The sequence below is a fragment of the Aedes albopictus genome, chromosome 1, assembly GCF_035046485.1.
Source record: "Aedes albopictus strain Foshan chromosome 1, AalbF5, whole genome shotgun sequence".
Classification (NCBI taxonomy): domain Eukaryota; kingdom Metazoa; phylum Arthropoda; class Insecta; order Diptera; family Culicidae; genus Aedes; species Aedes albopictus.
The window spans coordinates 156738942-156883120 of record NC_085136.1 but is presented as its reverse complement, the minus strand read 5'-3'; the positions used below and the strand labels follow the sequence as shown (position 1 = coordinate 156883120).

General features: G+C 42.8%; 5 protein-coding genes across 7 annotated transcripts; 3 read left to right on the top strand and 2 right to left on the bottom strand.

Annotated features, from left to right (window-relative positions):
• The first annotated feature begins 7901 nt into the window (after positions 1 to 7901).
• LOC115260715 (neutral alpha-glucosidase AB) lies at positions 7902 to 10776 on the top strand. Its single transcript, XM_029861939.2, has 3 exons — positions 7902 to 8053; positions 8119 to 10446; positions 10511 to 10776. Exons 1-3 carry the CDS (start codon positions 7938 to 7940, stop codon positions 10716 to 10718), a joined length of 2652 nt encoding a protein of 883 aa, XP_029717799.2. The 5' UTR covers positions 7902 to 7937; the 3' UTR covers positions 10719 to 10776.
• An 8672-nt stretch (positions 10777 to 19448) lies between these two features.
• Positions 19449 to 41086, top strand: LOC115267137 (neutral alpha-glucosidase AB). The gene is made up of 5 exons (XM_029873978.2): positions 19449 to 19711; positions 19772 to 20246; positions 37201 to 38326; positions 39305 to 40160; positions 40295 to 41086. The coding sequence occupies exons 1-5, from the start codon at positions 19593 to 19595 to the stop codon at positions 40503 to 40505; spliced, it is 2787 nt and encodes a 928-aa protein (XP_029729838.2). The 5' UTR covers positions 19449 to 19592; the 3' UTR covers positions 40506 to 41086.
• A 5643-nt stretch (positions 41087 to 46729) lies between these two features.
• Positions 46730 to 61810, top strand: LOC109406901 (regulator of nonsense transcripts 2). Its single transcript, XM_029861937.2, has 4 exons — positions 46730 to 48667; positions 59860 to 60649; positions 60728 to 61243; positions 61425 to 61810. The coding sequence occupies exons 1-4, from the start codon at positions 46872 to 46874 to the stop codon at positions 61746 to 61748; spliced, it is 3426 nt and encodes a 1141-aa protein (XP_029717797.2). The 5' UTR covers positions 46730 to 46871; the 3' UTR covers positions 61749 to 61810.
• A 157-nt stretch (positions 61811 to 61967) lies between these two features.
• Positions 61968 to 121112, bottom strand: LOC109427791 (tektin-3). Of its 3 annotated transcripts, none has more exons than XM_029873973.2 (6): positions 120724 to 121112; positions 97867 to 98694; positions 86260 to 86369; positions 85756 to 85927; positions 62266 to 62402; positions 61968 to 62200 (listed from the first exon to the last, which is right to left on the bottom strand). In XM_029873973.2, exons 1-6 carry the CDS (start codon positions 120826 to 120828, stop codon positions 61972 to 61974), a joined length of 1581 nt encoding a protein of 526 aa, XP_029729833.1. In that variant the 5' UTR covers positions 120829 to 121112; the 3' UTR covers positions 61968 to 61971. The 3 variants fall into 3 exon arrangements, with proteins under 3 accessions (XP_029729833.1, XP_029729834.1, XP_029729835.1); XM_029873974.2 differs by lacking the exon at positions 120724 to 121112 and adding an exon at positions 109859 to 110109; XM_029873975.2 differs by lacking the exon at positions 120724 to 121112 and adding an exon at positions 109390 to 109529.
• On the bottom strand, positions 81716 to 85670 carry LOC134285222 (uncharacterized). The gene is made up of 2 exons (XM_062845621.1): positions 84309 to 85670; positions 81716 to 84250 (listed from the first exon to the last, which is right to left on the bottom strand). Exon 2 carries the CDS (start codon positions 84175 to 84177, stop codon positions 81730 to 81732), a length of 2448 nt encoding a protein of 815 aa, XP_062701605.1. The 5' UTR covers positions 84178 to 84250; positions 84309 to 85670; the 3' UTR covers positions 81716 to 81729.
• Positions 121113 to 144179: the final 23067 nt, after the last annotated feature.

Here is a 144179-nt window from a genome sequence, read left to right as displayed (position 1 = left end):
TACCGCCCTCGCTGCGTTCTTCTCCTCCAAAACCGTTCTGCACTCTTCGTCGAATCATTCGTTCCGTCGATTCCGTTCCATGTACCCAATGGTGCTCTCGGCTGCGTCGTTGATGGCTGCTTTCACTGTACTCCAGCAGTCCTCTAGAGGGGCCTCATTGAGCTCGCCCTCGTCTGGCAACGCGGCCTCGAGACTCTGCGCGTATGCTGAGGCGACATCCGGTTGTTTCAGTCGCTCTAGGTTGTACCGTGGCGGTCGCCGGTACCGTACATTGTTGATGACGGAGAGTTTTGGGCGCAGTTTGACCATCACCAGATAGTGGTTGGAGTCGATGTTGGCGCCACGATAGGTCCTAACGTCGATAATTTCGGAGAAGTGCCGTCCATCAATCAGAACGTGGTCAATTTGAGATTCCGTCTGCTGTGACGATCTCCAGGTGTAACGATAAGGGAGACTGTGTTGGAAAAAGGTGCTAAGTATAGCCATATTTTTGGAAGCGGCGAAATCAATGAGTCGTAGGCCGTTTTCGTTCGTTTGCTGGTGGGCGCTGAACTTACCAATCGTCGGTCTGAACTCCTCCTCCTGGCCTACCTGAGCGTTTAAATCTCCTATGATGATCAGAAATCCTTCATTGGGTTATTTTTAACGATCAATCGATTACGTTTCTTGATTTTTCTTTGGAAATGTAATTTTCCCCATAGAAAATCGCATGAAAACTTAGAAAGGGTGCTAAAATATAGTTTGTCCGATCGAGCTGCAATTTCGCATAGTTAATGTTGGATTAAAATACAACCCGAAAAGCATCAGAGCTGTGTATTTTTTTATATATAACCGAGTTCCAGTCTAACATGCAAGCATCATATATGTATAACCAAGTTCCAGTCTAACATGCAAGCATCATATATGTTAAATTCCAAAATGTCGAATAGACAAAACGTCGTAAAGGGAAAAAATGGGTTTCATTTAAAAGAATAAATAATTAATTATTTTCTTGGATAATTCGTTTCGACGATTTGCCCATGGGAATCTGTCACATAGTTGTAGTCGACAACATTCTATTTCTTCCATACTGCGTATTTTATATCAGAAGAAACGTGTGTCTGATGCTTACACACTTCTATTGGCACCGTTCCACATTCGGCCAGGATTTGTGTTGCAACACGACCAAATACGCTACGATAGAAATGACTTAGGTATTAACGACCCCGAATTGAATTATTACCCCATAGGGTACAAGAATCCTTAAACTCCCATGCTCTTGAAATTCTATCGCTCCGATTGTGTATGCAGCGGTATCGAAGTAGCGTATCTTAAGAGTTTTGCACCATGAAAGAGTTTAGCTCGACAGAAGCTACCAGTTTATCGACAATTGATAGTTAATGTCATCATGAGAATCGTTCGTTATGCGGTTTTATTATGGCAATAACAGTAAAATGTGTTTGACGAACAGTTCTCTTTTATGGGGGCTATATTTCAATAGTGAGTCTATCACGTAATATATTCAACCGTAATATGCCGCGCGAGAGAGGAGACGATGTCAAAGTTGACTCGAGTTCATCCTTTTCGCTGGCCTGATGACTGAAATCACTACATACTGCTAGGGATAGACCACAACACTCATACGAAAGCCGTTGCACGTGGTCTCGTTACCATAAAAATATATCCTTTAAACGTACACATTTTTTTTCGCAAAAGATCATCACCTCCTAAGCCGGATGCGAATTGAATTTCGTTTCATGCTCCATCACCGTCATCAGTATCGCTGCCGATGATTTTCTTTTTGCTGCGGTGGAATCAATTTCTTGAATGACTTTGATTAAATTTGTGGATAAATTTTGTGTCTCCGACAGGCGACAAACGGCGACGACGACGACGACTCCAAGGCATTCAATGGCGATGGAGTCTCATCTCAGTAGGTTATTGATTTGTATAAGTCAACGCCGCCGTGAAGAGCTACTGTTTGATAAATGAAGGAGCAGATACAAAATAAGGGCAAACTTAAACAGCAACCATGATCAGACCGACATGCAGTCAACACATTTGGGGATAAAACGAAAATCGTCTGATTATAATTCAGAGCGTGTTCCGTTGGATTTTCTCATCCTCAAGTGTGTTCGTTTGTGGTATTAACAGAGTAGCTCTTCATGTTACGGAGCTCATACTGCTGCCAGCAGTTTTGTGGGTAGCGTGGTGATGTTTGTTCTAGGAAAAAAGAGATGAGCATTATTTATATGTTGAGTCCTTCCTTACTCATTAACAGTTTTGCGATACATTAAGGAATCAAATGGATGAAATTATACTATATCAAGGTCAAGCTGTTGTGGATAAATATCACAGGTAGTAGCAGTGTGCGGGGACCGTCGGGCACCACGCAGTTGTCCAAGAATGCTGTAGATGGCTCGTCCCGGGTTGAAGAGCGTATAAGTACATATCAGACGTACTTGTACTGGTGAAATGATCCTTGAGCTAAGAAGGACACCACGTGCAAGAGCTCCGTCTTCAAACGTGTGGTGGAGGAAGTTGACGGGATAGGTCTTGCCGTTGAAGTAATTATACAGTGAAAATATTCGTCGAGACATTGCGGCAACAGTGCGAAATGCAGCTGGCAACCACGACCGTTCTTCTTCTTCCTTCTAAACCATAGGGGGAAAATCTGCTCAACAGACACCCTAACAGGAAGGTTAGGGTAGTGTGAGGTTAAGGCCAAATTGTTCGGAGTTGTGTCGTCCCCGCATGTGGCAAGCATGTGGTCACGCATTGTGCGAAAGCGCGGGCACACGAACAAAACGTGTTCCGCCGTTTCCTCTAAACCATTGCACACTGGGCATTCGGGAGAATCCTAATGACCGAAACGCTGTAGATACTGTCGGAAGCAACCATGACCTGAAAGGACCTGTGTTAGGTGAAATGTAACATCGACTATCACAGTAGTTACTCATAGGCTTCAACTAACCGATACACCCCCCCCCCCTCCCCACTTCCCACTCCTTTCAAGCATACACCTTTATTAAATAGAAAATATTGCACCACTGACTGGGTCAGAGTAATGGGTAGAAGGAGAGAAAGAGAGTAGGAAGATTGAGAGTTGGCGAAGCCACGAGAAACGCAAATGGGGAGCACCGAGTTATGACCCGAGCAGAGGAAAATATCAAAATAATAACAACGGAATCACAAAACCTGTTTTTATATCTCGGTTTGTTATTATTAACTTATTAAGTCATCACCGTTCCATAACATGTTCTGTTGGGCAATCTTATTTTATTATGATCGTGCTCTTGGTATATTTTCTTGAAATTACATTTCAATAACATGTTTTGTTGTAGCACAAGTTCAGTTATTATTGTGTCATTTAGACTAGTACAAATATTTGATCATTAATATTACAACATAACTTGCTTTGCAATCAAAACTACACAATTCGAGATTTTCGTTGTTCAAAGTCGTGAACTTCAGTCAACGACCAAAATTTTTGAAGCACAATTTAGTGCTGATTTCGAAACCGACCTTCAAAAAATTTTAAGTAGAACAGTTTTTGAGTTTTAGCTCAATATCGAGCTTAACAACTTTTCAAAATATGTAATTTACAAAAATTCAAATATATTGCGTTTTGTTCAACCAATTTTAAATCTTTTTCCATAAATTTAAAGCAGAATACAATACCAATCGATCATCTGAATACAGGTTGTGCGTCAGATTGATGAATTTTAAGATATTGGTGAGTTTAAGGGGCAATCACCTTAAATTTTAGCAAAATTTCCAAAAATTTTTGAAGAAATGTATTTTTTTCAATAAGAAAAAAACAATATAAATTTTTTTTCTCGACGTTTATTCGACACATCATATGTAGGCGAGTTACAGTAAAAATTTCAGCACAATCGGAGCATTGATTACGGAGAATGAGATGTTTGAAGTGAGCGACTTTGCTTAAATATAGAACAAAAATCGATTTCAAATCATCAACCTTGTATGGAAAGTCGAAAAAATTTCCACTCTACTGTAATTTTTTTCTTTCGCGTTTTCGAACTCAGGGCATGATTCTACACCAAAAATGATCATCAGCTTACCGAGTTCAAAAATGCTGTAAACTAGTGTTATTTTTAGACATTTTTTTTATTGATTTCACTGCATCGAGCCCACTTAGATTAACTAGGATAAATGTGTCAATCAATGAGGTAATAATGTAAATTAATCTTATAAACAATGAACCACCTAATAAAGAGTTTCAAAACGACGGTAGTTTTTCATCGTAAGTTGTTTGGAAAATAAACGAGAACTATTGTTTCTCTCTGTTTTCGATAAGAAATCGCTTGCGACAACAATAGCGTCCCAATTATGAATGAAACATTTAACAATAGATCCTATTGTTGCGTATCCCATTGAATGCATATGGGACTATGGAGGAGTTCCTATCCGCAACAGAAAAAAAAAGCAAATTTTGTTTTCAGATTGTTATCAATAACGTATTCATATCAAAATTTGTTATTGAAATATTTTCAGAATTCGCTGTTATTAAGTTGTTATTGAAACTAACAAAACATGTTATTAAACAGGTCTTCCAGGAACATTTTTTTGTTATAATATTTGTTATTTTGCCGCTTATGACAGACAACTTTATAACAGGATATGTTATGTAAATAACATGAAAATAACTCTTTCCGCTACTCAGTTATTTTTCCAAAATAACACATTTTATTATGCGGTTGCTATTCCCTTCTGCTCGGGGAGCAGAAAATCAGGGAGAAGGTATTGAACTGTGCAAACAAGAAGTTGTACTGGAACCGTTAAAGTTCAAGTTTTGATTCCACGTTTTGTTAGAAGAAACTCGGTGTTCCCGAGGAAGCTCTGTGGAGACCGCACCATCGTGCGCCAGCAAAGCGGGTCAGCAGCGAGGCCAAGCAACAAGGATTCCCGTATTTGTCGCAAGGTTCGGCGAGCCACGTGCTGGTGGCCGACAAGCCCCATTCGATATTGTCGGGCCACACGTGACGGGCGAGTAGTAACGGACGCTATGGAGGTGAGGGTACCAGTGAGGACCGTGGGCTTGTCCCGCTTGCTGGTACCCAATATCCAATGCGTTATTACCTCGATCACGAGCGCGTTGGACGTCGAAATGCCCGTTTTGGAGCGACACTACAGAATCGCCGCACAGTAAACCCCAGCCTGTACTATGAACGATGCCCCAGAATCCGGACACCCAAGCCACCGAAGACCTACATCACGATCTCAAGGAAGTGTGGTAAGTAAACCAAGATCGTCATCATATTCTCTGTCTTCGCATGTATACATTTTGCCAGCACCCAAACGGCCGCAACGAAACCCTCTGTATACCAAACCCCCCCTGTTCCTATACTTAACCTTTGTTTGAACTAGAATAAATAGCTTATAAGTAAATGTAACTGTTATTGTATTTTGTTACCACCACGTGAGAAATGTCTTTGTCCTCCTATGTGTGTCTGCCATTGTTCCGTACCGTATATGGGTTGTGAGTCTTCCTGAGCAGATATCCGCCGACCCTTAGAGGGCATACCTCTGAGCTAGCCGCTTATTACACTCTTGTGCCGCGCATTTCAAAGCACTCCATGTCCTCACTGATAAGGATGCCGATAGGTACCATACCAGTAATGACGCAGAGAGCGTCGTGTGACACGGTACGGTACGCGCTCGCAACCCTCAGGCACATAAGCCTGTAAGTACTTTCCAGCTTCCGTCGGTAGCATTTAGTACTTAGCGCAGTGCCCCACGCCGGGCCGCCATACCTAAGTATGGACGTAGCAACACTAGCCAGAAGCATGCGCTTACTGGCGTATACCGCAGAGCTATTGGACATCATCCGGGACAGTGCCGCAATAGCTGTGGAGGCTCTTTTACAGGCATAGTTGACGTGGCTACCGATGGTAAGCTTATCGTCGATCATCACGCCCAAGTGTTTGACGGAGCGCTTTGACAGGATAGTGCACTCACCTACACTGATCTCCGTCTGCTGCTCCGACTTCCGGTTATTAACAACCGTCACCTCAGTCTTGTGGTGAGCCAGCTCCAGTTTCCTGGACCGCATCCATGCCTCCACAACCTTGATCGAGTGCTCGGTAATCATCTTCACTTCCGGTTATTAACAACCGTCACCTCAGTCTTGTGGTGAGCCAGCTCCAGTTTCCTGGACCGCATCCATGCCTCCACAACCTTGATCGAGTGCTCGGTAATCATCTTCACCTCCTCGATCGTTTCACCGTAGACTTCGAGCATAATGTCGTCGACAAATCCGACAATCTCCACTTCCACTGGGTACTCTAACCTCAACATCTCGTCGTACATGACATTCCATAACACCGGACCAAGGATGGAACCTTGCGGGACTCCTGAGGTTATGTGGAAGTACTTCCGACCCACCTCCGTGTCGTAAACTAGTACTCGATTCTGAAAGTAACTTTCGAGAATCTTGTACGGGTACCCCGGTATCCTCAGACGACTGCAGTCCAGCTGGCGCTATTGAACGCATTCCTTACATCCAGAGCCACTACCGCACAGAAACGAATTCCCCTCCTCTTAGGCTCGGGTGCTTTCTGGGTGGTTTTTGTTACCGACAAGATAGCGTCTATGGTGCACCTCCTCTTCCGGAAGCCGTACTGGTTACTCGAAAGACCATTTTCGCCCTCGGTGAACCTCAACATTCTATTGAGAATGATCTTTTCGAGCACCTTCTCCGCCGTGTCTATCAAGCATATTGGTCTATATGCTTACGGGTCTCCGGGTGGTTTCCCCGCCTTTGGCAATAGTACCAGGCTCTGCCTGTTCCAAGCTTCTGGGAAAACTCCCTCGTCCAGGCATTTCTGCATAGCAGACCTGAACATCTCGGGAGCCACTGCAATAGCTACTTTTAAGGCCAGGTTCGGAACTCCGTCCGGACCTGGGGCCTTACCTACGCTAAGGGACTTTGCTATCCCCGCAAGTTCCTCATCGGTGATCCTCTCCTCATCGCCAGCCCCAGTCCCCGGCTGTCCTACGAAAGGAGGCCAAGGACTAGGATCATGACGCGGAAATAGCCCCTCGATGAACATACACAGTTTGTTTCAGACATTTTCAACAAATCTCCGGGTGGCTCGTGCAAGGTCAGTTGGCAACTGACCAGCCCACCTTGAACTTTCTTAATCTAATGGGCTTTTGAGCGTCCGTCACAGTTAAGTAGCTGTACCAAGGTCACCTGAGTCCCTGCCGGGCCCTTCCGTAGCCTAACGGCTGCGTTGGCCACCTGCACTTCGCCGCAGTGCCGTGACGAGCTCTTCCGCGTTAATGATCTCGTCCAAGGTTTTAACTTTCAGAGTTGCCTCCGCTCTAAGAGCCTTCACCTCAAGGACCTCTTCCGTCAGACATTTGTAGATCGCGCCCTTGCGTTCTTTATCGCGCTTGAGCTTGAGGATCATTTCACCCGTTCGAGTACGTCTAATACTGCGCACGTTGGCTCCCAGATCCCGATAAAGTTGTGAAGTCAGCTGTTCGTATATATCTACATAGTTTTGAATCGCAAATGATTAAATTTATCGATCGTTACTGAGGTTGATTCCACACAGGGATAGAAGTAGCTGCGATGGAATCTAGGGATCTCAATGTATTCCTTCAGGTATTCCTTTAAAACCCAGACTTCCATTAACATCTACCATTCCGAAACCGAGTAGGATATTGAGTATTAGACAATCCCTAATTTGATTGTCTGATGCTAATATTATTCATGCCATCCCACTTTCCAATGATTGCATATCGTGTGTTTATTTATTCAAATACTGAATGAGATAATATTTATCAAGTTACCTCAGCTGATAACGGCAGATGAACCTATCAAAATTAGTCTAAAAGTATCTGTTATCTCAATGATTGCACTCCGTTTCCAAAATATAAATATCTGAACGATCAACATAAGTTTGAGTATTTTATTCTCAGCCATCATGGCTACAAGACGCCACAAGTTATCGAATATCTTAGCAGTTTTATTACTGTTGAGCGGGGTAGTCGCTGTTGATCATAGTGTATTTAAAACATGCAGTCAAAGTGGATTTTGTCGGTTTGTGTATTTGTGAATGTGATCTAGCATAAGTTATTTGAACAAAGTAATTTCTACCATTTTAGGCGAAACCGTCAGTTCGAGTCTCAGGAGAGCGCTTTCGTATTGGACAACAACTCTATCAAAATTCGGAACAATGTAGTAATCATGAATCTGCAAGATACCGCAAACAATCACTGGTATACGCTGGGCTTGAGTTCGGTTCATGAGAATATTTTTCGTTTTGAAATCGACGAGAAGTACCCACTTAGAGAGCGTTATCGCGTGACTGATGCTATGGTAAATGATTTAAAGGCCCGTAATGTTTTGATTGAAAGTTCAAAATCCGACATTACAATTCGAGATGGCAGTAAAAGGGCAGCGATTCAAGTAGATCCATTCAGGATTGATTTCTACGACCAGGATAAACTGGTGGTTTCCGCCAATGCCAAAGGTATGCTGAAGTTTGAACATTCTAGGCCTAAACCTTCGAATCCTGTGGAAGGTGAATGGGAGGAGGAATTCAACGGTTTCGTTGATAGTAAACCCAGAGGTCCAGAATCTGTGGGAATAGATTTCACGTTTCACAATGCTGAAGTAATGTTCGGAATTCCAGAGCATGCAGATGATTTTGTGCTTAAAGAAACAATCCGTGAGGAAAGCGATCCCTATCGTTTATATAATTTGGATGTGTTTGAATACGAAGTAGATAGTAAGATGGCACTATATGGGGCGATTCCTGTGGTGTATGGTCATGGACCTGCTGGAACGTCCGGAGTATACTGGCAAAACTCTGCCGAAACGTGGATTGACGTTTCCTACGTGGACGACTCATTTGTCAATATTTTCTCAGAAAGTGGCATTCTCGACGCTTTCGTGATGTTGGGTCCTTCGCCGATTGAAACATTCAAACAATATTCCTTCCTCACAGGAACAGCACCGCTGCCACAGATGTATGCTCTTGGTTACCATCAAAGCCGTTGGAACTATGACAATGAATCAGATGTTGCCTTAATTGATCAGAAGTTTGAAGAGTACAACATTCCACTGGATTGTGTTTGGCTGGACATTGAGTACACCGATGGAAAACGTTACTTCACGTGGGACTTGATAAACTTCCCTTACCCTTTGGAGATGATAAGCAATCTGACATTGAACGGACGCCATCTGACTTTGATAATTGATCCACATGTTAAGGTAGATGAAGATTACTTTTTCCACCAAGATTGCACTTCAGAAGACTATTACGTAAAGAGCAAAAATGGTGAAGATTACAAAGGTGATTGCTGGCCAGGGCTGTCAAGTTACACGGATTTCTTGAACCCTGAAGCCCGCAAATACTACGGTGATCAGTATCTTCTGAATAATTTCAAGTTATCAACGCGCGAAGTAGGTATATGGAACGATATGAATGAGCCATCGGTGTTCAACAGTGTAGAAGTCACTATGCCAAAAGATAACTTACATTACGGTGGGTGGGAACACAGAGATTTGCATAACATATTTGGATTCTATTATACTATGGCAACTTATGATGGACTCACGCAAAGAAACGAAGGGCTCTACAGGCCATTTGTTTTAACGAGATCGTTTTTTGCTGGATCCCAGAGATATGCCGCAGTTTGGACTGGAGATAACACAGCTTCGTGGGACCACCTGCGTGCATCGATTAAGATGTGCTTATCGTTATCAGTGTCCGGAATAAGTTTCGTTGGAGCAGACGTTGGAGGATTTTTTGAACATCCCAGCGGTGAACTGATATCTCGTTGGTATCAGTTGGCTGCATTCCAGCCATTCTATCGTGGTCATGCTCATATGGATACACCTCGTCGAGAACCATGGATGTGGCCTGAAGACGTACAGGAGGCAACAAGAGATGCCATTCAAACACGCTACCGATTGTTACCATTCTGGTATACCTCATTTTATGAACACGAGCGCGATGGAGCTCCGATAATGCGTCCGATGCTTGCTCAGTATCCAAATGATCCTCTCACTTTCAGAATTGAAAGTCAATATCTGCTTGGAGATCAACTACTAGTAGCACCCGTACTCTACCCCAACCAGGAAACTGTAACTGTCTATTTTCCAAGAAAACAAGACGGAACGTCTGACGTTTGGTATGACATTGATAACAATCAGATGTTCGACCATGCCGGGTTCGTGGCAGTTCCTGTTGATGAACTCAAGATTCCAGTATTTCAACCAGGGGGAACAGTTGTCCCAACCAGAAGAATCGTCCGAAAATCAAGCATGCTGATGAGAGATGATCCTTATACGTTGCAAGTTGCCCTAGAACGCAATGGTAGTGCACGAGGTACATTGTATGTCGACGATGAGGAGAGTATGGCGTATCGTCATGGCAGTTATAAGTACACCGAATACATTTTCAGAAACAACAAACTTATGTCTAGGTTTGTATATAGTGCATCAATATTTTTCTTCGACATGAAATGTTTGCATAATTATATATTTCAGAAACATTGATGCAACAGCGGTTTATAAAACCGACGTTACGATTGAAGCTGTTATCATAGTTGGGCTTACAGATGGAATATCATCTGCGAAGGTACACTCTCAGCATCGGAATGTTCGTATGTTCGATGTTGAGCCCACTGGAAACGTTCTGGCCTTGGATAATCTGCATCTTGAAATTGATGGTGATTGGTGGATCGAGTTTTCTTAGACTGTCAGATAGGCAAATGTTTATAATAATCTAGACCTAAAATATATCATAATCTATTCGTGTTTATTTTTTGTATCATGTGCTCTTTGAAGTCAGTTCGTAATCTTTCAACAGTAGGTTGTTGGCCTAAGGCCCTATCCACCAATTCAAAGAATCTCTCTACCTGGTGCGTATTGATTACGATATTGTCGTCGCGGTTGAAACCCAAAGTTTCCCGTGACGTGAAACCTAACGTTGGACGTAGTGCACTGGGCAGCGGATCTGGACCTCTATCCAGCGCACTTTGCCCGACGTACGTCCGACACACGGTTTTGAAGAAAAAAATATTTTCGCGTGTCAAAATTTCGATTTTCAACTGCACGAACAATAAAGCCACAGACAAACAGACGTAACACTTGCGCTATTCTCATCGCCCATGCTTGTAACGACCATTTTAAATCTTCATTGTTGTGACTTTCACAACCAGAGGCGCTCGCATTGTTTTTCTTTGTGTTTGACGTCTCACACAGGTGCCTTCTGTTGACGATATTGCACAACGCAGTATTTCGTGAACCATTTCCATGGGTGTGAAATGGGTGATGGATTTTCACGAAAATTATTGTAGGTGTTACGTCTGTGTCTTGATCATGTCAAGAATGCGCACTGGGCTGAATGCGCACTAAAAACCAAGGCTTACTTTTATTGGCGTTTTGGACATTTTTGTGTCTGACAATTTGTTTGAAGCTTGAAAATAACTTACCCATTAACGCCCAGTGATCTATTTATAGATGAGATGCCTCGAACGCCCAGTGATTTATTTATAGATCAGTAACTTTTGCGATAACTGCGGAGAAATGAAGCATTTTGGAAGACTGGTGTCTTCAGCAAAGTTGTTGAGGAGATCAAGGACTCTCCGATAGTACGTAATTTAGTACGTGCTCCAGTAGGTGGCACTAGTGATAATGAAACATTGTGCTTTGATAGGTGCTGCATCAACAGCCATTGCCAATACCGTCGCCCTCGTATCTTGAGAATCCAACAACATATAAAGTTTTTGTCTTCAGCAAAGTTGATCAGGACTCGCGCAGACGCCAAATATTTGACCACTTTTGACAGATAAAGTTTGGCAGGTTGTTTGGCTCTGTTTGTCCCTATTCGTTTTTCGAAAGTGACAAATATTTTTGTTTGCCAGGTACACCTTGGTCAAAATTTAACTGTCAAAAGTGGTCAAATATTAGGCATTGGTCAAAGAGTGTCATACTAGCTGAACGCTGATGGAAGAGTGAACGGTCGTCGGTCGTCAGTGACAAGCAGGGCGCGGAGGCTGAAACATGCCGCATTTCGTCGTTCCCGCGTTTTCGTATTTTTCTTTGTGTTTTCGTTCGTACTTGAGTGGAACGCTGATGGAAGAGCGTCGTCGGTCGTCAGTGACAAGCAGGGCGCGGAGGCTGAAACATGCCGCATTTCGTCGTATTTATCCTGCGTTTTCGTATTTTTCTTTGTGTTTTCGTTCGTACTTGAGTGGAACGCTGATGGAAGAGTGAACGGTCGACGGTCGTCAGTCACAAGCAGGGCGCGGAGGCTGAAACATGCCGCATTTCGTCGTTCCCGCGTTTTCGTATTTTTCTTTGTATTTTTAGTTCGTACTTTGTGTAAACGATCGACGGTGGCTCGGTGGCAAGAGACCTCATTGCCCGCGTCGTGGTGCTCGTGTCGTTATTCCGAGTACGGAAATGCTAGTATCCAAGAGATTGTTTTTCAGTGCGTCGGGTATTCTCGCTTATGTATTTTTTTTTCGGATTCTTCGATGGACGACGTGCACATTTAATATGGTTTGGACCGTTTGCATGCTGAGACCAAAGCCAAACATAGAAAACCAGCTGGTCAGGATTACCCGGTGAGTTCGTTCCTTATTATTACTTTTTATATTTGAACATAACATATATGGGGATTTCGGAGGGGTAGCCTAAGGAAGTTAAATGAACTGGTTTCCGGGCAAATGTTCGTGGGGTGGCCAGACTTTGTCACGAGATAATATCATGTTGTTTTCCAAAGGTCTCCAGTGAATTTAGCTTACCCTGCTACAACAAACCATCAGGTAAATCATTCCGTTCCGGTATGACACTGCAGCCATAGGTAATCCTTGCGCTGATGGTGGGTGCACAATCATCATCATCATCATCATCATCATCATCAGCAAAGTTGACCAGGACATCAAAAGCTATCCGATAGTGAACTAGTTGGTTCTAGGTTTATTCGTTAGGTGGCGCTAGTGAGACCTAAAAAATTTAAACCTCTGTATCTCAAGAATCCGACTACATAGAAGAATTTCGTCTTCGGCAAGGTTGATCAGGACATCAATAGCTATCCGATAGTGAACTAGTTGGTTCTGGATTTATCTGTTAAGTGGCGCTAGTGAGTCCCAAAAAATTAAACATCTGTATCTCAAGAGTTAGGGAACGTTACAAACAGAAGCGGAAACAGCAGACCCGCCTCTTTCGGGAGAAAAAGCGCCGCCTGGAAGAAGCGGAGTGTGAAGAAATGGAACTGCTGTGCCGTTCCCAAGAAACACGGAAGTTCTATCAGAAGCTCAACGCATCCCGCAACGGCTTCGTGCCGCGAGCCGAAATATGCAGGGATAAAGACGGAGGCCTCTTGACGGACGGACGTGAGGTGATCGAAAGGTGGAAGCAGCACTTCGATCAGCACCTGAACGGCGTGGAGAACGTAGGCACGGGAGCCCACGGCAACGGAAGGAACAACGACGCCAGTGCAGCGGAGGACGGAAATGAATCAACTCCCACGCTGAGGGAAGTTAAGGATGCCATTCACCAGCTCAAAACCAACAAAGCAGCTGGTAAGGATGGTATCGCAGCTGAACTCATCAAGATGGGCCCAGAAAAGTTGGCCACCTGTCTGCATCGGCTGATAGTCAGGATCTGGGAAACCGAACAGCTACCGGAGGAGTGGAAGGAAAGGGTAATCTGCCCCATTCACAAGAAAGGCGACCATTTGGAATGTGAGAACTTCAGGGCGATCACTATTTTGAATGCTGCCTACAAAGTGCTATCCCAGATCATCTTCCGTCGTCTGTCACCTAAAACAAATGAGTTCGTGGGAAGTTATCAAGCCGGCTTCATCGACGGCCGGTCGACAACGGACCAGATCTTTACCGTACGGCAAATCCTCCAGAAATGCCGTGAATACCAGGTCCCAACGCACCACCTGTTCATCGACTTCAAAGCGGCATACGATAGTATCGACCGCGCAGAGCTATGGAGAATCATGGACGAAAACGGCTTTCCTGGGAAGCTGACTAGACTGATTAAAGCAACGATGGACGGTGTGCAAAACTGCGTAAGGGTTTCGGGTGAACTATCCAGTTCATTCGTTTCTCGCCGGGGACTGCGACAAGGTGACGGACTCTCATGTCTACTCTTCAACATCGCGCTGGAAGGTGTGATGCGACGAGCCGGGCTCAACAGCCGGGGAACGATTTTCACAAAATCCGGTCAATTTGTGTGCTTCGCGGACGACATGGACATTATCGCTAGAACATTTAGAACGGTGGCAGAACTGTACACCCGCCTGAAACGCGAAGCAGCAAAGGTCGGACTGGTGGTGAATGCCTCAAAAACAAAGTACATGCTAGTAGGCGGAACCGAAAACGACCGGATCCGTCTGGGTAGTAATGTTACGATAGTCGGGGATACTTTCGAGGTGGTGGAGGAATTCGTCTACCTCGGATCCTTACTGACGGCTGACAACAACGTGAGCCGTGAAATTCGGAGGCGCATCATCAGCGGAAGTCGGGCCTACTACGGGCTCCAGAAGAAACTGCGGTCGAAAAAGATTCACCCACGCACCAAATGCACCATGTACAAAACGCTAATAAGACCGGTGATCCTCTACGGGCACGAGACATGGACCATGCTCGAGGAGGACCTACAAGCACTCGGAGTTTTCGAGCGACGCGTGCTAAGGACGATCTTCGGCGGTGTGCAGGAGAACGGTGTGTGGCGGAGAAGGATGAACCACGAGCTCGCTGCACTTTACGGTGAACCCAGCATCCAGAAGGTGGCCAAAGCCGGAAGGATACGTTGGGCAGGGCATGTTGCAAGAATGCCGGACAACAACCCTGCAAAGCTGGTGTTTGCAACGGATCCGGTTGGCACAAGAAGGCGTGGAGCGCAGAGAGCACGATGGGCGGACCAGGTGGAGCGTGACTTGGCGAGCATTGGGCGCGACCGAGGATGGAGAGCGGCAGCCACAAACCGAGTATTGTGGCGTACTATTGTTGATTCCCAAGTAACCACGAAGCCGTATATAAGTGCATCAATTTTGCTTTATATTGATAATTAAAATTATGTATATAATGCTGCATTACTTTATACACCTCATTGAAGCAATAATAAAGTCGAAAAGGGCCCCACTAAAATCAAATTAGTGCCACATATTGCAGCATGCTGACAGCCATTGCTAAAGTAATATAAATGCATGTGCTGTACATTAGCATTCCGCATGCTTGATACGTGCAACACGAAAAACCAAAACAAAAATCTATTTTTAGCACCGTTTCGTTATCGACGGTACTGATGCCCCCACACATGAATGTTTTAACCATTATTTTTTTGTCGTCGGGTCGGGAGTCGAACCAGAAGTGTTGAAGACCGCTAGATGAGTTCCATACGCGCTGGCGCCTTGGACCGTTTCTGCTGCAATGATAACAACAGATATTTGATTCACTAAAAGGAACCTGTTCTTCTGTCCAAATCATTGTAGTAGAGGGTAAAACGACTATGTCATATGTAATAGAATACAGTAAATTATCTCATTCCGATAAATTACTGATAAATACATAATACATTTTAGAAGATATTTAGTCAACATAAGAAAATTAAAACCTCGATTAAAACACCCTTCGCACACTGCTCATATGCTTATTGTGATTTCCATCGTTATTGGCATGTGATAGCAGGTTTTGCTGTCGTCGATCGGTGGCTCAAACGGGGAATCAGTTGGTCGGTAGTCGAACCAGAAATGTTGAAGACCGCTAGAGTTGACCGTAAAGTTGTTCAATCTTCTTGATTTCATTTGTTTACCATTAGAGTCAAGCTTTTATAATTGTATTGTTAGAGCAAACTTTGCTAGTTTGTATATTGCATTTATTCAGTTTTTGCAGTGTTGAATTATTGAATTATCTTATATCACCTTTTAATAAACCCGAATGTAAAGAAAAATGCAATGCATCGTCACACTGATAATGCCAATCTAAAGGATTATTGCATGACAAGTGTGGAATTACTGCATTTCGCATTGCAAAGGTTGATATTCAGTCTAATTCGTGCAATGTTATAATGCTTGTGGTTACTTGGGTTATGTCTTATCTTAATGATGTTGAACAAATAAATGTATGTATGTATGTATGTATGTATCTCAAGAGTCCGACTATATAGAAGAATTTCGTCTTCGGCAAGGTTGATCAGGACATCAATAGCTATCCGACAGTGAATTATTGTTGTAGGTTTGTCCGCTCGGTGGCGCAAGTGGGCTCTAAAAATTCTGAATTTCTATATCTTGAGAATCAGACTGCATAGAAGAATTTCAGGATTTCGTCTTCGACAAGGTCGATCAGGACATCAAGAGCTAACCGATACTGAACTAGTTGGTTGTAGGATTATCCACTAGGTGGCGCTAGCGAGTCATAGACATTCTTAACTTCTGTTTCTCAACAACCAGACTGCATAGAATTTTTGTCTTCGGCAAAGTTGATCAGGACATCAAGAGCTATCCGATACTGAACTAGTTAGTTGTAGGTTTATCCGCTAGGTGACGTTAGTGAGTCCTAGAAAAATTAAACCTCTGTATCTCGCGAATCCAGACTTCAAAGCGGCATACGACAGTATCGACCGCGCAGAGCTATGGAGAATCATGGACGAAAACGGCTTTCCTGGGAAGCTGACTAGACTGATTAAAGCAACGATGGACGGTGTGTAAAACTGCGTAAGGGTTTCGGGTGAACTATCCAGTTCATTCGAATCTCGCCGGGGACTGCGACAAGTTGACGGACTCTCATGCCTACTCTTCAACATCGCTCTGGAAGGTGAGATGCGACGAGCCGGGCTCAACAGCCGGGGCACGATTTTCAGAAAATCCGGTCAATTTGTGTGCTTTGCGGACGACATGGACATTATCGCTAGAACATTTGAACCGGTGGCAGAGCTGTACACCCGCCTGAAACGCGAAGCAGCAAAGGTCGGGCTGGTGGTGAATGCCTCAAAAACAAAGTACATTCTGGTAGGCGGAGCCGAACACGACCGGATCCGTCTGGGTAGTAATGTTACGATAGACGGGGATACTTTCAGGTGGTGGAGGAATTCGTCTACCTCGGATCCTTACTGACGGATGACAACAACGTGAGCCGTGAAATTCGGAGGCGCATCATCAGCGGAAGTCGGGCCTACTACGGGCTCCAGAAGAAACTGCGGTCGAAAAAGATTCACCCACGCACCAAATGCACCATGTACAAAACGCTAATAAGACCGGTGATCCTCTACGGGCACGAGACATGGACCATGCTCGAGGAGGACCTACAAGCACTCGGAGTTTTCGAGCGACGCGTGCTAAGAACGATCTTTGGCGGTGTGCAGGAGAACGGTGTGTGGCGGAGAAGGATGAACCACGAGCTCGCTGCACTTTACGGTGAACCCGCCGGAAGGATACGGTGGGCAGGGCATGTTCCAAGAATGCCGGACAACAACCCTGCAAAGCTGGTGTTTGCAACTGATCCGGTTGGCACAAGAAGGCGTGGAGCGCAGAGAGCACAATGGGCGGACCAGGTGGAGCGTGACTTGGCGAGCATTGGGCGTGACCGAGGATAGAGAGCAGCAGCCACAAACCGAGTATTGTGGCGTACTATTGTTGATTATGTCTTATCTTAATGATGTTGAACAAATAAATGTATGTATGTATGAATGTATGTATCTCGAGAATCCGACCACATAGAAAAATTTCGTCTTTGGCAAGGATGATCAGGACATCAACAGCTATCCAACAGAGAACTAGTGGATTGTAGATTTGTCCGCTAGGTGGCGCAAGTGGGCTCTAAAAATTCTGAACTTTTGTATCTCGAGAATCAGACTACATAGAAGAATTTCGTCTTCGTCAAGGTTGATCAGGACATCAATAGCTATCCGATAGTGAACTAGTTGGTTCTGGGTTTATCTGTTAGGGGGCGCTAGTGAGTCCTAAAAAAATTAAACCTCTGTATCTCGAGAATCCGACTACATAGAAAAATTCTGTCATCGACAAGGTTGATCAGCACATCAAGAGATGTCCGATAGCAGGGTCGTGCAATTTCGAAAGGAAAACATGACGTACGACGACTGTAGCAAATCGTTTCCCATGCGAACGGACTGCTGTGATGCTTCATCTCTCACCCAGCAACAAACTCGTTCGTTGCTGCTACAGAAACAAGTGTGTATGAAACATGGGATGATACACTTGGATTTTCGTTTCATTTATGAGTCATTGAAATACTTCAACATGCTAAAAACACAGAGAACAGACATCCCAGGCTAGAACAAATTGCATTCGGAAATTTGTGTAAGGATTTGAATCTTTACTTGAGTAAGGTTGCAAACCAATACACGATGACAACACTAACGCCACCAAACACCAGATTGCCACAGTCAGTGGTGAATTGAAACATTTCAAGTGGTGAATTAAATTAGTATGGGAAATTAACCGATTGCAGCGCCACGCTATTGCCACTTGTGTTGCCGATTTCAAATGGCCGTTAAATTCCTTACACAGATTTGAAACTGGACTTGGATGTCTGTTCTCTGTGCTAAAAACACTATTTAAACCACATTTTTAAATAGTGGTGCACGCCAATAGAATGATAATTATGTTTTATGAAAGAGGATAACAAATTCGACCACTTAAATCCAATTAACCGGCGCCCGTAACCATTGAGAGACTAGCGCCACAGACAAACAGACGTAACACCTTGAACGATTTTCTTAGAAATCCATCGCCCAGTTCACACTACCATCACCTGGTGGAAAAGTTGCACGAATCACTGTGTTGTGCAATATCGTCAACAGAAGGCGCTAGTGTGAAACGTCAAACGCGTAGAAGAACGATGCGCGCGCCTCTGGTTGTGAAAGCCACAACTATGAACATTTAAAATGTTCGTTAAAAGCGTGGTCGATGGAAATTTCGCAAGTGTTACGTCTGTTTGTCTGTGGTTTTTCTATACGTTTCACGTTTCACACTAGCGCCTTCTGTTGACAATATTGCACAACACAGTGATTCGTGCAACTTTTCCACCAGGTGATGGTAGTGTGAACTGGGCGATGGATTTCTTTGAAAATCGTTCAAGGTGTTACGTCTGTTTGTCTGTGCTTTTATTGTTAAGCCAAGTGTTAAGCGTATTTTCAACGTAAGTCATCAGAATAGGGTCTATTTGATCCAATAATCAATATTGAGAAGTATCTCCTTTTATTAGCTCTCCGGAACAAGGCATTCATCGCCGTGCATGTCCTAACCAAATTATATGCATGTCCAAATTATATTTTTTTACCCTACCAGGCTAGTGTGCGTCTCCTGCCCCTATGCACCCTAAATTTTAAATTCACCACCTGGATGCGAGTGCGACATCTATCTGTCACTTTCGGAAAAGCCTCAAAATGAAAACAAACTGTCACGCTGTCAGCAAAGTTGACGTGTCGCGAAAAAGGTTTTCATTCTTTGGTTTTCGTTCCGTCCGGCAAGCACCATTGGAAAAGAACCGGTAGTTTTCATAGTAGAAACGAAATTATTGTGACCAAAAGTGCATAGTAATCCGAGTGATCTTCTCGTGCGGTTCCCTCACATCGTCCGCCGGGAAAAATGGTGACCCGAAAGCTGTGGTTGGTAGCTTTTGCCGTGACTGCATTGTGTTTGCTGCACGAAACGAATGGAGTCGACCGGAACAACTTCAAAACCTGCGAACAAAGCAGTTTCTGTCGGTGAGTAGCTTGGCTTGTTCCGAGAGGTGGAAGTGATATAATTGTTAATGTTTTTCGCAGTCGGCTGCGTTTGTCCGAACCAGAAACGAGCAAATTTGCGGTTCTCCCGGAGACACTGCAAACCTACAAGCAATACATTCTGGTGGACCTCCAACACTCAGAGACCAAACACCTGTATGTACTGAAACTGGGTGCGGTGAAGGGTGGAATATTCCACTTCCAAATAGACGAGAAGAGTCCGCTTAGCGAGCGGTACCGCGTTGTGGACGCACTGGCCAAAGAGCCGGAATATGTCGGAGTGAAAGTGGAAAGCGGCTCCGGCGCTTCCATTGTCGTCGCCGCAGATGGTGGAACCAACAAGGCAGTGGTGCAGCTGGCACCATTTAAAATCGATTTCCATCATGGCGAGAAGGTTGTCGTTTCGGCCAACTCGATGGGAATGATGAGATTCGAGCATCTGCGACGGAAGGAAGTGGCTCAGGCAGCACCAGTTGAGAACGAACAGGAAGCGCCAGAAAACGAAATTCAAGAAGTGGTAAGTGATGAGTTTTATTTTGTGGGTTTTATACGAGGCGCAATACATATTGCTGTACCATTAGAACCACTTTTTATTTGTATTTGCTTTATCGGGTAATTTTCCAGTTAGATGCTGGTTTATCATACCGTAAGGTCGCCATTCAGCGCTCGTTTTGAGCTTTCATGATTCTATGATTAAAACTATTAGGGTGAATCGACAATTGTTGCACAGCTAAAAGCATGGAGTGTGCAACAATAGGCGAGTTTTTAGCCGTGCAACAATTAACGATTTATTCTAATTTTCGTTGCCAAATAATTTTTGTTCTTTCGTTTTGTTTTATGTGACTTTTTTAAGGTTGAAGGATTCGTCATTGACATAATCGTCATCATTGTAATTTCATCTTCAACAGTTTCGAGTGTTCGGGTCATGTTGCATATCAACACGTGCTACCTACTCGGATTATAATTCGCTGACTTACCTTGAATAGTGCCTAATTAATTCCAAAAAAGTTGATCGAGTGTCAAGTTCTGTCAGTGTCCACACAGGCAGAGTGGAATTTTAGTGAAATTTCAAGGAACTAATAGTGAATTCGGACCGCCGCCAGCTCGCGGCGGTGCTGTTGTTAGGCGAGTTACCAACACAGACGCGGTTTCGATAGACTCTGTCAAACAGAGAGACCCGAGTGCAAGTTGGTGTCAAAAATAGTCCAAAGTCAGTTACACAATATCTCGTCGCGATTAAACGAAACAGTGAAGTGAATCCGAAAAAGTTCTAGCGATACCCGGTCAAATGACCGGTAAACCCCCCGCCTCGCTGGCGGGGGTCCCAGACAACCCTATCGAACATCAACGTTGCGTCAGAGCCCCGGAATGGATGTTAAGCAAGGACGAGATGGGTCAGGCCATGGTTCTTATCCTACGCTGCAAAGTCCCCGAAAACGTAACGGACGACCCTCAGCTGCCGGATCCGTTCATCATTGGCACATCAGTCCAGTTAGCGGTTGGTGAAAAGGAAGCTCGAAATGTGAAAGCGTCTCGCGAAGGTCGCGGCTCACGTTACCTCCTCCGTACAAGTTCTCGAAGCATAGTTCAAAAGCTGACAAATATGACTGAGCTAACCGACGGCACACTCATTGAGATCTTTCCACATCCAACATTGAACACGGTACAGGGCATAGTTTATGAGCCGGATTCCATCAATGTTGATGAGGAAACCATCAAGAAGCATCTGACTTCTCAAAACGTACACTCTGTTCGCCGCATCAAAAAACGAATGAATGGTAAGCTCAGGAACACACCACTGTTAGTTCTATCGTTCCATGGTACAGAACTTCCAGACCACGTGTACTTTGGACTGTTGCGGATCGAAGTTCGAGTCTACTACCCGTCTCCGCTAATGTGCTTCAACTGCGGAACTTACGGTCACCCACGGAAGTCATGCCAACAGCCTGGTATCTGCCTGCAATGTTCTCAACCGCTGCACGTGGCAGAAGGAGAGCAATGCGAAAATACACCCCACTGCCTCCATTGCAAAAAAGAACATTCTGTCAGGTCTCGGGTTTGTCCGAAGTACAAAGAAGAAGACACGATTATCCACATGAAAATCGATCGTGGCATCTCGTTTGGTGAGGCCAGGCGCCTATACAACGAAGAACATCGTAGAGAAACTATTGCGCAAATGATTCAGAACCAGCTTAAGCAAGAACTTGTTGCAAAAGACCAACTGATCGCAGCTCTCCAAAAACAAGTTGCTGACCTGGCCAAAGAACTTGCTTCCCTTAAATCAACACTTCGCGAACCACAGCTACCGCTCGCTCAACGCACTTCGATTGGAAACCAGGCTTCTACATCTGGAACAGCACCCAAGACGCAGCACCAATCCAGGAAAGACAAAGGTTTTGTCATGCCGCCTGCCAAATCAAACGATAATCTTGAAAACGGAATCGACAATAGCATTCGCACCAGGAGCCGCAGCAACAAGCGAGTGCTGGAGAGCTCTCCGACAGACCGCAACGAAAATCACGGTAAGCGTGTGTCGCATCATCCAAGAACGACGAGTAGTGCGACCAATTCGGAAACAAGATAGATCAAGAATCTACTGAAAAAGACACCCCAATCTTTGATATCGACCCGGCTTTCAACATGGACACGATCTCGGAAGAACGACAGTCACCAAACAACGGAAGAACGAACCCCTGCAACAATCTCACGGAACCTGATTATGGACAACGACCAAATACCACGCTAGACTACACCACTCATCGCCGAGCTTCCATCTCGGCTGCTTACAAGTGGACATTCTCGGCCTTGCCGGCCGCTGTTGCTTATAACTCTGCTAACTACGACCACTACATGAATTTGAACTGTGAACCATCGTCTAGTTCTACCCATTTTGATTCGCCAAGCGCGAGGCTTACCACGTCGACCCTGACCAGAGATGTCCCGGATCCGTCCGATGAGCCTCTGGCGGCAGTCGACGTGGGTAAGTCGTTTTGTACGGCAAGTATCCTCCCTTCAATTTATTCACCTGTAAATCAGTCAATCTGCCCAAACTTTTCTGCTGACATAGGTCCGACTGAAACAAACGCTATCAAGAACATCCATAGTGGATCAATCCTTCTTAGCCCATCGAGCGGGCGTCCTCGACGAGGGGAGGGAGAGCATGCAGTAACCTCCCCCCCTCCCAGAACCGGGAGTGGATGTCTGGGGGGATTGGAATGGGGCCTGTCACGAGTGCCTTGCATTCCCTCAATCCTCCTGGAATCCAGTTGAGTCAAGCAACAACTGCACCAATACTGCAATGAACACATCCCATCGTTGGTCAACGCACACACGAACTAATGCCAAAGCTCCTGACGATCGATATCGGCTACACTACACCACCCTCAGCAAGCGTCTTGATGAGGAAAATACAGTACCCCCTTCACCCTCAGAAAAGGATGCTGGTCTGGCAGGAGAGACGATCTGGGACGCCCATCCCAAATCCGTCGACCACCAAACTTTCAGCTCGACTGTTACTAAGCGGACACCCTTGGCCTTACCGGCCGCTGTTGTTTCCAACTCTGCTGCTTACGACCATTACATGAACCTCAACTGCAAACCATCTAGTTCTACCCATTTTGATTCGCCAAGCGCGAGGCTTACCACGTCGACCCTGACCAGAGATGTCCCGGATTCGTCCGATGAGCCTCTGGCGGCAGTCGACGTGGGTAAGTCGTTTTTAACGGCAAGTACCTCCCATTCATTCTTCTCGCCAGTAAATCAGTCAATCTGCCCAAACTCTTCTACTGATCTAGGTTCCACTACAACCAGTTTATCACGGAAAAGAACCGCCGTCCCTCAATTCTCCCGGAGTCTAGTCGAGTCAAACATCAACCGCACCAACGCTCCTAGGAACACATCCCATCGTTGGTCAAGACAATCACGGGCCAAGTCCAAATCTTCTGACGACACGTCACAGTCGGACGACGACGAACGAATCATCGCAGCATCCTTTGCATTGCAGTGGAACATATGTGGTCTCCGATCACATCAAAGCGAACTCCAGATGCTGGTCGCGAAACATCAACCCACAGTTATCGCCCTCCAAGAAACAAATGTAAACCCCCAAAAACTAACAGGAAAATTTCTTGGAAACAAGTACGACTTCTTGTTTAGTCATGGCTCAACTCATGGAAGACAAGGTGCTGGTATGGCCATCAAGAGCGGAACTCCCTTCCAACGGATCCCTCTGCAAACCAACATTCAAGCAGTCGCCGTTCAACTCTTCGTTCCGGTAAAAATCACAGTAGCTTCGATATACTTGCCGCCAAAGGACAAAGACGCTGCCAGTCTAATGCAAGAACTACTAGATGAGCTTCCAAAACCAATACTACTATTAGGAGACCTGAATGCACACCATACCGCTTGGGGAAGTCGGTGTAGCGGTGCTACTGAAGCAAGAAAAAGAGGCGAACAAATCTTCGAACTTGTAGTGCAAAACGATATGATAGTCCTAAACAACGGCTCGCACACCCGAATAGACCCAGTCACTGGAAACACCCAAGCTTTAGACGTCTCCTTGTGCTCTACATCCGTTGCAACAAAATTCAACTGGAAAACTCTGACAGACTCCTCAGACAGCGATCATCTACCGATAGTAATCGATACGATGGACGCCGTAAACGCTTTGCACTCCCGTGCAAAGTGGCTTTACGCAAAAGCCAACTGGGAACGTTTTGAAGACCTCACGAGCAAAACTCTACGAGCAGGAAACTCTCTGACAGTTGAAGAATTTTCGAATAAACTTATCCTAGCTGCGGAATCTTCAATCCCAAAATCTGCTGCAAAACGCGGACCAAAGTCGGTTCCATGGTGGAGCGAAGACGTCGAAGTAGCAGTAAAGCTGAGACGTAAACGGCTACGGGCTCTACGAAGGATGAGTAACGACGATCCTCGAAAACCTCAAGCACTACAAAACTTCCAGGAAGCTCGCTCAATAGCTCGCAAAACTATTGAGAATGCGAAGCAAACATGTTGGGAGGATTTCGTCACAAGCATCAACCCGAACACCCCGGCAAGTGAAGTCTGGAACAAGATAAACAGGCTTCAAGGCAAAAGGACTACCAGTACAATCACACTCAACCTTCCCAACGGCTTTACCAACAACGGAAAAGCTGTATCGGAAGCTTTAGCAGACGAATATGAGAGCAAATCATCTAACTCGCACTACTCAGAGAAATTTCGACGGCAACACAAATTTGAGAGTACCGTGAGGTGCCCATATTTCGTGCACTTAAGAATTCTCAAAGTTTGATGAAAGACTGGAATTTTACCATAAAGTATATCAGATTAATTTCTTCCATAATATTTAGTGCTGGCACTGTAGCTCCCAAGAAAAATATAAATAAGGCAACTTCACATTATACAAGATAGTTACAGCATTAGTTTTGATTTGTTTCAAAGTGCCAAATTTCGCGCACAGGTTCCAAATTTCGTTCAAAATGGGTCCAAATTTCGCTCACTCTAAAAGACGTAGAATTCACTTAAATGTGTTAATTTCAATACTTAGCATACTCGTACAATACCAATGAAACCATAGATAGATAAAATCGATGTCCATGTTCGCCCCGAATGTTTGCATTAAGATTTCAAAAAATCCTTCTGTAGTTTTAAGGGTTATTATTTATGACGTTTGTTTTGCTCTTTAATTGACATCTTAATTAAACAATGTACAATAGTGTTTGCTATTTAAATCAAGACTTGACACTTAGTGTTCACTAACTTGACTGATGGTCAGTAATGTGAATCAATTCATTTTTGTAATTATAGCTTTTTACCTTTCTATTATGTGCCATTAATAGGCACATTCCTCGGGAGGTTAGTTCTAGTAAAGTGTCGTCTTCCAAATTTGTGTTCTGGCAATAAGGCTCACGGTAATAATTTGCTTGAATGAGACTAGCTGATGTAAGCTACTACACTGCTCGGAAATCATTCCGAGCTTACTTAGTATTCCCACATTTTTTAGTTTATTTTTTTTCACTTTCTACGTAGTTTATGAGCAGTCCCAAACTAATTTTAAACCAAACTACTACCTAAAATAATTATTAGAACTATTAACAATAACCGAATCATGCGATGGCTACAAGTACACATGAACCTCTAAAACAGAGTTATAAAAAGAGTGCACGAAATTAGGGACCCATACAAATTGTGGGTTCCTAATTTCGCCAACAACATAAATGTTGAAACAAAATAAGAAAATAACATTTTCAAGTAATTTTATTACGTATTATAATAAAACATATTGAATTGAAATAACCAAACATAAATTGGAATATTTACTTTTGTTAGAGATCGAAATACTTGTTGACTTCCGTGAGTGTTGATTTTCCCGTATCTCTGAATATGGCATCTGCTATTTGCATACATTTGCAATTTATTTTTCAATCTTTGACATAAATCATTTTTTTCATTTCTTTTTGTGTGAATTGTATTGAGATCAAATGCAGTTTCGAGGTTATAGCAAATCTTTGATGATTCCGCTGTTAATTAGATAATAATGCTCTCAGATGTTAGAAGTTAACGAAATTTGGGCGCGCACGAAATTAGGGCACCCCACGGTACCATATCCCAACACTCTCAACGACCAAACCTCTACAAGCGATACAACACTGACTTCAGTATAGAAGAACTGATGTGGGCCCTTGATCGCAAAGGTGGTCCTTCAATAGGCGCAGACAATATAGGCTACCCAATGTTGCAACGACTCCCTATGACTTCCAAGGTTGCTTTGTTAGAGCTATTCAATCGCGTCTGGGACAGCGGGAAGTTTCCAGAGCAGTGGAAACTAGGTACCGTTATACCAATCCCCAAACCGGATGCGGATCGAAGCCTAGCAGATGGATACAGACCGATAGCTCTCTTAAGCTGTTTAGGTAAAGTTTTCGAGAGAATGGTAAACCGCCGCCTCATTACCGAACTCGAAACAAACAAAAAGCTAGATTCACGTCAACACGCATTTCGTTCAGGTAAGGGTGTCGAATCCCACCTAGCACATTTAGAGTCTCTCCTCTACTTCGATATGAATGAGCATGTCGAAATTGTGTCCCTCGACATATCGAAGGCCTACGACACAACATGGAAACCTGGAATCCTCCGTACCCTGAAAGAATGGAAGATCTGCGGCCGTATGTTAAACATGCTCTCTAGCTTCCTTGCTAACAGACGCTTCCAAGTCTGTGCGAACGGAACACTCTCAAGCCCCAGGAAAGCCGAAAACGGAGTTCCTCAAGGATCTATTCTATCAGTCACGCTCTTTTTGGTGGCCATGCAACCTATATTCGACAAAATACCTGCAGACGCTGAAATCCTGCTTTACGCCGATGATGTCATTCTGGTCGTGAAGGGAAGCAATCGTTCATCAGTCCGCCAGAATATGAGAAAAGCCGTAAAAGCTGCCACGGAATGGGCTGCTAGCGTCGGATTCTCTATCGCTCCTTCTAAATCTAAGCTTCTTCATTGCTGCCGTCAACGCCACCGAAAACGAGGTCGACCCATTAGAATAAACAATTCTCCTATCCCACAAGTACGTAAAATGAAAATATTAGGAATTTGGGTAGACTCGAACATCAATTTTAAACAACACCTAGCTTCAGTCAAGAGTAGTTGCCGCGCAAGGATCAACATTCTTCGAATCCTAGGATGTCGGCTAAAGAGAAGCACTAGAGCCACCCTATTAAAAGCGGGATCAGCGCTAGTAGTATCAAAATTATTTTTCGGGTTGGGACTGATCAGCACCAACATCGAAGACATGGAACGGATATTAGGGCCAATATACAATGCAGTAGTACGCTTGTCTTCCGGGGTTTTTGTTACCAGCCCTATCCCCTCTGTCATGGCTGAAGCTGGATGCCTACCTTTCCGCCTGGCACTAATACAACGACTGGCGCAACTCGCAGTACGGCTACTGGAGAAAACTTCGACTGCGTCCAACTACCCTCTGGTGTCAAGAGCAAAAACCCTGCTTCAGCAATCTACAGGTTATACTTTGCCTAATGTATGCCCCACCCTCCGAAACACCGATCGAGAATGGAACACACACGCTCCACGCATAGATAACCATATTAGAAACAGCATCAAAGCAGGCGCAAACAAGAGTATCGTAATCCCAGTGTTCCAGTCCTTCATCACAAATCGGTACCAACATCACACCAAGTGCTTCACGGACGGCTCAAAAGACGGCCCTTTCACTGGCGTTGGGGTAGTGATAGGGAACGAGGAGGATAGCCACTCTTTACCAGATGTTTGTAGCATATTTTCAGCAGAAGCGTACGGCCTCCTGACTGCCGCGTCTAACTGCAACGATAATCAAGACACAATCATACTTACTGATTCCGCTAGTTGTTTAGACGCCATCCAAGGAGGTCGATCTAAACATCCATGGATTCAAGCAGTAGAGAACATCTCAACAGAACAGAACATCACCTTTTGCTGGATCCCAGGTCACTGTGGTATCAACGGAAATGAACGAGCAGACGCACTGGCCAAACAAGCGCGCAACCAGCCAAAGCTTGACATCCCTATACCTGCCCAGGACGTCATAAAGGCCATAAAGCGGAATATCTGGTCAACATGGGAGAACGAATGGCGTCAGCACCAATTGCAGTTACGGCAAATCAAATCTTTGCCCATTAAATATCCGGATCGTAAATGTGCATCCGAACAACGAGTTCTGACGAGGCTACGAATAGGACACACTCGTCTAACCCACTCGTTTATAATCAACAAGAAGCCCCCACCTGTGTGCAACTATTGTGGGACTCAGCTTACGGTCCAACACATCTTCATAGACTGTAGAGGCTACACCGGACAACGAACAAGCTGTGGTATCAACGGATCACTCGGTGAAATCTTAGCATTCGATGCACAAAGAGAAGCTAAAGCTTTGAAATTCATTAAAGACTGTGACATTTATAATGAAATTTAATCCCTTACAATTCAATGTAAATCAATAGGTGTAAGTTAGGAGTTATTACGTTTGCCAGACACGAATGCCACATAAGTGGTAAAGTGTCTTTAATAAATATTAATAATAATAATAATTGTAATTTCGAAAGCAGTTTCTCGTTCAAAACTTGAATGTTTGCATTGAAAATGTATTCACTGCACTCCATTCTCCATCCGCAATCCAGTGAATACATTTTTTTTTAATTTATTTTTTTATCAATTTCTCCAAAGGTTTTTCGAAAAATCTACTGATTTGTCTAACAATTATATTCGACGAAGTGTCTAGGGTATTTTAGCCAATAGTGGACCCCTTACCTATAGTGGACCCCCTTATATTTTTCCTAATTTTCCTGCTTAAATCTGTTTTTACCGGTGAACTTCCACCGGGAGACGATGGATCATGTTCCTAGCCAGTAGTTACAAGTGGTGGAGCTACGCTGGAAAGCAATAATTTGATTTTTTGAACAAATTTGTAAATGTAAACAAATCTGGGGGACCACTATTGGTTAAATCCAAGGGGGTCCACTATTGTCTCCGTTTTAACATGGTAAGAGAATACGATTTATCCTATAGTGGACCCCAACAATCCTATAGTGGACCCCGGGGGGACCACTATAGGATAATTTGAGCCAGATTTGAAATGATTATTTTATGGGAAATATAGGGTGGTTTGGTAAGGTTTTTGTGTGCAATGTGCAGGAAAGACATAGAACTTGCTGTGCAAACGTTGACAGGGGCAATTTAATTGGAATTTCATACTGTTTTAACGATCAGAATAATTTTCAGCTACTAAGGGGTCCACTATTGGTTAAAATACCCTAGATTGCACAAACATCTGCATCATAATATTTTATCCAAAGATACCTACTAACAATTTCTTCGTTGCAATTATTCTGCAAATATGCCACCTGGTACTAGAATTTTCTGTATTCTTATAGGGTTCGTTTTACAAGGATTGCACCAAAATTCTAGCAGTGAATACTTCCTTAAATTTTGCCACAGTGTAATCATAAATAGTATTACATATTCAACAAATTGACATAAAAATGCCTCAGGAAGGAATATTTAAGGTGTGCTTAAGGTGCAGCATCGAAAAATCCCATTGCAATTTTGCTTACAAATCTGACGAACGAAGGATCGAACCAAGTCGCTCTTGTTCAACCTGGCTTTGCTTACTTGCAAAAAGAGGTAGTTTTTCCAAATCGAGAGCGATTTTTTAAGATGCTGTTGAAAACGTGAGTGGTCATATCGGCTATTGTGGAAGCCATATTTGTATTTTCTGATGTTTCTTCTTAATAAATCTGTGATTTTTTTGTACCGTGAAGTGCCCTAATTTCGTGCGGGCCCAAACTTCGTTAACTTCTGACATCTAAGGGAGCATCCATTAAGTACGTCACGCTAAAATTGGGAATTTTCAACCCCCCCCCTCCCCCCTTCGTACGGGTTTTTCCTATACCTAATACATTGCTTGTCACACTTTCATAAACCCCCCTCCCCCTCTAAGCGTGACGTACTTAATGGATGCCCCCTAAGAGCATTATTATCTAATTAAATTAACAGCGGAATCATCCAAAATTAGCTATAATCTCAAAACTGCATTTGATCTCAATTCAATTCACAAAAAAAGAAATGAAAAATTTGATTTATGTCAAAGATTGAAAAATAAATTGCAAATGTATGCAAATAGCAGATGTCATATTCAGAGATACGAGAAAATCAACACTCACGGAAGTGAACAAATATTTTGATCTCTATCAAAGGTAAATATTCCAATTTATGTTTGATTATTTCAATTCAATATGTTTTATTATAATACGGAATAAAATTACTTAGAAATGTTATTTTCTTATTTTGTTTCAACATTTATGTTGTTGGCGAAATTAGGAACCCACAATTTGCATGGGTCCCTAATTTCGTGCACTCTTTTTTAAAATTTTGTTTTAGAGGTTCATGTGTACACAAATGGCTATAAAGTCAGCGCATGATTCGGTTATTAATAATAGTTCTAATAACTATTTTGATTGGTTTAAAATTAGCTCGGGACTGCTCATAAACTACGTACAAAGTGAAAAAAATAAACAATTTTTTAAATGTGGGAATAATAAGTAAGCTCGGGATGATTTTATTTACCCAAACATTGGGAGTAGTAGCTTACAGCCGCTAGTTTCATTCAAGTAAATTATTGCCGTAAGCCTTATTGCCAGAACACAAATTTGGAGGACGACACTTTACTAGAATTAACCTCCCGAGGAATGTGCCTATTAATGGCACATAATCTATCTATCTATATATATAAAAATGAGTTTGAGTTCCCTTTGAGGCAACAAAACTCAAGAATGGGTGGACCAATCAGCATAACTCTTGCATGGTTCGATTCGTATTCGTGGTGGCTGTTAACAAATGTTAAAGTACGGATTTTTCATGAGCCGGGAACAAATTCAGTGTGATCAAAATTAAATCAATCTAGAGTGCGTTGCTGCGATGACCTCAATAGTTGTCAAACTACCGCAGGTTGGCAAGACAGAGTTTGCCGGGCCAGCTAGTAGAAAGATAAAAAAGATACAATTAAAAAAATGAATTGATTCGCATTACTGACCATCAGTAAAGTTAGTGAACATTTGATTCAAAAAGCAAACAATATATTGTTTATTTAAGATTTCAATAAAAGAGCAAAACAAACGTCAAAAATAATAACCCTTAAATCTACAGAAGCATTTTTGGAAAACGTAATGTAAACATCCGGGACGAACACGGGAAACAACAAATATTCACTCATATTTCGTCACTGACATCGATTTTATCTACACGTTATGGTTTCTTGGGTATTATACGAGTATGCTATGTTTTGAAAATTAATACATTGTGGCGAATTCTACGTCTTTTAGAGTGAGCGAAATTTGGACCTTTTTTGAACGAAATTTGGAACCCGTGCACGAAATTTGGCACTTTCAAACAAATTAAAATTAATGCTGTAACTATCTTGTATAATGTGAAGTTGCCTAATTTATATTTTTCTTGAGAGCTACAGTGCCAGCACTAAATAGGTATTATTGAAGAAAATAATCTGATATACTTTATGGTAAATTTTCAGTCGTTTATCAAACTTCGAGAATTCTTAAGTGCACGAAATATGGGCACCTCACGGTAACTATTTTTATGAACATTCACAACTGTTGACATTTTTTAGCTATTTTTAAAATAACTTGTAGCGTTTTGTTTGTCTTACAACTTTGTGGGTTTCGTGCCGCGAATAAAAAGGAAACGATAGTTTTCACTTAACAAATAACGAGTTGATTTTTATTTCGTTCTAACTGAACCACGAGCTAACAATGACTGACGTCTTCTCTTGATGCGAGTGTTTGTGTGTGTACAGGAAAATAGAACACAGGCGTAGTCAGCGCAGGGGTGTCTCCACAGTACCCCCTCCAGTTACACCAGAAATCTTATACAATGACCAGATGGTGTCACTTTAGTTTTCGTGTCTTCCGCTTTGTCAATATCTTCTTCCAAGACGAATGCAGCTTTGATCCTATAAATAGAAATTCGTTGGCGTTTTCCTGCAACCAGCAAATCGAAGAACTTTTCGTTTCGTTCCAAGACCTTGAACGGCCCTTCGTAAGGTTGCTGCAACGATTTTTTCACCAAGTTGAGCCGTACAAAAGCGTACTTGCAATCTTGAAGCGCCAGTTGTTTGAAGACCTTCGGCGTTGCATGATGAGTAACCTGCTTCGGTTTCAGATTATCGAAAATACGATGAAGCTCATGTGCGAAATCACTGCGATTTGGTTCCTCATTAGGTCCATCGAAGAATTCTCCAGGAATCCGTAGTTGCTGACCGTAAACTAACTCCGCAACCGAACAGTTGAAATCTTCTTTAACCGATGTCCGAATACCCAGAAGAACCAGCGGAAGTCGATCTGACCAATGCTTGGCGTCTACGCACATAAGAGCAGCCTTGAGAGTTCGGTGAAATCGTTCCACCAATCCGTTGGACTGCGGGTGATAAGCAGTAGTTCTTAGATGCTCCGTACCCATAATTCTGTTGAGTTCGTCGAACAAAACTGATTCAAATTGTCGGCCTTGATCAGTGGTTATTCGCTGCGGTACTCCGAAACGAGCTATCCAAGTTGAATTGAATGCTCGAGCCACTTTCTCAGCGGTTATGTCCGCAATCGGTACTGCCTCTGGCCAACGAGTAAATCTGTCAACCATAGTGAGCATATAACGAAAACCATTTGAAGGCGGAAGCGGGCCAACTATATCAACGTGAACATGGCTGAACCGCGATTTTGGAAAACCAAATTCTCCAATGGAGGAAATTGTGTGTCGCAAAACCTTTGAACGCTGGCAGCTTATGCAATGTTTAACGAAATGATTGATGTCCTTGTTCATTCCATCCCAAACAAACCGGTCGGAAACCAGTTTGCGAGTGGCTCGAATACCAGGGTGCGCCAACCCATGAACGACGCTTAACACAGTCTGGCGATGCTGAGATGGAATATAAGGTCGAATTTTACCCTCAATCGAAACATCACAATACAGTTGAACGTTAGAAGCTGGAAGGGTTCGTTTTTCCAACTTGAGCGATGAAGATCGTAGTAATCCTTGCAATTCGACGTCATTTGTTTGATCGGCAGCAATCGCCCCGAAATTGATCGAAGATGATACCACATCCACCGATGGCTCCACACGTGATAAAACATCAGCGGTCACATTATCCTTACCGCTTATGTGGCGAATATCACTAGTGAATTGCGAAATGAATTGCAAGTAACGATCTTCATGTGGCAGCCGAGCGGTGGAGTTGGATGCCAGACCATGAGTCAACGGATGATGATCGGTGTAGATGGTAAATGTACGCCCTTCCAAAAGATGCTGGAAGTATTTCACCGCCAACTTCATAGCGGTCAGTTCTCTTCCGAACGTAGAGTATTTCTGTTGTGCAGGCGAAAACTTTGCAGAAAAAAATCCTAAAGGCTTCCATCCTCCCTGCGAGAACTGCTGCAATACAGCACCAGCGGCAGTATTAGAAGCGTCGACCATCAGCGCCATAGGTTTGTTCGAATCGGGATACTGCAGCAAAGCGGCGTCCGATAGTGCTTTTTTGCAAAGGTCGAAGGATTCCTTACCGGCTTCAGTCCAAACAAGTTGTCTGCTATCGTTCTTCTTGTTTCCTGGTATCATTGCTAGAAGAGCTGCTTGCTGATCGCTGGCCTGGGGAATAAACCGCTTATAACCGTTCACCAACGCTAGGAAACGACGAAGCTGCTTAACAGTCGAGGGCTGCTCAAATTGACGGATCGTTTCCACTCGGTCAGGAAGGGGTGAAATTCCATCGCTGCTGATCATGTAACCAAGGAACTCCACCTGAGACTGTGCGAATCTGCATTTCGAGAGATTTATAACGAGGCCGTTCTCTTGCAAACGTTCGAACACAACGCGTACGTGGTTTCGATGTTCTTCCTCCGACGACGAAGCAATACAGATATCGTCAATAAAAACGATGACGAATTCTAGATCGCCGAATATTCGATGCATGTACCGCTGGAATGTCTGTGAAGCATTGCACAGGCCATTTTGCATTGTCAAAAACTCGAATAGGCCAAACGGTGTGATAACTGCAGTTTTTGCAATATCGTCTTCGTGTACCGGTACTTGATGGTAGGCGCGTTCTAGATCGATCGTGGTGAAAATGCGTTTACCCTGAAATGAATTCAATAAATCATGAATGTGTGGCACAGGGTAACGATCTGGAATAGTTACTTTATTCAACGCACGATAATCGCCTACGAAACGCCACTGGCCATTTTTCTTTGGCACGCAATGCAACGGGCTTGCCCAAGGGCTACTAGACGGTCGGCACAATCCTAGTTCTGACATAACCTTGAATTCCTTCTTTGCAGCCTCCAACTTATCCGGAGCCAACCTTCGTGCTTTTGAAGCGACAGGAGGACCTTTTGTGACAATGTAGTGCTTGACTTCACGTTCTTTCACTGCTGCTCGCATCGTTGACGGCAGCGTTATGTCGCGGTACTCATGCAAAAGATCTCGAAATGGATGTGTCGTAACCAATGTAGTGGTTAGGATTGGATCGATTACAATCCTAACCACTACAGGATGGTCACTATTGATTGTTGTTATTCCGTACAGACAAGTAGATACTAATCCACCGATAGAGTGGAGTTTTGTTGTCGATGAGGCAGCGGTTTTTGAGGTCAACGAGAATACCAAAGAATGCGAGAAAGTCTGCGCCGATGATCGCAGTCCCTACATCAGCTACGAGGAAGTTCCAACAAAAACGGCGTCGCAAGCCCAAGTCTGTAGTCAGGAATCTGGATTCGTACGTCTTTATAGTTGTTCCGTTGGCAGCATGTAGCCGGAATGATGTTGGGCCTCTCAAGCGCTCCTTTCTTGTGGCGGGGATTATGGAGACGTCCGATCCGGTATCAATCAAAAAACGGCAGTTACTGGTGCGATCGTAGATATGAAGGCGGCGGCTTTCGGAAATAGCGTCCACTTCAGCAGCTCCGGGTGGACACTGATTTAGTTTTTTGAACCGGCGAAAGAACAAGGCTCCCGGCACTGGTGAGCATTTCGCCCATATTTCCGGTGATACCAGCAAACGTTTTCATTCGATCCTCGGCGAGTCCGTGATGATGAACGGCTTCTTGGTCCACTAGTTTTCAAGCGACGAACTTCGGCAGTCAGAGTGGCAATCTGTTCCTGAATAGCACTCAGCTCGAATCCGCGAATCACTGAAGAAGCGGGCGACGTTGCCGCCACTGTGGCAGAACTCGACGACTCCAACATTTTGTCTGCCATTTCCGCAATTTTCGTGAGAGCGTCCTCGCTAATTGTCAACACGGGTTTGATTCTCTCGGGCATACGCTGAAGGAACAAGACTTTCATGACATCGTCGCTGATGTTCAAACCGGCCGCCAACTCCTGCATGCGGGCCAACAAGTGTGTCGGGCGCATATCTCCCAGGTCACACGCGTTAAGCAAACGTTCTAGTTTTCCTTGGGCAGATATTTCGAAACGGGAGATGAGGCGGTCCTTCACTTTTTTATATTTGTCCGCTGCCGGTGGGTTCTGAACCAAATCCGCAATATGACATATTACGGATTGGTCGATTTTGCTTATGATGTGGTAGTATTTTGTTTCATCTGCAACTACTCCGGCTAACACAAACTGCGCCTCAGCTTGCGCAAACCACATTGCCGGATCATTTCTCCAAAAATCCGGGAGTTTGACAGAGACTGCGGCTGCCGTCAGGTTGTGTGGTTGCGCTTGCGTCATTGCAGCTGCTGCTGCTGCCGCTGCTGTGGCGTCCACCATTTTGAATCGGCGAATGCAAATGTTGTCGATTTTCAATTCCGACCGATTTCCTTCGGATAAGGCGACTAACGAACCGACTTCCGGACGCGAAAAACGTTTAACGAACCGGCGGGGTCACCAATGTGGGTTTCGTGCCGCGAATAAAAAGGAAACGATAGTTTTCACTTAACAAATAACGAGTTGATTTTTATTTCGTTCTAACTGAACCACGAGCTAACAATGACTGACGTCTTCTTCTCTTGATGCGAGTGTTTGTGTGTGTACAGGAAAATAGAACACAGGCGTAGTCAGCGCAGGGGTGTCTCCACAACTTTATCAAAGTACATAATATTTCAACCTGTGACTTTCGCTTGGCCAGTCTTAAAAATACTTCATATCACTCTACATTGACATTCTGAAGAAGTTGTATGACAGACCAACTCTACAGGTTCTTCCAATGGTTCTTCATCGGCTTCTGAACTGAGTTGGGGGCGAAAGCGTCAGACTCTTATAAGGTGGTATGAAACATTCTTGGAGGGAAGCAGAGGTTTATTGTTAAATTTCGAAACTAACGCACGACCAATAAATAGACACATTGGGTTCATTCACAAATGTCATAACGGCAAAATTGGCCTTTTTTGACACCCACCCACCCCTGCGTAACATTGTTTATATGGGAAGAATTTTTTTTTGTTCGAGCTGTAACATCATGAAGTAAACCCACCTACCCCCTCCAGCGTTATGACATTTGTGAACAAGCCCATTGTTGACGCCAATGAGTCTTGACTTTATGGACGAAAATGACTCAGTACTGTTAGCCAGGGTTCCTGATTTCCACTTTGCACATTCTTCCACGTTCGAAGCCAGTCAGCAGCGAATGGTTATCGCTTTAGTTTGTGTGTTCGCTTGTCAGCGACGAAAGCAAACTCCGACGAACTGTTGGAAGCTACACTTGAAAATCATCCATTCCTCCACATTCGCATCGCAAGCGATCGAGCGGTGATGCGATTCGTGATTGATACGAGTTATATTCGTTATATTACACGTGCGATATGTTGATGTTTTCAAAAAAATATTTATTATTTTCTGTGCTACCAAGCCTAATCTAGCATTTCAACAACAATATAGGTAATTCAAAAACTCATTTGCATTTTTCTTTTTTCTTGCAGAAAGAAGACCCCGGAGCATGGGAGGAAAATTTCAAAAGCCACCATGACTCCAAACCAAACGGACCGGAAGGACTGGCCATGGATTTCACATTCCCTCAAGGAAAGGTGCTGTATGGCATCCCGGAGCATGCGGATTCTTTCATTCTGAAGCACACCGCCGGCGGTAAGAGCGATCCTTACCGTCTGTATAACTTGGACGTGTTCGAATACGAGCTGGACAATGGCATGGCGCTGTACGGAGCTGTCCCTGTTATCTACGGCACTGGACCCAGCACTACAGCTGGCGTGTACTGGCAGAATGCCGCCGAGACTTGGGTTGACATATTCTCACCGGATCAGGAGAAGAACGTAATGTCGTCTATTGTGAATTTCGTATCTCGCTCCAATTCAGAAGAATCGGTGGCAGCCAATTTTATTTCGGAAAGCGGCATAGCTGATGTCTTTGTCCTTGTGGGCCCAACTCCGCTGGATGCTTTCCGACAGTATACGGATCTAACCGGAAAGGCTCCCCTTCCACAAATGTACGCCATTGCCTACCATCAGTGCCGCTGGAACTACAACGACGAGCAGGACGTCACCACCGTTTCCGCGAAGTTCGACGAGCATGACATCCCAATGGACACCATGTGGCTGGACATTGAGTACACGGACGGCAAGAAGTACTTCACCTGGGACCATCACAAATTCCCACATCCGCTGGAAATGATTCGCAATCTGACCGAACGCGGCCGGCATTTGACGATCATCATCGATCCCCACATCAAGCGGGATGGAGGATACTTCTTCCACAACGACTGCACCGACCGCGGTTACTACGTGAAAAATAAGGACGGAAACGACTACGAAGGCTGGTGCTGGCCAGGGTCGGCCAGTTATGCCGATTTCTTCAACCCGGAGGTACGCAAGTACTACGCCGATCAGTATCTGCTGGAGAATTTCAAGGAATCGACGGCCGAGGTCGGCATTTGGAACGACATGAATGAGCCTTCGGTGTTCAACGGGCCTGAGGTGACCATGCTGAAGGATAATCTGCACCACGGAGGGTGGGAGCATCGCGACGTGCACAACCTGTACGGTCACATGCACATCATGGCTACCTACGAGGGACTGATTCGGCGCGGTGAAGGTGAGTTTTAATTTACTATTTTTTAATAATAGTTTTTTTACAGATCTTTTTTTTTTCTGAGTAAATAAAAACGCGAAAAATTATTTTAAATTTCGAGAAACGGAATACCTATATTCTAGCCACAATAAATGTCCTGCGAAGGATTTGACGCGACATATTTAAGTCAAACAGAGTACATACCTACAAAGTACTATTGAAGGTATAATATACTGCCAAAACTGTCCCATATGAATAGAAAACCCAGCAAATATCAGACTGATATGCGATCATGGGCAGTATAAGCCATTAACATTCTTAGACATGGCATGATACATAACTTGAACCCATGGTACCCAACGGAGCAACTTCACCATGTCACGAAAGTGGAAACTGTTGAGGAGTGCATCAGAAGAAGCACTAGTATGAATCATCTAATTGAAGACCTTCTAACATAGCCGCTGTGATATTAGATTAAGACTTTCAGATCTAGGGTTTTTGTTAGTTAGTTTTCCCTACATTGCCCAAATACTATTCACAAACATTGCATTCCTATTAAATTAGAACTGATAATTCGCAGATTGAAAGGTGAACCAAATCTCTGCAAATGTAATTGTATAATTGTACACTATTGTTTAAGTTGAAATCGAATAAATAAATTGAATTAATTAATAACATGGCGTAGTTCGCTTGGTATGAAGGATGCACAAAGTTATTTCGAAGAGCTCGGTATTGAACATTGATGGTTTTCAATTGAAATTAATCTGCAGACCTGGAATTGCCGTTAGAGGAGATGGATATTCTTCACCAATCCAATCAAGGAAGTGGATTTCCAGATGGTATGAGTTCACTCAGGACTTTAGAATTTAAAGCTTTCCGTGAACTTTCTGTTTCTCTCAATCACTGTCAAAGCGTTTTCCATCACCCGTGTGATTGTGACTGTCTTAATTCATATTTATTTTTACAAATAGGCTATTAACAAACACACTCACATTCTTTCAGGAACCCTACGCCCATTCATCTTGACCCGATCGCACTTTGCCGGAAGTCAACGTTTTGCAGCCGTCTGGACGGGAGACAACATGGCCGAGTGGGGTCACCTGCAAGCTTCGATCAAGATGTGCCTCTCGCTTTCGGTTTCCGGTATCAGTTTCTGCGGCGCTGACGTCGGTGGATTCTTCGGCAACCCGGATTCCGAACTGTTCTACCGCTGGTATCAAACTGGAGCCTTCCAGCCTTTCTTCCGGTCACACGCCCACATCGATACGAAGCGTCGAGAACCGTGGCTATTCCCCGAGGATGTCAAGCTGATCATTCGGGATGCCGTCCGAAAACGATACCGTCTGCTGCCCCTTTGGTACACGATGTTCTACGAGCATGAGCGATCTGGACTGCCGATTATGCGACCCATGCTGGCCCATTACCCAACAGATGCCAAATGCTACGGCCTGGACAGTCAATACATGCTTGTGGACAAGTTGTTAGTGGCCCCAGTGCTCAAAGCAGGTCAAAACAAGGTCGACGTTTATTTCCCAACCAAGGAAAACGGCGAGGGTGATTTGTGGTACGATTTGGACAACTATCGGAAGTACTCATCCGCCGGGTATGAGTCCATCGCTGTGGACAACTACAAAGTTCCGGTGTTCCAACGGGGTGGCACCATTGTTCCGCGCAAGGATCGTATTAGACGTGCAGCAACGCTGATGAAAGACGATCCATACACACTGGTCGTGGCCGTGGACAAGAATGCTTTGGCCAAGGGAACTCTCTACATTGACGACGAGACCAGCTTTGAGTATCGTTCTGGAAAGTATTTGTACCTGGAGTTCGAGTTCAAGGACAACGTTCTCAGCAGCAAGTAAGTTGATTTTTTATAGTTTAATCAATTTAGATCATAACTGATTGAACTTTTGTTAAGTTAGAACACTTCACTTAAGTGTCGATATAAAAGTAATCATTCCTGATTAATAACTCATTTTTTTGAATTATTAGGAAAATTGATGCCTCAGCCACCTACCCGACAAAGAGCTGGCTAGAGCGCGTGGTTCTGGTCGGTTTGGCAAAGACTCCAAAGTCTGCCACTCTCCACCAATCCAACGGGGAGTCCTCCACACTGGAAGTGTACCAGGAAGGCGGCGCAGCTATTGTCCGTAAACCGGGCGTATCGATGCTCGACAGCTGGTCGATCAAACTGAACTACTGAGGGGTTCGTCTAAACTAGGTGATCATTTTATCTTTTAACAACACAACAAATACGGAGAGAATTACTTTTGTCGGTTTGACTGATCTTCTCGCAGAGGAAACGCCGTTCGTTCAATAATCGTGGTGGATTTTTGAAATTCAGTTATTGGCTATCATAAAACACGATTTTTTTTTTTTTTTTTTTTTTTAAAAAAAAGACACGGACACGTTCAATGCTTCCAGTGAGCTTTTCGCTCTTTGAAGGAAGCACGACACTAGACAACGGACTAGCATGCAACGCCCAGTGGCACAGCCGAAAACTTTTCCTGACAGCTGTGGCGGGAATCGAACCCGCGCTCCTCAGCACGATGCGACTAAGAGCTTGGTGACCCTAGCCACACGACCACGGAGCCGCACGAAGTAAAAAGTTTTCAAACCTACTTAGAACGTTGCTTCGAGCAGCACACTTTTAGGCTCATCATTCGTAGAATTATTAGACAAAGGTAGGTTAAATTAAGCATCATTTGAAAATCACACGAAAAGTTTCGCCAAATGCATTATTATGCTGTGGTAATAGATTAAATATAGCGCTGTGTAAACCTACTCTGTATCGCCTTCATGAAACATCTTATGAGAAAGAAACTCCATTGGGTTTGTTGTTCGCGAGCAGTGCTGCATTACAATTAACCCTCTAATACCCAAATTTTTGATTTTGATCTAAATATCATTTTTGTCATCTAAAATCGATTTAAACATGTTTTGGAAGATGATTCTTTTTAATTCTCGATTTCGTGAATTACAGTTTTTTATTTTTCTAATTTTTATTTTTTGACATCCCCACACTTTTATATTTTTCCTGGAAGTCAATTTGAGGAACGAATTTTTTGAGATGAAAACATTTTGAGATTTTATGATTATTGTTAAAATATTATCATTTTAAATTTTTTTCAAAGAAAATTTTATTTTCCGTGTAATTTTAAGGAAAATAATTTCAGAGTGTATTCGATTCCCCTAAACTATTAAACAAGGATAGAATGATTTGGGATTTTTTTTAAATATGTTAATTGTAGCTATTCAATACAAAATAAACAATGACTTCTAAAAGGTGACTAAAACATCAATTTTTAAATGACTTTAAAAAAATGTAAATACGCTTTAAAATACACCAAAAACCATTTTGAGATATACAGAACAGTCCTAAATATCAGCCAAAAATATAAAAAAATATATTTTCCACGAAACAAAAATTACAAAAATGCTCAAACTATAGCCCGTCCAAAGGCGGGATTGGGTATTAGAGGGTTAATTAATTGGTACGTTTCATAGACCATCACAAAAAAAATTCATTCATACTTTAACTGATTTCCATGTGTCCTTGGAAGCAAATCTAATCTTTGACAAAAGTTTCTGATTTAACCCTCTCTTTCCCATGACTGCTCCTGAGCACAATTGATTATGCGGAGCAAACAGAATTTCTGATGATATCTAGGGTTTTAGCTCATGGTTATGGAAAGAAACTAGAAATTCCGAAGAAAACTAGCATTTCCGGAGTAGGGTATTAGTTCCCTTATTAAGCATATGGCTCCCATTTTCATCCTACGAAAAACAAAGGATTGAAGCGCTGTTTGTTTCTTATTTTTGTATTTTTTGTTAGAAGTGAGCACCCATGAAACAAAAAAGAACGGAATCATTCGATGCCGTAATCGCTTGTTTTCGAATAATTGAATATGGGAGCATGAGATTACTGATGGGACACATACCCTATGATTCAAAATAGAAAAAAAAAACCCAGAGATTCAAAAACAATATTTGTGACAAAAATCTACAGATAAATGAAAATTTCTCCATGAGCTCTTTACAAAATTCTACCAGGCGTTTCACCAATAGCTTCACTGAGAATTTTATAAAGAATTCATAGTGAATTCCTCCAAGAATTTCGCTGGGATTTTTTTTAGATGTTTCACTCTAAGAGAACTTATCTTGAAGCTCTGCTGGGAAATTTTTCTAGGAATTCCATTCGAAATGCCTATGGGAGTTCCATCAGGAATTCCTCTAGGAGCTCCACTGGTAATTCCTGTAGAAGTTCCATCTATTTTTTTTCCCTGGAATTCCATTGGGAATACTGTTCGCGCCCAAAACGCTCCGGAAACCACGTGGTTAGCACGATATTCCACGTTCGCCTGTAACGGCCAAATGTATCGCAGCAATCTATTAGAAATAAGTAACTATGCTATGTACATTATATGTTATTTTGTATATAAGTCATCACCATGACAGCAGTAAGCTTCCAGAAGGATCCAAACACCTTCACAGCCCTATAAAACGCCATCCTGCCAGGGCAACAGAAACAGTCCATTTCGACCTGGCAAAGGGTCAAGATAGAATAAACGTTTAGTAGTAATTACCCGTCATCTTTCTCCTGCGAAAGACCACCCTCTTCTCGTTATCTTTCTGAGGAAAGACCGTTCCCGTCCATCCCCTGACCATTTCCCTTGGGGCAACCAGGCGCCCCAACAAATACCCCTAGGGTTTCCACGAGGACTTCTTCTAGGAGTTTGAATTTTTCTTCCAGAAGTTCTTCCGTGATTGTCAGAAGCACTCTCGGATTTTTTTTTCGGAAGTTCAGTTTTTTAATGCATTTTCTATTGTGTTGCTCCAAGAACTTTCTGTAGTGTCTACTTAATAGTTGTGTGCATAGGACAGTGCTGAAATAGTTATTTATGCAACAAGTTGCAAAATGATGATTTTTTCAGCACGAGTCGTACGTTTATCCAACGAGGCTTGCCGAGTTGGATAAATACGACGAGTGCTGAAAAAATCGAGTTTTGTAACGAGTTGCATACAAAGTTTTTTGTAATTGCAAAAAATATCCAATCAGTATAATTTTCTCTTGTTTCACGAACATGTATCAAGAGCAACCACGTGCCATCATTCATACGCGTCTGCGTGGTGCTTTTGTTCGGTCAGGTAGGCTATGAAAGGGTAGGTGTCAGAAATTTGCAAGGTCCCGACGCGTCGTCGTCATGCCAGTCATACCGCATCATGGGCAAGTAGTTTCAGCTGATGTTTCTATGCCGATCTGCTGCAGTTCTAATCAGAACCTGAAAAGTCCTAATTCGGATTAGAGCTGCTCAGAGGATGTAGATGCAGCAGCTGTGTCTACGGTAGCCGCGAAAGTTACCGAAAAGTGGGTTCTGGCAAAGGTGCCGAAAAGTTCTACTTTTCAGCACTCTAAAGAGTGCCGAAAAGTAGTACTTTTCGGCACTTTTGTTTTAGTGAAGAAAAGTAGGCCGTTTTATCATTGTAACCGCGAGTGAAAAGTAGGGGAAAACGCAACGCAATTACAAAAAAATCATTTCGTCATATCTAAATTCAATCACCTACATCTCATTTTAGAAGCGGAACCTGAGAATATGATATATGAAAAACTTGTGCGGCTGGACCAGTTCTGCAAGAAAGTCACGGAAAAAACGATATTTTTCGAATATTTAAGGTTAATGTCACGGACTACCATGCGGACTACCTTCACGGTGAATATCATTTGGCATTTTTCAAAGGTAGGCCGTGACGGTTTTTTCGTGACTTTCTTGCAGAACTGGTCTAGCCGCACAAGTTTTTCGTATACCATATTCTCAGGTTCAGCTTCTAAAATGAGCTTCTAAGCTGTAATAGGTGTTTGAATTTAGATATGACGAAATGAATTTTTCAGCACTGGCATAGGATATCTACCTACATGAAATACCTACTATTATTTTTTTTCAAAATCTGCAGCAGATACCCAAGAGGTGATGTGGGAATCGACCCACTAAAAACTCATTCTCTCTCTTCCTTACCTTCGCGGTACGCCCGTTAAGTCAGGGACAGACTGGTGGTATTCGTACCATGGTACAAGTTGTTAAGAAAATTATTCCAAGCCTATCTTGATTGAAGACAATAATCAGTATGAAACTCATTTCAAGATAATTGTACCATGGTACGTACACCACCAGTCTGTCCAAGGTTTTAGGGATGACTTCGAGAAGGGGGGCCCGTACATGAGTACACTCTAATAGTAAGCGTTCCACTAGCTACCGCCTTAAGTTGTTCACTCTCCCCTGGAGGCTCGGGTCCTGGCTAGTACTTAGACTACCCGTTGAACTCAAGCTCCTGGATGGGGAAGGGGGGCCAACTCAACTAGCTCAACTTGCTAGTGAAATACTATTCATGACATTACCTAAATGTCTAATGTCATTGGATCACACAGCAGATACTGCACAAGCCTTGGAATTGTCAACATATTATTCTTCTTTTGAAGGATATAAAACTTTCCAGATGTGCAACAATTTATGCTGAAAAAGTCGGTATATGTTTGACAGTTTGACGTTTTCTTAATTACTGAGTTTTCGGTACTTCCGAATCATTACTGAGTTAACTCTGCTGTTCAAAAACCCAGTAAAATTTTACCGAGTTCGGTAATCAAATCTGAGTGTGAACGTGCCTCTGGAGCCGACCTATATGTATAGTTGGCCAACTGCCCATGGCGCTCACATCGTCTAATCTAAAGCCTTTTTGTTCGAGTTTGACGTTTGCCCACTACCGCCACCTCGTTGACCGAGACGAGACTCGCGAAAAGGAAAAAGCAAAATTCACTTCGAGTAGCATTTTCTTGTCCTGTGCTGTCAAAAATAAATTGAATACAAAATATTTCAATGATTATTGTCGTCGCGGTTGAAACCCGAAGTTTCCTCACACGCGACAATCGAATTTTCTCCAAATCCATACGCGAAACCTAACATCGGACGTAGTGCGCTGGGCAGCGGATCTGACCCTCTTCCAGCGCACTTTGCCCGACGTACGTCCGACGCACGGTTTGGGAGTAAAATCGAGTTTCTTGTGTCAAAAATTTCGATTTTCAACTGCACGAACAATACTTTGCTTGGCGATTGTTGGCGATGCAAAATTTCACCTCAACATGATTTTGGCCGTGAATGGGATTCAGTCACAGTGCATGTGAGATGATGCGGTCACGTACGTGTTTGATCCACCAGCCCAAAACATAATGTCAACACATATAGGAAGAAGAAAAAATAACAAACTGGAGAAAAAGAAGACCGTCTTCGCGAGTCTCGTCTAAGCTAACAACTCATTCCTTCCACAGCTCAATCATAGAGAACAGACATCCAAGCTAGAACAAATTTTCTCTCGAAAGCGATGTAAGAACTCAAATATTTTTAGCGTTGACAACACTAGCACCACCATACAGCAAATTGCCACAATCAGTGGTGAGTACACATATCTAGATAAGTTTCATATTCACCACTGACAACGGCATGGGAACTTTGCGGTAGCAGCGCCGCCACGGAATTGCCACTTGTGTTGCCATTTCAAATGACCGTGAAATTCCTCACACAGTTTTGGAATTGGACTTGGATGTCTGTTCTCTCTGGTTCAATACACCAAACTAATCTCCCACTTTTCCAGGCCTTGAGGCCACGCAAAACTTATTAGCTGCTGGGCTAAAGAGGTTGCAATGCATACTCCCAAACGAGTATTGCGCCATCTTGTACCTACATCAATAAATAAAATAAAATAAATTTTGTCCCTGTTTTTTATGATATTTAATCCATAATATTTATACAACCATTCTAAGGGTCTGTTCCAATTGGCGAATTAAAAATAATTTTCACTTAAACTTGACAGTTCGAAGGAAATAATTCTTAGGAGAACTGTCAAGTTTGAGTGTTGAACTGTCAAATTTAAGTAAAAATCAATTTTAATTCGCCAATTGGAACAGACCCTAAAAGCAATTTCAAATAATCAGCAAGGCTCGCGAGCCACAGATTGAGCCCCACTGAATTATTATTATTATGTTTCCAGTTCAAAACCGAATTAGCGACATTTTTGCTTTTACTTCCGCTGCTTTTGTCTTGCGTTAAACACAATGTCGGAAGTGGGGCGCTGTATAGAATACCAGGTGTACAAAACAGCGCCCCACTTCTGACATTGTGTTTAACGCAAGTCAAAAGCAGCGGAAGTAAAAGAAAAAATGTCGCTAATTCGGCTTTGAACTGGAATCATAATAAAAAATTAATAATTATAGGAAAAATATTTTCCTGAGAATTTTAATCTGTTGAAAGTGTCTTAATATGGTCTCAATTCTGTCCCACTGTGCGGTGGTCGTGGTTTTTTTCAAAACTGTCGTGCGGTGTAATGAAATAGTGGTGTAGCTGCCAACACCTCCTCTCGTCGATCGATTTGACAGTCGCATCACAGTCCCCCCAAATCAAAACAAACTTCATTATTTTTGTGCGTGGTGTGTTAAAAATCTGGAAAAGAACTTGATTTTTTTCGCGAAATAGTCGTTGAATCCCTCTTAAAATTGTGGTAAATTCGTAACAGTTCCATCTCCATGGAACCCACACCGAGTTCCGATCCAGCTCCAGAGCAAAAAGCCGAAAATGTGGCGGAAAATGCCGAAACGACGATCGAAGATTCGGAAGCCGACCGCAAGGAGCTGGATGATTATGTTGCCGAGATCAGCGCCAAATACGAGCAGAAAACGCAACTACGCTCGCAAAATGTGAACCCGGAACGTCCGCCGGAATCGTTTTTCACCAAATGTGATTCAAGCTTGAAGAAAAATACGGCGTTCGTCAAAAAGTTGAAGCAGTTCACAGCTTCCCAGCTGGACGGCTTGTTGAAGGACATGGCCGGGCTGAATCTGACCAAGTACATCTCGGAAGTAAGTGCCGCGATTGTGGAAGCCAAGCTGAAGATGAGTGACGTGCTACCGGCCTTGACGCTGTGCAGTAAACTTCACCAGACTTACGCGGAATTCAGTCCGAGCTTTCTGGAAAACTGGCAGAAGATATTGCACGTCAAAGGAGGAGAAAAAATTGGCAATCCGAGCAAGATGAGGGTGGACTTGAGGTTCTACGCCGAGCTGGTTAGCGTTGGGATCTTCACTAATAAAGTTGGGTTGCCTTTACTTGGGGCATGCTTGACCGCTTTGATATCGCAGGATAAGGATGAACACAGCAATTTGTCTATTATTCTGTCGTTCTGTCGACATTGCGGAGATGAATATGCCGGGCTAGTGCCAAGAAAGATGCTGAAGTTGGCTAAACAGTTCGACGTAACGATTCCTTCGTCAAATTTACTCACTTCAGATAAACAGCAAAACCTGAGGAACATGCTGAAAGACTACTTCCAAACGCTTTGCGAGCATTTGAAAAATGAGCACAAACAACTTCAGTATGCAGAGAAATCCAGAAGAAGGATGCTGGAATCTAAGGGAGAGGTTCCAAATGACAAGAAAGAGCAAATCGAAATGCTTCAAAACAGTTATGATAAACTTCTAACATCCGCTCTAACCATGGCGGACCTGCTGAATGAAACACTGCCAGAACTCACCGTAGAAGTAGAAGCCTGCCCATCAGAAGGGAACGTAATCGATAGTATCGGAGATGAGCAATTTGCCAATTTGGATCCATGGGGTGATGAAGACACGCGCAATTTCTATGTCAATCTGCCGGATTTGCGACAGTTTCTTCCCAACTACTGTGGCAAGAAGGAAGAAGTCATCCCGGACGAGCCGGCTATGACAGAGGAAGTTCTCGACATGGAAGTCGAGCAGGAACACGAATGTGAAGAAGTGGGAGACCCTCCTTCGGAAATCTCCGAAACAGCAGAGCCGGAAGAAGAGCCAACAACGGCTCCCAGTACCCCACATCATCACGCTAATCGGGAGCACTTCGAAGCGTTTATCGGCAATCTACAAAATTGCGTAAACACCGAACTGATTGACTCGGCAGCGATCGAATTCCTGCTCAACCTGAATACGAAAAACAACCGGAAAAGGCTCGTCAAAGTTCTTTTTGGCGTACAGCGGACACGTCTGGATCTTCTCCCAATGTACGCCCGGTTGGCAGCGATCATCAATCTGGTGTCGGCTGACGTGGCCGTTGATCTGTGTCAGATGTTGAAGGTGGACTTCAAGTACCAGATCAAGAAAAAGGATCAAATCAACATCGAAACGAAGATCAAGGTAGTACGGTACATCGGGGAACTGGTGAAGTTCGGACTGTATAACAAGATCGAGGCGTTGTTTTGTCTGAAGTGCCTGCTGCTTAATTTCCAACATCACCACATCGAGATGACGTGCGCTTTCCTGGAAGTTTGCGGAGTTTACCTGTACAATTCGAAGTAAGTATAATTTCATTATCTACTAAAAGTGATTTAAGCTAATGCACTTCGAACGGAATCGCTCAAGTAATTTTCGTTTAGTGCATTATTTTTCCGTGACCGGAATGGTCAAGAAATTTAACACAGCGAGCCCCATTTGATTTGACGTTTCGTTTCAGCTCCGTACTAGAATCCGGAATAAAGCGACGCCTTATTATTTCTTGAGCGATTCCTTGCCTGAATTTTCCACACATCGAGATAGGCCAACAAATTTCTTGCGTTCTGCGTACCCATAAGTAGCTAAGTCTAACCTGTAGGTCTCAGAGTTGACCTCAAATCCTTCCCAACCAAGCTGAGTTAGGGAATCGCGCCACTTGGGCGGTGGCTTCTATTTTCGTCTGTTTTCCGCTATAACTCAGTCAAATTTGAACCAATGCCAAATGATATTCACCATGAATATCATTGGGATTTTTCGAAGGTAGCCCGTGACATTTACCTTAAATATTCGAAAAATAGTAGTTTTTCCGTGACTTTCTTATAGAATAGAACTAGCCGCACAAGTTTTTCATATACCATATCCTCAGGTTCAGCTTCTAAAATGAGCTATAGGTGATTGAATTTAGATATGACGAAATGAATTTTTCAGCACTGGTTACATCTGTTTGTCTGTGGCGCTTCCATTCGTCACTGTCATCTCGACCGGCAATTTAGCCAAATATTTTGGGGTACATATGAGGAAAATGGCACACCAGAAGTTGCTCCGTAACCAGCAAAATAATCTAGTAACTTACTCGGTAAAGTTTGCTCCTGATCGCTGCCGCTCACCAACTTGTGTCCCTATTAGGCTGGGTCAACAAAGTCGATTTTTCGGAACAAACCTTTTTCGATTCCTTTTAGCGTACAAAGCAAATGAGCAAAATTTGGGGAGCGATTGGTTGCTTCTCCGTATTCCGCATTGCGATTGAAATTTGTATGGAATTTAGTATGGGAAAATGTACTTTTTTGCATTTTACTCATAAGATGAATTCTTTTGTCTAATACCATGTAACTAAATGACGTTAAAGTAGGGGAGGAAGGGGTAAGCCCGTCACCTTAAGCATTGGGATTTTTTAAAATTAATGTAAGGCTTAAATGGATATTTTCAGTACGCAGAATCTTTGATTCATTAGTATTTTATAAGATTTGTGCATTACAATTGTCAAAATATGTTTATTCTGATGAACAATGTACATAACACAACCGTATTAAATATTGATGTTTTTAATTCAATGCGGGTAAGACCGTCACCCCTATGGGGTAATGCCGTCACCTAACGGGGTAAGTCCGTCATACCTGTTTTTCAAGAAAATTTTGAGGATTTCAAATTGAAAATATTTTTGATGTGTAGTAATGGTATACCAATCATTGTACATCTGTCGTTTTGTTATTTGAAACAGGTTCTGGAGATCCTATAATGGTAAATTTTAAAGTATATGCAACACATAAAATCTTTTCAGAAGTCATTCGTTATCAATAAGATATATATTTTTTTTGCCTAAATGAAATATTTGGTTGAGGATCATTTGCCCAAATGGCATTTCCCGAACACCATTTGGCCGAAAAGATAATTTTTACCGAATATCGAAAAAGAAAAAAACCTTCTTAAGCGATCATGACCGTCCGGGAATCGAACCCATTACTCTCACCATGGTCGTGCTAATTATTCGTGCGCTAACCGCATCGGCTATATGCATACTCGAGTGTGGCGCAGTTTTGGAATCAAACAGACAAGCGTCTCGAAAGGTTAAAGAAGGAAAAATCTCTGATAGAGTGCGGGCAAATGACATTCGCCAAATAGAAAAATTAAAAATCTCTGATGAAAATATTGGCAGTTCCCACGCTAAATGATTCTTTAACGGTTATCAAAAGAAGAAAATAATTTGATGATCATAGCAACTAGAATATCAAAAAATTCTTCTGAATAAGAAAAAAAATGGATAATCTATGTTACAAGAAGGGGAAATCTTCGCTGACCTTTTTAGAAATCGCTTTAAGCTCACTTTTGATTACCTGAAGATTTCCCGTTCCTCTGAATTCATCCGAACATTATTCGACCAACCAGCATTCGACCAAACAAACTATTCGGTCAGATGGCATTTGGTCAAATGGCGTTCGGACAAACGACATTCACCAAAATAGCTGAACATTTTTTTATATTTTGTGAGTAAAAGACATGTACACAGTCATACATCGATATAACAGAAATTTAACCTTGATATAACGTTCGGCTCCGTGAAGCGTTAAACGTGATTGTGTCTCAAATAACTGAACTAGATAATAGTAATGTTGATCTTTATTGTCAGCCCTTACGTGATTCCTTGAAGAATCACTGGAAGGATACCTGAAGAAATCCCTAGAAGAATTCCTGAAAGAATCCCTGGAGAAATCTTTCAATGATTTTCGTGTAAAAAATCCTGGATGAATCTTGACAATAGCGATCCTTACAAAATCCCCGCGAGAATCACTGAGAATAATGTTCTTAGAAGTTTCTGAAGGAACAAAAAGAATCCAAGCAGAAACTCCTGGGGAAATCCTAGTAGATTGATTGGATAAATCACCGAAGGAATTAATGGAAGAATCCCTAGAACAAAATACCACAGGAATTCCAAGAGAAACCCATGTAGAAATTTCCTCGGTTGTTCTTCCGTTTGTAGTTGCGTAGCACCTAATAGAAATGCCTAGTCAGTTCAACAAACATCCGTTGATCCAAAGAGCTTACCCGAAAAGCCCACTTTTTCTAAATTACACCGTAGTTCCTGAATAATTGTCGAAACTGACCGTTCGATGAATATTGGCACTAAAGAATAGTACAGATGGGAATACATAATTAATGAAAGTGAATTTCTGCACTTGTTTTGTAATCCAGAGGCTAAATTCTACCGACGAAAAATTACATCCGCCATTGGTGTGACGACGCGTGTGTTTGTTTTGTTTATTTACTTCGCGTTTGACAGGTCAATGTTGGTATCATGTGTCTCAAAATAGTAGAAATGGTAAAACCGAATGAGGTGTGTGGCCAAAAAGCTACTAAATAACTGTTTTCTGGTAAAATCATTGAGGTGACGGGCTTACCCACCTGACGGTGTTACCCGCCTTTCCCCTATAGCCTAGGATATGCCAAAAAACTTTGCCGAAGACCGCGAGTGATCCAACACTTGCGAAAAAAGTTATAACGTACAGATTGCCAGGTGGTGCTTAACATTTTACATGTAAAGGAATAACATCAATAATAAAATCTCAATTTTTGGGCTAAGTTCCCGAGCAAAGTCTGACAGCAAATCGAAAACTTATTTTGATGTTGTGATATTGCAAATTATGATTACTCAGGTTGATGTCGTTTTGGTCGTTTTAACGGTTAAAACATCAAAAGTGAGAGCAGAAAAATGTTCCTGTGACAGCAAGTTGAAAACAATTCCTGCTATCAGTGATGGCAAATTGATTACTGTTTTTGCTATCAGCGCGAAAAAATGGAAAAATCGTTAAATTTAGAGTTTTTTTTTGAATAATATGGAAACCTAAATGCAATACGCTAATTGCACTGATGGTATATCATTAGGGGCTGTCCATAAACCACGTGGTCATTTTTTTGGGACTTCTCAACCCCCCCCCCCCCCCTCCGCGTGGTCATTAGTCCATACAATTTTTTTTTCTTCCATACAAAATGGTCATTGGCCGAGCCACCCCCCCCCCCCCCCCCCTCATGACCACGTGGTTTATGGACAGCCCCTTAGATGCTTTATACAAGGTCGCCTAGAAGTTTTGAAATGACTTAAAAACTTAAACATTTGTAATTATTTTAAATGACAGCAAAACGATATCAAAATTTGAAATCGAAATTAATCAAGTCAATCTGATATCAAAATATGATATCAATTTGCTGCTGATTACAAATCGTGCTTTCGATTTGCTATAATTTTGTTGTTAGACTTTGCTCGGGTTACCAGGCGAATAACTTTTTTCAAAAGCGACTGATCTTTTTGCGGTCTTCGGCAAAGTTTTTCGGCATATCCTAGGCTATACTTTAACGTCATTAGTTATATGGTATTAGACAAAAGAATTCATCTTATGAGTAAAATGCAAAAACGTACGTTTTCTCACACTAACTTCCATACAAATTTCAATCTCAATGCGGAATACGGGGACGCAACCAATCGCTCCCAAATTTTGCACAGTTGTTTTGGACGCTTATATAGATCGAAAAAACTTTGTTCCGGGTTGGTACGATCAAATTTAAAGTTTCTCCATACAACGTTGACCCACTCTAGTCCCTATTCTGTAACCCTGCCTGTAATTTTCCTGTATCCTTTGAGTCTCCTCATCAAGGTATTGCTGACGAAGTGCAGGGTCCTCGACATGGCAGAATAAACAACGGTGATATCTATGTGGAGAACGAGCGGGGTAGCGGGGTGAAAGGCGGTGCGATACGTTTGGCAAACCTTACGCTTTGTACCACATTTTCTAGTTATTCGAGCCATACTCCATACTCGATGACGTTCTCCTGCACATTACTGGAGGTCGTCCTTAGCATCGAAAACTCCGATTTATTGCAGGTATTCTTTGAGCATGGCACCATGTCTGATGTCCGTGGAAATCCACCTGTCTTATGGTGCATTTGATGCGGGGTGAATCTTTTTAGGCCGCAGTTTCTTCTGAAGCCCGTAAAGGGCACGACTTCCACTATTGATGAGCGTTCGTATTTCACGACTAACATTGTTGTTAGCCGTCAGTAAGGATCTAACCCCACGTCTCCACTAGACAGAAATGTCTTGCCATTTTGCTGCCAGAAAGAGAAAACGTAACAGAAATGATCAACACCGCTGCTTTCCATGCAAACAGCGAGAGAATATTTCTGACATGACACATCTGTCCAGCAAAATGGCAAGACATTTCTGTCTAGTGGAGACGTCGGGTAAGGCAGACACATTGCTTCACCTCGACAGTATCAACATGTCGTGACATTACGACATTGCTTTCTAGACGGATTCGGTCGATGCATTCACCACCAGTCCGTACTTTGCTGCTTCGCGTTTCAGGCTGGTGTACAGCTCTGCCACTATCCCTAATGTTCTGATTATTATTATTACTATTTATTTTGTTGTCCTGCTTTTGTACTAGGCGCGTTAATGTTTTTGTAGCTCCAAGAGAGTGGACTGTATAGACCGAACAGGGCTCAGCGCAAGCGAAATAAAAGTCGACCGCACGCGTGAGCTTCTGAACAATGAACTGATTTATTTCTTCTCTTTCATACACTGATTGAAAATTGCATGTGCGTTTGTGGTTTGATCTACACTAGAACAAATGGACTTTTGAAATCTAATACGTTAACATCTTCCCGGCCTTTGAAATGGCCGCATTTCAAATTTCAGGTGAAGGCTCCTCTTCGTCCATTGGCAGCAAGCACAGGTACTTGACCGCCCGTTTGATGATCGAATCCTTGGTCTTCAAAGTTACCACTCGCACGTGGCCGTCCTTACCAGGATGCAACTCCTCAACACGCGCAAGGTTCCATTGGAGTGGAGGGAGATTGTCGTCTGCTATGAGCACCAATGCGCCCACCTTGAACTTAGTTGTCTTGAAATCTCGTTGACGACGTTGAAGCTCTTGGAGGAAATCTGTTGACCAGGTCCGCCAATACTTCTGCTTGAGATCCTGTAGTACCTGCCATCGGGACAGCCTTCCGGGTTTGACGTGGTCATACGATGGTTCGAGTACCGCTTGGAACTCCCTGCCGATCAAAAAATGAGCCGGCGTGATCGCAGTCAGATCATTCGGATCGTCGGAGGATGGAACCAAAGGGCGCGAATTCAATGTAGCTTCAATTTGCGCCAATACCGTCGCCAGCTCTTCATATGACAGTTTGTGATCCGCTAAAATTGGTCGCAGGTGGAATTTAGCCGATTTCACCCCGGCCTCCCATATTCCCCCGAAGTGGGGACTACGGGGAGGAATGAAGGACCACTCGATGTTTCGCTGAACACAAAATCCATTCAATTTCTTCTGGTGCATCTCGGTGTTGAACAGATCGGCAAGTCTCGCTAACTCATTATTGGCACCAACGAAATTGGTGGCATTGTCCGAAAAGATCTTATTGGGTAGACCTCTCCGGCTCACGAATCGTTGAAGAGCGCCCAAGAATGCATCCGTCGAAAGATTCGATACTGCTTCCAAATGCATAGCCCGTGTGGCCATACACACGAAAACGCATACGTACCCCTTGGTCATCACACTCTTCCTCGTAGACACAGCCGCTCGCAGTGTAAATGGCCCGGCGAAATCTATTCCTACATTGGCAAATGGGTACGCAGCTTGCACCCTATACTCCGGAAGATCCCCCATCAGCTGAGTAGCTCGTTTCGGGTTGGCACGGTAGCAGGGGGTGCACTTGTGGATCACATCTCGAATCACATTTTTCGCTCGAAGAGGCCAGAATTGTTGTCTCACCACAGCAAGCAAGGCTCGCTGTCCAACGTGCATGTTGGTTTTATGCAGATGACGAACTATTGCCACAGTCACTGGATGTCTAGAGGGTAACAGAAACTGGTGCTTACTGCCATACGGAATCTGAGCGTGTCGAATTCGACCGCCCACACGTAGTGTATCGTCGTTTTCGTCGATGAAAGGGTTCAAGCATTTTAGTGGATACTTGAAATCTTTCTCCTCCTTCAATGCACGGATTTCGTCGTCGAAACATTCCTTCTGAGTCAGCCGCACAATCAGCAACAATGCACGCCTCATTTCATCAGCTGTAGGCAACCCTTTCGTAAGTTGCCGCCTTCCGCTCCTTATGTAGTCCGTGAAACGAATCACGTAGGCCATGGATCTCTGCATGATGGGAAACCGACTGACGCTGTCAAATATTTTCATTCGTTGGCGAGCGTTCGTGTTGAAGAGAGCAACTCCTCGCAGCTCTGGGATAACAGCTTCCTGAATCGGTGGAGGATCGTCAATTTCGCAATTCACTTTCTTCAAGCATTCCGGACCGGTCCACCAAGTTTCGTGTCCTCGCAGTTGGTTCGGTTGAAGCCCTCTCGAAATCAGATCGGCAGGGTTCATCTTCGATGGGATGTATCGCCAGTCGAACTCGTTGGTCAGCAACTGGATTTCCTTCACTCGATTCCCAACGTAGATCTTCAGCAAATCCGGAGATTTCTTGATCCAACAGAGTACTATCTGTGAATCGCTCCACAAAACCACGGACTCGAATTGAATCTCCATAGCTCCAATCAACTTCACAGCAAGACGTGACAACAGAAGAGCTGCTTGAAGCTCCCCACGTGGCGTTGTAACTTCCTTTTTCGTTCCTTGCTTCTTCGGTAATATTCTTGATTTACTGCAAACCAATCTCATTTCAGCTTTTCCGTCCCGGAACACCGACCTAGTGTATAGGCAAGCCCCGTATGCCAAATCGGACGCGTCGGAGAATCCATGTAATTCGACGCGAATGTAATCCCGACTCAGCACGCAGCGTGGAATCTCCAACCCGTTCAATGTTTGAAGTCGCTCGCGAAAATCCGTCCAAAGCTCCACAAATTCCTGCGGCAGAACATCGTCCCAATGGAGTTCAAGAAGCCATAGTTCCCGCATAATTAATTTGGCTGTTGTCAACACTGGCCCAAGGAAACCCAGCGGGTCGAAAATCCTGGAAATTTCGCTCAAAATCACTCGCTTAGTTAACTGTGCCGACGGGAGTACTTCTGCTATTCGGAAGGTGAATACGTCACTATCCGGATTCCACACGAGTCCGAGCGTTTTCAGCAAGCCGTTGATAGCAGCGTCGTCAATTACTCCAAGCCTTTCTCGTTTGTCTTCGGGGACCAATTCCAACAGCTCCTTTGAATTCGAGCACACCTTGTGTATGTCGAACCCACCGTCGTTCAGCAAGCCGGTCACCTGTCTCAGCAACTCCACAGCTTCCTCGAAAGAATTTGCGCCAGACAGCATATCGTCAATATAGCAGGATTTCTTCACGGTTTTTGCTGCCAGCGGATATCGATGTTCCTCTTCTTCAGCCAGTTGTCTCAGCGCCATGGTTGCCAGGAACGGAGAGGATGCTAGGCCATACGTCACGGTTTTCAGCGCATAGACCTTCAATGGTTCATCGTGATTGCTTCTCCAAAATACGCGCAAGAAGTCATCGTCGATCCGGACCTGCCGATACATTTTTGGAATATCCGCACTGATCGCATACTGGAACGTTCGAAACTTCAGATGAATGGACACCAAGTCATTCTGTACTGTCGGGCCAACCATTTGGGTTTGATTGACGGACACTCCTGTCGACGATTCCGCTGAACCGTCAAATACCACACGCAGCTTTGTGGTTGAACTAGTCGGCTTCAACACACAATGATGTGGCAAATAGAACACCATCGTAGGATCTTCATTCGGAGGGGGTGTTATTTCTACCATGTGGCCTAGATCTGCATACTCCTTCATAAAATCAACATATTGTCGTTTCAGATCCGGATCCTTATCCAGTCTTCGTTCAACCGCGTAGAACCGTTTCCGCGCCATGGTTTCGGTATCGCCCAGCTGCCCCTTCGCCTCGTTGAAGGGTAGCCGAACGACGAATCTTCCGTCTTCGTCACGCCGATGTGTTTCGAGGAAATGACTGATGCAAGCATCCTCGGAAGAATGCTCCGGAGCAATTGTTTCGTCATACGAATCAAAATACCAAAAACGTTCAAGTAACTTACCGACGTCGTCCTCGGTTACCATCGTACAGAGCGTCCCACCGACGCCGAACTGATTGGTTGGAATCAAGCCACTCACGATCCAACCAAGTGATGTTTCCTGCACAGCGGGCAAATGGTCTGCCAACTGCAACTGTCCGTGCTTGATGAGTTTGAAGAACAAACCCGATCCGATCAGGACGTCTACCTGACCGGGTACGTTGAATCCAGGATCTGCAAGCTGGATGTCTTTCGGAATATTCAGCTGGGCCGTCTCGAACTGCTGCATCGGTAGGTCACCCGTGATTTTCTTGACGACCAAGAACTCCAGACACGGTGACTCATATTCACTCACTTTGGATTTGATCCTCGCATGCACCTTGTGCTGAATGGCGATCTGGTTGCCGCCGATTCCGATGATCGTATAGTTGGCCTTCTTCCGTTTCAATCCCAGTTTGGCCACCATCGCTTCCGTAATGAAGTGCTTATGCGAAGCAGAATCCAATACTGCCCGGCATTCCATCTTCCGTTTTCCAGCACCCTGAACGAATGCGATTGCAGTGGCCAGCAACGTGTCCTGGTCAGCTTCGACGTTCGAGCAGAGGACCGATCCGCTCGTCGTTGGGTTTGTCGTAGGACCACCGACTTCAGCCGATGGTTTCGGTGCATTGGTTCTGGATGCGACGTTCGATTGCTGCAACGATGAATCCTCGGAATGCGATTCGGTAGGATGCAGTGACGTGTGATGACGTTTGCCACACTGCTTGCACGATCGCTCCGACTTGCACTTTCCCGTCATGTGTCCCTTTTCCATACAATTGAAACAGGAACCACTCTTGCGTAGTGAATTGTACTTTTCACTCAGATTCGCATTTTTGAACACTTCACACTTCCATATTTCATGGTCTCCCTTACAGTGCGTACACTTTCCATTTGTAGTAACAAGGCTATGCACTTTCGAGTCCGTTTTTCCAGCGGGACGCACTTGCTTCACCACTTCCGCTGTAGCCTTGCTACTACGGCTGATCTTCTCATACACTTTACACCTTTCTTTTAGAAAATCCATCGTCGACTTGAAATCTGCCAATTCGTTGTCCTTCTGGTCCAAACCCCACGCCTTGCGGGTCTCCAGGTCGAATTTTTTCACCAGCACGTTCAGGAGCATCATTTCGCCCAATCCTTCAACTGGCAGCTCCAGATTCTTTAGAGCATCGACATTCTTCGAAACTGTGTCGATAAGCTTCCGGAGTCCGGCTGCGCTTTCCTTGGTCATGGCCGGAATGTTGAACATCGCGTCGATATGCTTGTCAACGATCACTTGTCTATCTTCGAAACGCTCCTGAAGCGTTTCCCAGGCAGCATCATAGTCGTTATTGTTTATGATGTCCTGGTCTATCACACCGGCCGCTGCACCAACCAAGGAATTCCGCAAATGGTACAACTTGATGGCCGGGGATTCGGTGTCGTAGCGTGCCATCACATTTTGGAACATGTTTTTAAACGCGAACCAGTTCTCGAAGTTGCCGTCAAATGTCGGCAACGGCGCCTTCAAAGGCGGAACATACGGGTGGTTATGAACTGGTTGCGGCACCACTGGTTCCATCACATCTTTCACTGACAACGCTTCAATTTTCTTCGTTATCTGTACGTAGAGCGCACTGTACAGTTCTTCGAATTCGATAAATCGCATTTCTTCCGCGCACCGCACATCTTCACTGGTGTTTAGGTCATATATGCGATTCTGTAGGTCACTGTATTCCCCGTAACAACCGTCACACATTTTCAACTGCAGCTGCAAATAGTGCTTGTCTGCAGCCTCCGGCCTACCCAACGCGACCTCAACTCGGGTTAACTTTCTCGCCACAGTTTCTTTCTTCTTTAGTAGCACATCAAATTCTTCTTTTTTCTCGCGGGCTGCATCCCGCAACTTCTGTTGGTACAGCTGCTCGCTAACGGAAAGCACTCGCGACGGATCGTCTTCATTCCCGTCGGCGATGTTCACACCATCCGCCATATTTTTTCCTTTCTTCTTGGCGCCTTTCGGGGTATGTGTTAGCGCCATTTTGTTTTCGCGTTCGCACTCTTCGCTCAGAGACACGATCAAACGAGTACGCCAATGCGATGGCGTTCTTTTTCACTTCTCGAATCGTCCGAAAAAACACTATTTTCACATCGCGATTTCGCTATTTCCACGCTAGGAAACGCGATCAGTTCGATTTTTCCGATTTCAGCCACACATTCGGCTCGAATGGACCAAAAAATGTAGCTCCAAGAGAGTGGACTGTATAGACCGAACAGGGCTCAGCGCAAGCGAAATAAAAGTCGACCGCACGCGTGAGCTTCTGAACAATGAACTGATTTATTTCTTCTCTTTCATACACTGATTGAAAATTGCATGTGCGTTTGTGGTTTGATCTACACTAGAACAAATGGACTTTTGAAATCTAATACGTTAACAGTTTTTATATATATTTTTTTTTATTTTATATTTGTATTTTACAGAGACAGCCGCCTTCGTACTAATGTGTATCTCGAGCAAATGATGCGCCTCAAAACCAACACCACGATGGACAGTCGACACGCACAACAGGTGGATACGGCTTACTATCTCGTCAAACAACCGGAAGGAATGCGTATCCAGCGAAAAGTACGCCCACTATTCCACACCTACATTCGGCATTTAATCTTCGAAGAGCTAAACAAGTCCAACGTTGATAAGATGATAAAACTGCTACGACGCTTAGATTGGGAGGATCGTGATATCCACGACTACGCAGTCAAATGTCTTTCCAAGGCGTACAGCATCCGGTACCATTTAATACGGAGCTTGGCCGATTTGGTGTCCGGGTTGAGCTCCTATCAGGAGAAAGCCGTCGTCAAAGTAATCGACGCCGTATTCGAAGACATCCGAGCTGGGTTGGAAATTCACGACACCAAACTTGCCCAGCGGAGGATTGCGATGGCCAAGTATCTAGGGGAGCTGTATAACTATCGATTGGTGGAATCGAAGAACGTTCTGAACACGCTTTACTCGATCATATCGCTCGGTGTCAGTTCCAGTCACGACACGCCTTCGGAGGTGGATCCCCCGGGGAGTTTGTTTCGGCTCAAGCTGGTTTGTGTTCTGCTGGATACCTGCGGACAATACTTCACTAGTGCAACTAGCCGTAAGGGGTTGGACTACTTTTTGATATTCTTTCAAAACTACTATTGGTTCAAAAAGTCAGATCCGATTTTTACGAGCGATACGAATAAGGACCTCTTTCCTATCCTGGTTGACCATATGTATAAGGTACGGTTGGCTTTATCCAATGAAAAAATACATTTTTAATCCTAATGAACTTTTCTTTTATTACTGTCCAACTTTCAGGAATGTTTTAAAAATTTGCGGCCGAAATTAAAGCTCTTGACCAGCTATGATGCCTCCAAGGAAGCTATAGAGAATATAGCCAAGAAAGTATATCCCCAACTGTTCAGCCCCCGAGATGACGACGAACGCAGTCTTAAAACGATCCAAGAGAACGATACCGACAAGGATGACACGGTTACGGAAGATTGCACGTCGGAAGCATTTGGAGATTCGGAAGACGACGACGAGAATCCGCGCATTCAAAGAGGCGAAGACGACGATGGCATGGATGACGATATGGTTGATGATGAGGACGATGACGAAGGGGATCTGAATCATGACCTTGATACACTGCTTAAACCGATGCCAGTAGAAAAAACTGTAGAAGATTTGGAGTTTGAGAAGGAATTCGAACGGATGGCAACGGACAGTTTTCTGGAGCGCTTGAAGGAACCAGTGAAGCTCAACATCAAAGATATTCCGGTGCCGATTACAATGAGAAGCAGCGGAGCGAAGAAGACGTACGAGCAATTGCAGGTAATGATATCGTAATGGTTTACGCTTAAATTCTTGTATGTCTGAGTTGAAAATAAGTCTACGTATTTTATGGACAACGCCTTGCCATCTTGCCGTCCGAAGCTTGGTAGGAAATGCGAATGTTTAGCAGGGTTGTAGACAAACATGCAGTTGTTAATTTTTATTATTATTTTTATTTCAGGAAAACAAGGAGAAGTCAGACTCTGTTCCGTTTGTACTAATGGTTAGAGGTAAAGGCAAGCAACAGCAGTACAAATCCTTCGAAGCGCCATCGGACAGTCAACTGGCAATATACGTGAAAGATCAAGAGCAGAAAATGAAGGAAGAGAACGATAGCGTTAAGCGACTAACGCTGAATATCACCGAACGGCTAGAAGAGGAAGACTACCAAGAATCGCTGCTCCAAAGTCAACGAACACCGGCAAGTACCAAAATACGAATACAAAAGCCACCCAAATTCAAACATCCCAAGGGTGTCCCAGATGTTGATGCAATTTTCCATTAAGCTTAGCTTTCTGTGCATTCGGATTGTTAGTCGTAGTCATTAAACGAGTGAAAACATCCTAACTAAGGCTTGAGCGTGTCGTTGTGTCCGAAATCCTTTATGAGCAAGCAAATTTTATTTCTATTGCATCTAATACATCGAGTAACAATAATCGGTTTCTTACATTTAGAATGATTAATGGAAGTAGCGAAAGTAATCCGTTTACTATTGTAATAAATGTTTTTCAATATTTAATGGTATTGTTAACGGGGAACGAACGACGCAGGCCCATGCATTTTTCGCGATCAATGAACAGGGCATCAACCTTGAGCTTAAGGTTATTCTCCAACTGCGATTTCGTTTTCAGCAGCTGCTGGTGTTGAGCTTCTGCCTCCTGCAACTTGCGATGCAATGTGGAAACCGAGTCTTGAATTGTGCACACTTCCTCCACCAAACGTAGATGGGCATTATCGCTGGAACAAAAAAGGTGATGATTGAACTTTTTTTTTCCGCAGAAACAATAAAATCAACAACTTACCGGCACATTTCAATGCCAGGGCGATGTGCACGTGCTTCCAAGCGAGTTTGAGCCACTTTCATCGGATTGGATTTGTCGTTAACCGCTTTCCGCAGTAGCTCGATATGTTTTTCCACATCAAATATCTCTTGTTGTGTCTGTTAATGAAAATTGAATAAGGAATTATGCAAATTTGAAAACTATGTTGAAAGTTCAAAAAGACATACACCCGATTCTTTTTTTTGCACGGGTCTGGTTTTTGCTATAACTCAGTCAGTTTTCATCCGATTCTCATGAAATTTGTAGGCACGATTAGTACTATCAGTGTACAAAATTTCATGAGAATCGGTTCAAAGTTGACTGAGTTATAGCAAAATAATGACCCATGCAAAAAAGTAACGGGTGTACGGAAGTGTAACCATCTCAGCAGGGCACTTTTCAGCTATGACTCAGCCAATTGCGAACCATTGACACAATTTTTGGAACGCGGTGACATACGTATAGGGTAACGGTCGAATTTTGGACCCCTAGAGGACATTAGTTTGAATTTAAGCTAAAATCAAACATATTCAGAGGGTGTTTCACATAATGATGATGTTGGTATGACCGTAAAGGCCTCCACTGTCCGGCAAAAATACCCAGAAGGTCATTTCTGGATGAAAATTTGATGGAAATAACTGGTTTTTGAAGCATCAGTTTTTACTATTTTGGACACCCCAATGTATTTTGGACCCTCTTATGTATATATTTTGGACACCCGGTGTTTAAACCCGCTTGAAACTAATTTCGAAGAATCTGCCACTTGGATATGCTAGATCAAAGCCTTATTACATGATTGACGAAGGCTGATTAGAAGAACCACCATTACCACTTCGAAACCTTTGTCGTCCAACTTCTTCCGTAACTGACCTGGTATCCACGTGAAGGCTATACATCCTAAGATCTGTAATTTCCCTTCTAGACACAGTAACGCAGCCTCACACCACTTCTTTTTTGGTAGCCGAGAATCCAAAAGCATTGCACGAACCTTTTCGATGAACGTACGATTAAACCTATCAGCCACTTCATTCTACTGCAGAGAATACGCAGCCATCGCTCCAATCTGGATTCCTATCGCTTTGTGCCAATTATTCTAATTGAGCCATACGCCGTACCTTGATCCACCGTAAGTCTTGAAATATTCTTACCGAATGCTGTAACCGACATTCTTCCCGCGAGAGATCCGGATTCCGAGATATGTAGCTATTATACTAAAACTATTAGTATAAAGAACCTTTCCTAGGTTTTTTATACTAATAGTTTTGATAGTCGTTGGAGAAGATAACTACGTCGTCGACGTAGACAACGACGAACAAGATTCGATTGCTATCAACCATATGCTGCGTGCTGCATCAAGTGCCAGCGCTGCGTCGAGCTTAAGGTGAAGATATGACGAAGCAACACTTCAAATTCTTCAGAGCGCAAATCTCAAGAATTAAAAAACCGATTGCACTGCAAAGTTGATCGATTGGTCACCTCCAGCGGCTGACAAGTCGATTCAGCGCGGTGTGACATTTAGTTCTTCATATTTGTGTTATTCAGGAATTCCATATAACATTGGACAAGTGTAGAACTCGTCATCGTCTTCTTTATCCTTCTCGGAAGAGTGTTCGGCCGGAGCTCCCACGGCCGGCTTTATGGTGCCGAGCTCGTAGTCCAATTCTATCACATTTCAGTGCTTCACACAATTCGGCGGATTTGAAGTATGCCTGTTGAATACCTTCCGCACTTCCGGGTCATAGAGCCGATATTCTTTCGTGTTGACATCGTATCCAACGAAAATGCACTCTCGAGACTTTGAATCCAGTTTCGTTGCCGTTGTTTCCTGTTCCGAAATGTGCGATTTCCGTCAGATCCACCTTATCGATTAAGCAGGTAAACAGAAGTATATCCGCTGTCTAGTGTTATGCTTAAAAAATCACAGCCTCGGTCCAGAACGCCTTCGCCATTTCAACTCCGAACATCAGGCACAGAGCTTGACCATTGCTCTGCCATCCCGTTCTGCTGCGGAGTGTAAGGGTTCGTCGTTTGGTGTTGAATACCGTTCAGCTTCCGATAGGCTTGGTTGAAATACTCCATTCCGTCGTCTCAAGACGTCTGCCACCGATTTCGTCCTCAGGAAATATATCCACGTCTTTCGGACACGGTCGACGACGAAAACGAAACGAGAGATCAGTGATCAGCTGTACTTGCTGGACCGGAATGGTATTTTTCCCGGCACGACGATTTCAGGGTAGTTGACCCAACTCCAACGACGTTCTTGTTGTTTCTGTTTACAAGCCACCACGGTTCCATTTGAGGAATGGGGTATCGCGCCACTTGGGCGGTGGCTTCTATATTCGTCTGTTTTCCACTATAACTCAGTCAATTTTGAATCAATTGACTTGAAATGTTGTACACGAGTAGATACTATACCTATCTCACCACATTCCAAAAATTGTGTCAATTGGTTCAAATTTGACTGAGTTATAGTGAAAAACAGACGAATATAGAAGCCACCGCCCAAGTGGCGTATAAAACGCGAATGAATTCAATATCTCTGCTCAGAGTGAATGGATTTGAATGAATTTGTAACCATAACACTAGTTTACAAAATAAAACGAAAGTCGTGAACTTCTGTCAACGACCAAAATTTTTGAAGCACAGTATAGCACTGATTTCGAAACCGTGCTTCAAAAAATTTGAAGTAGAGCAGTTTTTGAGTTTTAGCTCAATATCGAGTTTTACAATTTTTAAAAATATAGAATTTACTAAAATTCAAATATCTTGCGTTTTGTTCAACCAATTTCAAATCTTTTTCCATAAATTGAAAGCTGAATACAATACCATTCGATCACCTGAATGCAGGTTTTGCGTCAGATTGATGAAATTCAAGATATTGGCGAGTTTTAGGGACGATCTCCTTAAATTTTTGCCAAATTTCCAAAAATATATGATGAAATGTATTTTTATCAATAAGAAAAAAACATTCTAAAAATTCTTTCTCGACGTTTATTTGACATATCATATGTAGGCAAGTTACAGTAAAAAATTCAGCTCAATCGGAGCATTGATCACGGAGAATGAGATGTGTGAAGTGAGCGACGTTGCTTAAAAATAGAACAAAAATCGATTTCAAATCATCAACCTTGTATGGAAAGTCGAAAAAAAATCTGCTCTACTGTAATTTTTTTCCTTTGCGTTTTCGAACTCAGGGCATGATTCTACACCAAAAATGATCATCAGCTTACCGAGTTCAAAAATGCTGTAAACTAGTGTAATTAATCGCGCCACAAAAAGCAGCCAATTCGACACCAACATTTCAAAAGGGCGTAACTGCTTTTGGAATCATCGCCTTCTTTTAAAGCTGTGGATCATGTGTTATGATTTCCATGTTTTTCACAACAAGTACCAGATGGGAAAAACTCTCCCCTTTCCGACAACAACGGTGATTTGAGTGTAAGGGAGGCAGTACGACCTACAGCTTTGAAAGAAGGTATTACTTCCAAATGCAGTTACGCCCTTTTGAAATGTTGGTGCCGAATTGTTTTGGTTGCGCGACATCAGACGTTGCGTTCCGTCATGTCGCGCTAAGTGCATTAGCGCGCGACAGTTACGCACTTACATGATAGTGCATATATATCCATCTCGCTTATCATAGATCGTTCCAAACAATGTTGAACAGGACCTTTAGAAATCGGTCCGAAAAAGGGGGTTTTGTAATATCCTAATCATTGTACTCAAGCTCTTTCCAAATTGGCTTTCGAGTGGAGCAGTTCAATTTAGTAAAAAGTGTTGAAATTATAAAACGGTCTTTGGGACCATACTTAAGTGGATAAAGAGGCCAGTAAGGCAAAGTGAGTGAGTTGAACATGCAAATGTAATTAAATCTAAACTAGTCTTTTCCAAACTTTAGAATTGCTCCAAACCAACAATTTTGGCCAAGTTTGGCAAAGAATAGCGCGAGTGATATAGTGTTGAGAACAGGTGTGTTAGACAGGATATGCTGACGACGAAGGTGCTAAACCATACATGTGTGTGCTCGAATCGTTCGAAGGCCATACCTTCGAACGAAGGTTTTTTTTTGTCAGTTCCAGATTTGGGACAGTTTTTGGAGTCGGAAACAGGAGTCGACAGTGGTGAAGCCGAGACGCCATTGGCGTTTCGCTCCGCGTGGGACTAACCCGCGCATACCCACACCAATCCGTGTCCGTAGGAGATCCTCGTCACCATCTCTGAGTAAGTGGACCCAATTGGGTGTAGTCCGAAGACAGCAGCCATTGTGCTGTTGTATCGGTCGTACTCACCGACCGCGGAAGCCGTAGGGATCATCAGCCACGATCCCGAGCCAGTGGCACCCGTCTATACCCAATTGATTAGTGCATGTGAAGTCCGTAGGGGCACCCGCCATATGCCCTGAGTCAGTGGACACAATCGTTCGTCTCGACCAAGCGTGCTTCGTCGGGGACCGTGCTCACCGGTCGGCCATCGTTCGTAGGAGTGCACAGTACCGCACTCTGAGTCAGGGGACAAGCCCGAACGGTTGCCGTATTTCCTCTCGACCTGCGGTCGAGCGCCATCTACAATTCGACTTATTTCCATCCGTCGCATACTCCAACCAAGCCTGTGATCAACTTTCAAGCCTACGTCAGCAAGCCAAGTGCAGTCCGGGAAAAGTTTCCGTCGGCGGCGATATTGGACGATACCGAGGTCGTGATCACGACACCCATCAAACTCTACGGCCTCGCGCGGATACCCGGAGTTTTTCCCAACCGCCTGCCGTTCCGCGTCACCAAATCGCATCGCTTACCGCCTGCACGCGGCCCAGCAAGGATTGCCACCCTGCACCATCGTCCTGTCGTCAGCATAATAGCAGGTTAGATCTTTTGCTTTCTCGCACATACACTCTAAAAACATACCAAACAAAAATGAAGTGAATATATGAACACCAAACATTGTTAAGCATGCACATTTATATAGTTTGATTAAGTCTGTGAGCCATTATGACTTGATGTGAGTGAAGCTCAATTTGGTAAGTCAGTTTGAGTTACGGTTTCGCTTAGTTTCGCCAATATTGAGGTCTGGTCAAGTTCAGCATTGTATAACTCGCTTTGGTTTCCGAGCTTGGATCGCGTCCGCCTAACCTGCCCTGAGACAGCTAACCGGGCAACAGAACGTGCGACTTCGCAACAGTTCCTTCAGAGCTGTTGGCGTATAAAGCGAGGTCGTTTTATCAGCAGAAAGGCTGAGGATAGTGACAGTTGGCCACTTTTAGTCAGTTGGTTAGTGTTGGGTGGTGGGGTTTCGAGAAGTCTCCTGAGCAAACACCTTCGTTTGTGTGTAACGTGTGTGAGAGCTAAAAGCTACATGGTTTTATTAATACATATACTTAAAGGTCTATGAGGAGTACATTTACTTACATCGGTCTCTTTTTCACCCACTCAATGAACCCAACAAGCTTATATGAGCAACAGAACAGATGTAGAATGCTATAAAGTATAATTATTTTTCATCAAGATTACAAATTCATTTTCATTAAATTCAGGCAACTCACGTTTTTATAACCTCAACTCTACAACCTATGCTCACTGACGAGAGAAAATCCACTTTTCGTAGGCTGATTGCCACCTAATCAAAGGTAGTTAGGATTAGTTTTATCGAATTCATATAATTCTAGGTTCACTTACTATTTTTAGCTATTGAAAATAAGAAAATAAAGCTTTTTAATGAAATAACAAATGCAGTTCACTTCATACACTATCGAGCATCACATCATTTTTCCTCTTCTCATTCTTTGACATCTACTGCTATCAGTTAACAGTGACAACTTCAGTTGTCACTATGACGTTTCTCCGAGGGGCGCCCCAATGTCGTGGTAGTCATATGGGATTGGTGCGAGCTACCGTAACAGTTCCCCGACCCGTAAGGCTGGTCAGGCATCTCCGGTCCAGTTTTACTCTCTGCTACATCCAAACGCGCGAGCTTTGACACTGGTCGATGAACTATTCCATGCACAGTCTGCACTACCACATCGCGGATTCGTCCATCACGCCCTACGATGACCTCGGCTACCCGTCCACGACTCCACCCATTTCGTACCTTCTCCTCGACTGTTATAACCAAGTCTCCAACCTGAATTGGCTTCACCTCGTCGAACCATTTCGTCCGGCGTGCGATTGTCGGGAGATATTCTCGTACCCAGCGACGCCAGAACTGATCTACCATTGTTCGACAGAGATTCCAGTCATTCCGGCTTACTTGCTTCGGGTCTGCTAATGTCTTTGGAGTCTGCGTCACACCATTCGAGCTCAGCAACAAAAAGTGATTCGGCGTTAAAGCTTCCTGCTGTGCCGTCTCCAAGGGAATATAAGTTAGGGGCCTCGAGTTCACCACACCCTCTGCTTCCAACAATACGGTAGCTAGAGTTTCGTCGTTTGGTGTCCGGGCACAATCCATCGCAGCTAGCGCAGTTTTTACGGACCGTACAAGCCGCTCCCAAGCCCCACCCATATGGGGTGCTCCTGGCGGGTTGAACACCCAATTCGTATTGGTGTTAGTGAAGGTTTCTGCTAACTGGCGATCAATTCGGTTCATCTCCAGCCTTAGTTCGTTGCTCGAGCCCACAAAATTCGTACCCCTATCGCTTCGGATTTCAACCGGTGCTCCTCGACGTGCGATAAAACGCCGGATCGCCATCTTACATGATTCTGCAGAAAGTGCGTGAACGACCTCGAGATGCACTGCTCTGGTGGTCATACAGGTAAACAGCGCGACCCACCGTTTGGCAGAACTACGGTTTACTTTTACGGCAATGGGACCAAAGTAGTCGATGCCCACGTATGAAAAGGGACGTACGTATGGCTGCAACCTGGCTGCAGGGAGTGGTGCCATTCGGGGTATCGCTGGAGTTGACTTCTGCATCTTACAGGTCCTACACTCATTAGACACTTTGCGCACGAGCGACCGCAGTTGAGAGATATGGAAACGTTGCCTCATCTCGTTAACAACGGTTTCGTTGTTCGCGTGAAGATATTTTTCGTGAAACCATGTAACTAGCAGCCGCGTCACTCGATGATCCTTGGGCAAGACTATAGGGCACCTCGTGTCGTATGATGCAAATGCTGCGGCGACGATCCGGCTATCTGAACGAATTACTCCAGCTTCATCCATGAACGGTGATAACTTGCGAATCGTGCTGGATTTCTCCAGGTTTACTTGTTGATTGGGCTTCTTGCCTTCGATGCTGCACAGAGTCGCAACTTCATCAGGATACTCTTCGATCTGGATCCAACGGAAAATTGTTGCTTCGGCCTTCAATAGCTCCTCCTGCGTAAGCGGTCCGTCCTGTAGTTGTTCTTTGTTCGTTGTTTGCTGCAAATTTCGCAAGTACCGGTGAACGTGTCCTACCGTTCGGTGCAAACGCGTCCAGCTTGAATATCGCTCCCATTCCACAAATTGGGGCGTTTTCACTTCACGGTGTATCAGACAAGATTTCAGTTCTTCGTCGGTAGTTTCAGTTGCTGGATTTGCGCTCGTTGTCCACAGTTCCTCTGGTAGATAAAGGTCTTCTTCACCACGAAACCAACGGCTATCCGAAGACAGTCGGGGACCCTTCCCCCACTTGGTCGCTTCATCTGCCACATTTTTCTTCGTAGGTACCCATCGCCAATCCTCAGGTTTTGACTTGGATAGAATCTCGCCCACTCTGCAAGCGACGAACTGTCGATAGTTGCGGTGGTCCGAGTTAATCCAGGCCAACACTGTCTTCGAATCACTCCAGTAGGAAACTTTCTCAATCACCAGCGAGTGGCCATTGAGTATGGATTTTGCCAAACGTACACCGATGACTGCAGCCATTAACTCTAGACGAGGAATCGAGTGCGCTTTTAACGGAGCTACCTTCGATTTTGCTCCTACCAGAGCTACCTTTATCTCGTCAGGAAACACCGCACGCAAATACCCCACGCAAGGGTACGCCTCTTCGCTGGCATCCACGTAGACATGCAACTGCAACGATACGATATCCTTCGCCGAATGCTGCGGGAAATAGCTGCGCGGTATTTTAATCTGGTCCAGATAGCGGAACAAATCAGTCCACCGTTCCCATTTTTCGAGTAATTTCTCCGGGATCAGTTGATCCCAATCAGTCTTCGCTCACCACAGGTCCTGAATCAGTATCTTGCCATGAATCAGGAAGAAGCATAATAGCCCCGCTGGATCGAACGGGCTCATAACTACTCGCAAGGCTTGTCGTTTGGTCGGGTGCTTTGCTTCCGTTGCCAAGGTAGACGAAAATGTGAAGACATCTTCATCAGGCCTCCAGTACATCCCAAGTACGCGTTCCGTTGAGCCGTTTTTATCTAGCTGGAGACACTTCTCCGTTGCTGGACCGCTTTCTCCGACTCGTGCTAGCACCTCTTTGGAGTTCGACAGCCAGTTCCGTAAATGAAACCCACCTTGGGAATGGACGTACTTGACCTCTAGCGCCAATTTCACAGCTTGTTCAACGTCGTCAGCGCTGTCCAAATAATCATCCACATAATGCTTCCGAATTATAGCGTTTGCTGCGGCCGGATATGCTTCTGAATATTGTTCGGCGTTTACATTTTTAACGTATTGTGCCGAACATGGCGAACACGTTGCTCCAAACGTGGCCACATCCATCAAATACACTTCTGGTTCCTGAGTGGGGTCCTCTCGCCACAGTAAACGTTGTGCATGTCGATCATCATGACGAATCCGTATCTGGTGGAACATTTCCTTAAGATCTGCACACAGAGCTATGCGCTTCTCCCGGAAACCGAAAAGAACGTCCAGCAACGTCCTCAGAAGATCTGGTCCTTTCAGTAGCATCGTATTAAGGGATACTCCATCCACTTTCGCCGCCGCATCGCAGAAAATTCGAATTTTTGACGGTTTCTTCGGATTGATGACAACCCCTAACGGCAAATACCACGTACGCCGTGGATCCGCCTCATCGAGTTCTTCCCGAGTAGCCTTGTGGATATATCCCTTTGTTTGATACTCGGATATCTGTCTTGTCACGCTCTCTCCAATGATGGGATCGTTCCGCATACGCCTCTCTAAACACTGCAACCGTCGAACTGCCATGCCGTAGCTGTCCGGAAATTCGAAGCGATCGTACTTCCAAAGGAGCCCTGTTTCGAATCGCTGACCGATACGCCTCGTGGTTTCCTTCAGTATTCGATGAGATCGTTGAACCTCCTCGGACTCTGTTGGCTGTATTTGCATTACTCCCAGGCTTTCTACTGAGAAGAACTGCTCAACCAGCTCATGCAGCGTTTGATCATCCTCCTGGCACTCGCAGATGTGGAAGCTGTGGGCTTGGTCCACGGACTTCTCTTGACTAGACCCGTAAACCGTCCACCCAAGTCGCGATTTCGCTGCGATCGGCTCTCCGGGCTGACCATCACGTAGCTTGAGCGTTGATGTAACGTGGGCATTGTCATTTCCAATCAAAATCTGTGGCTGTGCGTTATTATAATCTGCTATCGGAAGGCCTTTAAGGTATGGGAATGCTTCCGAGATTTCAGCATACCGCAACGACTGTTTTGGCAAGTCCAGCTTACTCACTGTGCGCACATCCGTCAGAGAATGTCTGGATAAGCTTGAATGTCCAGCGATCTCCAAAGTTACCCGCTGCGAGTTCGCTTCCGTCCTTTTCACGTTTGCCGTCCACTGAAGACACAATGGTTGCGTTTCTCCGACAACACCGAGCTGCTTCACCACTTCTTCGTCAACAAGTGTTTTCTCTGACCCGTCGTCCAAAAAGGCGTAAACGGACACGGAACGATTATTACCATGTAAGGTCACCGGAATAATCCGAAATAGTGTCGTCTTACCGGCAAAATGGTGATTGGTAGCGACTTTGGAACTGCTTGGCTTCGGATCATGCTGATCTTGTTTGTTCTCCACCTGCACGTTATTTCCTGTTGGCCGTCCGTCACGATTACCTTGCTTGCTGCCATCTGTGCATCGCTTGATATCACTGAAGTCTTGCTTGGAATGAAGCAATGGATGATGTCGCCGCTGGCAGCCTTCAGTATCGCATTGCTTACGGATTTTGCATGGTCTTCTGCCGTGGGCTCCGAGACAAAGTCGACACAAGTTAAGCTGCTGTATCGTTTTCCAACGCTCGTCCACAGTCTTTTTGCGAAATTCCGAGCAGTCCCTGACACGATGTTCCGGATTCTGACAGATTAGACAAGCTGGGCTGGATCCGCGCTTCGAATATTCTGTCGCTACTTTCGGTGTGACCGGGGCCGAATCTTCCGTCGAGTGAGTTCCGCAGAAATTCTTATCCTTGCCGATCTTCTCTTTCAACAGTCGGGGTTGCTGTTTTGGATCGTACTGCAGTGTGACGTCGGTTGCTGCGCGTACTAACGTCTCCATGTACTGAGCGAAAGAACGGATATTCACTTCTCCACATCTTTGCTTGTACAGCGACCAGTCCAGCTTCATGTGCGCCGGAAGCTTTTCTACCAACTCGAACAATAGCATCGGGTTGTTGAGATGCGCTTCGTGTCTTCCGGCTTCTAAATGGTCGCTAAGATTTTGCACTGCCATACCGAATCCAATCAGCGTATCTAGTCGGTCCTGCTTCGGCGCTGGAACTCCTCTGATCTTTTGCAGTAACGCATGTATCAACAGCTCCGGTCGGCCATACAACGTCTCCAATGTAGCAAGTACGTGTGGGACACTCGCCGGTAAAAGCAGTCGACTCCGGACTGATTCCAAGGCATGTCCTTTAAGGCACCGCTGCAGTCTTGCTAGGTTTCCGAGTGCTAGGTTCCGAGTCGGAAAACCCACACGCCTGAGTAGAGTTTGCGTATGCACTAATAAACAGTGGCCAATCCTCCGGATTTCCGGAAAAGGTCGGCAACTCCTTGGTCATAACGTGTCTCGCCGCTAACTGCTGGGGTGTTGGTCCGTAGTACACCGGTAGCACCTGTGGGTGTGGTTGTCCATGCTGTGACCGTTGTTCTGGATCTCTACGCTGCAATTCTGGATCTCTCGCTGGCGGTTGTTGTAGACCCGGTTGTCCTGGCTCGAATTCAGCAGGTATTGGTTGCCTGGGATGCAAACCTCCGAGTAGATCAGCTACAGTCACCACACCACTATTTCGATCAACACTATTTCGATCAACACTACTTCGATTCACTTCGTTTGTTCGAATGAACTGCGCGGAAACTTGGCCACACGGATTATCGGAATGTACACCGCGTGACTGAATACCCATCAAGGACCGATTGAAAGGCAAGGATGCACCAACGTTCGAGACAGTGGGAAAATTAGGAGTGCTAGGATTCGAATGCTCTAGGGTGGTCCTGAGACTGCTTACACTAGGCCCTAAGGGAGCAGGGGGAATTTGGCAAATATTCGTACAGTTCCTACTAGTTGTCGATAGAATAGTGCTTTCTGTTCGACCTATCAAACCTCCTAACGTTGGCTCCATTGCTGACTGCCCTAATGAAATACCTGCCAACGCCACTTCAAGAACTCCCTGTTTGCTAGTTGGTTGCTGCTCGCCGTCCTGCCTAGCTGGTGTTGTTGTGGTCGTTGTCGTCGTTTCGCTGATCGTAGGGACAGTCGGAGCCTGCTCCGTCGAGGCTGCCATCGTCGAATTCAACGCTCTCCATCGCCGAACCTTGCTGGATGAACTTTCCACCGATCCAACGCTCCTTATATCCTCGTCATCACCACCCTCCTGGGCGATTATATCCCGCAGCCGGAATGACTCGTTCATCACGGTCTCCTCTAGCTGCAGCTGCAGTTGCTCGAGGGCTGCCTCGTCTTCCGCCTTCTTTTGCTGAAATAGCAACTCCGCCTCCTTATGCTTCCGATCTTGCTCTCGTCGCTGTAGCTCCAGGCGCTTCACTGCGAGAGCTTTCTGTGCTTCGAGTTTCTCCAGTTCTAAGCGCGCCCTGGACGCCCTGCTGGAGCACGCAGAACTTACACTTCCCGCTTTCCTGCTTGGTGCTTTGTCCACCGGTACTTGAGTGGAGGGTTTCTGGCATTTCGGACAGTTAAACACTCTGTCGAGCTCGGCAATGCTGTCGTTGACGCCCACGCACTCGAAATGCCACCAAGAACCGCAGTGGCAGCAACTAACCATCCGGTCGGTATCCGCTGCTCCACAAGCCTGGCAGTGGTTTTTCACTTTCCGTGAGCCTTTCGTACTTCTCGACATCTCGTACGATCTTTTAGAATTGTTGGGTGGGGGGGTTTCGAGAAGTCTCCTGAGCAAACACCTTCGTTTGTGTGTAACGTGTGTGAGAGCTAAAAGCTACATGGTTTTATTAATACATATACTTAAAGGTCTATGAGGAGTACATTTACTTACATCGGTCTCTTTTTCACCCACTCAATGAACCCAACAAGCTTATATGAGCAACAGAACAGATGTAGAATGCTATAAAGTATAATTATTTTTCATCAAGATTACAAATTCATTTTCATTAAATTCAGGCAACTCACGTTTTTATAACCTCAACTCTACAACCTATGCTCACTGACGAGAGAAAATCCACTTTTCGTAGGCTGATTGCCACCTAATCAAAGGTAGTTAGGATTAGTTTTATCGAATTCATATAATTCTAGGTTCACTTACTATTTTTAGCTATTGAAAATAAGAAAATAAAGCTTTTTAATGAAATAACAAATGCAGTTCACTTCATACACTATCGAGCATCACATCATTTTTCCTCTTCTCATTCTTTGACATCTACTGCTATCAGTTAACAGTGACAACTTCAGTTGTCACTATGACGTTTCTCCGAGGGGCGCCCCAATGTCGTGGTAGTCATATGGGATTGGTGCGAGCTACCGGAACAGTTAGTTTTGAGTTCCGTAATCCACTGTTGCCTTCCTAGTGTACACTTCACGTTACAAATTTTTGACACAAACTGTAAAATTCTATATAGTTGCAGATAAGGAGAGTGCCATTTGCCGCACGATGCTGGAAGTCAATGCATTTAGCTCGTTTTGCCCAACTCTCTCACTTTTTCACCTTTTTCGAAAATTCCTGAAGTGCAAAATAAATGGTTTATTTAAGTCGTGTTTGTGTAAAACTTCCGTAGTATCAAATGGAGCAGATTTTGCTCACCGCACGGCCTTAAAAATTGAAATATCTTCAAATAACCCCGATATCCCCTATTTCTTTGAAATTTCACATATATCTCCGCCCAGAGTGAAACGCAATCGATAAGAGCAGGACCAACCCTATGTTAAATTCCCGATATTAAGGAAGTTTTTACACAAATACGAGCTGAATAAGTCTGTTCGGGAAAGAATAAGGCCGACTCTTTAGAGCATAACGCTTAAAGCTGAAAATATATTCGTATCAGTTTGCATTCTAATTCATCGTGTATAATTCAGTCTTACAAATTCGGTTCACCCTAGTTACAATTTCTTCCGCGAACAAATCGAGTGATTGCTGCTTGCTCAGTCTAAAATGGATTATAAGAATACAATTGAAGGTCCATCATAGCTTAATACAAAATATACTCAATTCCAGCCAGCTCACAAGCTGATTTGCGATTCAATTTACGGGTAATTTTGGCTCCTAGGACTGCTATAGGGAAAGAGTTCAATCTTAAGCATATTGGGTTCACAAGCATAATTATACAGTCCAACCTATCAATACTTGGCCCACTTTTCGACTCCAAGCATATCTTCAATCCACTCAAAAATTACACTATCTGATACACCCACAATCAGCACTCTATCCACACCTCTAAAGCGATAATCTAATCAATTCTAAATTAGAATTTCACTAATTAATTTTACAATGATAGCATGTGCAACATCACCAACTATACGCATTTATATTCTATTGTTGTCTCCGAAGTCTACCATCCGTCCTCGCTGTCTCCGTTGTACAGGAACGATCAGTATTCGGAAGAGTTGCCAAACACGGGGCTGCGTCGCTAACATCCCCCTCCCCGTAAGGATGAGTATTCATCTCAGCTTTACTGACTCCAGCGACATCCAGCACTGCCAGTTTGCTAACCGGCCTTCTAAAAACTCCGCTCGATGTCTGGACAACGGCTTGACGAACTCTGCCATCACGACCTCTCACCACATCTAAAATTCGTCCTCGAGTCCATCCGTTGCGTCTCGTATCTTCGATTATGACCACTAAGTCTCCTGACTCAACGGCCTTGACCTCCCCGAACCATTTTGTACGCCGTGTTAGCGTAGGGAGATACTCCCGAATCCAGCGTTTCCAAAAATGGTCCAAGTTTGCCTGTAGGGTATCCCAAGTCTTGCGGAGTACTTGGTTGGGACAGCCTATCTCTCTCGAGGGTTGTTTCACGCCACTTGAACTACCCAACAAAAAATGATTGGGCGTGAGCGCCTCTTGTTCTGGAGCATCTAGCGGCAAATAAGTTAGGGGACGGGAATTGACGATTGACTCTGCTTCTGCCAGGTATGTTACCAGTGCTTCATCGTCGAGTTTCCTGTCCTGTGGTACACTGGTTAATGCCGTCTTAATAGAGCGTACAAGACGCTCCCATGAGCCCCCCATATGCGGGGCCGAAGGGGGTATGAAGTACCACCTCGTTTTCGTATTAGTAAACGTTGCTGCTGCCGCTTCATCGATGCGCTTCATCTGCTCTCTCAGAACTCCATCTGCCCCGACAAAATTGCGTCCATTATCGGAGTATATCTCCAACGGTGCTCCTCGGCGACACACAAACCTGCGTATGCAGGCTATGCAGGACTGAGTCGATAGGTCATAGGCGACCTCAACGTGCACTGCACGAATAGTCAAGCATGTAATGAGACAAACCCACCGTTTTGCATTGGATCGACCTACCTTGACGAGAAGAGGGCCAAAGTAGTCGATCCCGACATAACTGAAAGGTCGCACCCCTGGTGACAGTCGCGCTTCGGGCAATGGACCCATTTTGGGAACGGCCGGTTGTGCCTTATAGACTTTGCACCACTGGCAGCTCCTTGACACGGTCCTCACAACTACTCGAATCCGTGGAATGTAGTATTTTTGCCGGAGCTCATTGACAATCGTCTCCGTGTTACCATGTAGGTACTTCCTGTGGTAGTTGTTGATGATCAAATAGGTGACATGATGCTTCTGTGGAAGTATAATCGGGTACTTGAGGTCGTATTCTTCCACGCGTGCCACTCCAGTGCGGCTGTCAATGCGCATGACCCCGAACTCGTCTAGCATGGGAGTTAGCTTGTAGAGGGGGCTTGTCTTATCCAGTGAACGGCGCTGGTTTTCCGGAAGCTTTGGTTTTTCATCATAACAGAAACTTCGTCCGAATAGACGGTCCACTGCACCATCCTCCAGATTAGAACTTCCGCTGCCTTCAGTTCATCGTGAGTTGGTCCTTTCTCCACGACAGAGCTCGTTTTTCGGGCCTTGTATACGGTGAAAATATGGAAAACGTAAGCTACTGCACGAAGTAGTCTATTCCAATTGGAGAACCGTTCGAAATCGACGAGAGGCGATAGTATTTCGTGATACATGTGGCATGGACGAAGTTCTTCGTCTGTTAAGCTAATCGGCGTTTTCGGTTTCGGCCAATGCTGCTCCGGCAAGCCCAAAAACTCCGGTCCTTGTATCCAACGGCTTTCTTCATCGAAACAGGGCCCCTTCCCCCACTTTGTGGCCTCGTCGGCGATGTTGAGTCTGCTAGGGATCCATCTCCATTCGCTTTCCGATGACAACGAGAGTACTACTCCAACACGACATGAGCATGAGCATGAGCATGAGCATAGATGACCGTACTATTCGTAGTTGCTACTCCGTGATTGACCAGAACAATCGAAGTTGCACAAGGAACCAACAGACGGAGCTTGGGAGTAGCTTACCGTCCTCAATGTGCATCTTCGAGAATTCCAAACTTTATTAGGTCAATAACGGCGCCGGCCACGTCCTTACGGTCATCGAGGAAGGAAAGGAATGTTATTATGACGTGCATTGCTTACTAAAGACCGAGATCACCTCTGCGTCTCCACGTCTGTCATGGGAAGGACTTTTTGTTAGTGGGGAGGGGAAAGGGCGCATGATATGAGTTCACTTTGGTAAGTGGAGTGATTCATGCAACCCTATTAATATCAAACCACTTATTTTCATTTGGACTAAAACAAAACACATGCCGACATCGAAGATGACGAACCATTCAGATAGTTTTCGAAGTGCGAAAATTAACGAAAGAGAAAATAAAGTGATTTGAACCAACGTGGCTTTGGAACTTGGGCCGACACTTGACGTGACGAACATTTCAATGTCTGTTGACTAAAATCGCAAAAAATGTTGATGTTGCATTTATCGTATCATAAATCGCCCCGTACGAAGATGAGCAGTCAAATAGACGACGACGACGACCGAATGAAAACGCGGCCTGTACACTTTGCCTCCAAAAACTCACTAAATCGCCCCGTACGAAGATGAGCAGTCAAATAGACGACGACGACGACGACCGAATGAAAACGCGGCCTGTACACTTTTCAAAGCCAGCGCGCGATGCTTTGCTGCTGCCGAACTAGAACTACCGCACACTACTGACTGCTTGGCGCCCCGTCGTCGGAGCCCGCAGAGAAAAGGGGAAAAATCCGAAAAATTCTAGCAAAACCAGCGCGCGATGCTTTGCTGCTGCCGAACTACCGCACGCTACTGACTGCTTGGCGCCCCGTCGTCGGAGCCCGCAGAGAAAAGGGGAAAAATCCGAAAAATTCTAGCAAAACCAGCGCGCGATGCTTTGCTGCTGCCGAACTACCGCACACTACTGACTGCTTGGCGTCCCGTCGTCGGAGCTCACAGAGAAAAGAGAAAAAATCGCAAAAATCTAGCAAAGCCAGCGCGCGATGCTTTGCTGCTGCCGAACTAGAACTACCGCACACTACTGACTGCTTGGCGTCCCGTCGTCGGAGCCCGCAGAGAAAAGGGGAAAAATCCGAAAAATTCTAGCAAAGCCAGCGCGCGATGCTTTGCTGCTGCCGAACTACCGCACACTACTGACTGCTTGGCGTCCCGTCGTCGGAGCTCACAGAGAAAAGGGAAAAAATCGCAAAAATCTTTGCTGCTGCCGAACTAGAACTACCGCACACTACTGACTGCTTTGCGTCCCGTCGTCGGAGCCCGCAGAGAAAAGGGGAAAAATCCGAAAAATTCTAGCAAAACCAGCGCGCGATGCTTTGCTGCTGCCGAACTACCGCACACTACTGACTGCTTGGCGCCCCGTCGTCGGAGCCCGCAGAGAAAAGGGGAAAAATCCGAAAAATTCTAGCAAAGCCAGCGCGCGATGCTTTGCTGCTGCCGAACTACCGCACACTACTGACTGCTTGGCGCCCCGTCGTCGGAGCCCGCAGAGAAAAGGGGAAAAATCCGAAAAATTCTAGCAAAACCAGCGCGCGATGCTTTGCTGCTGCCGAACTACCGCACACTACTGACTGCTTGGCGCCCCGTCGTCGGAGCCCGCAGAGAAAAGGGGAAAAATCCGAAAAATTCTAGCAAAACCAGCGCGCGATGCTTTGCTGCTGCCGAACTACCGCACACTACTCCAACACGACAAGCTACGAACTGTGAGTATCTGCGATGATCAGAACGAAGCCAGGCCAAAACGGTTTTAGAATCTGACCAGCAGAAGCGCTGGTGCATAGGAACGAATGTCTACGAATGTCAGCAAACGTGCACCCAAAACGGCTGCCATCAGTTCCAAACGTGGAATGGAAGCATATTTTATCGGCGCAACCTTAGTTTTTGCAGTTACAATTGAGCATTGCGGATGTCCTTCCGCATCGACGATCCTGAAGTATACTACAGCAGAATACGCCGCCTCGCTGGCGTCGACGAAAAGATGTGCTTGCAGTGTGCCATACCGCTCTGAGCTGGCAGCCTTGAAGTAGCACCGAGGTATCTGTATCTTCGCAACTTGATCAAATAGCTCGATCCATTTCCGCCACCGCTGTTCAATATCGTCACCTACGCGTTCGTCCTAGTTTATTCCGCTTCGCCATACGTCCTGCATGATGATTTTGCCATGCACAAGGAAAGACGCAAGAAGCCCGAGCGGATCGAAAAGGCTCATTACGGTTTTCAGTATTTGCCGTTTCGTGGGAACAGCTTTTGAGCGGAAGAGTTCCTCTATTTCCGCCCTGAACTTCGTTAAGAAACACAGCGTGTCGATTTCTGTCACCCAGAGCATGCCGAGCACCTTTTCGGATTCACCGGAACCCACTGCTGTCAAGTTTTTCGTGGTAGCCTTCGGTGTTTTGCCTAGATGTTGCAGGACTGCCATACTGTTGCTCGACCAATTTCGAATCTCGAATCCGCCATTTGAATGTACATGACGAACTTCTTCAGCAACGATTTTCGCTTCCGCCTCGTCCTCGAAACTGTCGAGGTAATCGTCGACATAATGACGTTTTATGATCGCCTCTGCCGCCTTGGGAAACTGGGTTTCATGGTCCTTCGCGTTCCGGTTTTTTACAAATTGTGCTGACGAAGGGGAGCTCGCTGATCCGAAAGTTAGGACATCCATCACGAATATTTTTGGAGATTCTTCAGCGGAGTCACGCCAAAGGAAACGCTGGGCATTTCGGTCATCTGCGATGACACGGATTTGGTGAAACATTTCCTTAATGTCACCGCAGATGGCCACCGGATACTGGCGGTATCGGAATAGAACGGCAGGTAATGGAACCAGAAGGTCGGGCCCGGGAGCAGGAATGTGTTCAGCGAAACTCCGTCGACTTTTGCTGCCGCGTTCCAAGTTATCCGTACCTTGGATGGTTTCTTGGGGTTTACAACAGCACCCAACGGAAGGTACCATATACGTCTGGGATCGGTTTCGTTCAGTTCCGCTTCCGTGGCAGGATGGGCATAACCCTTGTCTTGATATTCCTGCAATTGCCTGTACAAATTTTCCTTGAGGCCCGGGTCACGCGACATACGTCTCTCCAAGCACTTCAACCGTTGTAGGGCCATTGGAAAACTATCGGGAAGCTCGATATGGTTAAATTTCCACAGCAGACCTGTTGCGAAGCCGTTTCCGTCCCTACGAGTGGTTTCTTCGAGGATACGTCGTGCTCTCCGCACGTCGTCCGATTCCAGTGCTTTCGTCGTACGTAGTCCCGTGTCTTCTGCGTCGAAGTACTCGCGAATCAGGTTATCCAGTCTCTTCGTGTCACATTCGCAAATGTGGTAACTGAAGTGCTTCGTATCATGATCCTCTGACAGGCTTCCGTATACACACCAGCCTACCCGCGTTTTTGTAGCTATAGGACCTCCAGTTCCCTGTACGATCTTCTGCGGAACTGCTAGAGATAGATTTCGCAGGCCAATCAAGAGTTGAGGAATCGCCTTCTTATAGCTGCGGACCGGTAATCCTGCTAGGTGCTGGTACTTTTCTTGGAGTTCCTCAAAGAAGAGCGTTTGCGTAGGCAGATTCAGGCACTCAACGGTTCTGGCATTGTTCAGCGATATCTTTCCTGGCAGCCTAACTCGGAGATGTCAAGTGAGACGATTTGCGAGCTGTCTTCGGAGCGTGTAATATCGGCAGTCCATTTTAAGCACAGAGGGATTACGGGGCCTTGTAGATCTAACTGCTTTGCTAGACCATTTTTCACCAAAGTGGCCGACGAACCCTCGTCCAGGAAGGCGAAGGTATCAATGGAATTCGACGGACCTCGTACTGTTACCGGAATTATGCGAAAAAGTACGGATTGCCCACAGTGATGGTATGTGTGATTTTCCGTTGCTTCAGTGGACAAAGAGTTTCCTGTTCTCGCCGGCGTCGAAGCGTGTAGCATGGGATGGTGACGATACTGACATCCATCGACTTCGCATTTAGCTGAACTCCTACACGGTCTTCGCCCGTGTTGGCCTAAGCAACAGCGACAAAGTTTCAAGGCAGAGATAGTTTTCCACCGACTATCGACGCTACTTTTCTGGAACGATTCGCAGTCCTTGACACGGTGATTGCCCTTTTCACAGACCGGACAGGCTCTAAAAGCTTCATTTTTGCGTTGAGCCGATCGCGCAATATCGGCAGTTTCCACATGCGAGTGAAAATATCCCTTTTCCTTGGAGTTTGGCTTCTCTGGTCTGTAGCTTTGATTACCGGTGTACAAAACTACCTTGCTCACCGATTCCACCACGGCTGACATAAAGGTGCTGAAGGTTTGCAGGTTCGCATCTGGGAACTGGATCAATTGCTGAGCCCACTGCATCTTCACACCGGAGGGCAGTTTCTCCACCAGTTCTTGTAGTCGAACAGGATTGGAGAGATGATTACGCTGGTCTGCGGCGATAAGGTGGCTGACCAGGTTCCTGACAGCCATGCCGAAATCTATCAGGGTTTCCAAACGTTCTGATTTCGGTGAAGGGGCCTCCCGAACGGTTCTAATCAGCTTACTAATTATAACTTCGGGCCGTCCATACAGCGTTTGAAGCGTGTGGATTACCTCCGGAACAGTGTCCGGATTCAGCAATTTGTACCGTACCGATTTTAATGCATTGCCTTTTAGGCAACGCTGGAGTCGTGCCCGGTTTTCGACCCTACTGAACCCACAAGCCGAAGTACTGTTGCGGAAATTACTAATAAATAACGACCAATCTTTTGGATCGCCATAGAAATCAGGAAGATCTCTGGGCATCACCTGTCTGGCCGCGAGCTGTTCTGGTGACGGTCGACGCACTTCCAGAAACAACGGATCTACCGCCGGTGCTTGAGCACCTGATTGCTGTTGCTGCGGAGTACTGGCTTGACCAATATCCGTTGATCGTGCGAAATTCATTCGCGATTGTTCACGTATTCCGGAACCTTCCGGTTGGAATGGGTTTGTCCAACTGCACTCGCGAGTGTCACAAACGGGAACTGGATTTCCGGCTACTCTAGCTGGAACTGCAGTGAACTGGTGATCCGGAATCTCCACTGGTACTGGCCTAGTAGGAATTGACGAAGTAGTCCTAGGAATTGCTCCTTTTGATACGTCTCGAAGTGGCCATAGCGCTTCGGCCACCGGTGGCGGTTGACGCTGCTGTAGCTGTAGCTGACATTTTCGCAGCTCTTCTTGGAGATCTTGCAGGGCCTGACGGTCAACCTTTGATGCTTCCTGTTGCCTCTGCAGCTGTGATTTCAGAAGCTGCAAGTCGGATGGAACTGCCTTGGTCACCCTTTCTTCGCGTCCTTTTTGGCTCCGTCTAACAACAACTGCGCGCTTCGGTGGATGCTTGTTTAGATCAAGTTCATTCACCTCACCCAACTTGTCGTTAATGACGTCATCAGTTTGATCCAGCGAAATAATGGTCGGCAGAGAACGATTGGGATCGGCGTTTGTTTTTGTTGTGCCTACAGCACCTTCTTCCTCGTTCGGCGAGCGGTTGGTGGGGTTCGTTGAAGGGTCATGGGCGATAGAGGGGATCTTCGGGTCGGTGAGCGATCTGCTCTCTTGGAGCGACGCTGCTACCTGCCCTACCCAATCGTGTACATGTTTCTCTCGTTCGCGGGATTCAATTCGCTCTATACGGCTACGCACGCTGCGAGTCTCAGCTTCCTCGTCTAGCGCACACTGCTCCATGAGATCGTACTTAGCCTTCATAAACTCCTTCTCTATTGCGAGCTCTTTTTTCCGCAACTCTTTCTCCTCTGCCAGTCGCTGTAGGCTAATATCCAGCAGGGCTCTTCGGTTTGACGACGTCGTTCTAATCGATACCGATCGAGGTGGTGGTGGCGGAGATAAACATTTGACGCATATCCAATTGGTTTGGTTGGCTACAGAGTCATCGACCTTAGCGCATGAAAAATGCCACCAAGCAGTGCATTTGTCACACTGTACGATGTCGTCGGCGGTGTCGGGTCGATCACATCCAGCGCACTTGTAGCCATCGGAGCCTTCAGCTTCAGAAGTTGAATTCGACATTCTGTGCCGAATTTCTTTAAGATTTTTGTTCGGGAAAGAATAAGGCCGACTCTTTAGAGCATAACGCTTAAAGCTGAAAATATATTCGTATCAGTTTGCATTCTAATTCATCGTGTATAATTCAGTCTTACAAATTCGGTTCACCCTAGTTACAATTTCTTCCGCGAACAAATCGAGTGATTGCTGCTTGCTCAGTCTAAAATGGATTATAAGAATACAATTGAAGGTCCATCATAGCTTAATACAAAATATAGTGTCATACTCAATTCCAGCCAGCTCGCAAGCTGATTTGCGATTCAATTTACGGGTAATTTTGGCTCCTAGGATTGCTATAGGGAAAGAGTTCAATCTTAAGCATATTGGGTTCACAAGCATAATTATACAGTCCAACCTATCAATACTTGGCCCACTTTTCGACTCCAAGCATATCTTCAATCCACTCAAAAATTACACTATCTGATACACCCACAATCAGCACTCTATCCACACCTCTAAAGCGATAATCTAATCAATTCTAAATTAGAATTTCACTAATTAATTTCACAATGAGAGCATGTGCAACATCACCATCTATACGCATTTATATTCTATTGTTGTCTCCGAAGTCTACCACACTGAACGGCGGCTTGCGGTGAAAATTACTATTCTGAGGGTCAACTTAAATACACAACGCCACTAAATTTGTGCAGACTGAGTTTCGTTTCAATTCAACAGAATTATGTTTTCAATTTTACCATGAACCCGATTTTCAATTTAAAAAAGTGTCTGTTGGCAACCGGATTCGAACCAAGAACCTTTACATCACCAGGCTCGCACGCTACCACTCGGCTATCGAACCAGTTGATGTGAGAAGAAACAAAACGCACACAAGAAGCGTTGCTGGGTCGATGATCATGTTTTGCCATGGTAAATTTAAAAACATTTTTATGCTTGTCATTACTGCAAGCCGCCTTTCAGTGCATCCATCCTCGCTGTCTCCGTTGTACAGGAACGATCAGTATTCGGCAGAGTTGCCAAACACGGGGCTGCGTCGCTAACAAAGTCATTTATTTTGCGCGCCAGTCGGGGATAGACGAGGATTTTCTCAAAAAGGTGTGTGATAGAGAGAGTGGGGTAAAACGAGCTAAATACACTGATTTCCAGCATCGTGCCGCGAATGACACCCACCTTATCTGAAACTGTAGATATTTTTACAGTTAGTGTCAAAAATTCATTCGAATCCATCCACTCCGAGCAGAGATATTGAATTTATTCGCGTTTTATACCATTTTATCCCACTGTGCACTGTATGAGCTGTAGCGTGACTTGAATTTGAATATAAAATAGTTTTTGAAAACAAATAAAACGTGAATACGCCGCGAAACTTAATTGATTGTTCTCTAATATACTTGAAATCCTAGTTTTGGTTGGTTAGGAGAAAGTGTGCTTTTAACAATATCCTAATTGTCTGAAAAGAACATCGCAGCGCAAAGTGGATTTTCCCTTCTGCGTTCCACACCAGCGTGCCTGTCTGGGTCATATTGACCCCAACATCCTACTAGGGTTAAGTGTTTATATCATATAAATATTTGAATTTACCTTATGCAAGTGCAGTTGCATTTTGCTCTTCGCCTCCAACATTTCCGACGACCGATTGTTGAATGCGTTGTTGGTGTTGCTCCAGCAGTCCCAAACGGAAGTGGCCACGGCGTTGATCAGCGATTCCGCATCGCTTCGCAGCTGGCAGGATTTCGATCGTTCCGAATGTGAGCTTGGGGATTGGAGTGGATTCACATGATTAATTTTACACGCTCGGAATGGATGTTAAGGATGGTGCAGAAAAAAAAGTGAACAACCGGTGTTTGATTAATAATCTCTTTAAACATAGCCTCGTAAAATAACGCAATTACAGGCCAGATTATCCTACGCTGCAATGTGAATGATAAAAAAAAAGTTCTGTGGTAACAAACCACTACAAAGTGGCCAGTCGGTGGTGCGGATATAAGTGCGAATCCGTTTCAATTGGTGCATTGCCTACAATAAATCAGCCCATTCTCACCGATGCGATGGTGGCAAAAGAGGAAAAGGTAGCAAATTAATTACTTGTTAATGCGTGTGCTGCTCGAGCCGGACCACGTGCCGGGCGTACTAACGGTCGGATCATATTTTTCAATACCACCGTAGTAATTAATCCCGCGGCTGTAGTTATTCAGCTGTAAACGAGACAGACGAGAGAGATAAATTAGCGAGACTTTGATTAGTTGTAAAGGCATAACTTTCCCCGTGTAGTGTATGGTGGTGCCGGGTTGGTTGATGCTGATGCACAGATTCGGTGGCAGATTTATTGGTCGTTACATGCTGCTAGGCCCCATATAGGTATCTATCCTGGCAATAATTCCAACTGATTTTAGCAAAACCACCACCACGAATCAACGGTTGCTTGATGGCGGTCATGCGGCGGAAGTTCTATCGTTCTATCACAGTATGTATACCTGACCGGGAAACACTTCTGTGGCAATCAAGTGGTAAAGCAGATTAAAGAACCACCGTAAGCTTACTAAACTAATTTATGATATGCATTCGTTGTTGAATCTAGCCGTTAGTGTGATTCATTATTATTTTAACTTATAAATGATGATTTCAAAAGCTGATTTGTGCGATTACATAAAATCGGATTGATGTATTTTAAGCTTCTCTACAATGTTTGCGTGACAATTTTTAATTTAAATGCCCTTCCATTAGACCAAACTCTAAGTCATTTAGATCTTATGGGTAGGCTTTATGTATTCATGTGTTTTTGAGCTATTATTGCATATCAGATTAGAATTTAAGAATTTACGATTCTATAAGTTTCTGATAAAGTCCATATTGGTATTGGTCATTGTGAAAAAAAAACTATACTTTTTCTCTTTTCTTTATGTCTCTACGTACCCCACTGGAACTTGGCCTGCCTCTCTTCAACTTAGTGTTCTTTGAGCACTTCCACAGTTATTAATTGAAGGGCTTTCTTTGCCTGCCATTGCATAAATTTGTATACTGTGGACAGAAACTTCATGGTTTTTGAACCCCCCCCCCCTCTCCCCGTGGACAAGCGTGTTTTTTTCATTAACCCCTAGGGAAGATTCAAATATTACGTCCATCAATTTTTGGGATTTCTAGACCCCCCCTCCCCCCTCTGTCACGCATTTTCCCTATACCGAATACACGTAGTGTCACACTTTTGTAGACCCGACCCCCCCCCTCCCCCAAATGTTGGACGTAATTTTTGAACGTTCCCCTACCCCCCCTCTCCAATGTGGGGCCGTCCATATACCACGTGGACAGCTTGGAGGGGGGAGGGGGTTAGCGAAAAGTCCACGCTTGTCCACGGAGAGGGGGGTGGGGGTTCGTCAAATGTCCACGTGGACAACATTGACATATAAATTTCATAACAAGAATCTACAAGCGGAACAAATTATGTCGCATTATTGATGAGATTCTCTTTAACAGTTCTTTCATTCATTCTATTTTATTATACATTGTTAGGAAAAAAATCATGGTATTAATTCACAGAATAATTTGTTTTAAATTATCAAAATTTATAATTACTCAGTTTTCTTCATCGAGGAATATTCTGGTGATTTAAAATAGAGTGTAGACCATGCAAATGTTGATGTTTCAGTCAGACAATTTTCATTGAAGTTCTGAATGTATTTTTCGAAGTTTCATATCAATTTTTTAAACTACTTCAAAGTTTCAAAATACATGTAGGGATAAGCCTGCAAGGCTTATCTCAAAGACTTTTTGTACGTTCCTGTAAAATTTAAGATGTTTTGAATGGATATTAAAGTCTAAACCTCAGCAATAGATGTAGTTGCTGTAAATCTTGTTTTTTGTTAGAACCTAAGAAATATAATCTTATCTCAACAAAAATCTAAGATTTAAAATTACTTTATCTCAACAAAACAATCAGACAATCATAGATTGAACAAACATTCTAAAAAACACCGTCTTCAAACAGAGGCTATATGTACAGACAAAACATTGAACAATCACTAACATTAGGCGATGGACATCACACGAAAAACCCCAGTGAATATTTTTCCGTTTGACGAAAATTTTTCACCAACTGGAGCAAGAATCGAACCCACACATTCACAAACATTAAGCTGAATTAAAAACAATGTTGAAAACTTGTAGGTACCTATTTTGTGCTACTTGTTTGTATTATATGTAGGTAAAGCTAAAAAATATTTGTATTTCATTAAATTTCCAATTATATAAAAGACATTGTTTACGAAAAAAAAATCAATATTAAAAAAAAACTTTTTCAAAATCACTTTTTCCATTTATTTTATATGAAAAAAAAACACTTTTTTTCTGATGTCCACGTGGACATTGGGGGAGGGGGGTAGGGGTCAATGAAAAGTCCACGCTTGTCCACGGGGAGGGGGGAGGGGGTCAAAAACCATGAATTTTCTGTCCACGTGGTATATGGACGGCCCCTGTCCAGGTGGACATCCGAAAACAGTTTTTTTTTACATTTCTAAAATAAATGGAAAAAGTGATTTTGAAAAGTTATTCTTATATTGTTTTTTTTTTCTTCTTAAACAATGTCTTAAATATAATTGAAAACTTTATAAAATACAAATCTTCTGTAGCTTTACATAGAATACAAACAAGTAGCACAAAATAGGTACTAACGTGTTTTCAACATTGTTTTTAATTCAGCTTTATGTTTGTGAGAGTGCGGGTTCGATTCCCACTCGAGTTGGTGAAAAAAAATCGGGAAACGGAAAATTCTTCGCTGGGTGTGTTTCATGTGATGTCCATTGTCTAATGTTAGTGATTCTTCAATGTTCAGTCTGTACAACCTCTGGTTGAAGACGGTGTTTTTTAGAATGTTTGTTGATTGTCTGATTGTTTTGTTGAGACAAGGTAATTTTAAATCTTAGATTTTTGTTGAGGTAAGATTATTCTTAGATTCTTACAAAAAAACAAGATTTAAGCAACTATATTGTAATGATGAGGTTTAAACTTTAATGTCCATTAGAAACATCTTAAATTTTAAAGGAACCTAAAAAAAAAAGTTTTTGAGATAAGCCTGCAAATCCCTACATGTATTTTGAAACTTTGAAGTAGTTTAAAAATTTTATATGAAACTTCGAGAAATTCATACAGAACAACAATGAAAATTTTCTGATTGGAACACCAACATTTGCATGGTCTACAATCTATTTCAAATCTCCACAATATCCCTCGATGAAGAAAACTAAGTACCTAATTAGACATTCTCATAATTTAAAACAAATTAGTCTGTAAATCAATACCATGATTTTTTTCCTTGAAGAAGTAACTTACAATCAAAAGACAATGTATAATAAAATAAAATGTATGAAAGAACTGTTGAAGAGAATCTCATCAATAATGCGACATAATTTGTTTCGTTTGTAGAGTAAGGGCAAAAGTTCGACCTTAGTTGGAAATACAATTATTTTGAAAAAATCACAGCGGATAAAAATAAGTGAATACCGTGTGGTGATTCTTCCATCCATTAGCTAAAATTTTTCTGAACAAAGTTACGCCAAATGTCTTTTCAATTTTGAGTTACAACACTTTTTGTATGTGTGCGTCTTATTTGAACTCTTGCCCCACCACTGGGGCAAAAGTTCGAATCTAGTGTTTGTGGAATTTTGCTAACCGTAGCAATATTTGGACTCTATAGTAATAGGAATACCTAAAACGAATTAATATTTGATGTTGGAACTGGAATACACTTTAAAGTTCGATCTGGATTTTACCCAAATCAGGGTTAAGTTTACTACACCAAAAATGAGTAGTTTTCAGCCAAATTCAGATAAAACAACATTTTTTTTTCAATTTTAAGTTTTTACTTAAAGTTGCCACATGACTCGAAGTTTTGCCCCACAATTCGAACTTTTGTCCCACTATGTGTGAAATTGATTTCCAAATCTTTTTTGCAAAAAGTTATACATGCTAAAGCATCTTCAAAACATACCTAGTTACGCCCCAAAATAAAAGACCGAGTTTGATTTCTTTACAATTCCAATCCATGCGTTGGAAGGACCATCGTATATTACAATTTTTTGATCAAAAACCATCATTTTGTCATAAATTTTCGAAATATTGATCAATTTTCATAATTTTTGGAGTGAAAGACTCTTTTCCAAAAAGGCTTCGAATAACCTTGACACCCGAAAGAAATAATTTGAATTGAGCTCAAAAACTTCAAAAGAAACTCTTGCCCCACTCGAACTTTTGCCCCACTCTACTCTATACAGGGTGTTAGGTTCCTGAGTGCAAACTTTTTAAAGGGTGATAGAGGACCATAAGGCTGACACAAATTTCGATTTTCCCTCATGTCACCCCCCCCCCCTCGGAAATTGTTTGTCTGAATTCGACATTTTGAGGGGGGACGCAAATAAATTATTTAGGAAATTTAAAAATTTTAAAGTGAAATAAGAGTCATCGAGAAAATTTCTTAACAAATCCGATGAGTTTGACGATTTTGCCTAATTGTTTGGGTAATTTTTGATGAAATACATTTATTATTTATCATCCCCCCCTTGACGAGTCAACAAGCAAAGTGACAAAAGAAGAAAATGAGATTTGTTCCGGCCTAAATGGTGAAAAAAATTGTTCTACGCATATGGTCAAATCTCAACCGTTACGTAGTTATTGAACTTCCCATGTTTTTGACTCTTATTGCCTTAACTGGCAATAACTTGAAAATGGTCAAACTTATCGAAGTTTTTTGACCCTTATTCGAAAGATTATTGAATTTTCTATCAAATGGCATCTTTCGATCGAAGTTTTCTAGAGCAAAATAGCTAAAAATAGTGTATTTTTAACCCTCCAACGCCCAAAAAGGAACCAATGGAGATAACAGATTTTTTTGAGTGGGAGATGAATTATACAATAGAAATGTTCATTTCACCGAACCGGTTCATTTTACCGGTTCACTTTTGAACCGGTAAAAAATATTTTATAGTCCCGATTAGGAATCGTTCAGTTTTTATAATTTATTCTCATGGGAGATTGAGCACTTGTGTAAAATATGTGTTTGTGTGAACCGGTTTTCTCAACCGGTTCACTTTTGAACCGGTAAAATCAATAATTTCGTGAAACTGGTATTATGCTGATTTTCTACATATTATGATGATGAAAGAGTGGAGAATACATTATTTGTTGAACCGGTTCGTTTAACCGATTAAATTTTTAACCGGCGAAAATAATTAAATTATCTCGCTTGACGATAGTTGAAGTTTTATTACTTTTCATGGCTGACCTTCCAGAAAAGTAATGAAATAAGTGATTTGAAAAACCGGTTCACTAAAATGGTTCATTTTTGAACCGGTAAAATCAAGAAATTTATCCCACTAGTATTATTTTAATATTTGGGTATTACGATAATAAATGGATGACCATTCGACAAGAAAACATGATTTTGGGAACCGGTTCATCAAAATAATAAATGATGAACCGGTAAAATAATTTTGCTTTCCCGCTTGATAACCGTTGAAGTTTCATGATTTATTTTAAGGAATGATTAAACATAGGACCAAAACAGTGATAAGGAAAACCGGTTCGCTAATCCGATAAACTTTTGAAAAGAAAAAAAATGGTCCACTTATGCTGTGTAAATTAAAAAAAAATAATATTTTTGAAGAATGATAGATATACGAGACTAAATGATTTTGCAAACTGGCTGGTAATACCAATCTAGTTGGTAGGGACAAACCAGCCAAGGGCTGAGAGTCTCTTTCATAAAGACAAATCAATCAATCAAACAATCTAGTTATGAACCGGTCAAAATATACTATTGTCTAGTACTTATGAGAAACGTTGAAGTTCTCTGATGTATTTTTTTTGTAATTGTTCATACGACAAAACTAAATGATCGGAAGAACCGGTTCGTTTGACCGATACGCTTTTGAACCGACTTAAGTAATTTTATTTATGTATTTATTTTATCAAACATAACGTAGACTACATTTTCACTATAGTATCGGACAATAGAAATGCATAAAAGCCGTTTTCCCTTACAAACTATGTAGTCAACTTTAGATTCCCAAATCTCAGATATTTCTCCACATTTTTATCTTCAAAAATTATTGAAAAAATTCGATGTTAACTATTGATACAAAAAACACAGATAGGTTGAATTTTGACAATTAAAATGAATCAATACAAAAAAAAATCAAAAGCAAAAAAAATGTTACCACTTATCATTATGGTGTTCTCGGCAAACTTGTTGCTTGTGTGATGACGAATAAATTTGATAAAAAAAAGCTAAACAAATACCATGAATAAGAAATTATGCTTATGCGATTCGTTATAACGAATACAACAGTCATTGCAAAATTATGGGTCACTTTGTAACAGTTATTAGTCAGTCAGTTCGCCATGCTATTCAAATGGAACCGAGCCATAATTGTGGGTGACCCATGAGTGTGCTATGACTGTATTTTAAAATTTAATTGTTTAAATTTTCAGACTTCAGCTAGTTAAATTTTTATCCGGTTAGTCACCTCGTTATAACAGTAAAGTGAAAAAAAAACTACGCTCATCAGCACTATACGAATAAAGACTTGGTGACACTAGCCTCACGACTACGAGGCCCCGAACTTAGTTTCGAATTGGTGGGAGATTGATCGTTGAAATAAAAATAATGATGAAAAATGTCAAAGCCATTGTCTCGTGAAAGATGTTCCTTCTTTTATGAAATGCACAAAAAGTAACTGATAATGTCCATGGGTTTGTCAGTAATTCAACTATGCGACTATCTGATCAATTATGTACTCGTCATGGTGTGAATTGTTGGAACAAATCAATTTGAAAAGAATCAGGATATTCTAGTAATTTATTATTGAATTACCTGTTTACGGATGTTTACGGATATTCCGAATTCTCTGAGGACCAAACAAGTACAGTGGTCACAAGTTTATGAGTCGAAACACCCACCAAGTACAAATTCAAATGTGCTTTTGATCGTTTTTTAAATGTTTACAAATGTTCCACCTAGTGATATAATATATCACAAGCCACAGGGGTCACTAATAAATCAGACGGAACATTGTTTCCTTCCTTAGATTACTAAAACAATTGAGTTTGAAAAATATCGTGGCGCTCTAGCACAATTTTCATATATGGACTATTTTTACGGATGTTCCCGATAACCCACTTGGCCACTTTGATTTACAAATTTCTCACAAAAGTGATTTTATTCTTAGATTATTGAAACAAATATGTTTGGAAAAAGTCGCGACGCTCTTGCACAATTTTCATGAATTGACCACTTCTACGGATGTTTCAGATACCCAAAGGGTCCATCAAATGGGTCCTCTGACTTACAAAGCAATCACAGAAATGATTTCATCCTTAGGACTTTCATACAAAAAAAGCGTTACGGAGGGGGTAGGGGGTCTTCAAAACCAGCAAAACCCGTGGCACCCTAGCATATTTTTCTATGAATTGACCACTTTCGCGAATTTTCTAGATAAGAAAAAAAAAAGACACTACACCGTCTTCAACCAGAGGTTGTACAGACTGAACAAGCACTAACATATGACAACGGACAACACACATAACACCCAGTGGCCCAGTGGAGAATTTTCCGATTGACGAAAAGTTTTCCCCGACTGGAGCGGGAATCGAACCCACACTCCTAGGCTTACGAAACGTCTAGATGACTGACGCCTCTAGCCGCACGGCCACGAAGCCCACGAATTTTCTAGATAAACCAAAGGTTTATCCAGTGGTCTTTCCGATTTATAAATCATTCGCAACATTGATTTCAATCTTAAATTGCTGAAACAAATAAGTTCGGTAAAAAAAAACGCGGTAATCTGGCACAACTTTCATGAATCGTCCACTTTTACGGATGTTTTGGATACCCAAAAGGCCCATCCAGTGGTCACTCTATGTTACAAACTAATCGCAATAGTGGTTTCATTCTTAGATTGCTGAAACAAATGAGTTTGAAAAAAAAACTGCAACGACCTAGCACAATTTTTATGAGTTGACCCTTCTACGGATGTTCCAGATAACCCGAAGGTCCATCCAGTGGCCACTCCATATTTTGAATCAGTCATAATATAGATTTCAACTTTTGGTTGCTAAAACAAACGAGCTTGGAAAAAACTACGACACAATTTTAATGGTTTGGTCATTTTTACGGATGTTCCGGGTATCCCGAAGGCCTATTCAGTGACCACACAGGCTTACAAACCAGTCACAAACATGATTTCATCCGTAGGTTATTGAAACAAATCAGTTTAGAAAAAATCGCGACGCTCTAGTACGTTTTTTATGAATTGACCACTTTTACGGATGTTTCGGATCTTCCGGCGGGTATCATATTGGCCATGTTACTGGCCATGCTAGTCCATGGTGCATTCTTGCACTGTGCCAGCTAATTAGAAACGAAATAAAATTGTTTTGGCTTTTTTGCACTTAACAATTGAATATAATCACTGCTGTTTGACTGAAAACACGTTAGGTACTATTTGGGGGCTCCTGGAATCGATTCCAGGTACCAGAACCATAGCGGCAGTGACCATTTATGATTTTTCTATACATCCTACATTCAATATGCATCGCTTCCTGCAGTTAATATGTTGAATCAGTTTCAATATTTTGCTCAGTCAATTTACCTAACGAAAATTTTCCAAAACTGATAAAATCGGATTATTGAGAACATACTGTAAAAAACTTTCAACTACACCAGATAAAATTGAAGCACATCTGAAGCCAATATAAATGACGTTTAGTTTGAATCATAATGTTATTTCGTCTTTGTGTTATGACAGGTTATAGAAAATTGCCTTATTTTGCTTGTAGTCGATTCCCGGTGGCCACTCCGGATTGACCTGGACCACTTCCGCCAAAAATCAAAATAGACTAGTATAGCTTTCATTTAAAACCAGTTGCAAAAGATTTGATGAAGGATTCGATTTTTAACAATCAAAACAAAACAGGTGTCACCTAGAGGTGACACTGGGCGTTGGAGAGTTAATGTGTTTTGTCAATTATCTTTGAAACATGCGTAATGAATTAAAATTCTTTCTTTGGCAATGTTGTTGCCCCTGTTACACTCTACAGTTCGTTCTTTGACACCAAACCAGCTTTTATCGTTTTCTTGCAATTTTGATTTAAATGTGCGGCACCATGCGCAAAAAGGTGCTTTCCATGACAGTTGCAAATTTATGATCTGAAATGCGATGTTTAAATCAAAATTGCAACAAAACGATAAGAGATAGATCCAAGCTGTCCACGTGGTATATGGACGGCCCCTAAGCAGTCCCATGATTAATTTTGCAGCATAAGCTGTCCCATGTTTATTTATTTTTTCTCAAAAGCTATCCCATATTCAATTTATACGCATAAAAGGCTATCCGAGCTTCTCTGAGGAAATCCTGAACAATTTCCGGAAATCCTGATATCATTTGTAAAACTCAATATGGGACAGCTTATGCTGCAAAACTCGACATAGAACAGCTTATAATGAAAATTACAACATGGGACAGCTTATACTGAACATATCGCATGACATGGGACAGCTTATGCCGAGAAAATCTAGAAAATTGCTAGATTTATCGGCATTACAGTCTCACCAGAGTTTTTCTTTAAAAAATCAAAGTAAATTGAATGTTTATGAAACTTTGCGTTCATACTTCGATGATAAATTCTGATTCCAACGCTATGCTGATGGATTCATTTTGTGTTTTTGTTACACTTGTCCGTAGAGAAGGAAACAATGCTGAAACGCGTTTTAAGTCTTTCTTAGTTAGCTGTTTTGGAACATAGGACAACTGTGATGGACACGGTAGAATGGCTCCCAAATTGTTGTTAAAGCAAAAAAATACCAGGCATTGTTAGTAGTCTCAATTTTGCGTAAACCAAAAAAGAAGTTCGAAATAAATTGTTACGGCAAGTAGTGTAAACTTGAAACTTCAAACGCGATCATCTCGGAAACTTGTTTCCCCTAAAACGTCGATGCGGTGACTACAAGAAAAAGTTCTCAACCAATTTTTTTTGAGTATTCGTTAATCATGTGTCGTGTCATTGTCAACATTTTCAAAAAAAAATCATCTGTATTCCCGAGCATAGTCTGTTAGCAAAATGAAAACTAATTTTGATGTTGTGATTTTGCAAATTTTAATATCTCAGGTTGTTGACGTTTTGGTCGTTTTAACGGTTGAAACATCGAAAATAAGAGCAGAAAAATATAATTGTTACAGAAAATTGAAAACAATTCCTGCTATCGATGATAGCAAATTGATAACTGATTGTGTTATCAGTGCAAGAAAAATAAAAAAATTGTTTTAAATGTAAAGTTTTTTTTCGGTTAAAATCAAATCATAAATGCAATAATAAAATTGCATTAAACATTTATCCCTAGAATTACTTTACATAGCTTACTAAAAAATTTGAAACTATTCTAACACAGCTAAGAGTAATGCGGGGCAAAAGTTCGCTTCTAACAATCTTTGTCAAATAAATATTAGAGAGAACGGAAAATTTTTTTTTTCTTTTGGAGGCAGCTTTTGACTGAGATATCTGGACACCTGGGGTGATTTTCGGCGTGGCAGTCGCAATTGCAATCAAACGATCTGAAAAATTTCTTAATGGGTCCTTGGTACATTTTTTGAAAGAGTACATGAGGGGCCCAGATGAAAAGAGGTGAAAGTGGCCATTTTCTCGATTTTTAACTGAGCATATAAAAAAATCTTCAGATTTCAAAAGTTACAATAAATCGTAGAAAATTGGGTTAGTTTTAAACTTCATACATTTTGCATGGGAAAACAAAGAGGTGAAAAATTTTAAACCTCATTTACTGTAAAGTGTTTTTTGTCATTTACACTCCTGGAGGAAACCTTACATACATTTTCGTAGTATTCTCAAGGAACTTTTAAAAAATATTTAGAAGAATTTCAGAAGACCTCGCAGGACGAATTTCAGAAAGATTCCCTCGAAAATTTACATTACTCGGAGGAATATCTGATGGAATCTCTGGATTCATGGAAGTGTACATGATTTTTTTCGTATAGAATAAATTGTTATATTCACATGAATTATTACCTACTGTTTATGAGGGTGCAGAATAGTTCGACAAATCATTTCGTTATATTCAGGAAGGTGGAATAAAAGTTTTCTTCATACTGGAAAGGAGATTTTTCTTACAAAGCAGAACATGTTGAATTTGGGGACGCTCAAAATTTCGAAAATCATGAGCCAACTATAATTGCAGACATAGTGCCACCAAATTATGAACTGAGCTTCTTTCCGATGATTCGAGCTCCTTTAATATGTCTTCCGCTAAATGATTATAATATTGAATACGCCAAATTGTCACTGGGCTGTAGGGCAGAAGGTCGAAGGACGAAAGGTTGAATTGCCAAAAACCCAAAAGGTCAAAAGGTCGAATAGGACAAAAAGTAAAATAGACAAAAGACAAATTGGAAAACATGAAAAAGTGATAAGAATTTGGCAGGAAACGACCAATAAAATTCCGATAAAAAAACTATCACTGCCCCCCCATATCAGGATCCTGGCTTCGCTAGTGCTGAAAACCGAATAGCAAGGCTTCGCTGTTTAACATGTAATTTTTATTTTTTTCCCATACAACCGTGTCCCAGACATATTATCCACTATTGATGTTTTGTGTGTGAAACCTCTTGCTATACTAGTCTTGCTACTGCAACTAACCTGATGGCACAAAGAGTCGATTCCCAGTGCCGATTCCTTGTGACTGATGTCATCCTCCAGTGAATGTTGTGCCGCTCGACAATCTGCCAATTGCTTGGTGATACGAGCCAATAATTGAGACAGCTTCTCCTGGCAGGATCGCAAGTTATCCACTTCAACGAGCAAACTTTTTTCCACGTGGTCATGCACCAGCTCTATGCTCTTCCGTCCCTCGCGATGGTAGAGGCATTCCTGTGCTATGTGCAGAGGAGGCTCCAGGTCTTGCAGTGCCTTCTGCACGTTGCGTTTGGTGTCCGTCAGCTGAGCAGACTCGGCAATTAGTTTTTCTAGCTCGGTTGTTAGCTCGTTCCGCCAAAAGGTAATATCCGTGATGCGTTCTCCCAGTCGTCGCGCTGCATCGCGTTGGCCCTGAGACGTTTTTTCGTCCGTTTCCCGCATGAGACGGACGGCTTCCGAGCGGACTTTTTCGGCATAATTTCGGTTTTTATCCGCCTCGGCATAAGTTGTCACGTTTGAAGTGGTCCACTCGTTTGGCGTGTAGCGAGTATAGAGTGCGGCCCGGGCTGCATGTTGCGGATTTCGTTCGAAACCGGTGACCAGGTTTGGAAAGGTAACCGGATCGGAACACATTGCTGACGGTGAATAGGAAGACGCTACAAGTGCATTGGTTATTGGTTGCTCGTGCAGTGGTGTTACTTGGACCGCCTCGTAGCCCATGGTCGGGCGCCACGGGTGTGAGCGGGGCGTTTGATAGCAAGTTCCGGTCCGGGCCGGTGGACCGGAAATCTGCTCCATGTTGTGGGTTGCATGGGTGGTGGAACTCCAAGGCTATAAAGAAGGAAATGAAATGATGTTACTTATGCGATATACGTAGTTCGGGGTAGTTAAATCTTGAAAAACCTAAAACATAAACATGTCTATTCTAGTTGCCGGTACACCAAAGTAGAATAAAATGAAATAAATGAAACTTTTCAATACGACCTGGACCTGACTAACATTGAGAGATTCTCTTGCCATTTTGAACAACTATTCTTTCAAAGCTCTCCATAAAACAATACGTGGACAATTAGAAGCGCACGTCAATAGCAGAAAACCGTCGAAAATGTTGTACGAAAGTTTTGGATTAAAGAAGTATAGAATAAATCACTGTCAATGCCACTCAGTTGGGAAGATTGTTGCCAAAAGACAATGCATAAATTCAAATCTGAAATAAATCCGCTTGCCGCTATCTTCCATTTCGTGTGCGGCAAACTTTCGCGCAAAGTGAGAGATTATATCTCCGAATTCTTTCGCGTGGAAGCAGCGGAATCCGTTTGTTGGAAGAAACTCTTCTCATTCGCAGCTGCTTCCTAGGAACGGAAACAGAAGCAAGTTTTCGCCTCGTCCCAATGACACCTGATAAAAATCTACGATATTAAAAAAGTTTAACCCCGAAACAAGTCCCTGATCGATAATTTTAAATTGCGAAACTTCGATCTCGCACGTACTGTTTATGAATGAACTGTCCGATTTTATTTCGTTCGGGCCAAAAGGCTTGTGCGGCTCTGCGATGCGACGGCAAGGTGGCACCAGAGCACGAAATTGAAAATAAAAAGTTTTTCACTTGACTTTTCCCCGTGCTCGAATCAGGCGTATGGCAAAAAAATTGACCCCATTTCTCCAACTCAATAGAACGACATACATGTGGGTACCCCATTCGGGAAAAAGTACGATGGAAAATGGAGCCCCCCTCGGTGTAATGCGGCTGGTAGTGGTAGGTACGGGTTTCCCAGGTGATATTCCATTTATTTATTAACCGATTTCGCACTGTCGGGTAAATTCCACAGCATGATTTGCTCTATATAGGAAGCAATGAATACATGTGGCGGAGGTGGTATTCAAATGGTAGAATGGAAAATACTCATTCGCGACAGATCTGGAATTCTATTGAGGCATATCGGTTTAGACTTTTATTATGGAAACAGCTATGCTATTCGCATTGAAAGTTTACAAAACGGGCATGGATTTCTTAAAATTATGTTATTAAACGTATCTTGTTGATTCTCATTGGGAATGTTGATGTCATAATATTAAAGAAAAACAGATTATGAAAGTTACATCGAAGACTTTCCGTTCTAGGTATGTACATTGATTTTAATGCAGAGGGCCGAACTAAATGATTTTAATCCTGCGCGAATACTAGCCAACACAAAAAAAATCTATTGACTTCCTTTAGTTCCTTGTTGAGGCTGCGCCTTAATGAACCACTTAGGTCTGTTCTAAGTCTCTTCTTTTTTTCTGGCCAACTAGCACCGTTCGGCGCCAGTTGTGTTTTACGTCGGCTGGGTCTAGGAGCTAAGCCTTAAATTCCGACGCCCCAGGGAGACAGCCACCACACCTGAGGACCCTACATATCGAACCCATCAACACATGTGCCGGGACCTACGGCTTTACTTCCTATCCGAGAGAAGTCGTGATCACGGATTTTATGTCTCAGAAAATCCCATCGGCGTCAACGGGAATTGAACCCCGACCGACTGGGGTGAGAGGCAACCACGCTTACCACTACACCACCGACGCCGACAAAGTTTTAGTCTCAATCTTGCTAGCAGATTTTGTTCCCATCCTTATTGGCAGTGAGTTTATTGGCAGTGAGGGATAGCGGCTCTAAGTAGAGGTGTGCGCCGATTTGAAATCGGTCGGCGGCGGCGTTTTGCAATTTTTTGGCCGGCGGCGGCGGCGTGATCGGCGTGACGCCGAATGCATTTTCGGCGGCGGCGGCCGGCGGCGTGAAACGGCGTGGCCATATTTTTTATTTTTTTTGTTAATTCCGTTAATCAATAGCAGTGTTTTATTTTATAGTAAACTCATCATGTTGACGATATAGTTATGGTTTTTGTTATATATTGTTTAATTCAGTTTTCTTTTTACTTTATTGAAATAATTGTTATGGTGAATCATCTATCAGCTGCGCAAAAAATAATCCAAAATGGCCTCCTAAAGAAATTCCCGGTGGAACTTCTAGAGGATTTTCCGAAAAAACTCTTAAAATAATTGTCGGAGGAACTCGTACAGGCATTCCCGTAGGTACACCTACAGGAATTCCCGGATGAGCCTTCTAAACGAATTTCCAAAAACATCTTAAAGGAACGTTTGAAGAAACTCCTGGAAGAATTCCGGAAACAAATCTTAGAAGAACTCTTAGAGAAATTGCTGAAGGAATTCTTAGAGGAATTACCGGAGGAACTCATAGAGGAACAAGGTCATTCCTTGTTCAACTCCCAGACATACTTTTAGAGCAACTAGTAAATAAATTGCCGGAGGAGCTTTCGGAGGAATTTTCGGAGGTACTCCTAGAGAAATTGCGGAAGAAATTCGGACAGGAATTCAAGGGAAAACTTGTAGAGAAACTACCAGAGGTATTCCTAGAAGAGTTCCCGGATGAACTCTTAAAGGAATTCCCGAAGTAATTCCCTGAGGAACTCATAGAGGAGGTCGTAGAGGAACTCGTAGAGAAGTTCCCGGAGGTACTCCTAAAATTCCAGGATGAACTCCCACATAAATTCCTGAGAAAAGTTGCAGAGAAACTCTCGATGTAACTCCTAGAAGAATCCCCAGGAAATTCATGAAAAAATTTCCGGAAGAACTCGTAGAGGAGCGTTGGGGAAACTTCTGGATGTATTCCCGGAAGATATCTTGAAGGAACTCCTAAGAGGAATCCTTGGAGGGACTCCTAAAGGAACAGCTGAAGGAACTTTACAGGAATTTCCGGAAGAACTTCTAGAGGAACTTCCGGGGAATTCTTAAATGAATTCTCGGAGGAAACTCTGGCATACCCAGTTCAACTTCTAGATAAAACTTATAGAGTAACTTGTAGTGAACTTGCCTGGGGAACTTCTTCCCGGTGAAACTCGTAAAGGTGTTCCCGAAGATGTTCGAATTCCCAGAAGTACTCCCAGATAAATTCCCGGAAGAACTTCTAGAGACAGTCACGGTGAAACTCTTAGTGTAATTCCCAAAAAAAAAAATCGGTAAGGAATCCTGGGAGGAACTCGTAGAGGAATTCCCGAAGGAAATCTTGGAGGAAATCCTAGTGAAATTTCCACAGGAACTTCTAGAACATTCTGGAGAAACCTCTGGAAGAATTTCAGGAAGAAATCTATAAGAAGCTTCTGCAAGAATTCCAGGAGGAACTGCTACAGAAATTGCCGGAAGAACTTCCAGAAGAATTCCCGAAAGAACTTCTAGAGGAATTACCGGAGTAAACTTCTGGTATTTTCAGTGCAATTTCTATGAACTCTTTAAGAAATTCCCGTAGAAATTCGTTAAGGAATTCCCGGATGAACTCGTTGAAGAACTCGAGGAGGAATTCCCGGAGATGCTCCTTGAGGAAGTGCCGTACGAACTCCTAAAGGAATTCCCAGGAAGAACTTCTAGAGGAATTTCCGGAGGATCTCCTAAAAGAATATCTGGAGTAACTTTTAAAGGAATTTCTAGAGGAAGTACTACGATAAGTTATAGTGAAAATTGTGTAGCAATGCCCGGAGAAACTCCTAGAAGATGTCTCGGAGGAAACTCTTCGAGTTCCAGAAGAACCTTCTAGAGTTCCCGGAGGAGCTCCTAGCGGAATTCCAGGCGAAACTGCTAAGAGAATCCTCAAAAGAGTTGCTGGAGAAATTTCATCTCTTCTGGAGATGAACACGACAAAAACATGTTTTTAGAATCACTAGCACTTTCTTCAATTTTCGGAATCCGTAGATTCTTTCTACAGCCATCAGTTATCTTCAGGAACCTCCGGTATCTTTGTGAACTCGATTTAATTCAAATGACAAACTTTTCACTTTCAAAACATCGTTGATGCGACATGCGAAGTTTAGAATTTAAAACAACTACTGGTGGAACTGAGCGTAATTTGATCTCTTTTTCGCGTTCCAAATTTATAGAACTGTTATAAATTTGGACCATAAAAATGGACCACCGCTGCAAACGACCTTACAAATTCTATGCAGAGATGACTCCTATGAATTGCTTGAAATATTGTAATGAAATAAATCAAGAAATAATATATTTTTTCAATACGTTTTTGAAATCGGCGTAAAAAATTTGAGTTCGGCGAAAAATAATCGGCGGGGACGGCGTGAACCAAAAATCGGCGGCGACGCACACCTCTAGCTCTAAGGAAGACCCAACAGAAATGAGTACAACAATTGCAACCCAACAAGTGAGCGAACGCAGAGGGACAGAAGGAGTGGCGTTGAACTCGTTCGCGAGAGGAGGATTGACGAGGTCGCCAATACGAGGGTCTGGTTTACGCACCAGGGAACAAGATACAGAAGAAACAACAGGAGGCGACTCTCCAGTGCAAAAACCTGAACGAGAATACCGACGCAGAGGATCTCGCAGCCGCCCTCAAGCACAGCAGTGCGAGATAGATACACCAGGTGCATCGATACGTCTGCGAAAAGGCCCGGCAGGCACGCAGATCGCCACGATCAAGCTTCCAGTAGGGGAGGGGTGAACAAAGCGACTGCAGTCGGCAGTCGGGCGTAGTAAACTCTTCATGAAGGACGGAGTAGAAGGCCACATCGTCAGGGAGTTCAAATCGGCACCAAAATGTCTGCATTGCACGGTGAATAAAAGACACACGACGGTTGGGCCTAAGTATTCAGGGGCATGCAAAGAGGTCGAAACAACCGACGACACAGCTAAATCTTAACCACTGTGAAGTCGCACAACAGTTGCAGTAGCAGTTAGTCTCGGAGTCAAGTACAGACGCCCTACTACCGCATCCCTCCCGATAACTGGATCTGGGTAGAGGATAAGGCCAAGCTAGCGGCAATCATTGCCGTATCGAGGTTTTTTTTTGTTTTCTCACTCTCCTGAACAAACACGAGAAAGACAAGGATAGAAGAGGGTGCATTAGTACCTCTTTTCATCCCGTTCGTGTATATGAAGCAGGATGAGTGAGAAAAAATAAAAAGCTAGTTACGTCAACGACGGCGATCTGTATAAACGGCCGTGTTCCGGTCCAGGGAATAATTTCCACGTCCCAGGAGGGCTTCGCAATAGCAAATATCAACGGAGTGTACTAATGCAGTTCTACACCCCTTCCAGGTGGCCGGTAGAACAGTTCGCCACGATGAAGATTCCAGTAGGGGATGTGAACAAGGCAACTGTAGTCGGCAAGATTAGAGTTGGCTGATAGGTGTGCCCGCTCAGCATCTACGAGTCGCCAGCGGCGTGCTTCGAGTAAGGAGACATGTCGTGTGCGTGTGAAGGCTCTGACACACAGTGGGATCATTCTGAAAAAAGACGATCAAAACCTCTAAGAGTCGTTAGATGACATTTTAGCATACAGGTGTCTTTGGAAGATGTGTTCAGAAAAATCTTCTCTATTTTTATGCATATTCACTGTATGGTAAAACTGTAGGGTGAACCCGATCAAAAAAATATTTTTTCAAAATATTTTTTTAGAGGGTAGATGTCTTCAGCAAAGTTGTAGAACAAGTAATTTTAAGTATCTTTGCTGAAGACGCCATATAGCTTGGACTTCATTTCTTGGGAGAAAATATGAAAGTTTTAAAAAACAACCTCAAAATCAGTTTTTTTGAACTTTTCCATGATTATATTGTAAAATTTCAACGTGATATGTTCTACAAGTTTGTAGGTACTACTGGAATACACTATCTTGCCGAAGACACCATTTCTGTAAAATTAAAAACTGCTCCAGTAAACCATTTTTTTTTTAAATTTTTCACTATTTTCACTATTGAATATTTTTTGAATAGGCACTTTTTGGCAGCCGTGCTATCAAAATTTCACTGGCTCATCATGTCCAAAATAGACCAAAAATGACTTAACAATCGGGTCTGATAAGGCACTTTAATTTCTGATGCTATTTTAATAGTCATTTTTCAAAGGAAATATTCAAAAATTTCATACAAATCATTTAATACAAACTGAAAACTCACGAAAACTTTTCGACATTAATATTTGTTAATCCAAATAGTATTCTTGTTGAAATAGTCTACATTTCTAACACTGTGGTTGACTTTACATTGAATACACGACAAGAAATATCGCTTTTTAAATTTTTAGATGAGTTTTTAACACTATTTAAAAACTGTGTTTTTTATCTAATTTTTTATTGTAATTCCCAATGCATTTGTTTATGTTAAAATACAAACATTAATCAATTAACTAAAACAATGATAACATTTCTGTTCATTTGCTATGTTAACATTATAACTTCGGTTAAAAAACTAAAAAGGCGAAAATATAATGAATGCCTCTACAAGTTTTGTGTTGAAAATAGAAAAATAATAATAAAACGAGTGAAACATTATATCACATTAAAACAGCCAGTATCTGTTAGAGAAATTCTAGGTTGTAAATCTTACGCCATGATGAAAATTCTTCACAGATATTTTATTGAAATTGGTTATGCTGTTTGATACTCTTTTAAATTTATTTTTTGCGGTTTTCAAGAACTGCATCCGTTAGGTCGATTCCTGTCCATGATTTTCAAAATTTCTTCGTCGTAGACATATTACCTTGGTTCATCCCTTGACAAATCCGCATCAAGATCACGGCTCGATTATGGATACTTATCCGGAGGAGCCTTTAGTTTTAACTTTATATTATAACGATTTTTTGAAAAGATAAAAAGGTTTTGTGCCTTTTTGAGAAAGATTTCATAGATGAAGAAATCATTCAAAGAGGCTTTTCCCTCTTTCAAAATTTGTAGTTCAAAATAAATGACACTAACAGTTGAAATAGTTTACATTTATTTAACTTGTTTTTTTTATTCAGAATTACTACTCGGATGAGCTAAAAATAATATCGAAAGGTTGTATGAGATTTGTGAATATTTTCTTTGAAAAATGACTATTAAAATAGCTTCAGATATCAAAGTGCCTTAACAGACCCGATTGTTAAGTCAATTTTGGTCTATTCTGGGCATAATGAACCATAGAAATTTTGACAGCACGGCTGCCAAAAAGTGCCCACTCAAAAAATATTCAATAGTGAGTTTTTAACTCATCTAAACATTTAAAAAGCGATATTTTTTGTCGGGTATTCAATGTAAAGTCAACCACAGTGTTAGAAATGTAGACTATTTCAACAAGAATACTATTTTGATTAACAAATATTAATGTCGAAAAGTTTTCGTGAGTTTTCAGTTTGTATTAAATGATTTGTATGAAATTAGTGAATATTTCCTTTGAAAAATGACTATTAAAATAGCATCAGAAATCAAAGTGCCTTATCAGACCCGATTGTTAAGTCACTTTTGGTCTATTCTGGACATGATGAGCCAGTGAAATTTTGATAGCACAGCTGCCAAAAAGTGCCTATTCAAAAAATATTCAATAGTGAAAATAGTGACATTTTTTCAAAAAAATTGGTTTACTGGAGCAATTTTCAATTTTACAGAGTTGGTGTTTTCGGTAAGATAATGTATTCCAGTAGTACCTACAAACTTGTAGAACATATCACGTTGAAATTTTACGATACAATCATGGAAAAGTTCAAAAAACTGATTTTGAGGTTGTTTTTTAAAACTTTCATATTTTCTCCCAAAAAATTAAGTCCAAGCTATATGGTGTCTTCAGCAAAGTTACTTGAAATTACTTGTTCTAAAACTCTGCAGGAAGTGCGAAGTAGAAAACCACATCGGCAGAGAGTGCAACTCTGCACAACAATGTCTGACCTGCACGGCGAACAAAGGCCACACGATGGGTGAGCCTAAATGTTCAGACACGCGAGGATGTCGAACCAATCGACGATAATGTAGGTTACACAGCTAAGCCTAAACCACTGTGAAGCCGCACAACAGTTGCTGTAGCAGTCAGTCTCGGAGTCAAATACAAACATAACCCTACTATCGGACCCATGCTACGTCCCTCCCGATGATGGTAACTCGGTAGCTGATAAAACCAAGGTAGCGGCGATCCGTACAACCGGTCGTTTTCCGGTCTAGGAAATTATTCCCACGTCGCACGTGGGCTTCGCAATAGCGAGGATCAACGGCATGTTCTGCTGAAAATGTAATGACGCAGAGTAACGCCCTACCCAGGTGATCGATAGCCCAGTTCTCGTCTGTTCTCGTTATCAAGCGCACTAGCGGAATTGAGTCCCGTGGTCATTGGTGGAGACTTCATCGCCTGGGCAATAGAGTGGGGTAGCCGCTCGACTAACGGAGAAGCTGGGTTCTACTCGAAGCTTTGATCAGACTGAACGTGAGTGTCTCGAATGTAGGCTACAAAAAACCTTCAGTAGGAACGGTACTGAGTCCATCATTGATGTGACCTTCTGTAGCCCGGGTCTAAACCCTAGTTCAGACTGGAGGGTCGACGATGGGTACTTGCACAGTGACCATCTGGCGATTCGATACAGGGTGGAACACGGATAAAGGTGATCGAGTCATCGGGGATGGCTTACCTCGCACTTCGATAAGCCGGCGTTTGTGGGGCAATTGCTTATGGAGGGTAATACCGACGATCTATCCAGCGATGATCTTGTTGGAACTCTAAGCCGTACATAGGACCCCACAATGCTAGGCGATCCCTACTTAGAAATGGACGCATACCGGTATACTAGTAGTGTCCAGAAATCGCAGAACTTCGCGCAGAACTGCCCCAGAGGCCTCACGCTCCCCTGAGATGCTGCAGAAGATCGTGCAAGACCATGTGCCGCCGTTCCCTATGACCAAATCGTCCAAAGCGAGGTCGCCCCAGTGACGAACGACAAGCTCATCGCAATAGTGAAGTCGCTAAGTTGATCAAGACTCCAGTTCAGGACGATATCACGACAGTAGCCATCAGAATGACTATGCAGATGTGCCTAGACAGAAGCGAATTTCCGAAGAGGTGGAAAAGGCAAAGAGTGATTGTATTGCCCAAACCTGGGAAGCCATCTGGCGACCCGTCGGAATACAGGCCTTTCTGCCTTCTGGATACCGCCGAGAAACTGTTGGAACGGATCATTCTGCCGAGGTTGATGGTCTAACGAGAATTCAGATGACTGTTGGCTTTCGGAAAACCAGTTTGGCTTCCGGAAGGGGTTGATCAACGGTGTACGCTAGGAGGAATTATTACCGGAGGAATGGATGGAAGGTATCGTGAAGTACGTTCAGATGCTTGGTTTCGCTGATGGTATTGATATTATTGCTCGTAAATTTTAGACGATGGCGGAAACGTACATCCGACTAAAGAGTGAAACCAGGCGAATCGGATTAGTCATTAATGTGTCGAAGACAAAGAACATGATGGCAAAGGGCTCCAGGGAGGAATCACCGCGCCCGCCACCCCGAATTTATGTCGACGGTGATGATATTGAGGCGGTTGAAGAATTCGTGTACTTGGGCTCACTGGTGACCGCCGACAACGACACCAGCAGAGAAATTCAGAGGCGCATTGTGGCAGGAAATCGTGCTTACTTTGGACTCCGCAGAACTCAAAGATCGAATAAAGTTCACCGTAACACGAAGTTAACTATCTACAAAACGCTGATTAGACCGGTAGTCCTCTATGGGCACGAAACATGGACCCTACGCGCCCTTGGAGTTTTCGAACGGAAGGTGTTGCGTACACCATCTACGGCGGAATGATGATGGAATACGGGACTTGGAGAAGGCGAATGAACCACGAGCTACATCAGCTGCTGAGAGAACCAACTATCGTCCACACCGCGAAAATCGGGAGACTACGGTGGGCGGGTCACGTCATCAGGATGTCGGATAGCAACCCGACTAAAATGGTTCTCGAGAGACATTCGACCGGTACAAGAAGACGTAATGCGCAGCGAGCTAGATGGGTCGATCAGGTGGAGGACGATCTGCGCAACTGGAGACACAAACCCATGGACCAAGCAGAATAGAGACGGATACTATGTACAGCAGAGGCCACTCTGACCTTAGCCTGACCGGTAAGGTAAGTAAGCGTTCTAATGCACATATCAATTGAACACCCCAAGTTTTCTATACAAACTTCGGTCATGAATTGTGAAGGCCCGGTCCAATATTTTTCAAAGTTTTTTTTTCACTATGGCACTTGTTCTTTTTTATTCCATAACACCAAATTTTGAAAAAAATTGTCAAACAGTGTAATGAATTCCTTGTTCCGTTCTATAACGACCTCAAGTATACAAAAGTTGGAAGGATACACTAGGCAGGACATTATGGGTAGGTAACACTGCAAAGTATATTTACGACTGACCCAATTAGTTGAAGAAGAAGTGAGGCAAACGGGATGAGCAAAGCAGGTTGAGCGTGATTCGTCAAGGTTTTGATGCCACCAAGGTTGATAGGACGAATTGTTTATTGGATCGATGCAGAATTCCAGAAACAACGGTCTTTTACAGCTTTCAAAATATAAAAGCAAGTATAGTGGCACCAGTAACTCAAAAAAAATCAAGATTTATCCTTGCGGTGGAAATCTTCATGAATTTCGATTTGAAGGTCCTTAAAAATACAATGTGTGCAAGAATCCGCTTTCAACAATGTAAAGCACTTCCTAATAAAAAAAAAAAATCGACATTCACATTTCTCCACATAGCCACGGTCTGTCACGCGGTGTATATGATGATGACCCTCAAATGAAACAGCTGTAGTGTTGAATCCACATCACACTTCACTTCCTTGACACAAACTCTCACTTTTCAGCTCCCAGCACAGAGCGAAACTGAACGATAGCTTCATTAACAGCCACTAACCGTTGGCGTACCCCTTGAGTATCACCGTTGTTGGAGCATGTGGGCCTTGCGATTGCTGCTGAAGCTTGGTTGGAAATCGAAAATTGATAAAACAATCGCCTGCGCGCGAGGTGCGATATCTGTAGAGGGAGGTGTCATAACGATTTCAACTTTTGTTCTACTTTTTTTCGTGCACACAATCCACCGGAAATGCTCATGGATATAAATAGGCCTTTGACCTTGCTGCAACATTCTGTGGTGCAAATGAGGATTTCAAGTGTGTACTGACGTAACATTATTTTAATGATCGGATAATTACTTGCACTTCGAATGCCATCACTTTGCGGGAAACGTGTTTGAGAGCTTTCAAACAATTAATCCAAAGCTTTCCACAGCCGCTTCCCGTGTTGTTGGTTTTTCCTCCGATTAATTTATTTCATTTTTGCGATTTTTTTCCCTACTTGAACTGCACCAATTTAACTATGTAGCACAATTTAATGGAACAGAAAATAACGGCAGCCACTTCTCAATTCGGCAACGTTCAGAACTTGAATGGAGTGCGGAACCGTTCGCTTTCGATGATTCAGTTCCTGATGGTTTCAATGTGTTGTGAATCGGAATTATGTCTGGCGCGACGACGGCCTGTGTATTGGCTTCATAGCTTTACAGGACCGTAGTTATGCTTGCAATAACCAACCATAGATCTTCGATTAGACAACATTGCGCGGTATGCTAGGGAGGAAGGCAAAACGAGGTGGCCTTCTGCAGTTTTAGTGTGATGGAATGTTTTTTTTTGAAATGTGTGTTTGCTCGATAACGAATTCTAGGATTCGGAACTACTTGGAAATAAGGTCAGTTACATTCAACGGCTAGCAACTAGAAGTATTTTTTTATCGAACCGATTGATTGAAATAGGAGATAGTTATTATGTAGAGTTTTGAGCACATACGTATAAACGCTGCTATAGCGGAAGCTCTAATTCAACCTGATACAACGACTTACGTTAAGAGTATTTGTGTGTATCATGAAAACAGAGAAAATTCGTTTTCCATAAATTTAATTGAAACTTCTAAAAAATCATGGATCATAATCGCAAACAGTTCCGTTAAATTCCAACTATGAGTTTGTATTCTGTGACAGGTAATTCGATTTCAACTGTGAGGCCATCTTCAGTGTCCCGTACATTAACCCGTGGCTTAAAATTTGAAACCGCTTAAAAAGGCACAACCATTATTGTAATTCAATTGAATATTGAGGTTCACTTTATATTTAGTTGGCACGGTAAAAGTTGGGTGTTTCGCGCAATTCAGATCCCATTGAGATCCATTAGCCGCTGCCCAGCAACTGCTGTCCCTACCTTCGCGTGGCACTGGCTGGGTTACGAGCAACCTTAGAGATGATTGGATAATGGATAACTAATCCCGATGAGAACTTTGGTCGTAGGCTGACAGGCAAGGGTGGTTTGCTTCTGCAAACCTGATTGCCTGTTCTCCAGGAGGAACGACTCACAACAGCGTCTGATCCCAATTTTAGGTGCGGCTGATCGACGTCCGAGTGTCATGGAAGGGCCCTAAGCTCATCTGTGCACTTTAGTCCTCCGGAAAGAAGGGTCTTGGCGTCCAGCCCTGCGAACCAGCAGTAATGAAAGCATTGCACCGGAAAATCTGCATCAGAATAATACGATCCGTGACCAACGGCAATGACCTCAACAAACGAAACGGACTTGCGATCGGTAACTCGGTTTGTGGAACTGCCGATCTCTTAACTTCATTGTGAGCTTCCGCAGGACGCCGAACTACTGAAAAACCGCGGCGCGGGTTCAAGAGCACTGCTGAAAGTGTGTTGGATATGATCCATGGTGCGAAAGTTTTGGAGGTTATCATACCGTCAACCAGAGCTGCTGCAATACACGCGATCTAGGATCAGCTTTCACGTAATGGGAGATATGGAGAGACGCTTGATCGGCTGGAGGCCGATCTTAGAAAGAATGTTCAGATTGAAGATAAAGGGCCAGTTCTTCAACTTATAATTAACGTAAACAGCTCTCACTCCGAAAGCTCTGAATCCTGATGATGACAAGGACACACACTACGCGCAGCTCGTAGGTGAATACGATCGCTGTCAAAAACGGCCTACGGCTCATCAATTTCGACGCCTTCAAAAACATTGCCATGCTTAGCAGCTTTTTCAAACACAGTCTCCTTTATCGATACACCTGAAGATCACCATAGCAGACGTAAACGCATATCGATTAAGTTCTGATTGATGGAAGGCACTTCTCCGACATTATCGACGTCAGGACCTATCGTGGCGCTAATATCGACTATAATCACTCTCTGGTGGTGATTAAACTGCGCCCAAAAAATCCATCACCAACAATGTACGGTACTGGCGATCGCTACGGTACAACCTAGAGAGACTTAAGCAATGGGATGTTGCCTCAGTAAACATGCATAATCTCGAGGCGGCGGCGTTGCCAAACGAAAGCGAGTTTGATGTAGAGGGCTGCTGAAGTACTGTATCATCCATCAACGAGGCAGCCGAAAACACCAATGAATACGTTGAAAGGAGTCGACGGTACGAAAGGTTTGACGCAGAATGCAGATCGATTTTGATTTGGAAGAACGCTGCATGGGTAGTAATGCTGCAGCATGGAACTTGGCAGAACGTGGATATCGTTCTGAAGCAGAAATAGCATACCCGTTCTTTTTAGAAAAAAACACTGCCTGGAAGAAACGGAGTGCGAGGAAGTGGAACTGATGTGCTGTTCTCAAGGAGCACAGAAGTTCTATCAAAAGTTTAATGCATCAACAAACGGCTTCTTGCCACGAGCCGAAATCTGCAGGCATAAAGATGGGAACCTACTGAGGGACGGACGTGGGTCATTGAAAGGTGGAAGCAGCACTTTTATGAGCAACGATTCTCCACGGAGGCACGGAGGACAAGGGCAAAAAAGACAACGATTTCGTCAGAGCAGCAAAGGACGGAAATGATCCAACTCCCTGTAGTAATTATCATAAGTCATTGAACATCTCACAATAATACACTAATACACTCAACAATTATTATCACAGTAGGCACTGACATTTGAGTAGTGACAGACGGTAGGAATAACAGAGTCATACTGTAATAAACCGTTAAACAGTTAATACGTGTTTCACTCTGATCGCTACATATCAGAAGTGGGATAAAGCCAAACGCTTTTCAATAGTCGTTCCCGAATAGTTGTTGAAACGTTCCTGAGTCCTTATTGGTCATGTCGGATCTTGAAATGCTGAAGGATCTCGGAAGAAATCTTCCTTCTTTGGCTGGAGAAACCCAACCCGATGTTATGAACACCCAATCAAGCACCTGAACGAATCTTCGTGAAAATGTGTCTGGAGATCGAGTTATTGGAGTTAGAACCGAAGTTCTTACGGAGATGCAAAATTCAACTTTTTCCGTGAAATTGGATGATCTGTGGCAGTTTATTCCGAGCTTTTCTGGATATGAAGAAGAAAACGTTGAGCATTTCATCAGCAGCATTGAACACACAGGAAAAATTTTTCAAATCAATCAAGAAATAATGAAGTTAATAATTTTCAAAAAATTACGGGGAAACGCTCAGAAATGGATGCAGTCGTACCAAAACCGTTTCACGTTAAGTTTGCCCGAAATTCTCAAGCTTTTGAAAACAACGTTTGCAAAAACAGTGGTATCTCTGGAATTAAGGAGGAAACTTGAACATCGAAAATGGAAAAGTAACGAATCATTTCAAGAATATTTCATCGACAAAAGAATCCTTGCCGCGCCGTTAAACCTTGAAGAGATGGAGTTGATAGAATACACTATTGAAGGAATCCCGGACAACAATTTGAAAAATTTCGCCAAACTATCCAGATTTTCGACGGTCAGTGCACTTCTTCAAGCTTTTACATCCATTCGCCTTCCACCACATGAAGTGTTCAAGACCATTGTGTGCTACAACTGTAATTCGCCTGGTCATGTCGCTGCCCAATGCCGCAAAAAGAAAGCTTACAACTGCAAACATTTTGACGCCCACAATCAGGATCGGATCAGGAGACAGGATCGTATGGAGAAGACAGTGAAGATTGGAGCTGTAAAACCCCAAATAACCGACAAAGCTAGGAATGGACTGGTAGCTATACACTTTACAAATTCTAACACTCGATATGAAGCATTGTTCGACACAGGCAGCCCGGTTAGTCTGATACGCCTTAGTTTAGTACAAAAAGACAATATAATTGAATATGATGATAAAATTTCTTACAAGGGTATCGGAGGAACCAGGCTTGACATTGTGGGATGTTTCGTGACGAATGTTTCAATTCAAAATTTATCTTTGAAAGTTAATTTTTTAGTTGTTCCTGATTCAGTGATGAGCTCATATGACATTATTATTGGGAGGGATGTAATCATGAAGCCAGGAATACGTACAATTATAGAAAATGGCCATATAAAGATTTTTGAAAAACCAGTTTTCACGAGTGTGCAGATTGGACCAGAAAAAAAGGTAATAGACACTGTTTGTTCCGTTGATTTTCAAAAAATTCTAGAAAATACAGGTGGCATTGATAAAGATCATTTGGAAAATTTTAAGTTTGTTCTTAAAAAATATTATTTTGATTTTAAGCGACCAATAAGACCACAGGTAGATTATGAAATGAAAATAGTTTTAAAGTCAGGTGCACCTTTTCATTTTAAGCCAAGGAGACTTTCACACAATGATAAATTAAAAGTTGATCAAAAAGTTAATGAACTTCTTGAATCAGGCATCATAAAAGAAAGTGATTCTCCTTTCGCAAGTCCCATCGTAGTAATTCCAAAAAAGAATAATGATATACGATTATGTGTAGATTATAGAAAGCTAAATAAAGATACATTTCGTGATAATTATCCTTTACCTTTGATAGAAGATATATTTGATAAATTAAAAGGCAAAAAGATATTCTCAATTTTGGATTTAAAATCAGGATTTCATCAAATAAGAATAGCTTCAGAATGCACAAAATTTACATCATTTGTTACTCCTGGTGGTCAATATGAATATATGCGAGTCCCTTTTGGACTTTGCAATGCTCCTGCAGTTTTTCAACGATATGTGAACAAAATTTTTAAGAAACTAATTGAGGAAGGAAAGATTTGTGTTTATATTGACGACATTTTGATTGCTTCTAGAACTATTGAAGAACATTTGGAAACACTCAAAGAAGTATTTGAAATTCTTAGTAACAATTTATTGGAGCTTAATTTTGATAAATGTAAATTTTGTCATAGCGAAATTGAATATTTAGGTTATGTTATTAGCGAGTTTGGACGAAAGCCAAGTAAAACCCACATTGAGTCAGTATTGCAATTTCCCGTGCCAAAAACTTCGAAGGATGTTCAGAGATTTTTGGGTTTGACTAGCTACTTTAGAAAATTTATTCAAAATTTTGCATTAATAGCAAGACCACTTTACAATCTATTGAAAAAAGATTCGGTTTTTTCATTTGGTGATTCTGAAATGAATTCCTTTCTTCAACTTAGAGATAAACTTGTTTCGGCTCCCATTTTAGCATTATATGACTCAAAAGCTGAAACACAACTGCATTATTGCAAAAGCAAAACAATGGAAAACTTCATCCTGTTAGCTTTTTCAGCAAGAAAACTGATGAGTTTGAGGCAAAACTGCATAGTTTCGAGCTGGAGACACTTGCAGTAGTGCATGCAATAAAGCGCTTTCATGTGTATTTATCAGGATTGAAATTCAAAGTTTTCACTGACTGCAATGCTTTGGCTCAAACCTTAGCGAAAAAAAAAATTAATCCAAAAATAAGTCGTTGGGCTTCATTTTTAGAAAATTACAATTATACTTTGGAGTTTAGAGATGGAATGAAAATGCGCCATGTTGATGCCTTAAGTAGATTAGCTATGAGTGACGGAAATTTACCTCCAGTCACTGATGGAAATAAAGATACAAGTACGGTTGGAACAGTTAACTTATTAAACACTGAAGAAGTAGAAAGAAACGTCATTTTAGCTCAAGAACAGGACGAAAAGTTAAGAAATATTAAAACCAGTCTTGCGAATAATCGCGACCATCACGAGACAATCACTTGAACCGCTTTCTGGAGTCACCCTTCACAAGGTGATACGAACCAACAAGCATGTCACGCCTGGAATGACAAACATGTTGTGGGTTCCACCCTTCGCAGCTTTGCAGCGATAGCAGTTGCTGAGTATGCTTCAGGCGGGTTGCGAGAGAATCAATCTCTCAGAGCAACGATGCATAACGGGCGAAGTGAGAACGTTTGCCGTAGCCAGGGCGAACTGCGTGGTGCGCTCAATGTGTGCGTTTAAACTGAGCTATGCAAAACGAATAGGATTTATGACGTAGTACCGTGCTTGTGATAATACACATGCATAGTTTTACATGCTGTTGCGCGTGCATCTGCTTGAGGCGACGGAGAGGGTCATGACACTCACATGAGCCGTATCCAAGTCAGGATGATTGTAGCAAAACAAGTGTGACCGGGTGACTATGATGGGATTCTGTCTTTTCTGGTGTTAGCGACTGTAGAGAGAAAGAATCAGAAACCGCAGAGACAGGGTGATACAAGCTTGGTGTTTATCAGCTTTTTTGTGACTTATACGCTGATGCTTCGCGACACTGATTAAAACACATTTGGAAACACACACATTTCCTAATTTCGAGCTGAAAAACGGAATTTTATTCAGAAAAGACAACAATAAATTGTTATTAGTGATCCCAAAAACAATGTTGGATAATATAATTAAAATTTGCCATGACAATTTAGGGCATATAGGAATCGAAAAAACTATTACAGAAAAAGTTTTACTGGTTTTCTTATATGAGAAAAATGGTTAAAAAGTATATAAAAAATTGTTTAAGTTGCATATTTTATAGTCCGTCTGACTCTAAAAAAGAAGGATTCTTAAAAAATATTGATAAAGGTGAAACTCCTTTTCATACTTTACATATTGATCATTATGGCCCAATACAATTACGATCTTCAAAAGGTTTTAAATTCATTTTGGTTGTTATTGATGGTTTTACAAAATTTGTCAAATTTTATCCAACTAAATCTACAAATACGAATGAAGTTTTGAAAAATTTAAATATCTATATAAATCACTACAGCAAACCAACACGAATAGTTTCGGATAGAGGAAGTTGTTTCACCTCTGATAAATTTAAGAAATATTGCTCAGATCGTTTAATTGAACATATAAAGACAGCTGCATACACTCCAGAGGCAAATGGGCAAGCAGAAAGGGTTAACAGAACTCTTACGCCAATGTTGGCCAAACTGTTGAATGATTCTAATAAAAAATGGGATGAATTATTACCAAATATTGAATTTATTTATAACAACACTTTTAATAGATCGATAAAAAATTATCCTAGTGTACTGTTATTTGGCAAACTTCAAAATCATTGTAATAGAGTAGAGCATAACTTGGAAACTCTTGTTAAAAGCAATCAGTTAGTCACCGAATCTCCAAATATTGAAGAAATTAGAAAAGTTGCAAAAGAAAACATTGATAAGCTTCAAATTTACAATAAACGCAATGTTGATAAAAAACGAAAAGGTGTGCAAGACTATAAAGAGGGCGATTTTGTGGTAATAAAATCAGTTGATAATCATAAACTGTCCAGGAAATTTAAAGGACCTTATAAAATCAAGAAAATTTTACCAAACGATCGTTATTTAGTTACCGACATAGACGGATTTCAAGTCTCTTGCCTTCCATACAGTTCAATTTGTTCACCTGGAAACATGCGAAAATGGCTATCTTCTAGTAGTTTAACGGGTGATGATGATGTCGATGAGGACATCGCTGGGTCAGGATGACCGAAATGTAGTAATTATCATAAGTCATTGAACATCTCACAATAATACACTAATACACTCAACAATTATTATCACAGTAGGCACTGACATTTGAGTAGTGACAGACGGTAGGAATAACAGAGTCATACTGTAATAAACCGTTAAACAGTTAATACGTGTTTCACTCTGATCGCTACACTCCCACGCTGTGGGAAGTTAGGGATGTCATTCACCAGCTCAAAACCAACATAGCAGCTAACAAGGATCGCTGCTGGTCTCATCAACGTGTGCTCATAAAAGTTGGCCACCTACCTGCACCGGTTGAATCCTAAAAGCTGCATTTCCGTTGTAAATTTCTGTTCGTACGCATCATCAGTCCAAAACGTTGATTAGTTCTGGATAAATAACCAATGATATCGTCGATTAACATTTCCGACTAAGTGCAGTGAAATTGGCAAATAACGAAATGACATTTTTATGACATTTCCCATCCCTGCTTGTGACATGCAGAGTCACTGGGCACATTATTAAAAGCTTCCTTTCTTATTGAAGTTTTAGAGTCATGCAATCAAAAGCATTAGTATAAATCAATGGATTAGTTCACCAAGGATCAGTGATTGTCTTGCCGTAACACTTTTCTTTCTACATTCTTCTTATCCGACGAGATTCTGCTCGTGGTGATCGGTAAACATTCTGCTGCCATAAGGGAGCGTCCATAAATTACGTCACGCAAAAATTGCCCATTTTCAACCCCCCCTCCCCCCTATGTCACAATTTTTGTATGAGAGCTGTGGAATTTTTGTATGGATTGTCACACTTTAGTGAACCCCCCTCCCCCCTAAAAGCGTGACGTAATTTATGGACGTTCCCTAAGGAGAAAATTTCAAGGGGCAGTGAATGCCTTTGCGTCCTGGACGAACTGGATCGGGTTCCCAAAATTAAAAAAGTAAATCAGCACACACATTTGTTTCGGGAAGCAGCAAAGTTTCTAGGGGTGACATTTTTGACGCGATTGATCTTATACTGTCTATTGAACATTCAGAAGACTTACTAGACATGCTAGAATGCAAATCGTAGCTTTGTATAATGAAAGACGTTACCGTTACATCCGCAGACTTCAGGATCTGAACTCAAGAACAGTTTGGATGACCTAGGATATCCCGACTGATGTGAAACTGTCTTAGAACTATCAAACGACTTACTGGACATGATGTAATACAAATCGTAGCTTTGTATAATGTAAAAATTCATCGTTACACCCGTAGCCGTTAGGATCCAAACTCAAGAACAGTTTGGATGACCTAGGATATCTCGACTGATGTGAAACTGTCTTTTGAATTATCAGAAGACTTAATGGACATGATGGATTACAAATCGTAGCTTTGTACAATGAAAGAAGTTACCGTTACACCCGTAGGCGTTAGGGTCTAAACTCAAGAACAGTTTGGGTAATTCTCAGGGTATTCACTTCAAATGAACTACTCTACTAATAGAATGCTGGGCGAATATGTGTTTGTGCAGGGTGATCTTAGTGGAAACTAGTAGAACTCCATCGTGACCTATTACCACCTATTACCGTAGCTTTTACAAGAAAACGGACAATCCGCTTTTCCCAAGTCTTTTTCTATTTAAGCGGAAATCGGATTGGAACCCAGTGAATCAGTTCAGGCTTTGTACCACAAACAAATGATAAGTGCTTTAATATCAACAGAATAGTTACAAAGTTGCCTCGTGCAAAAAGTCACATAAATAAAGATAGAACTAAGGAAGGAAGATATGAAACAGTTTTATATATTTAATTTTTCTTTTTCTTTATCGTAACATCCCCATTCGTGACAAAGCTTCTTATGACACCCAGGTAACAATTTGATGCTGATTTGATGATCGTTTTTCCCACCATTTTAAAGCAGTCTTCATTTGAACAAAAGCTGAGCACCAGATGTACATTTCTTCATTCAGCCCCTAAACATCTAATTTTGGCGATTTTATCCAACCTCAAGCTGGTTTGAGGTTTATTGAAAAGCTGGTTTAAGGGTGAATAGCGCTTAGTCAGCAATAAATTAAATTTATTGAATTTGGTTGAAAATAAAAAAAAATAAACTTATTTTCACCATTTCCGCGGCTTTCTATTTCCAGAAGAGATGCTTCGGAATGTATAAATTCGACAATGATTTTTCATAAGGCCCTAACTGACTTGATCGATTTCTCTTCGTCGACTATCTCTTTCGCTAATAACTTGATCAAAACAAACAAAATCATTATTCTTTTTGTTTTTTATAGCAACATGTAGTCGTCTTCTTCGCATTTCAACCAAACAATTTTTGGAAAACTCAATACACTTTCTGTGATAACACAAAGAAAGGATCGATGAAGAGAACTCGAAAATGTCAGTTAGGCCCAAATGAAAAATCAGTGTCGAATTATTCTATGGGAAACTGGTAATTGAACTCGGAACTCTTGATTTATAGACACTCACCTTATCACCTACACCATACACAAATGTATACATATCCTCGAAAATGAGAGCAATGCTAGTTGTGTCTGAATAATCAAGAACATAAGTTGAACGAAAGCTGTATTAAGGCTGAAGAAGCTATGAGGACTCTGTGAAAACACTGCTTGGGTCAGCTGTTAAATTTTTTTGATTAGACGTTGAACTACATACATATGATTAATTCTGCATATTGGTGTACGTTTCAAAGTTGGTTACAGAGGTGAATAGTATTCTATTCAACTTGATATTCAGCTATCTATGTATTGCTGATTAAAGAGGTTGAACAAGCAATACTTCAGATCAATATTCAGCTGTCATTGTGTTAAGCCACCATTAACCAGCCAATTTTCAGTTAATGCTCTCACCGTTCAACATTCATTGTTACTTGGGACATTAAGTTCAACGAGCACTTCCACAGCTATTAACTGAAAGCCATTGACCATTTTGAATTTGTATGTTGTGTAATAGGCACAAAGACATTATATGCGCAACGAAGTCAAGGAAATTTACATAACGAAAAGTTTTTTGGACATTTTGGAATCGAACTAGTTACCTACAGTGTGATCTTGCTGTATTATCGCGCGTTTACTATTTTGGTTATGAGTTCTATTGAAATAAGCTGAAATTGAGCAAAAATAAATCTAATTATTTTTCTGTAGTTATTTTTTACTTGACTTGTGTACGCTGTAATAGAGCTATAAATTACAAAACATATTTTAGGCAACAATTTTGCAATTAAAAAATGAGTATTTCTTTTGTGTACCTAATTAATCTCAGGAATTGGTTCAACAAGTCTTCATTACGTCAATAAACAAACAAATGAATCTGAAAGCACTACAATCAACATCTTACCAGTGGCACACTTGATTTCCTGCTCGAGTGCATGAAGGTGTCGGCATGGAGAGCCTGCGAGGATGGATATGCGTCATAATCACTAGCTCCTTCCCAGCACAGCATATTGTCGAGAAAGCTCGGCTACCAGACCAGACCGGCTAGGGGACGGACTGTCTCTGAACGTCTCTTCTGAGCGATAGGGATTTACACTCTGACACACACTCACTTCGCTTACTGCTGCTGTTGCTGGCTTCTGGTTACGTTTGCCACCGCCATCACACTATAGAGCATGGACTCCGTCGTATCGGAAACGAAATCGCAATCACAATCACGTTCCTACTTTCCCGCTGTGAATCCCATGGGCAACTGAAAAGGGCTTATCATGTGCACTCGAGCCACCAACCGAGGGCCGTTGATAGGATATTCCCGTATTTGCACAACTTGAGCAAGGATTAACAAGAGAAAGTGGAAGACGGATGGGGGAGGCAAACAACCTGACCTGTTACGATGGAGAGCTTTCGTGCAGTGTCCTAGAATTATAAGCTTTGTTTAGTATTCGAGCGTGTAAGAAGATCGAGCGAGCATGGTTATTATGAATGTTTTAGTAGCGAGTACAATGCATACACACACAACAGTTCTGCTGTTGTGCGATTGAGGAAAATTATCGAAACACTTGTAACTAAATAGGTAAACAATTGCACTGTGCTGAAATCGAAAACGGCCGCCTGCCTGTTCGTATAGCTGTTTATTCAAGCGCTGGGAAATTATTTACATTGACGCTTTTGGTTTACCGATGCTTGTCGATGGAATCGGTTGTAAATCTTTGTAATTGATTTCAATATTTGCCTTTTAAATTCGGCGCTAGAGTGCTGAATGGTTGCTACTTTTGGTAATTCAATTTAAGAGAAAAAATAATTCAGTCAAAATTTAAATGCGCCAGATTAAGCCGCGGTTGTAAGAGAAAAACCCTGGTTAATCCACCTAGTGGTGATAATGCCTTTCTCGTCGAATATGTACTCATGATGTCGACGTAAGCCGAAGTGTTCCTGAATCCTGAGAATACTTTATTGAGAAAAGCAAGAACAAAGCCATCATCGAATAGAAAAACTTATTGATGACGCATATTCCGACGTTATGTTCAACGTATAGGCAGAGCTTAAAAATATCAGAGCTCTCAGTTGACTGCTTGACCACCTTCACTGTCATTGGAGGCCAATCAATATGAAGACGATGATTACAAGCTAAGATATAACCTTTTTCACAACCACAGATCACTTTGGGGTCGTCGACAAAGTTTTTTCTGTACACTTCAGGCTATATTTTATTATAGCTGATTACAAGATCCATGTAAAATTGAACAAAAAAAAAATGCAAGCAATTAAAATTTCCCAAACTAAATCCCAATAAAACTTCATCCACATTACAGAGCGCGAGGGCGCAACCAGCCAAAGTGTTCCTGAATCCTGAGAATACTTTATTGAGAAAAGCAAGAATTTTATCAAAGCCATTATCGAATAGAAAAATTTGTGTAGTAACTTTAGACGCAAAAGGGGATTGAAAAAAAATGTTCAGGGTTGTTGCGATTAAATTTTAATTTTCCCATACAACGTTGACTGTAAGGATGAGTAGGAATCTGAAATGGTGTGATTTGATGAGTTCTGAGATCACTTTAGTTTTGTCATGATGAAGAGAACAATTACACATATCTATCGCTTGCTATGATTTTGCTCACTTTCGTAGTTCCGGCAAAACACCCAAAGTTGGTTCTCTAATGTTGTTTAAGCCTATTTTCTTGCTAACTGGTAATCAGGTTATCAAAAAAGCCGCGATTTGACGTGTGGCATGCAGTAATTTGGTTAACTTTTGTATATGGCCACTTCCGGCGGGACACCCGGAACCACAAACACTACCGGTGGTAACTTATGTAGTCTGTGCCTATTTTCTTACGATACCTGATGAACGGGGTAATCGAAAAGGCCGTGATTTGATGCACCGAATGCATGAGTTTTGTTCAATTTTACATTTTACCACTTACGGCGAGACATCTGGAACCAGGACAGTACCAATTGTCCCAAATATGGCATGAAACTAGTTTCCTCTAACTGTTCACCCGATTTCCTAGAAAGCCACGAATTGATGTGTCACATTCATGGGTTTGGATCATTTTTACATTTTACCAATTCCAGCAGGACACCCGGAACCGGTTCTGGAACACTACACTTCATCAGATTATCTGAAAAGCTGCGATTTGATGTGTCACATGCATTGGTTTGGTTCTCTTTTACATTTGACCACTTCCGGCGGGACAACTGCAACCGATTCCGGAACACTACCGGTAGTTTCTAATGTAGTCTGGTTATATTTTCTTGCTAATCGTTCATCGGGTTTTCGAAAAAGCCGCAATTTGATGTGTTGCATGCATTACTTTGGTTCACTTATGTATTGTCCACTTCCGGCGGGACACTCGGAATCGGTTCCGGAACACCACCGGTTCAGATATGGTCTAAGACTCTTTTCCTGCTTACCGTTCATCAGGTTATCAGAAAAGCCGCAATTTGGTGTGTCGCATGCATGGGTTTGGTTCACTTTTGTATTTGGCCAATTCCGGCGCGACACTCGGAACCGGTTCCAGAACACTACCTGTAGTTTCTAATGTGGTGTGAGCCTATTTTCTTGCTAACCGTTTATCAGGTTATCAAGAAAGCCGCGATTTGATGTGTCGCGTGCATAGGTTTGCTCCACTTTAATATTTGGCCACTTCCGGCGGGACACCCGGAACCGGTTCTGGAATATTATCGGTTCAGATATGGTCTGAGACTATTTTCCTGCATACCGTTAATCAGGTTATCGAAAAAGCGGCTATTTGATGTGTCGCATGCATGGATTTGGTTCACTTTTTTATTTGGTCACTTCCGGCGGGACACCCGGAACCGGTTCTGGAACACTACCGGTTCAGATATGGTTTGAGAGTATTTTCCTGCATACCGTTCATCAGGTTATGGAAAATGCCGCGGTTTTATGTGTCGCATGCATAGGGTTGTAGCATTTTCATATCTGGCCCCTTCCTGGGGTACCGGTCCGGAACACCTAAATGGCCATAACTCCGGAACGGCTGGACCGATCCGAACCATTTTCAATAGGAAACAATGGGACCAGATTCCGCGTCGAATGAACCGTCGGTCATTAAAATCGGTTGAGGTTTACTGCCAAAAAGTGATGTGAGTTTTTTTGTACACACACATACACACATACATACACACACACATACATACACACAGACATCACCTCAATTCGTCGAGCTGAGTTGATTGGTATATGTGACTCGACCCACCGGGCCTTCTATCAAAAAGTCATTTTTGGAGTGAACATATAGCCTTTCCAGTACACTTAGTGTACGAGAAAGGCAAAAAAAATATCGATACCCTTACGCAGTTGTGCTCAGTCAGAAGCATACCACAGAGTTATTTACATACATTAATTTGCTCAACGTCACATTTAAGATAAGACGTAAACAACAATGGCACCCCACAATATTCGGTTCGTGGCTTCCACACTTTATCTTTGGTCACGTCTAATGCTCGCCAAATCACGCTCCACTTGGTATGTCCATCGTGCTCTCTGCGCTCCACGCTTGCTTGTACCAACCGGATCAGTAGTGAACAATAACTTTGCAGGGTTGTTGTCCGGTGTTCTGTCAACATGCCCTGTCTACCGTATCCTTCCGGCTTCAGTCTTCTACTTTGTGCTGGGTTCAGTAGCCAGAAAATGGCTATGGGAGGGGTTTTCAACGGTCAATGATTTTGTTTTTGATTATCACCTACATTTCGTAAACAGCAATGACCAATAAATTCGTCACAAAGCGCTTTACACTGAGAAATTTGTTCCACAAATTTTAGATCTGGGGGTTGGTTGTACATCAGAGTGGGTCATCGTTTATATGGAAAAATGAAAAATTTAATGGTATCCCATCAGATCAAAGCTTTTTTGATCCCATTTCAGGACCCAAATAATTGTGCAAAATTTTCGAAGATCGGTTATGTCTACGTTTTGCGCATCGCGTTTGAAGTTTGTATGGAGTTTTATATGGGAAAACACACTTTTTCGCATTTCTCTCATAACAAGCTCGAATTTTTCAAAAACCATGTAACCGATAGAAGGAAAACATAGCCTAGGGTGCTAATGAAAAAAGTTATGGCGTTGGCATTGCTTGGCAAAACAGCATGATTTTGTTGCTATTGTTATTCCTTTACATGTTAAAACATAAGCAAGCACATGCATGCGGTTCGTTGGTTATAACTATTTTCACAAGCATCGGATCGCTTTGCGGTCTTCAATAAAGTTTTTCAGAACATCCTAGGCTATCATTTTACAGTATCTGTTAAAAAGTTTCAGACAAACTTTTTCAACTTATAACAAATGCAAAAAAAGTATGTTTTCTCATACAAAATCCCTTATAAATTTCAATTGCAATGTGCAAAGTGTAGACGCAACCGATCGTGCTCAAATTTTGCACAGATACTCAGGAACCAAAACGGAACCAAAAAAGCTTTGATCTGAGAAAACGGTTCCGATGACCCACGCTATTGTACACTGTGTATTTGGTGCGTGTTAGACCGCAACTTCTTCTAAAACCCGTAGTAGGCACTACTTCCACTGATGATGTTGTCAGCCGTCAGTAATGATTCGAGGTAGACGTATTCATCTACCACCCCGAAGGTATCTGTATCTATTGTGATATCACTTCCTTAAGGTGAAACATCAAGAAATTCCATTGCAATTTTGCATACAAACTTTAGAGGCACAAATCTGACGAACGAAGCATCGGATCAAGCCGCATTTGTTTATCCTGGCTTAGCTCACTTGTAAAAAGAGCCAGTTTTTTTATAAATCTAGAGCATTTATTAACGAATTTCCAAGGTTGGCGCTCTTGAAAACGTGAGTAGGGGGCCAAGTCGGCCGGCCATTGTAGCAGCCATGTTTGTATTCTCTGAAGTTTCTCTTTAACGGATGCAGTCTTGTTCGATTATGCCTACCAGTATGTACTTTGTCCTTCACGCATTCACATTCACCACCAGTCCGATCTTTTTTGCTTCGCGTCTCATGCGGGTCTCATGCTTTTGATTTGGCATAGTTCTAAATGTTCTGCAAGCAGACAAACTGGCCGGATTTTGTGAAAATCGTACCACGGCCGTTGAGCTCGGCTCGTCGCATTACACCTTCCAATGTGATGTTGAAGAGTAGACATGAGTAATATACAGATGTTTCCACATCTAGTGCCATAACTTTGTCAATTTTCAACCGATTCTCAATCTTTTATACAAATTTCTCACAAATTGAGTTTTGAATAAACTTGTAGAACATTAAATTTTCCCAAAGTCACGCAAAATATGAGTCAAAGATTTCATTTATTTTGTTCTTCTTTTTACAAAAAAAATCTTGCGCCCCAATAACTTTTTAACCGCTTGACCAGTTTCAAATCTTTTGGAGTACTTTTGTAGATATTTGTAGATATTGATTGCCACAAAGCTTTTAACATGGTAATGCAATGAAGCATTAAACAACGGCCCTATAGCACTATACCGGACTGTCAAAATCCCGTAATGCTTCAATGCTTTCATAATGTAGATTAAACGCTTTATTATTTGACAGATGTAGAACAAAAGTTATCTTGCCTTAATTAAACTATAATACGATTGAATTAATGTTATGATAGAATGCTTGTGGTTAGCGCTAATAAAGAGTCATTCGAGGAGTAATTTGAAGTCATTAAAATAATAATCGAGTTGATAAATATTTCGTACACTGTTTAATTATTTTTCTTTCTTAGTTTCATGAAGTGATACTTTGTGGCGGCCCTCCTATAGGGTGTTCCAGAAACACACAGGTATCAAAACACTTTGAATAAGAATACAAAAATATAAAAAAAATGTTGTTTGTTAAGAAAATGTTTGCATTTTCGCTTTACAAAGTTTTTGCCCATACTTTCTGGGACATCCTATGAAATGTGGCTATGCCCCCTGCCCCCCGTAAATCCTTCCCTGGATAAATATCGAACACCGTTCAAAAACACGTATTTTACAGAAAAAAATAGAATTTTGGGGAAATTTTAATTGTTGTCATGCTCATTTTCGAGCTTAAAGTGAAAAATTTATTCTAAATAATCATAAGTAAGCCTCAAACTTAAATTTTTGGAGTGTTTCTGAATTAAAAAATATTTTCATGTTTTAACGGCGAGTTTTTTTTTTGTAAAAAGTCCTCCCTTGTGTTTTATATCCCTTATAATATGATGCTTAGTATCTGGTTTGTAGTGAAAACTTGCAGTTATCGCTCAGCTTCTGAGACGTGCGGACGTGTTTTTCGATTGCACTTATCACGAGTCAAGCACCAACGGCAGTTTTTTTTTGTTGTTTCCTCAGTGCCGCGTCGCGCGCTTCGTGTGCTCCGCGATGAGGCGAGAAAATACGTTTCGAATCGATTTCTCGTGTTTCCCGGTGAGACCGTCTTTCGAAAAAGTGCATGCTTTTTGTCGACAAGTGCTCGGTCTGAAGAAAGAAGAAGTTCAGAGACTTCAGTGCCATAGGGGCGAACAATGTGCGTTTGTCAAGGTCATTGACTTGACACTCGCCCAAAAAGTTGTGGATGAACATGACGGACGTCACGAAGTGGAGCTAGGTGGAAGGAAGAACAAGCTCCGGATCACCATGGAAGATGGTAGTGTAGAGGTGAAAGTTCACGATCTCCCAGAGGATGTGTCCGAAGAAAAAATCGTGGAGTTTCTAAGCGCGTTCGGTGACGTGTTGTCGCTGCATGAGCTAACGTGGGGTGAATACTATGAGTTCGGCGGTATACCGCTCGGTATTTGGTCGGCTCGTATGACAATTCGTCAAAACATTGACTCGTGGGTCACAATCGATGGACAACAAGCGTACATCGTCTACAAGGGGCAGCTTCTCTCGTGCAAGCATTGCAAAGAGCAAGCGCATTCTGGCATATCATGTGTCCAGAACAAAAAACTTCTCGTACAGAAAAGCTACGCAAATGTAGCGAAGCAATCTGGAACACATCAACCACCGAAAAAAACTATCGGTACCAAGCCATCGATCCCCAAACGAGTCGGTCAACGACCTACCATACTGCTCTCGGATGCCTTTCCCGAACTGCCGAAGCCTACTAGCCAGAACGAACAATCTGGTGAAACGAACCAACCCGAAAATATCGACCGAATGACGTCCCCGATCCCGCAAACCCAAACCGTCTCCAGCTTCCCACCATCAACCCAAACACAACTTCAAAGCAAAGAAAAAGCTAAACCGAGCGATGGTTTGGTTGACACGTTCAAAATACCCGGTGTAGCGACCCGATCACAGAGCAAGAACAGCAACGGCAACGAAACCGACGAATCTTCCGCTTCCACGAGCAGCAGACGAAGCCGACGCCGACCACCCGGCAAAAAACTCCGACTGGACGAAGGTGACGCAGAGCAGGAAGAAGAACAACAAGTTTAAATGGCTCTGATGTCATATAACATCTCGTCGATCAACATCGGCACCATCACAAACCCAACAAAACTGAATGCGCTACGAAACTTCATCAGTAGCCAGAACCTCGATATTGTGTGTCTGCAAGAAGTAGAGAACGAACAGCTCTCCTTGCCTGGCTTCACCGTTTTCTGCAACGTAGATCACACAAGAAGAGGAACTGCTATTGCTCTGAAAGAATACATCCAGGCCTCTCACGTTGAGAAGAGTCTGGATGGCCGCCTGCTTGCTCTGCGCATACACGACACGACAATTTGCAACATTTACGCTCCCTCTGGTACGGCGCACAGGGCAGCGCGAGAGGAACTCTTCAATAGCACACTCGCCTACTATCTACGTCACCGCACTGCGCACGTCATCGTAGCGGGTGACTTCAACTGTGTCCTACGCGCTTGTGACTCGTCCAGCTCGAATGCAAGTCCGGCCCTAAAAACTGCTGTTCAGCAACTGCAACTGCACGACGTGTGGGAAAAACTGTGCCCGCGTGACCCGGGCTTTACATACGTCTGTCGAAATGCACAATCACGTCTCGACCGCATCTACGTAAGCAGTTCTCTGCGTGAGAACCTGCGGACGGCGCACACCCACGTTTGCTCATTTACTGACCACAAAGCGCTAACTGTGCGACTCTGCCTGCCCCAACTCGGACATGAGCCTGGTCGCGGATTTTGGTCTCTGCGGCCACACCTGTTGACCGACGAGAACGTTGCGGAGTTCCAGTATAAGTGGCAATACTGGACCCGCCAGCGTAGAAACTACCCATCTTGGATCGAATGGTGGCTCACGTATGTCAAGCCGAGAATAAAAAGTTTTTTCAAATGGAAATCTCGAGCCGTTTTCGAGGAGTTCCATGAACAGCACCAGCGTCTTTATGCGGCACTTCGGCAAGCGTACGATGGGTACTACCAACAACCAGGAATGCTGCCCACAATAAACCGGTTGAAAGGGGAAATGTTGGCATTGCAGAGGAACTTCTCCCATATGTTCGTGCGCGCCAATGAAACCCACGTTGCGGGAGAACCGTTGTCGATCTTCCAACTGGGTGAAAGAAGACGGAAGAGGACCATCATCACACAGCTGCAGACGGAAGAGAACGTAGTTATCGAGGAGCCTCGGGCGATAGAGTCGAATTTATTTGACTTTTTTTCGGGCCTGTACTCGGAAGGAGCAGTAAACAACAACGAGAACTGGTTTGCTTGCGAGCGAGTGATCCCACCAAACGACCCGGTGAACGATGCATGTACGGCCGAAATAACAACAGCAGAAATATTGTCTGCTATCAAAGCAAGCGCCCCTAGAAGATCTCCGGGATGCGATGGTATCCCACGAGAGTTTTACCTTCGCATGTTCAACGTTATCCACCGTGAGTTAAACCTGTTGCTGAACGAAGCGCTCTCCGGCAATCTTCCCCCCGCGTTTGTGGAGGGGATCATCGTTCTGGTGAGGAAGAAAGGAGGGGACAACACGGCTCGGTCTTACCGACCCATCTCGCTGCTCAACAGCGATTATAAACTGTTTTCGCGCATCCTGAAGAGCAGACTAGAATGTGTGATGAAAACACATGGCGTTTTGAGCAACGGGCAGAAATGTTCGAACTCGGAGCGCAATATCTTCCAAGCCACTCTCGCTCTCAAAGATCGCATCGCCAGCCTTCGTCATCACCGACGCGCCGGTAAGCTCATCAGCTTCGACCTGGAAAATGCGTTCGATCGGGTCCGGCACTCTTTCCTCTTCGGGACCATGTGCTCGCTCGGCTTCAACCAGGAACTCATCGCTCTACTTTCTCGCATCGCCAGTCGGTCCACCTCTCGGCTGCTCATCAACGGCCATCTCTCCCATTCGTTTGACATCCGACGATCGGTCCGGCAAGGGGACCCATTATCCATGCATCTCTTCGTGCTGTATCTGCATCCCCTACTGTGTCGGCTGGAACAAGCGTGCGGCAACGATCTTCTGGTTGCGTATGCGGATGATATTAGCGTAATCGTGACGTCATCGGCGCAAATCGAAGCGATGAAGGATATATTCGCTCGTTTTGAAGTTGCCGCTGGTGCGAAATTGAATCTGCGGAAGACGGTTTCAATCAACGTCGGATTTTTCGAAGGCAATGAAATCAATACCAATTGGCTGCAAACAGCCGAAAAAGTCAAAATTTTGGGTATTGTCTTCGTAAACTCCATTCGACTGATGACAACCCTTAATTGGAACGCACTGGTGGCGAAGTTTGCGCAGCAAATGTGGCTGCAGTCGTTGCGCACACTGACATTACACCAGAAAGTCATCATGCTGAACACATTCGGCACGTCGAAACTGTGGTACGTGTCGTCGGTACTCCCGCCTTTTGGAATACACACAGCAAAACTTACGTCGACGATGGGTGCATTTTTGTGGAGAGGAATTGCTGCTCGCGTCCCAATGGCACAGCTTGCCCGCCGCAAAGAGCAGGGGGGTCTTAACCTGCACTTGGTAGCTTTGAAAGCGAGATCCCTCGCTGTCAATCGTCATATTTGTGAGATCGATTCCCTTCCCTTCTATAGATCCTTGATTTTCCACGCAAATCCCCGCCCAACAATACCAATAGATCTTCCCGATATTAAAACTATCCTTTCTAGCTACTCCCAAATCCCTCCCCTGATGCAAGAGAACCCCACCGCCGATCTCATCCACCGGCATTTCGTACAGCAGACCGATTTGCCGAAGGTGGAGCAAAACAACCCAACTACCAACTGGCCGCGAGTGTGGAGGAATATAGCAGACAAGCAGTTATCTTCGGCGCAGCGCACTCAACTCTACTTGTTCGTGAATGGTAAAACCGACCATCGTAGACTGCTTTTCGTTATGCACAGAGTAGATGATGAGAAATGCACACATTGTAGGACACAAACGACCGAAACGCTTCAACACAAATTTAGTACCTGCGCTCGTGTCGGCCCGGCTTGGACGGTCCTACAGCAGAAGCTCACAAGTACGATGAATGGATGGAGACGGCTTTCGTTTGAAGACTTGGCGCGACCTACCCTGCCAGGAATAGGGCGAACAACAAAAGTGAAAATTTTGAAATTGCTAATTAATTACATCTACTTTGTTAATGCATGTAACGATAGGATTGATGTTGAAGCATTGAAATTTCACATAGAACTAGACTTTTAAAATGTATCTAATTAAATCGACGATAATAAACTAAAATTTTAAACAACAAAAAAAAAAAAAGAAAAAAAAAAAGCGCCCTAAACTCCAATTTTACATGAAAAAATCAAGTTTCAAGGCCTGTTCTGGCCGTTTTTGGTGAAAAGTATCACAAAAATGAATACTTTGACGAATAGTACGTTTAGGCAACAGAAATATCTACAAAAGCAATGCCATTTGAATCAAAAAGCGCTTACGAATTCCAGGTTTTGACAACTTTTGAAAAATAAGCCGCATCCTAATGCGGGTACTTTCGGTGGAGGTGAGATGTCTGCAACTCTTGGTAGGGGGGGGGGGATAAGACGGACATGTTTAGGAAACACTCTATTTTGAGAGTGTAAACAATGCAATAATTAAAATTTTATCTCCATACTATTTATTTCAACTAAGGTACTTTACAGTCTGCAAGCCGATTTTGGAATAAAATTTTATTTTCCATGACTTTTGAGATAATTAAAAAGTGATCTCCAAATGTATGTTTTTCTACAGTGTGGGTAAGACGGACCAGTAGGGTGGGTAAGATGGACACGTTTGGAAAATTATCTAATAAGCCATTAGTTGTGTTAAATGATGTTTATGGCTGTTTATATTCGGTAGATCAATCATTGTAGAATCTAAATTTTTCTTTGAATGTCTAAGCGGAACGAGTTTTTGCAAATTAAAAACTATTTTGTAAATTGGAAACCTTCATACTTTATTAAACGCCTAACAGTATGCAATGCTCGGGTAATTTTATGAAGTTCAAACTGTTTCAACAACAAAATATTGACGATCTTGCGCCAAATACGACGCACAGGCAAACAAAATTGTCTCACCACAAAATATGCACACCGGTTTCAGCATACATTGGTTGATGTCGCCGCTACAGTTTTCCAGTAACGGAGCGTTATTTTGGGGTGGTGTTTCGACTAATCGGTTTGTTTATGCACTGTTTCCTTTGTTGTTGGATGTGTGAACATTGTGCTCTCAAAGATTGAACATTTGCACGATCGTCGCGAAATCCTTGCAAAGCTCAATATCTAATATAATAAATTTTTGAATAGAACATCAATATGAAACGCTTAACACGGCTTCCACAATCATTTTTGTACTCCATAGATTTCAATCTGTGAACAATGTGTGGGTTTTAATGTGTTTCTCATAGCACTATCAAAGTAACCCCATGTCCGTCTTACTCCACCACCGTTATCCATAAAATCCATGGAATTTACCTGAATTTCGTTGTGTATAGCACGGGACAGTTTAAAAAACTGGGAAACTCAAAATAAAATGCGAAAACTTGGCAATTTAATGTAAAAAAGCTTATTTATTGTCGCCTAAAAATTAGATCCCATCACAAAAGCGTATAGCCAGGTAAACGATTGTTTATTTTTTTGCACTTTTGACATATGTATGCTCTCATGGAGTGGTTCAGTAATCATCAACTGATAAGAAGATGGAGTTAATCGTAAAAGAAAGCCAAATTTCAGCTCTTAAGTGACAGAACTAGTCAGTGGTCCGTCCTACCCCCCTCCCCTACCGAGTTTTTAACCTCAAGATAATTTTCGTCGCTTGGGTCGTTGCGTTTGTTGGTTTTGATACGTATTCTCTAGATCATTCCAAGTAGTCAGGATTTAGCGTACTAGACAACTTTATTAGATTTAAAAAGCCTGAACATACTAGCATACTAGCATGTATTGATGTTGTCGATAACTATTTGATAAACATTGTAAGTAGATCTACCAGCAATCGTAAAACTAAATAAATATACACAAAATGCTCAAGGCAAGCATTTGCAACAACATATCGCTCATAAACTGAAAATATTTGGCTCCCAACCCAGATAATGGAAACGCAATTTCGTACGTTACTCGCTCATCCCTGACTCGCTGCACAACATTAGGTATTGCTCTGCTTTCACAGAGGTATGCAGCAGCAGCATACAGCCAGCCAGTATCGTAAAATAAGTGTTTTTGTTGAATTACGTACAGCATTTTTACCCGGATAGATCCAAACCTTCACAATGGATGATGCGAAAAAGCTAGTAGTGCTTTCGGAGATCATGTTCCGGAAATAATAGCACACTTCGGTCGCGTTCCAGCATAGCACCACACCGTCGTCGTCGTCGTCGCCCGAGAGAATAGTCTATGTTGGGGCACGTATACTTTTTTCGTTGTTCCCCGTTGCTATGCTCTGCGGCGGTCGGTCGGTCGGTCGGTCGGTCGAACGGGTTGGAGCCAACTTTATTCCATTATGTTTGTAATATCCCAAAAATATCGATAAAACAAATTGCTAGAGAGTAAAAAATGGTATTCCACTCCCTCTCGTCGATGCAACGGATGAATTTTGAAGGTGCAAGTGCAACACGTATACACGGAGGGGAAAAAGCAGTGAACGTAATAGGTACGGCTAGCTCGGTATTGTTGGAGCAGAAATTACGTCCCATTTTTCGAATGAACGATAAAATAGGGTTAACTTACCAGAGATGGATTTACCTATGTTGTTTGTTCCCAACTAGTTCCCAATATATTTTTATAGGCTCGCGCCGAACCCACCTTGCTCTAGTACTGCAATTGAGTGCTAGGTGGTAGTAGTAGTGCTAGAAATGAATAGCATGTAATTTAAATACTGTAAGTAGTAGTAGGCAGTTAGGTTTCATTAGATCATGAATTATAAAATAAAATTTGTCTAAGTTGAAATCCCAACGAATAAACTACTTCTGAAATTGTGCCTTATCCAAGTTCCAAGTCAATAAAGTTATTCCTAGAGTGCCAAAAGTTGTTCTACTGTGAAGAAGAAATCCTCCTAGTGGCAGTTAGCTGCAACACCGTGAGCTTTGTGGAAAGTGAAGTAGCTCATTATCCTATGCCACCACCACCCGCGCAGCATAGAGCAACTCTACAGCCGCAATCCGATTTTCTACCCGAGAAATTCCACCGGAAATCCCGAACCTGCCCCAACATATTTGGTGCCGTGACCAGGATTCGATTTCCGCTTCGTCATTGTGCCCGTGATCCGAGTGACCTTCAACCGCCATCGCGAGAAGACGTCGCTATAGAAATTCCGCCATCATTTTCGACCGATCAACCGCCATTCCTCCGAAGAAGATTCCCGAGTGTTCCAGAAGATTAATACAAGGCCTATTGAAATTAGGCACACGGTACGTGTGATTCCACAGTGCGCAGTTATTATCCGCGGGTGCCTTGAGATTTTTTCGATTTTCTTTACACGCTTTCAACATCCGTCCATCGAGAATTCCCGCCAAAGAACGCAAGAGCTTTGCCCGTTTCCGGCCCATTCCCGCCAGTGAATAGAAGTGCCGTTTCCCGCCCTCGAGAGTGCTACTGAATACCCAGAGGCCATTCCGTCACCATTTCCGCTAATCCGGCCAACCCTCCATCGCCGAGAATCCGCAGTATCCAGAGGTGTTTTATAAGAAATACAAGGCATTATCCTAGCCTTGAAGAGGTTAGTAGTATTCCAAAATCCCCCACGCCATTTGTCCGGCTCTACCGGGTCTTTTTTGTGTGCATCCCCATCTAGAACCGCCATTTTGCTACGCCGTACCCCAACCGTTCCGTCATGGAGGAACAACGCCAGCTTCAGCTAACCAACCGCCGCACGACCCTCATGGCTTCACTGGGGAGAGCCGAGCAGTTTGTGTCGAAATACCAAGCCGACCGTGATCAAGCCCAAGTACCGCTGCGCATCGAGAACATCGACAACGTGTGGATGGGACTGGAGGATGTTCAAACGCAACTCGAGGAACTGGAGGTCACCGAAGAAGGTAGGGAACAGAACAATCAAATCCGTTCCAAATTTGAATCCGTTTATTTCAAAGTAAAGGCTGCTCTAAATTCCCTCTTACCCGCTAGTCCAATTCAAACTCCAAGCGCAATCCCTAACCCTCCCGCCAATTTGCTTTCCGGCATCAAGCTTCCCACCATTTCGTTGCCCGAGTTCGATGGCGACTACAATCAATGGCTGGCTTTTCATGACACCTTTGTTGCCCTGATACACGGTAACGCTGACGTCCCCGACGTCCAAAAATTCCATTACCTCCGCGCCGCCTTAAAAGGTGAAGCGGCTCAGCTGATCGAGTCGATCGCAATTAGCTCTGCCAATTATACAGTCGCCTGGCAGACGCTGACTACCCGCTACGCCAACGACTACCTGCTCAAAAAGCGCCATTTGCAAGCCCTCCTAGATTGTCCCCGCATGAAAAGAGAATCCGCCGAAGCCCTGCATAGTCTTGTCGATGAGTACCAACGCCACACCAAAATTCTCCGCCAACTCCAAGAACCCGTTGATCATTGGAGTACGATGCTTGAACATCTGCTCTGCATCCGCCTTGACGATGGCACCCTCAAGGCCTGGGAGGATCATGCTACTACCGTCGCTAACCCAAACTACACCTGTCTCGTAGATTTTCTACAGCGTAGGATCCGTGTTCTTGAATCGATGTCCGTCAACCACCAGTCGCAAAACTCGCAAACGCCCGTCAATCAAGTCCCTCTCCATCGAAAGCCATTGTTCCACAAAGTTGCCACCCACATCGTCGCCGAAGAACAGCCCAAATGCTACGCTTGCAATCAGTATCACTTTCTCATCAAATGTCTCCGCTTCGAGAAAATGAACGTGTCTGACCGTATAAGACTAGTCGACAACAATCGTCTTTGTCAGAATTGTTTCCGCCACGATCACTTTGCTCGAAACTGCCAGTCAAAATATTCCTGCCGACACTGCCAAAGAAGACACCACACCTTGTTGCATCACACCAACAGCTTCAATGAATCCACTCTCCAAGCATCATCATCGCGATTCGCCAATCAACCCATTCATGCATCCAATCCGTCGTCGAATCGAAACAATGCTCCATCCACTACCTACACATGCGCGAGCTCCACCTCGCATGCAAACGATCCCGCGCCTACATCGAATTCCAACGTTCTGCTTTCCACCGTCGTTCTATTGATCATCGATTCGAATGGTAATGCTCACCCTGCACGTGCATTGTTGGATAGCGGCTCTCAATCCAACATAATGAGCGAGAGACTGTGCCAGATGTTGAAATTGAAGCGGCGTGTCGTAAACATCCCCGTCCATGGTGTAGGTGAATCAGCCTATAATGTGAAGCACAGCGTTCACTCTTCCATTCGCTCCAGACGGAATGATTTCCAAATCGACCTCGATTTTCTAGTCCTCCCACGTGTCACAATAGACCTACCCGCAGTGACGTTTCCAGCCAATCACTACCGAATTCCAAGCGATTTGTTCCTAGCCGACCCCAACTTCAACAAAACCGGGGCAATTGATTTGCTTCTGGGAGCGGAACATTTCTACAATTTCGTCAACACTGGGACACAAATCGAACAGGATCAAAAGCCTTTGCTAGTCGAGAGTGTCTTTGGATGGATTGTTATCGGAAGAAACCAATTTCCGTCCGCCACACAGCCAACGGTATGCCATGTGTCCGTATCAGATTCCCTCCATGACGCCGTCGAACGTTTCTGGAAAATTAAGGAAGTTAGTAACCAGCCAATAGCGGCCAAATCAAGTGTTGCGCCTCTCAAACTCCTTTCGATTCCACGCTTTGAACTATCGGCCGCCGTGCTTGCTGCTCGACTACGCGCTGAAATCCTCGAAGCACTCACCATGTCCATCGATTTATCCTACTTCTGGTCCGACTCGTCAGTCACACTCGAATGGTTACGCTCCCCTCCGCATGTTTGGAAAATCTTCATCGCCAATCGACTATCGGAAATTGAAACTACGAACCAAGGATCGGAATGGAACCATGTTGCAGAAATCCCCAACCCGGAAGACCAAATTGCGAGAGGAATGAAGGTGAAAGAGTTTCTGAGCAGTGATCTGTGGCACTACGGTCCATCCTGGCTGCGTCTTCGAAGAGAACAGTGGCCAATGTCATCAAAAACGGGCAACCTTCCTGACGACATTCTGGAGAAGCGAGTAACGGTGGCGGCCGTCCAAACCAGGCCAACAGTCAACGAAATTTTCCTTCGAACATCATCCTACCTGCGACTGCAACGGGTAACTGCCTATTGCCTACGGTTCATCAACGCTGGCAGACGACGAGGGTCATCCGATCAACCAGAAGGAAGCACCGTACTCACCGTGGAGGAATTTAGGGATTTGGATAAAGGGAAGCCAGTTTCTAAACGGTCCAATTTGCGCTTGTTGAGGCCATTCCTTGATTCTGACGGAATCATTCGAGTCGGGGGAAGACTAAACCTTTCAGAGCAGCCATACCACACCAAGCATCCAATCCTACTCCCAAGTTCCCATCCATTCACACGTTCTGTTGCCCACTATCACCTCAAACTGCTGCACGGTGGCGGCCGTGTAACATTCGCAACAATGCGGCAAGAATATTGGCGTATCCAAGCGCGACGGCTGCTAAACACCATCCTGCGACGCTGTTTCCCATGTGCACGCGCATCTCCAACAGCGGCAACTACCAGAAGCTTCCAGGAACAAATCCAACGACTCTGGTATCTGTGGCGAACAGAGTATTTGCACGAATTGCAGGAGAAAGGTAGACGAATAACACCGAGTACTGCCTGTCATCCCGGGAGAATGGTTATTCTGGTGGACGAATCTCTTCCACCGACAAGATGGCCACTAGCAAGGACCACCGAATCGCATCCAGAACGAGACGGAATCACAAGAACCGTTACAGTCAAAACCAGCGAAGGGATCCATCCAACGACCTATCACCAGACTTTGTTGATTGCCGTACGAAGATTTTGAGCCTAAAATTGTAGAAATAGTTTAAAATTTGTAAAAACCCAAGAATTTCATTGGCAATTTTCTGCATGCACGATGTTGATGAGATTTGTAGACAATGTAATCGTGTTGACAAGTAAAACGTCAAAGATGAAATTAAAAATTTCAGGTGGCGGCGATGTTTGTTCCCAACTAGTTCCCAATATATTTTTATAGGCTCGCGCCGAACCCACCTTGCTCTAGTACTGCAATTGAGTGCTAGGTGGTAGTAGTAGTGCTAGAAATGAATAGCATGTAATTTAAATACTGTAAGTAGTAGTAGGCAGTTAGGTTTCATTAGATCATGAATTATAAAATAAAATTTGTCTAAGTTGAAATCCCAACGAATAAACTACTTCTGAAATTGTGCCTTATCCAAGTTCCAAGTCAATAAAGTTATTCCTAGAGTGCCAAAAGTTGTTCTACTGTGAAGAAGAAATCCTCCTAGTGGCAGTTAGCTGCAACACCGTGAGCTTTGTGGAAAGTGAAGTAGCTCATTATCCTATGCCACCACCACCCGCGCAGCATAGAGCAACTCTACAGCCGCAATCCGATTTTCTACCCGAGAAATTCCACCGGAAATCCCGAACCTGCCCCAACATATGTTTCATATCGGAGGAAATCTCGGTTGAATAATGAACGTTCTTTTTTGCTATTGCAAAAACGAATCTAGTAGGTAGACGCAGTTGTAGAATTACATACTACTAGTTTCATAGGGTATGTGTGCCATCAGTAATCTCACGCTCCCATATTCATCCTATTCGAAAGCAAGCGATTACGGCACCAATTGATTCCGTTCTTTGTGTTTACATGGGTGCTCACTTCTAACAAAAAATACAAAAATAAGAAACAAAACAAACAGCGCTCCAATCCCTTGTTTTTCGTAGGATGAAAATGGGAGCCACATGCTTAATAAGGGAACCAATACCCTATAACATATTGCTGAAAGAAATTTAAACAATCTCTAAGACATAAAAAAATAGCCCAGTTCTACTCCATACTACTCATTCCAATATTCATTAATTCATTATGTGCCAATGCCAGTGAATCAAAATTCAACCATCGCGCAACAATAATGACAATGTCGCAACCTGTATTTGTTGCGACAAACAAACCCATGCGACATAAGTTTGTCCCAACTTGAAAATAATGGGATTAACATCGTACACCACGAGTTTAAAGATTATAAAGCCTTGCATTGCGATTTTCGAACGGTAACTTCGAGTTGGTAAACACTGCAGCTCTGGTGAAGCTCTATCATCAAACAGTTTCGACTTTGGGTTAGCAATAATTGATTATTACGAGCAGTGAATCAAAATTCAACCATCGCGCAACAATAATGACAATGTCGCAACCTGTATTTGTTGCGACAAAACAACCCATGCGACATAAGTTTGTCCCAACTTGAAAATAATGGGATTAACATCGTACACCACGAGTTTAGAGATTTTTAAGCCTTGCATTGCGATTTTCGAACGGTAACTTGGAGTCGGTAAACACTGCACTCTGGTGAAGCTCTATCATCAAACAGTTTCGAGTTTGGGTTAGTAATAATTGATTATTCACGAGTTGAAAAGTACGCAACAAATTCAGCTTCCGTTTTGTCTGCAACAAAAAAAAATCGAGATCATGTCATTATCTGTCACCAGTAGGGATAAAGACTAATCGTCGCACCTTCTTTGTTGCTTGTTTTGTGCCTCTTTTGTCTGACAATTCTCTTCACTGATTACGAGTTGAAAAGTACGCAACAAATTTAGCTTCCGTTTTGTCTGCAACAACAAATTTCGAGATCATGTCATTATCTGTTACCACTAGGGATAAAAGGGGATAAAGAGTAATCGTCGCACCTTCTTTGTTGCTTGTTTTGAGCCTCTTTTGTCTGACAATGAGCCATTTTACGAGACGTTTCCGATCAGCTGATCGCTCATTTCATGAATGAAAATTTGACAGGAGGTTGCGCCCAAGCCCGTGAGTGTTAATATCTTTATCAACACTGTTGTCGTTTCGTAAAATAGACTATTCTCTTCACTGGCCAATGCTGATCAATGGTCCGCTGTTCGGCTCCACCCCACTACCCCGAAAGCCATTACCCCGAATAGGCCACTACCCCGAATGGATCATTACCCCGAAATCCATTACCCCGAATAGACCATTACCCCGAAAACCATTACCCCGAATAGGCCATTACCCCCAATCATCCAGGAGATCACCAAAAAGTGATGGCCGATTAGAAGTTGATGGTTATAAGTTAGAAAACGGTAATCAGTATCTAGTGTATGATCTTCACCCTTCCCCATACCTAGTGGTCAAACTGCACTTATTGGAATGTTTAAAAAATAGGCTGTTCTTTTGGGTTTGCAGTGTCCAACCGTGTACTGTTGCAGAGTTGTTTGGCGGCCTGTTAATTTATCTACAGTCAGGTTTTTTACGCGGGGGTTACGTACCGCGTAAAAAAACTCAGATCAAAATTAAAAAAAAAAACGCCTAAAAAAGTCTCACCATTTCTCAACGAATCATGCAAAAATAAGATGATGATTTTTTTTTTGTATGGAGTTTGCATTTACGCGGCCGCGTAAATGAAAACCGCGTAAAAAACACGACTGTTTAGACATTTTTCCTTCTTTCAATCAGAGGCTGCTCTTTCGAGTTTGAGAGTTATATAGTTTATTTACACACGTGCTACTAACTCCATAGTGGATTTGTTCTTCTTTGAATAATAGGCTGTTCTTTCAAATTAAGTTTTTGAAAATTAACTGGCGGCCAAATTGGTCCTATATTATTTTTCTCTTGAGAATAGATTGTTCTTCCGAGGCTTGCTCTTCAGTCGATCTATAATTTATTCGGCCTCAATGTTCATGGCTATGCTGGAGTGTAGCGGTTCAGTTGACATATAAACTCATTATATTGATTGAGTCTATCAGTATGCATTGGCTGTGGCCCTACTATGATGAATTAATTCTATACTATTTTCCAGAATGCCCCATTTTTTCGAAAAATTTATTTCATTATATTAATTAATTTTAGTACATTTCAACATGATCTGATATTTTGTTTCTTATTTCAATTAATTGTATCAGTCGATGATCAGTTTCCGGAATGTCAAGCCCTAAAACTGTTTTCAAATATTTTCTAGATTTTAGTCTTCAATTTATAGGCTGTTCTTTCTAGTTACATCGTTACCGGGTTGATTGGCGACTAATCTATTAATTCTATCTGGTGTTTTTCCTTCTTTGAAAATTGGATTATTCTTTCGACCTATATTGTTATAGAGTTGTTCGGTAGCCTGGTGGTTTATTGGCCCTTACAGGTTTTTGTATAGAAGCCGTGCGCAAACTAGGTAGAGAATCAGAGGAAGGGGGTCTATCCATAGTCTACGCTCCATACAATTTTTCAAACTTTTGTGTGGACAAAATTATATGACAGTCAGGAGAGGAGGTTTGAGGTGACCGAAATTTGGTCTACGTGGTTTATGAATGGTCCCACAGGAGATTTGCCCTTCTTTAATTTATAGGCTGTTCTTTCAAGTTATAACCATACAGGCCTTGTGTGCGGTTGGACCATATTTTTCCTCTTGTTAAGAATGTGTTGTTTTTTTTTTTTAAGTTACACTGTTACAGAGTTTAATTACCAAACTGTATATTCCTTCTTAAGTGATTTTCCCCTCTTATAGGTAAAGGCTGTTCGAGGCCAATTTTTCGATCGGTATTATTTCGATTTAGTCTTATGATCATTTGGCATAGTGATAGTATGTCCAAATGTCTTTTCGGCCTAATGAGCCAGTATTTAACGGACCTTTGTTGACAATTATATCTCATCCAAGATCAGCTCTAACACGCATTCATTTGCGTGCGCAGCTTTTTCTTTTTTCACGCTCATTCTCTTTGATATACTCAAGAAAGAGCGAGATAGAAGATGCAAAATTCCCCCTCTCTTATTGATTGATTTAGACTTTCAGTCCAAAGAAAAGTTGTGCACGCTAGAGTACGCATAACTCCTTTATGTTGTTTTAAGGTTATTCTTTCAAACAGTATCTTCTGGTATTGAAGCTGTCAGTTATGTTATTGAATTATATCTTCTTTCAACAATGACTTCTTTTTCAATATCCTTTACGAAAAATATATATAAACCATCATCAGAATAACCCATTTAAAAATATGCTTTCCGGGTAATGGCGTTCGGAGTAGTGGCCTATTCGGGGTAGTGGCATTCGGGGTAATGACCCATTCGGGGTAATGGCTTTCGGGGTAATGGCTTTCGGGGTAATGGCCTATTCGGGGTAATGGCTTTCGGGGTAATGGCATTCGGGGTAATGGCGTTCGGGGTAGTGGCATTCGGGGTAATGGGGTAGAATCCCGCTGTTCACTGTTTTCATGCATGTCCAGCCCGAGTTATTCGAATTGGGAAGTAAAAAATCATCTCTAAAATGTGAATGTCAGTTATTGAAAACCTCCTAGTCCTGTCCATTAAAGTTGCCACAGTAATATCCCTAAGCATTCCGCTCTAATAATCCCTGACACTTAATTCCCTCTAATCCTTTTGCAGCATATGCGTGCTGGTGTAAATCTTCTGCCACTTGCCAAGTGCAAGCGGAAATCGTAGCTGTAACATTTCGATGCTCTTTGTCGTCGGTGGCACATGGAAGTTTTCCGGAAGGAAGGAAACCGTTAGGGCAAAGAAATAAAGCTTTGCTCAGTGCAAAAAAAAAAAAAACTATCAACGGAGATAAGTCAACAACCACAGCGATGACGACGGATGTGCTTTTCACTGAAAATGCTACACACGCCGTGGTGCTACGGTTACTGTCCCATCATATCCAGTAGTGTAACATTCAAGGGGTGCTTGCACTCAGTAGAGTTTCAAGTTTTATACAAGGAGCTTTAATTTTCAACTTCTAAAATAAGAAGCGTTATAAGTTGGGAAACATATTTGCACCAAGAGAATTTCATCTGTCTAAGACTACCACCACCGCTGGAGAAATCACTGGTGAAATTCTAAGATGACTCGCTGTTGGAATTCTTGAAGGAATCCCTTAAGAAATCTCTGAAGGAACTCTAAGAGAAATCTGCAGAAATTCCTGGAGGAATCCATCCAAAAAAAAAAAAACCTGGAGAAAGCCAAGATCAGCTTCGCTGATGACTTTAAAAAAATCCTGGAGAAATTCAAAATAAAACATCCTGGGTAAGCGTCGTCTACAGAAATTCTTGAATAAACTCCAAGAGAAATCTCTGATGGAACTTCCACAGAAATGTCTTAAGGAATTTCTGAATGAATCCTTGAATAATCTAATCTAATCTAATCTAATCTAGTGCTTGCACAGTAGGTTGTCCCAAAATTGCACATGGTCAAAAAGCTTGGGGGCTCACCCTGCAAATGATAGCTGAGGGTGTTAGAAACAAACTTTTGTATGACGGCAACTTTTAGAAATGACGTTTAGAGGTCGCCCCGGCGAGATTTTTGAGAAATGGCCATTTTTCGTAATAAATTTAATACAAATATTTTTTACCGTGCAAAAATTGGCCATACACACTATTTTTATATTTTTTACAGCTTCATATGGATCCAAACTACTTGGAAAAAATAATTAACGACATGTTTTGCAGGTAACTTTTTGATACTGAATTTTTGAATTTACTAAAATTTGTCATTTTTTGATATACTATGCATTTTACCCATCATAAAAAGTATCTGAACTTAATGCTAATTTAAAACAATGTCCATAAAAAGATCGGAAATTTTATGAGGAAAAACTTTGCCGAAGACAGCATTGCGTTTTTTCTATTCGTTTTAGAGTTATTCACGATTTACTATTTAGTGAAATTGGGATTTTTGGGTATTTTTCTAAAAATGTCACAAAAGAACTGCCCAAAAACACATACAAAGTAAAAAATCACGTATGCTCAACAAGTTTTTGTCTTGATTGTGTTTAGCAGTTACGGTGGCATCGTTTATTGAATTTTTGTTTCCGTTGACAAATGCATTTTCTTT

What these genes read in the sequence shown, in the direction of transcription:
- LOC115260715 (XM_029861939.2), top strand. Translation starts at nt 7,938, where the DNA reads ATGGCTACAAGACGCCACAAGTTATCGAATATCTTAGCAGTTTTATTA. An exon ending in AGTCAAAGTGGATTTTGTCG is followed by an intron (nt 8,054 to 8,118) that starts GTTTGTGTATTT and finishes CTACCATTTTAG; the next exon opens with GCGAAACCGTCAGTTCGAGT. An exon ending in AACAACAAACTTATGTCTAG is followed by an intron (nt 10,447 to 10,510) that starts GTTTGTATATAG and finishes TATATATTTCAG; the next exon opens with AAACATTGATGCAACAGCGG.
- LOC115267137 (XM_029873978.2), top strand. Translation starts at nt 19,593, where the DNA reads ATGGTGACCCGAAAGCTGTGGTTGGTAGCTTTTGCCGTGACTGCATTG. An exon ending in GAACAAAGCAGTTTCTGTCG is followed by an intron (nt 19,712 to 19,771) that starts GTGAGTAGCTTG and finishes TGTTTTTCGCAG; the next exon opens with TCGGCTGCGTTTGTCCGAAC. An exon ending in ACTGATTCGGCGCGGTGAAG is followed by an intron (nt 38,327 to 39,304) that starts GTGAGTTTTAAT and finishes ACATTCTTTCAG; the next exon opens with GAACCCTACGCCCATTCATC.
- LOC109406901 (XM_029861937.2), top strand. Translation starts at nt 46,872, where the DNA reads ATGGAACCCACACCGAGTTCCGATCCAGCTCCAGAGCAAAAAGCCGAA. An exon ending in TGGTTGACCATATGTATAAG is followed by an intron (nt 60,650 to 60,727) that starts GTACGGTTGGCT and finishes TCCAACTTTCAG; the next exon opens with GAATGTTTTAAAAATTTGCG. An exon ending in AGACGTACGAGCAATTGCAG is followed by an intron (nt 61,244 to 61,424) that starts GTAATGATATCG and finishes TTTTTATTTCAG; the next exon opens with GAAAACAAGGAGAAGTCAGA.
- LOC134285222 (XM_062845621.1), bottom strand. Translation starts at nt 84,177, where the DNA reads ATGTCGAATTCAACTTCTGAAGCTGAAGGCTCCGATGGCTACAAGTGC.
- LOC109427791 (XM_029873973.2), bottom strand. Translation starts at nt 120,828, where the DNA reads ATGCTGTGCTGGGAAGGAGCTAGTGATTATGACGCATATCCATCCTCG. An exon ending in GGAAATCAAGTGTGCCACTG is followed by an intron (nt 98,695 to 120,723) that starts GTAAGATGTTGA and finishes CCTTCTTTATAG; the next exon opens with CCTTGGAGTTCCACCACCCA. An exon ending in CCTGGCATTGAAATGTGCCG is followed by an intron (nt 62,201 to 62,265) that starts GTAAGTTGTTGA and finishes TTTTTGTTCCAG; the next exon opens with CGATAATGCCCATCTACGTT.